The 121,896-nt window shown below is 50.1% G+C and overlaps 6 protein-coding genes and 3 long non-coding RNA genes across 16 annotated transcripts; 4 read left to right on the forward strand and 5 right to left on the reverse strand.

Moving 5' to 3' along the window:
* Positions 1–6,414: 6,414 nt before the first annotated feature.
* GPR174 (G protein-coupled receptor 174) lies at positions 6,415–12,287 on the reverse strand. 2 transcript variants are annotated; one of them, XM_052673079.1, is made up of 3 exons: positions 12,191–12,287; positions 7,796–9,156; positions 6,415–7,744 (listed from the first exon to the last, which is right to left on the reverse strand). In XM_052673079.1, the coding sequence occupies exons 2-3, from the start codon at positions 8,690–8,692 to the stop codon at positions 7,661–7,663; spliced, it is 981 nt and encodes a 326-aa protein (XP_052529039.1). In that variant the 5' UTR covers positions 8,693–9,156; positions 12,191–12,287; the 3' UTR covers positions 6,415–7,660. The 2 variants fall into 2 exon arrangements, with proteins under 2 accessions (XP_052529039.1, XP_052529037.1); XM_052673077.1 differs by having other exon boundaries at positions 6,415–9,156.
* Positions 12,288–16,529: 4,242 nt separating this feature from the next.
* LOC128075896 (putative P2Y purinoceptor 10) lies at positions 16,530–21,263 on the reverse strand. Its single transcript, XM_052673074.1, has 2 exons — positions 20,757–21,263; positions 16,530–18,425 (listed from the first exon to the last, which is right to left on the reverse strand). Exon 2 carries the CDS (start codon positions 18,373–18,375, stop codon positions 17,260–17,262), a length of 1,116 nt encoding a protein of 371 aa, XP_052529034.1. The 5' UTR covers positions 18,376–18,425; positions 20,757–21,263; the 3' UTR covers positions 16,530–17,259.
* A 2,217-nt stretch (positions 21,264–23,480) lies between these two features.
* On the reverse strand, positions 23,481–30,801 carry LOC128075899 (putative P2Y purinoceptor 10). Of its 2 annotated transcripts, none has more exons than XM_052673080.1 (2): positions 30,712–30,801; positions 23,481–26,068 (listed from the first exon to the last, which is right to left on the reverse strand). In XM_052673080.1, exon 2 carries the CDS (start codon positions 26,064–26,066, stop codon positions 25,044–25,046), a length of 1,023 nt encoding a protein of 340 aa, XP_052529040.1. In that variant the 5' UTR covers positions 26,067–26,068; positions 30,712–30,801; the 3' UTR covers positions 23,481–25,043. The 2 variants fall into 2 exon arrangements, with proteins under 2 accessions (XP_052529040.1, XP_052529041.1); XM_052673081.1 differs by lacking the exon at positions 30,712–30,801 and adding an exon at positions 27,679–28,225.
* Positions 26,507–29,749, forward strand: LOC128075912 (uncharacterized). Its single transcript, XR_008204150.1, has 5 exons — positions 26,507–26,618; positions 27,277–27,479; positions 28,197–28,366; positions 29,470–29,547; positions 29,656–29,749. It is a non-coding gene; the product is annotated as an uncharacterized LOC128075912 (long non-coding RNA).
* Positions 30,802–56,447: 25,646 nt separating the features above from the next.
* On the reverse strand, positions 56,448–69,375 carry LPAR4 (lysophosphatidic acid receptor 4). 2 transcript variants are annotated; one of them, XM_052673075.1, is made up of 2 exons: positions 69,001–69,375; positions 56,448–58,824 (listed from the first exon to the last, which is right to left on the reverse strand). In XM_052673075.1, the coding sequence occupies exon 2, from the start codon at positions 58,669–58,671 to the stop codon at positions 57,625–57,627; it is 1,047 nt and encodes a 348-aa protein (XP_052529035.1). In that variant the 5' UTR covers positions 58,672–58,824; positions 69,001–69,375; the 3' UTR covers positions 56,448–57,624. The 2 variants fall into 2 exon arrangements, with proteins under 2 accessions (XP_052529035.1, XP_052529036.1); XM_052673076.1 differs by lacking the exon at positions 69,001–69,375 and adding an exon at positions 68,197–68,484.
* Positions 69,376–74,612: 5,237 nt separating this feature from the next.
* On the forward strand, positions 74,613–84,215 carry LOC128075911 (uncharacterized). Its single transcript, XR_008204148.1, has 4 exons — positions 74,613–74,741; positions 79,060–79,131; positions 81,424–81,558; positions 82,352–84,215. It is a non-coding gene; the product is annotated as an uncharacterized LOC128075911 (long non-coding RNA).
* Positions 84,216–90,308: 6,093 nt separating this feature from the next.
* On the forward strand, positions 90,309–99,363 carry LOC128075909 (uncharacterized). Of its 3 annotated transcripts, none has more exons than XR_008204146.1 (3): positions 90,309–90,589; positions 90,714–90,777; positions 93,371–99,363. It is a non-coding gene; the product is annotated as an uncharacterized LOC128075909 (long non-coding RNA). The 3 variants fall into 3 exon arrangements; XR_008204145.1 differs by having other exon boundaries at positions 90,717–90,777; XR_008204144.1 differs by lacking the exon at positions 90,309–90,589 and having other exon boundaries at positions 90,604–90,777.
* On the reverse strand, positions 94,901–100,370 carry LOC128075903 (lysophosphatidic acid receptor 4-like). Its single transcript, XM_052673085.1, has 2 exons — positions 99,954–100,370; positions 94,901–96,566 (listed from the first exon to the last, which is right to left on the reverse strand). The coding sequence occupies exons 1-2, from the start codon at positions 99,989–99,991 to the stop codon at positions 95,873–95,875; spliced, it is 732 nt and encodes a 243-aa protein (XP_052529045.1). The 5' UTR covers positions 99,992–100,370; the 3' UTR covers positions 94,901–95,872.
* A 13,111-nt stretch (positions 100,371–113,481) lies between these two features.
* Positions 113,482–119,015, forward strand: CYSLTR1 (cysteinyl leukotriene receptor 1). Of its 3 annotated transcripts, none has more exons than XM_052673608.1 (2): positions 113,482–113,577; positions 116,522–119,015. In XM_052673608.1, exon 2 carries the CDS (start codon positions 116,564–116,566, stop codon positions 117,599–117,601), a length of 1,038 nt encoding a protein of 345 aa, XP_052529568.1. In that variant the 5' UTR covers positions 113,482–113,577; positions 116,522–116,563; the 3' UTR covers positions 117,602–119,015. The 3 variants fall into 3 exon arrangements, with proteins under 3 accessions (XP_052529568.1, XP_052529566.1, XP_052529567.1); XM_052673606.1 differs by lacking the exon at positions 113,482–113,577 and adding an exon at positions 114,580–114,794; XM_052673607.1 differs by lacking the exon at positions 113,482–113,577 and adding an exon at positions 114,771–114,794 and having other exon boundaries at positions 116,467–119,015.
* The last annotated feature ends 2,881 nt before the right edge of the window (positions 119,016–121,896 follow it).

Genomic DNA, 121,896 nt, shown 5'->3' on the forward strand with positions numbered 1-121,896 from the left:
GGTAGAGCAGCTGACAGCTTTAGTTTTTGAGGTGGATCATTTTGTTTCTCAGCCTTTTCTGAAGTACTCAGGAAGGCTGGGGAGAGAGAAAACACGGTGGTCTTAAATATAAAGTAAAAACATGCCTGGTCTGTTGTGTTTCAACTCGTATTCTCCTAGTGTGCCCTGAACTTAAAATCCTAGAGTGGAAGAGAACGCCTGCAGGGCCAGATAAGCACAGAACGGTTCATGGAGCCTCTGCAGTGCTATGTTTGCTGCCATGTGGCTGAATTACAACTCTGGAAGACTGCTGGAGGTAAGGCTGGATGGATTAAAGCTGCTCTGCCTGTCCTCGTTCTGAGCTGTGTGGGGGACGCTCGCCTGCCGGCCGTGGCACAGAGCCCGAAAGCGCTGATGGTAGCTTTGAGCCTCTAACCAAAACGACTGTAAGTACGTGTAATTAGTCACACTATTTCATTAAAATGATTTTTTTATGATGTGTTTGTACTGATGATATTGCCTAGGCAGCATAAATGGGCGTATTTCCTGCCTTGATAGCAATTAGAGTCTCACCGTCTAGCACTCCGCTTCCAGAGGAAACCAGTTCTTACGGTTCCAATCATTTTGCTTACTTCAGCTTCTTTGCTGTCTCTCTGTGCAGTGACACCACTCCCAATTCTCATTAACAAGCGTGAGAGTGAGTTTTTAAGAACCGCTCTGACTACAGACAGCAGCAGGCTGTGTTTGTTATAGAAGTGCTCAGCTTCCATTGAGCCGTTCCATTGTCAAGGCTTGCTGACACTTGAAGTTGTTCCAGGTTAAGCCCATATGTGGGCACCTTGTTCTGAAGAAGGGACTTCCTCCCTGTAAACCTGATCCCTCTTTGGGATCCAGGTGCTCTTCTTTTGGAGTTAAGAGTGCCTGCCTGCGAGGCTCATCAGGAGGTGGTCTATGATCAGAAATGCCTCGTTTGAGGGAGGTGGGGAGGGGGGGTATGTTTGGCTTCTCAAGGGGGCTTTGCTGCTTATTTTTCTGCAGCAATATCAGTTGGAAGTCAGCACTTTGCCTTCTCTGCATTTGACTGTGCTGTCATCTTTGTCACTGCGCGTTCTGAGCCACTGTCACTAAGTTGTTGCTTAGGAAAGCTGGAGCTCTGTATGAGCTGCTGTCCTCATAGCACGGCTCCTCACCCAGCGCAGCCGGCAGCCGTTGGAGCTCTGCTCATCTTCTGTAAGAAGAGGAAGTCAGGCTGCTTCACACAAAGCAAACAGCAGCGCTTCCATGCCTGTGATCTGAGCTGCAACTGCTGTATTATTTTTTTTTTTGCGTAAGTTCACAGTCTGAAGAGAAATGAAAGCACCTCTCCTTATCTCGTACATCTGTGCTGCAGTAGGAGCTGCTTCCCTTCGTGTATGAATTCTGCCCTTCTAAAAACGATTTTATGGCCTCTGATAGTTTGCAAAGCTCTGCTGGGTGGGATGGATAGCTGAGCAGGAGGGGTGGCCTCCAAAGGCACTGCCTTCTCCCATCGCTGACCCCCAGTGTTCCCCCAGGCCCTGCCCTCCCAACCGGACTCATGCTAACAGGAGGGAGAACAAAGTGACTGAGTGCCTTTCTCCCCCTGAGTGTGGGAGAAAGAAGTTCCAGACCTCGACCACTTCTCTATTTTTCCTATAAATACCCTATTTGCAGAAGCACTCTTCATATCCTAGGCTCACAGTATTCATTATTCTTAAAGAAATGAATGGTTTCCCTGTATAAATCGTACTATTTTCCCTCCCAGCATTGTTTCTGTGATTTCATGTATCCAAGAGCTGGCTGAAGCTACATGGATGTGCTCTTCAGAGCCATGCAGCGTTGCTTTTGTGTTCATCCTTTTGCCTCCGGGGGCATCATTGTAGTCCCTGTTTGTTAATTCTACAAGGGTTTGTTTTGCAGAGATCAGATTTTTCTTCTTGCTTTGGGCTTGCTAATCCAGGGACTGAGCACTGCCTGAGCGCACTCCAGTACAACACACACGTCCTGGAGCTGCTCAGAGAAAGGAGAAAGTTATGGGAAAACTATGATTAAAAAAAAAAAAAGCGGTTTCCAGTCAATATTAAATGATCCATTGCCAAAGATTTTAAGCTCTTCCAGGTATGCAGTATGGAGCCTTGAGAAGCAAGTGACTTGGAATAGGAAAACAAGTGCCTGGCTTGCTTTTGTCTGGATAGAGGCAGTTGTTGTGCCCTAGAGAAAGGAAGAAAGCAGCTGAAGCAGAGCATCCTGCTCAGGGAGCAGAAAGCCAGTGCCTGGCTCCATCATGGACAGCTTTGAAGGAAGGAGCATAAACCAGAGAGGAGGCTGAGAGCAGAGCTGGTGCCAGGCTCCAGACACACAGACCAGCTGATGGCTTTGTGGCAGCGTGGGGACCAGGCACAGTGCCCTGGGAGGTGAGTCTGGCCTCAGGAAAATGGGCACTGCCTGATGCTGTGAGTTTGGGGCTGTGTGTTGCCTGCAGGTGCCCCTATGAGCAGCAGAGCTGTTTGCCCCCATACCATCATGCTTCTCCATCCAAGGCAGTGCTTTACCTCCTGCCTCTCTGGGCACCAGTTCAGCATCCTGCCTCTTGGCTCTCAGGAGAGGGCACAGAGGGATCCTCTGCTCCCTGCAGGGGCTGCGCCAGCTGCCCCACATCCCTTTTACCAATAAAGGAGAACTGCTTGACTCTTACTTCTGAGAGGTTGGATAGCATTTGTAGTAGTGTTTATAAGGTCATCCCTGCAGCCACTGTATTTCCTGGAACCTTTTGTAGCACGTGGCTTGCTTAGAAGACAAAAAGATGGAGTGTAAATACTTCCTTAGTCACACAGATAGAGCTTGGCCCTGTCCCAGGCCAGTGAGTGCTGTAGGAAATCCCACAGAACCAGGGTGCATTGACTGTTTGGTGGGAGAGTCCAGGGGTGAGCAAATGTAGAGAGAAAACCTGGGGTGGAGCAGGTGCTGCTGTGGGCTTGTGATGGGTCTGAAGGTCTGCTAACCAACAGGAACAGGCTGGGATGTGAGGCTTTGATGGTTAGTGTTCATTTGCTTAAATAAGAAACCTCTCCTTAAACAAGAAACCTAAAGCTGTGTGATCGTTAGCTTCTGTTTTATGTAGGTCTCCTGGGAACTTTCTCTTTAGCTCACAGACCTCTGTCTGACCACAAGGACTCACCATGTCTTTAAATATTGACTACGTCATGTAATATGGGGTTTGTGTGAGGTAATGGCACTCAATCACAGGGCTGATACACGGGCTGCCAGCAGATTACAGAACCTTGTCAGCAGAGACAGATCTTCAGGAGCTTGAGAGTCTGACACAGAGGGCTTTTTGCTAGGACATCTGGAAGGGCAGGCAAGGAGGTGAGGCTGGTCACTGGGTGCTTGCACCAGGCCATGGATGGCTGTATGGTTTGGGTGCTAAAAGCCATGAACTCCAACGAGCTGAGCCCTGACAAGATGTGTCCTTGGATCACAGTTGAGCCCACTGGGAAAGTGAGTATGCAGAAGAGTGGAGGAGTTTTTAGTTCTCATTGGCAGTCAGTTATGTTTATCACATCCATCCTGAGCTCGCTGTTTGATTTGGTCTGGTTTTTAATCTTTTGTTTTGCTGTGGTTTTTGTTTTGTTTTGTTTTGTTTTTGTCCTGAATTCTGGGCTTAAGGGAAAGGACTGGGATACAGGGGAGAAGGAAGCGTCATCAGAACTGCATTGAGAATTGTCATCCCGACAGCCACTGCTCAACCAGTGTAGAGGTAGGCAGCCTCCAAGAGGCTTCATTTTCCCTCTCTTTAGCTTCATGCTGACACCCCTGTGTGTGAACATGAGCTTTGAACCAACTAAGGATGTTTTCTCTTTTGGGGTTGAGAACTGTTTTGAGGTCCAAATGCACTGCAGCCTGCACAGGCTCTCATGACATCTGTGCACGGTGCCAAAGTGGCTTCCCATGGGCAGGATGGAGATCCCTTAGCAGGATGTGCCTCCTGCCACCAAAACCCCCTCTGCCCCTCCCAGCAGCTGGTGATTTTCCTGGGTCATAACCAGTGTTGGTTTGACGTCAGGTACAGAAATAGAGCTTGCAGCAGGAACAAGTGCCTTCCCCTTTGAGCAGAGGGCACTGAGCACTACAAGCTGTGTCTGTGTCTGCTCCCTGGTCACCAGCTACTCAGCTTTTCTTTTTCTCCACCGCTTTGATGGGAGGAGCGGAGTCCTCATACAGAATAGCCAAAGGCATTTTCAGAGCACGAGGAAGCAGAGTTTCAAATCCCCTCTTGGATGAAGGAGTAATCTTAACCATTTCCTGTCTTACACTTACAGGGAGGAGCAGTGACAACTTGATCCTTTCCCTGTGTTTTAGGACAGCAAGATTCATGCTCTGCTAAAACCCCAGTCCTGCTTTGGATGTAGTCTTTAACAACCAGATGGATACGTTTGGACTGGGCATCTCCTGCTGGCTGAGCACTGGCCTTTGAGAGGGAGGATAACAGCCCTGCTATTCATAGCCCAGGTGCGTGCTGCCCCATTTCCTGCAGCTTCAGGCCTCGCCATGCATGCCCCTCTGTGCTTCTGCCCTGGTGCCTGACACAGAGGAAGCCGAGCAAGACAGCACTGGTGATGGAACCTCCTGCAGGTGGGGCAGGCAGTGCTGCGTGGCGGTGGGAATGGGACTGTGAGATGACAGCCTTGCTGTGACCCACAGCCCAGCCAAGCTCCCTGTGTCCCAAAGCAGAACACACCTTGGTGCTGCTGCTGAGCAGCTCAGGGTCCCCACATAACCTACTTTTCCTCGGTTCTGTGCTACTGCTACAGATGGGGTCTGGTGGGATGCAGCTGCTGGGAGCAGATGCTGTGCAGCATCAGGGAGAGCACAGGTCTCAGTCTGCAGATGGAGTGTTGGAACGAGGTCAGGGAAAATGCTGGATCTGGACTTTTTTAATTAATGGAAAATTAGCTTTTTTGATAAGATCAGAACTTCCCAGGAAACCATCCGTGTTCCTCTGAGGTTTGGAGTGTTTTAGGGTGATGATGAAAGCTGCAAAGTTGAAAATAAACTTTGTGCAACAGTCTGAAAAAATAAAGCGTGGGGAAGCAGAAACAGAGCTGACCCTGTGGAAGCTTTGGCTCAATTGCAGCTGGAGCTGCATGTCCCTGCAAGGAAAATATCTTCAGTAATCCACGAAGGAGCCTTCCATTGCTCCATGAAGGAGAACTCTCCTGAAATGTGATGCTGCAAATAAGAAGGGGACAGACCTTTCCTTTTGGCATAGCAGCGGTTGACTGAGCTGGGTGTTGTTTCAGGATGGTGTCAGCCCAGCTCTATGGGGACTGCTGGAGAAATGCACCGTGCAGAGGATGCTTGAAGAAACCCAGAGCATCCCTCTGAGCTGGTGCAGAGCCGTCCCCTGGGCACAAGCCTCACTGTTTGCCCATGCAAGGCAACGTCTCAGTTCTCCGAGTATCCACAGAGCATCAGGTAAAGGCTGTGAGATGGAGGACAAGAAGCAATGGTGCAGGTTGGACATTAGGAACAACTTACTGTCCAAAAGAGCCATGGTGCACTGGCACGGGCTGCCCACAGGTGTTCCAGAACTGTGGGGATGTGGCTCTGAGGGGCACGGTGGAGTGGGGGTGGGAATCTGAGAAGGCTTTTCTGATCCTCATCATTCTGTGATTCCATGACAGAAAGCACTGCTGGGGTCGCAGAGCTTGCAGCGCCCTGAACCCAGCTCACGTGAGTGCTGAGGCTGTCGCAGCACTTCCTGTGTGAAGAGACTCTTGGAGCTGATATGAATAACCCACATGGCTGCTGGCCCACCTACGGTATTTCCTAGGTGGGAAAACCAAAGCACACTGAGTTTTTCTCATCTATTTCTGAACTTTTGACACCCATCGCCTGTCTCCCACACATCCGGAGCTGCTGATGTCGGCCAGTGTGGGTCGGGGGTCTCATCCCTTCCAGTCATGGGGGTTTCATTCTCGCCTGAAATGGGACCAGCCCAATCACAGCCCAATGGGCTGAGGGCAAGAGAGCCCCGTTTGGGGCTGCTCTGAAACGCATGGGTGTTCGTAAGATGGAGGAAAAGCTTAAAACTGCATTATCTTAGAATGTGGATGCTGGAGTGAAGTGTGTCTGATGTGTCTGGATCCTCTGGGAGATGCTCTGCGTGTCCAGCTGGGTTTCTGCAGGTGCATGTGAGATATCTGTGCTGCAGGTGCTGCCCTGCTGTGGGAGCTGGTGATGTGTGCTGGGCTGAGAGCAGGCTAAGGGCTGTGCTGGAAGCAGGGAAAATGGGAAGTGTTCACTGTGTGCTGCAGGGAATGCAGGCAGGTGGTGGAAAAGAAATAGTTGTTTTGTTGCCACGAGCAAATGGCAGCGTGCTGTTGGTCTCTGTGAATTCGTGGTGAATGCAAGTACACAGGCTGGTGGAGTTCCCTTTTATTAAATGGAAGGGTTCTAAAACAACAAAGAAATGGGATTCACGTCGTTTTTCTATGAAATATTTATGTTTTCATAAGTTAAATCTACAAAACAGCCTTAGCATTAAATAAAGTTTTCATATCGTCACAGTATTTTTATGTTTCCAAAACGTAACGTTTCAAATATTCCCATAACAATTTTACAAGAAGGTGCAAACAAAATGCCAGATGAGCACGAAGCTGCTGTTGCTTGATTTTTTGGAAGTAATGACCATTAGAAATCCACCCAGCCTTGAATATGTCTTTATAAGTCTCTGTGCCTCTTATGTGGCTTGACAAAGAGTGGATTCCATTGCTTTCAGCTTCAGACAGCTTTGGTTCCTCTGACAGCATCTCAGCCAAGCTGGGGTTAAGGGCCTGAACTTCACGAGTTGGCCTGTGTAAGGTTACAGGAAGTTGCTCAGATATTGCAGTGGTTGGATCCTGGGCTCGGGGTGAGCTCAGTGCTGTGCTGATGGGAGCGCAGTGCTGCAGAGCCACATGTGCCATTCTTGAGGGGAAAAAGGGACCTGGGAGGCTTGCTGGAGCCTGAATGAATAGCCTCGAAGCAGGAGTCCATGCTTAAAGCTTGTCACAGGCAACAAACAGGGCTTTGGGCTTTGCTGGTGGTGTTCTGCTACTTCTTACCCTGATCCAGAAATAAACCAATGGTAGAAAAATAACTGGTGGTAGAACAAAATGAGGGTAGAAAAATAGTGTGTGGGCACTTGAGTGGCATTGCAATTTGGGGAACTGTCATCTAGTGCACCCCCAGAAAAGATGCCTGAGTAACTGTTGGCACAGCAAGGCTGTTAAGCTCCTGTATGTAGTCAGCATGGAGTGAGGTGGGCTCTGGGCACCGTATGGAAGTGAGCTGCACTGCTCTGTGACCTTTTGCTTCAGGAGAATACGCCTCTAGGCCATATGCTCACTTTTAGGACCAAATTCTGCATAGGGAAACCCCTAAATCTCTGCTGCCCCTTGTGTGGTGCTGGTGTGATCGTAACATGGCCAGGTGGCATGGCTCTGTGTCCTGCTCCTGGCTGCCCAGCTCTGGAATGGGGAACCACACGTGGTTATTTATACAGGGCAAATCTTCAACCGAAATATTAAAGCGCGATGGCTTTTTCAAGCTTGGCTTTTTTTCCTAAAGCTCAAATCCTTCCTGAAATCATTGGTCAAACCCCAAAACCACGGGCGCTGTGCTAGCAATCAGTGGGCTTGTCCTGCAGTGTGCTCTGGGCGTACTGCTGGCTAGGAGCATTCAGAGGGATGCTGTCCTGCAGTGCGTCCTGCGCGTGCTGCTGGCTGTGGCTGTGCAGCGGGGCACCGTCGTGCAGCTCCTGCCGGGACAGCCGCCTGCGGAACTCATCCGTGGTGAAGTAGTAGAGGATTGGGTCCACGCAGGAGTTGAGGCTCGCCAGACACAGGGCAACAGCGTGGAACACTGAGATCACCTTCTGGGTGCAGCAGTTCTTAATCTTTTTGGTTTTGACAAAGAAATCCAGGGGGAAGCTGATGTGGTAAGGCGCGAAGCAGATCAGAAATACGAGAGCGCAGGTGAGAATCATCTTGAGAGCCTTTTTTTTCTCCCCGAGGTCTGGTGAAGCAGAGTTCCTTTCCTTCAGCGATAAGGCCGTCTTCCAGGAGCAGTACAGGATGATCAGCAGGGGCGTCACGAAGCCCACCAGCTCCCCGATGGTCATCATGATGATGGAGGTGGGAAGGTCCACCTCCTGCACGGGCAGGTCCACAAAGCACTCGTTGGTGGTGTTCTGAGTGAGCCTCAGCAAGGGGAAAGGCAGGCAGCCAACGCACACCACCACCCAGCCCACGATGCTGATGTACACATCGCAGACACGCTTGCAGTCCGTGAATCGGAAGGGGTACATCAGGAACAAGAAGCGGCGCACGCTGATGCACACCAGGAAGTAGATGCTGGCGTACATGTTGACGTACTTCAGGTAGAAGCAGAACATGCAGAGGCCTCCTCCAAACTTCCACGTCTTGGTCAAGTAGTAGAAAATCCTCAGGGGTAAGGATAAAACTTGTGATAAGTCGGCGATGGCCAAGTTGATCATAAATATCACGGCCCTTTTCGTCTCTTTCATGTAGCCATAGAAAACCCACAAAGCCAGCACGTTTCCTATGAGTCCAGGGATGAGGATGAATGCATATGTGATGGCGTAGTAGAGCTTCAGGTCAGTGCTGGCGGAGCAGTTGGAGCTGTTCTCCATGGCCCCAGTGCCCCAATCCTAGTGTGTGTCGGGGTCTGCGAGCTCAGTGCTGCCCCTGCCCCAAAACTTTGCTTCCCCTCCTTCCAGGCACCATCTGCCTTTGCTCTTCATGAATTTTGCTGCTGTGGCCGTGTTGGTGTGTGGGGTCGATGCTCCAATGCGGTGACATCATCCTCACTGTGTTGACCTGAGGCTGAAATCAAAAGGTTTAAGGCCCTCCACCACCAGTGCTGGTGAGTGAGGCTCAGAGACCCAACTGCCCCATGCCCTTGGCCAGGAGCTTTGTGCATTGGTCCGAGCTGTGCTGCTGTGTTCTCAGAGGCTGCCCGATGTCAGTGCAGCTGCTGGCAGTGCTGGACGACGTGAGATCCCACGTGGAAATCCATCATTGCCAGCTGAAGCAGCGGGCAGCCCAGTGCCAGTCTGTACCCACGCTGGGCACTGCAGACCCTCCTTCGAAGAAGCTGAAAGACAAAGATGTGGTTGGAGCACTGCGTTGATGGGCAGAAACCAGGGAACATCTCTGCCCATAACAAAAACCCAATGGGTGGCATCTGGTGGCAGCTCCTCACCACCCACCCAGCACTGCATGCAACCACGTGCCAAGCACCCAAAGAGTGAGCAGAACATGGGTTCAATCACCATTGCAAACCAGGGCGCGGGCAGCAGCTCCTGGTGTTGCAGGACTGACTGGGGCTCTGAGCTGGTTCTGCAGCCCCAGTGCCTGTCAGCCACTTTCTGCCACCTGAGTGCTCTCAGGGCAGTGAATCTGATTCTCTCCCTGTGGCTTTTTTGAGCTTTTCCTTCAGCCACCTGGCGAGCATCACCACTGGAAATCCCAGGTATCGGTTCCGCATCGAGCAAGTGGGTGGGCTTCATTTAAAACTTGTTTGCATGGTGAGCAGTTGACCTTACCTAAATATATCAAACCAAAAAAAACCCCAACAAGCAGATCTTATAAATACAGAGGGAGTTCAGCCCTCTGACCCACGTTGCTCTGGTTTGGCTTTTGCTTCACTGTGAAGCACTAGAGTGGGAACAGCGTGGGTGCCACGTGGGTGCAGTAGACATGGCTATAGAACTGCATCCTGCTGTGCTGTGCGGTGCTTCTTCCTGTGCTAAAATACATGTCTGCCAACAAAGCTGACATCTAGCAAGTATCAGTGTGGCTGTACTGTTGCTTTGGGTGATGAAATGAGAAAACCTGCAAAAGGAAACAGTTCCAGGGGCAGCTTTCTGTGTCGCTTTTGTTTGTACCACCACGATGAGCCCAATGAGATGGAGATGTTTCTTTTTCCAGGGAGCCAACATCCAGTGTAACCATGGGCAGTAATCACATTAACTCCAGAAGCTGCCAGCACTGAGTCGTGGGCTTGTTTTCCAAAGACTTCTCAATACTTTTATTAGCTCTGAAGTTGACCATCAGCAATGATTAATTCCAGAAGTGTGAGTAATCTGTGAGTTACAGGGGTGTCTCACCATGGGTGGGGAGCTGGGGACTCCCATTGCTGCCTGCTGTAGTGGCACCAGTAGCAGGAGGGTGATGGGACCAGATCCAGCAGCACCTCTGGGGTTCAGCATCACGTGGAGGAGGAACAGACGGCCAATGGGACAAACAGCTTCAGGGTCCCTCTGTGGGTGCGCAGGGACTTTCCTGCTGCCCACCCAGGACTGGGGGATGCTCTGCAGCCACAGGACCCTGATGCAGTGAGAAACTGCTCCTTGGAAATCCCGGCAGCCACAGTGCTGAGCACAGTGTTTCAGGCAGAGCGCTGTGCACAAAGAGGCCAGAGGCTAAAAAAAAAACAAAGGCTGCAGAAAGGGGAAATTTTGGTTCACGGCAGCTCAGACTGTGGTGGGGGTGAGGCATGACTTCCTTCTTCCTCCCCGGCTTCTGCCCCCTCTTCATTTTGCCAGTAGTCCCCACAGTCGGACACTTTAGGATGCTGGATGGAGGCTTCTTGTTGGTACTTAATGAGTAACAAGCAGAAGTTATCAAAATATAATCTCATAATTAAGTACAACTGCTTCTAGGTTTTGAAAAAAAAAAAAAAAAAAAGAATACTCTCTCTCTGCAGCCAGTTTGCTGGTAGACTTTTTGGGTTTACATCTTCTCCAGAGGCAGTCCTGCATCTCACTGTTAGCCGGGCAGGTGCATCTCTTTCCTTCTCCCATTTGTAGATGCTACCAAAGAAGCCAATGTATTTTTGCTGGCCATCTTCCTCAGATCGTCATGTGTTTGGCCATCCCAGTGATGTTGATGTACTTGGAGCCAGGTGAGCCCCCACCCCAGAGTTGTACTGGGAGCAGAGCTTTGTGCCCCCGCCCAGGTTACCAGCAGCCTCTGGAGCAACCACCCCATGCAGCATCTCTTCTGAGCTGAGCACCCACCCTGCTTTGGGTTGTCATAAAATATTTGCTAACCGTCTGTTTTGTCTGTTTTCAAGGCAGATACAGCTGTTCTGTTTGATTCAGTTGCAGAGCACTGGAGCAGCTGCCCATTCATCATCGCCTGTGGTTGCTCGAAACATGAGTCACTCAAGTGCTGAGTGCTCATTACAGAAGAGGAGCAGTGAGAGCCAAGACTACAGGTTAGGGCTGGGGGGCATTGGCACAGCTGAATGAGGTTTCCTTCCATTGCTCCTCATTAACCTCTCATTTGCTCATGCCCCAAGTGTGTGAGTGCTGCCAGCCCCACCCCTGCAGTGCTGGAAATGGTTGGGCTGCCAGGTCAAGCAGTGAGGAGCCCCCATGGCTGACTGTAACCCCATCATCACCCCTGGAACTGCTTCTGGGGAGGATCAGGACACTCCATCCCAGGAGCACTGACTGGGGCTGCCCCAGGAGCAGCAGCTGGGCAGGCAGGGGGATTTCAGCTGGGTAAGTCCCACTGATGTGCACGAAAACGTAAATACCTCAGTTCTCAGTGAGATACTCTGCTTTTGTCTCTTAGCCATTTGCCCAAGCTCTTTTCCTCCCTTGTTGATATTTATCCGCATTTGAAGTGGTAAAAGCACGCTGAGGGAGTGCTGGGGTTCAGCCTGGAGCCCCTTTCCCTGTCTCCTTTCCCTGATGTGCTGTGGTTAGCTGGTCACCAAAGCTGTGAGGTTTCCACCCAAACTGCTGGCACACAGTGTTGGGACACAGCCGTGTGCCCCTGGCTGAGCAGAGCTGCTGTTCCCACAGTGTGCGCTCCAACCCCTCCCCACAGCAGCCTCCCCAAGGCACAGCAAGCACAGAAGAATGTTTTTTTCCCCTAATTTTTACCATTGAGTCTCCTTGCTTTTAGTCACTTAACTTTGGAGATTTCTGACGGTGCCCTACTGCTCAGCATCCCCTGTCCTCTCCTACTGCAAGCGGCGCAAAGTCACCTCCGTGAGAGGTTGGAACTAGCCGATCTTTAAGGTCCCTTCCAACCCAAGCCATTCCATGATCTACCTGGCACTAAGAAAAGCACAACAGACCCCAGCAATGAGCCTGACCAAAGCGTGCTCCTACCTTGGCAGACCCACGGTGCCCGGCTGCGCTCCCACCGCTCTCGGCTCTCAAAGCAAAAGTGCAATCTCAATGCAGGCGTGCAGGCTGCGCCGGCGCAGGGCCCTCCCCAAAGGGCTCATTGCTGCCTGTGGTGTCAGGGCAGAGCCCAGCATGGTAAGTGGTTGTCTTTTTTTTTCTTTTTCCTTTTCCCCTCCATTTATTTATGTATGTGGTCAAGTGCTCTAGCGGAAGCGATGCTGCTTTTGGTGGGTTTTGGAAGCAGCAAGGGCACGGGGCTAATGGGGCTGAGAGCTGTGTTCTCTCGTCTTTTCATGTTGAATATGAGGAAAAATTTGTTCTTAGAAAGAGCAGTGATACGCAGGCTGCCCAGGGAGCAGTGGGGTCGCCATCCCTGAGGTTCCCCAGAGCCATGGGGATGTGGCAATGAAGGACATGGTGATGGCATGGTGGTGTGTGCTGGAATTGAGCTGGGGATCCTAGTAGTCTTTTCCTGATTCATATGAGATGATTTTGCTCTTTTTTCCTTCTCTACCACAAGAATGTGGGTTGGGGCTGCTCTCCCTGTGTCACCCTGCTCACCACCGCCCAGCACAAACCTGCCCTGTGGGGATGAGTGTTCACACACTTTCATTACAAAATGTAGAAGCATTTGCTCACTTCTGTGTTTCTTTAAGCATTCTTTCCTCCTGTTGAAGGCAAATACAGAAATGGAAGATCTGAGGGGTGATGTGGAAAAATGAACATGTGCATTAATTGACATCTCCTTGGATGTGGATGCACTGGAGTCAATGGGATAGGCTTCACCAGGCAAGGGCTTTCCTCTGTAGTGCTTCGTGATGTCATATTAGTGAGCAGTCGTAGCAGTTATCTCTTGGGAAGGCGTGGGTGCCCCATCCCTGAGGTGCCCATAGCCACGGATGGGCCCTGTGCAGCCTGAGCTGGGGGGCACCCAGCTCACAGTGCAGAGCTTAGGGCTGGGTGTGTTTGAAGGTCCCTTCCAAGCCAGTCATTCTGTGATTCTATGACCCCAAGAAGGACTGAGGATTGTTGAAGGGTTGAGGACTGATACTTCAGGTCATTTTGGTGGACACAGGGACACGCTCTGGTCGTTGTGGTGGCACAGCCCTGTGCAGGGCTTGCATCTCCCAAAGCACATGGGCACTTGGCTGTTTGAACAGCTATGCCCTAATATACAGAGCATTGCTTTTGAAGCCTGATGATTATTTAATGCACGATAATTAATCTTCTGTGGGAGCTGTCAGCACTGTGGTGTGTTCACCGCAGCGCTGTCCCTTGGGCTGAGGGTTGGATCAATCTGCTGCTGCTTTTGGAATCAAAGCATTTGGGGTTGGGTTTTGCTGCTTTTGTGGCCCTGGGGGCCCTGGGGAGCTGCTCCTTTGGTCTTGTAGGTCCCACAACGTTTCCATCATTGCTTTTAGCGGTGAGAAACGTCCCTGAGTGCACTGCGCCTCCTGGCAGCTGCCTGTGCTCTCTGCAGGGTGCTTTGAGCCGAGCGATTGCAAGAAAACCCTTTTCTTCCATCCTTCCTAAAACTATGTAATGTAAGATCTGGCAGTCCCCAGGCTCCTCAGCCCAGGGGTTTGCTGAATGTCCCCCCCAAAACTTGCCCCGTTTTGGGCAGCGTGGGAAGCAGCCTGCAACCGTGTTCATGGCTGCCAGTTCTGCTCTGTAGCTCAGGGTGCTTCACTCCCCCATCCTGTGGGTTTGGGCGCTGCTTTCAAGCCCAGCCAAGTGACGGGAATGGGGGCAGCACCAAAAAAACCTCATACCTGAACAGCGCCTGGGATCCGAAAATCGTATTTTTGTTTCCTGCTCAGCTGTGCGATGGATGCTTTGCTTTATACTTTCATTTCCGCAGAAGCCAGCTCGTTTATAAGAAGGCATGACCCGAGTTTGGGCAGCACTTACTGTACAGATAAGGTTTTTATTTCAAAGCCACCTTTGGGAGCATAACCATATCCTGTTTTGGCAGTGCCCCATGGCCCTGCAGCAGCCTTCCTCTCCATTTCAGAAGCTGAAAGTAGGGCTTGCAGTTGGGGTGGCTGCACATCTTCCCATCCCGGGCAGGTGCTAATGAGCTGGTTTGCTAATGAGCTGGTTTGCTTGGTGCCAACTTAGCAAGGAGGAGCCCAGGAAGGGCACACAGACGTGTGCAAGAGGAGCTGGAGCTGCTCTCATCATCCCATGGCCAAAAATTCTGCCTGGGAATGAAGTTTTTCCCTCTCTGCTTATCTAGGAGAAGTATGGTTTAAGAAAAAAAAAGAAAAGGTAAAAATCCCCTATAGGTTGGCATGGCAGTTACTGCTGGGAAAGTCTACCTATGTGTAGTGAGGACTGGGCTGTGTTGGGTCATGGCAGTGACCCTCATTGTGAGGGGTGTCCCAGCACAATTGTGAGCATCAGTGGAATTTTCTGCAATTTTGCTGTGCTGTGAGTAGGGATCTGTAGCTGCACTGCATTGCTCTGCTCCCTCTGCTGTGTGCTGTGTGCCATGGGTTGCTCAACTGGTGCCACCACGGTACACATCCCTGCCCTGGGCTTTGCAGGGTGGTGGCTGTGCCCATGAAGCAAAACTTGGCCATGGATTGGATGAAATCACGCCCGTCTGGAAAACCTCTCCTCATCTCAGTTTGGTTTAAAGCAACAAAATCTACTGCCTGTACTTCTGGGTCACACCAGCACTCCAGCCCTGTCTGTGTGTTTGTTCCCATGCCAGCTGCAGCGCTCCCCAGGCTGGCTCCTGGCTGGGGGGGTGCAAGCTCTGCTCCTGCTTAGTGCTTCTGCAGAGGCCAAAAAGCGTTGTGGGGCTGGGCTGGAAGCATGCAGCCATGGAGGCAGGAAAAGGTATTTTTAGCAGACAGAAAAGCAGCTGTTCTTCCCTTCCTGCGGCGCCCTTGGAAGTATTGTGTGCAAGAGGCATCGCCCTGGCAGTCCTTGTTTAAGGGCTGCAGAATGTTGGGTGTATAATTAATGGCACGCGGGTGGAATAACTCATTGTCTTTGTGTAGCACAGCTAATTGCATATGGGATCTCGGGATGCAGTGCCAAATGCAGGGAGCTCGGTTTTGCTGCTCACCCACGTGGTGCTGTCAGTCTGAGCCCTTACCCCCTGCTCTCCTTTCTCTCCAACCTTCAGCTTTTCCTGTGCTCCTGCAAAGCAAACTGTCAGAGCAGCCACCGTGGGAAGGGAATTTCCTCAGGTTTGGTTAAAACCCAACAAATCCTCTTCTGCCAGAGCAGAACCGGTAGCAGCAACAAGAAAAGCTTTCACATAGGCTGAGTGAAGTACAAGAGCAAAGTCCCCCCTCCCATCATCTCTCTGCTCAGGAAATTATTATAGCTCTTTCTCTAGTACCACCAGCAGCACAATCATTGCAGTCCCATGCACGTAGCCCCCAAGGGTTTCTTGCTGCTGAATTTCTCTGTGAGCCGCAGTGCAGGCAGGGCTGCCCCCCAGAGCAACTGCTGCTCTCTGCATGTGACAGACTGCTGCCAGTTTTGGTTTTGCTTTCTTTCTCCTGTTTTCTTTGGGAAGGAAGTGGTGAGTTCACAGTAGTGATGGAGCAGCTGTGGCCAGGTTTGCCTTCATCCAGGGCCAAGAGCGCTCACTGGGGTCCACCTCATGGTCCATCCCAACATGCACGCATCTTCAGCCCTAAAAATCCTTTTTCCCTCTCCAAACAAGCAGGCAGAACCCTTCGTTTTGTTGTTCTTGGGGGTTCTGGTGAGGGATTTGGGCAAGTGGGGGGCAGTGTGAACTGGGGGGCAATGTGTGCATGCTGCCCGCCCTCGGTGTGCAGTACACAGCAAAGAGTTTCTCCACGTTCTGCCTGTCCCTCTGCTGTGCTCCAGCTACAGAGAAACACCGCCTGCTTATGTTCTGCCAGAAGTGTTGCACAGGCTGGAAATGTGCATCCAATTATCAATCAGCCTGTTTTTTATCAAAAAAAAGCCCCAACCCTCTGCCTACATCGACTTAAGTAATTCTCCAAGTGTTTTTGGCACCGCTGTTGCCAGTGCTTTGATCCGAGAGGGCAAAGCTCCAACCCATGCACTGCCCATGGGGCTTTTTGGAGCTTTCAGTAGCACAAATGGGCCCAGAAGTGGGATGGGCACCCTTGGAGCTTGTGCTGTGGGAGCAGAGCTGATGTAGGGCTAGCTGCTAAATAGTAGGAGTGAATGCAGCTGCCGAAAAGAGCATGGAATGGAAATGCTGCCTGAGCGTGGTGTTTGGGATTCTTTGGAGGAGGCTATCCACCTATGCAACCACAAGATTATTTGCAAGTGGCAGCCTTTAAAATAATGCCCACTTGAGAACTTGTTGAGAACATTTTATTTCCCCCCGAGTTTGAAGTCCATAGGATGCACTCAGGTTGGGTTTGTAAACGTTTCTTGGTCCCCAGTGAAGGCTGGGACCATTTTTGGGTTATGAAGCAGAACCAAGGGGCTGCATAGCATCTCCATCAATGAGCGGAGGCTTGAGCAAAGTGCTGGGTAGCACAGGCCCCTTGTGATGACAGGAGGAATGGCACTGCCAGCCCCTCGTCCTCCCACTGCAGCCCTGAGGTCCTGACCTGCCTGGGTTCTGCCCAGATTATAGGTTTTCTCATTGGAGAGAAAGCTTTAAAGGTTTGCTTTACATGCAGATCACTGAGTGTCCTGATCCCAGTGTGTGGAGAGCCAGACTGCAGCAGGAGGACTTCTGTAGCTGATAAATAGGTAAGACACTGAAACAACAACAATGGCAGGGGAGGAAGGCCCTCACAGTCCAGCACAGGAGAAACACCGACATTGGTGGTGGCTGTGATATTTTAGTTGTGATGTGAAGGAAAAATGCTGTAAGGCAAACAGTTCCCAGCAGCAGCATCAAGCCTTCCTTGATCAGAATGTCCTCCCAGGTCTGATCCCCACACCTGCTGCACACAAGGGTAAGTCAACACGGACTAACACGTATTTGGAGACCAACATGTATTAATGCGCACTCGGAGACGTAACACAGTCTTCACTCAAGCAATGGGAATGCCAAGGAGGAGAAGAAGGCCTCATTTTCAAGAGATGGACTCCAAGAGGAGCTCGTCGGGCTGCATCGGGGGGATTTCCATGTTGTTTATCCTTCCAAAGAACTTGGGGAGGGACCAAAACTGAAACCTGGGCAGGTTTCTCCGCTTGGTGCGGATGTTGTGGCCAGTGTCACTCGTGGTGAGGCTGCGTCGGCTGCGTGTGAGGCGAGTCCGTAGGGCAGCACAGCCGTGCCGGAGCAGCTGGTCCTGGAACTCGGAGGTCATGAAGTAGTAGAGGACCGGATCCAGGCAGCAGTTGAGGCTGGCAAGGCAGAGGGAGATGGGGTGGAAGCGGAGCGTGTTGCTGTGCACGGTGCAGTCCTTGATGATGTTCTCGATCACCAACATGAAGAAGGGGAAGTTGATGTGGTAGGGGGTGAAGCAGATAAAGAAGACGGCAGCACACATCAGCACCATCCTTAGTGCTTTCTGCTTCTCGCTGGCGCTCTGCAGCTGCGTCCCGCCCTCCTGCAGCGACTGCCGCATCTTCCAGGTGCACCACGCGATGATGCCGAAGGGGATGACGAACCCAAAGAGCTCTGCCACCGTCACCAAAGTGATGGAGGCTCCTGGCGTCAGCTGCTTGACGGCCAGGTCGGAGAAGCAGGTGGTGGTGCTGTTGGATAGGGCCGGGCTCCTGACGATGGGCAGAGGCAGGCAGGCAGCGCCCACAAAGAGCCAGACGGCCGCGCTGAGCCCCACGTCATAGCGGCGCTTCCAGGCCGTGGCCTTGAAGGGGTGCAGGAGGAAGAGGTACCGCTGGATGCTGATGCAGGTGAGGAAGCAGATGCTGGCGTACATGTTGAGGTACTTCAGGTAGAAGCACAGCTGGCAGAGGAAGGTCCCGAAGGGCCACGTGTGGTTGATGTAGTAATACATCCGCAGCGGCAGCGACAGGACGTGCGCCAGGTCGGCCACGGCCAGGTTGATCATGAAGATGACAGCCTTGCTCTTCTTGCTGATGAAGCGGCACAGCACCCAGAGGGCAGCGCTGTTGGCCAGCAGGCCGGGGATGAAGATGATGGTGTAGGTGGCTGCGTACAGCGTGTTCTGGAAGGACATCTGGGGCTGGCTGCAGTTCCCCGAGGAAGCGTTGCTCTCCATCGCAGCCCAGGCTCTTCACTTACCAGTGGGTTCAGGCGGATGGAGGCTTCCTGCAAGGAGCAAACACAGATGGTGTATAATAATCCTGTGATTCTATGGTTGGAAAAGACCACCAAGATCATCGAGTCCAAGCCTTGAACTCTCACTGCAATGCCCCCCTGTACTGCCAAAAACCTCACGGTGTTTCCCCATGTTGAATAATGCACTTCAGGCCATGGTGACCCTGGGCATCCTGGAAGATTTTATCTGCAAAACTACAGCTGTGTTTTGTGTCCGCCAGCCCAGTATCACATGGGCTGTATCACATGATGTTGCCCTAAGTGCCATATCATTAATTGCCATTGCTAATACCTAAGCGCATCTTCATCTCTCCAGGCTTTTTCCAGAACCACTTCTACTGCACTGAGCTTTCTGTCCAACTGTGACCAAATTGCTGCTCTCTGGTACACCTACAAGTGATTTCCACAATGCTACAAATAAAGAGGGACTATGAGTGGGCTGTTATGGCTCAGCACAGAGGTTCGGTGCAAACCAGGAGCATGGCAATAAGCAGCACCCATGAACGATGCTCAGCAGAGCAGTGACTGGCCAGGGAGGTGCAGACAGATCCATCAGAGCTCTGGCTCCAGACTCAGAGCTGGGTTATAAGCTAATAGCCAACCTAACACACGCCAGCCCCTCTGCTGGTCCTGCTAATTCAATTTGGGTCCTCGTGGTGCACTGTGCAGGCATCGTGTTATGGCAACAGGAGTGATCCTCCAGCAGCAGGACACGCAGGAAGATGAATGCATCTGTCTCCTAGTGAGCAGAGTTTCTTTCTGTCCCTTTGCCTGTTTCTCCTCCCAGCACAGGGGTGTTAGCAGGTCATGCTGGGGGCTGGCGTGCCTCTCTGTGCACGAGGATGCTGTGGAGAGGATGCTCTATATGTACACAGGATGCTTTCTCTATACAGATATAAAGGATGATAGAAACACATAGAGGAGATAGATAGGACACTATTTATACATAGGATGCTACATATGTATCCTATGTGTCAGAGGGGTTTCCCTGTCCCTGCAGCCCACGTCCTAAGGGCTGTGGCCATACGGAGCCTCGCCACCTTCTTTCTCCATTTGTTGGCTTTGTTTGCAGCACAGCAGTGTGCCTTTCTTAGCTGGGGCATCACCTGGATGTGTAGTTTTGGTTTGACAGTTCTCATTACACCTGGTGAGACCAGGGAGAGCTCCCTGCTGCCAGCAGCATGGGGTCCTGCTGAAGCTCACCCAACACAGCTCCTCCTGACAGCACCGGATTGTCACTTATTACAGAGCAGGGCTGCTGCTGTGCTTTGGCAGGGCTTTGCCTGCAATTCCTTCATTGTTTTGATATTTCTTTTTCTTATTGCTACTGGTGTAAAAAGTAATGCCCTCTCTCCACTCTGATTTACATGCAGACAGGAGCCGGGGGGGCTTTTATCCATGGCAAAGCTGAGATTTATCCAGCTGCAAGCCAAACTTCATGCCTGTCCTATTGGGTTTACAGCTGGAAATGCAGAGGGGAGAGGGGGCAGAGCCATCAGCTGTGAGCACCAGCTAACTGTGCTTCACCAGGGCACTAAGGTTGCAATCACAGCACCATGGAGCTTTTTGGAGCATGTGAGCAGTGTCTTCTTCTGGACATGTACGTGGCTGTCGGTATTGGAAATCGCCTGGCTGCTCTGAATCACTGCCTGCCCCACCCAGCCCTGCATTTCTGTGGTACAGCTTTTAGTGCTCCCAGATCCACTTTCAAATTCGCCCTCATCCTTTCCATGGGTTTGTTGGGCAGACGGAGCCGTGCTGGAGTCTGGCTGCAGTGGGATGGGATGGGATCGGGCGGGATGGAGTGGGGTGGGATGGGACAAGATGGGATGGGACAGCAGAGCTGCCGCCCTGCAGTCCTGTTCATTGCTGGGATGCTGGAGGGAGAAGCAGCTGAGTAAAGAAAACATTAAGAAAAAGAAGAATCCCCACACTTTTGGCTTGAAGTAAGCTGCTGATTTCAAGTAACAGAGGCTTTTTAGAAGCTGTGTTTCAAGCAGTAGTTTTGTTTGTTTAATCCAAGCACTGATGGGAAATGCATAAACAGATCCGGTGGGTTCTAGCAGCTCCTGCCCATAACAAAGCTGAAGTTCTTTACTGTAGGAGGCGATGCTTGCTGCAAGCTGCCTCCAGCTCGTGTGCACAGTGCTCTGCTCCCCCTCCCAGCCAGCGGCACAGAAATACGCAGCCACAGTCACTGCCAGGATATAAAACCAAATATACAGCAGAAAATCAAAACCCACCGCAGTAAAGTTGCTCAGAACCGCCACAGCTTCTATCTACTGGGGAAAAAAAAACCCCACACAGCAGCAATGGGCTTACCTCCCCACAGCTCCCATCCTGCACGGGGCTGGCATCCATGCTAGGCTGCAGGAGCAGTGAGCCCTCGGCTTTGCTTTGCCACGGCTCCTTGCAGCGCTCCCGGCTGCAGCGGCTCCCCTGCAAACTCCCACATGTTTTTGGAGCGCTGGAAAGAATCCTGCCGGCATCTGCAGCCCGGCACAGCGGCTGCAGAACAGGAAATCCTGGATTTTGTTTCCCTCCAGCACACAAAATGTGTTCAGGGAATGACGCGAGAACAGCTGGGAGGGCGGTGGTGTCACTGCGACCAATGCCACGGGATGGAGCTCGGATGCACTCTTCTTTCTGCTCAGAGTTGCATGGTGAATGTGAGATTTCTCAGCCCACTTCTCTTTTTCCCTGCTTTCATATGAAAAAGGCAAACCAATCTCTGGATCAATAGAAAGTTATTGGAAGGCAGTGATTTCCTTGCATTCCCTTGGAATTTTTGTTCACTTCAGATGATGAACCCTACAGGCTAACGCTAACAGGGCTTTGGAATTCATTTCTTAAATATGTGATGGTTTAAGATTGAAATTTTCCCCAAGCAGTACTTTTTTACAAAAACAGAATGTCCACCATTCCCAATTTCTTTCCATTTTTCACATCCTTGAATTCCTTCTCCGTATCTATATATGTGTATCCATATAAACACATACATAATTTTATTTCCCCTACTGCTGAGAATGACCTTCTTCTTTCTCAGCTGAGCATTGTCAAATCTACACATCACATGACTTCTTCTCAGCTTCCTCCTTCTCAGTGCTGCATTTTCTGGCCCTGGGGATGGTAAAGCTGAACTGGATGCTGCCACATTCCCCTTCTGTCTTGCACTTAATGTGCAGTCATAAATAAGAGCTCTTCGATGATCTTTGTATGTCCTTTTAGTCTATCTCATCCCACCCTATCCTACCCCATCCCATCCTACCTTACCCCATCCCTTCTCCTACCCTACCCTACCCTACCCTGCCCCATCCCATCTCATCCTATCCTCCTCTGTTCTGCATTTATTTTAACAGTCCTATGACCCTGCAAAATGAGCAAGAACACAACTGTGGAAGAGAAGCGAAAGAGGTAACACCAAGTGCAGTGCAAGTCCCCAGCCCCACGGCTGGAACCAACCCTGCAGTGTGGTTTGGAAGGTGAAAGAGCTGCTCATCATTCATCTTTTCTCCCCATGAATCATTTTCAGCAGCTGACGGCAATCCCTGGGAGAAATAAGTGTGTACAATTGTTTGCAAAGAGCTCAGATTGGTACAAAGGGGGTTGGATTGTGCCAGAGCATCTCTCTGCAGAGGTTAAAGGTTGATCCTGAAGCAATGTGATGTTTTACCAGGATATCCTGTGAGGATGTCCTCCTTCTGAGGCTAGGGCGCACGTCCAGCCTGCTCCCATCCACTTCAGCCCCATTTCTGGAGCTGCCTGTATGGACTAGCTGCTCACTGAACTCCCCCTCATAGCCCCACTGAGCCCTTCCCTGCTGCTCAGCACTCCAGCAGGAGACGCAGCACGTGCATTCTGCACTTTGCACGTTTGTATTTTTAAAAGCAGAAGACACAAAGGAACTCCTTAATATCTGTGTGAGGCTTTATCTGAGTCTCCCGCGGAAGGTCTGCTCTGCATTCAGACTGGTATCCTGTGGGCAGGAGGCCAAGGGCAGATCACTCACACCTCTGTGAGTGCTCGACACAGGGACATGTCTGACAGGATGCACCTGAAGGATGTCTGACAAACAGCGCTTGGAGGAGCTGCTCTCCTTTGCACAAAGCCCCAGGCAGGGACTCACCAGGCTGGCAGTTTGTGGCACTGGGGCTGGGCTGGTCCCCACGGCACATGGGTCTCTATGAGAGCAGTGGTAGGAAGATTGGAGTTGGTAATTGCCAACCTATTCAGATTAAGCTCTTGTGTAAAGCACAAACCAGGTATTTTTTAGTGGAAATGCACAAGCTGTGTGCCCAGGTACTCACAGAATCCTGCAGCTGGCAATGGGAACCTGCAGGAAGGCAAGAAACCCCATGGACTGTAACCCCACTCCTGTTTCTGTCCAATAGAGGAGGATCCTTCCCCACGCAGGAGAGGAACCTCTCAGCTCTGACATCAGTCAGCATGAGGAACCATTTGCTGGCCTTTCAAAAGACATATTTCTTTTGCTAATGGCACCAGCACAGGAGACAGTCGAGGAGGAACAATGTGAAGTGATGCTTCCTATGGACAAAATAATAAACACATTGTATGGCAATGGGAAATGGAGTGAATTGCAGGAAGTGGGGCTGGCACATCTGCAGCTCCATATCCCCTCCATGGGGGCAGCTGGGTCTGCTGGGGGCCTGCTCTGCTGCTGAGTGTTTGGCTTGGACTAAAACCTTGGGAGTTCTTGTATGGAATTGCAGAGGACAGGCTGTTGGTCTCTGATGTGCAACAGATCAGACAAGCTGGTTAAGTGGGATCTGGGGGAGCTCAGAGGTGAGCAAGGCAGGGGGATGGGGTGACAGCAGGAGATGAGGTGCTGGGGATGCCCTCATGGGGATGGGAATATTATCCCTTCTGAAGGTCCATCCCACACCTTTCCGTAGACTGGAGAGGAATCTTAAAGAACAAGAAAAGTCAGCAGCCACCAATGCACTTGATAATGACCTCTGATCCACGTGAAGGAGGAACTGTCCCCATTCTGTCCTGCAGGTGCAAGGGACCACTAGGAAACTCAGCTTACACTTGCAAAAATGCGTTTATTTCTGAAGCATCAGTTTTTGGAAAGTACAACATAGGATGAGCTACACACTTGCCACAACACTGACTTCAACTTGTTCTCACCTGATAAACAGAGAATTGTAAACACAGCCAACAGCTCCCAGTTCTTACTACAAAGCTACAGAAGCTGCAGTAACACAATGTGAATGCTACTCTGTCTGGGTGAGCATCTTTTGGCATCCTCACTTATCTGCTTGTAAGATTAAGTTCGTAATACTGTCGTTCATAAAGAGAGAACTATGGCAGCTAATTAGGCTCAATCAACAGCTGGTCACTGCTTTTGAGAAGAGCACCAGTGTAATGGTTTTCCAAACCTGGATGTTAAATTGCCCCCACTTTGTTGTAAAATAGTCAAGTAAAAAACTGTAATATGCAGGAAAATGTTGGGTAAGAGAAAAAGTAATTAAGAGGAATTGTGTGGTTGAAGCATACCCAGCAAGTGTTTCTGGTATTTTATCTGCTTTGTAGCAACATGTGAGATGGTGCCACTGAATGCATTTGTTTTGGAAAGACACGGGTTTCAGAGGGAGTAAATCAGTGTTTCTGATCAGCAAAAGAGTCCTCAGTTATCACGGGGAAACGGTTGTTACACACAGGGGCAGAATTTGGCCTAGAGTTTGTCACATCTTAGAGAAACCAGCGAGGGAAGGACACCTTTCTTCTCTAGTGCATGTGCCCCTGAACCCCTAAGGAAGGACCTCACGGTGTGGTCTCAGCACTAGGCTGAAGGAGCCGTGCACATAATGGGGATGAGGACCTGTGTGGTGCCATTGGGGTCACCCAACCTGGCAGCACTGATGCTGGGCCCCCACTGCTGGCAGTGGTGTTTATTGGAGTGTGAAGGGGACATGGAGAGAGGAAAGGTCCTGCTGTGCAGAATGCGAGCAACCTCACAGCGCTGGCTGCAGCGTAAGGCACAGGATGCATCCACAGGTAAGGAGCATACATGGAGCAGGGTGAGAAGAAGGAGGTGATGAAAAGAGCAGAAAGAAATGAAGCAGTGGTAAGTGTGATGACCAGAGCAATGCTCTGAGAGCTGGGGCAGGCAGCAGCAAGGTGGGGCTCTGTGCTGGAGCAAGCTCACACATCTGTGTCCCTGAGCAAGGACAGCAAAACTGCTGCTGGCTATTCCTGGCCACTTCGCATGCAGTGTGCAGAGAAAGCACTTCAGCAGATTCCAGTGTATGGATGAATAATCATCTTTGGCTTGAACAAAGAACCTCTGGAGTTGGAGAAATGGAAAGAGGAGTTCCTAGGATGTTTGCACCATTTCCCATCAAAGGCTTTGGGGATTTTCCACTCTGGCTGGGTCAGGAGTGGGCATCACAGCAGTAGGTGCAGTCAGTGTCTGTGTGTCACTCCAACACATTAATCATAAAGTTTTATCTTATGTGTATCGAAAGATTTCCACTGCTACAAATCTCCCCTGAACAATTCGAGGGGTCTTCTGTAATGGAGTTGGTAGTCGAACAATCCTGGATTTCAGATGAAATATCTTAACTCTCTTCAGCTGGCTTTATTTCATTCCTTAACTGACGATGCACTCTCTTTGCTCATGAGCCGACTCCTGATGGCCATGCTGCTGTGCCTGGAGATCTGGTCCTGAAACTCTGAGGTCATAAAGAAATAGAGGATCGGATCCAAGCAGCAGTCCAGACTTGCCAGAGTTAAGCAGAAGGGCTGGGTGTGCAGCGTGATCCTGCGCAGGAGGCAATCTGTAATAACGTTCTCTTTCACCATCATGTAGAAGAAGAAATTGATGTGATACGGTGCAAAACACACAAAGAACACGATGGCACAGGTGGATACCATCCTCGAAGCTTTCCGCCCCTCGCTGTTGTTCTGCAGCGGTATCCGGAAGCCCCGAAGGGAGACCTTTGTTTTCCAGGTACAGAACACGATGACGATGAGGGGCCCAATGAAGCCGAAGAGCTCCGCGGTGGCCGTCATCGCCACGGTGCCCACTTTGCTCTCGATCTGCCGCACCTCCAGGTCTGCAAAGCAGGTTTTGGAGTTGTTCTGCAGGCGGAAGCTGCGCATGATGGGGAACGGGGAGCAGGCGGCGCCCACAAAGAGCCAGACGGCCGCGCTGATGGCGATGTCGTAGCGGCGCTTCCAGTCCTTGGCCTTGAAGGGGTGCAGGAGGAAGAGGTACCGCTGGATGCTGATGCAGGTGAGGAAGCAGATGCTGGCGTACATGTTGAGGTACTTCAGGTAGAAGCACAGCAGGCAGAGGAATCTCCCAAAAGGCCACGTGCGGTTCATGTAATAGTAAATCCGCAGCGGCAGCGACAGGACGTGCGCCAGGTCGGCCGCGGCCAGGTTGATCATGAAGATGATGGCTTTGTTCTTCTTGCTGATGAAGCGGCACAGCACCCAGAGGGCAGCGCTGTTGGCCAGCAGGCCGGGGATGAAGATGATGGTGTAGGTGGCTGCGTACAGTGTGGATTTGTACGTTACGTTGGGATCGGAGCAGGTCCAGTTGCTGTGCGTCATGATGGGACTGCTGGGAGCATTTGGCACAGGAGGGGGAGTGCAGGTCATTCCTGGGGAGAGCAAAAGCAGTGGTTGTAAAGGCAAAGGCACTGCGAGAGTTGTCTGTATTCACATTTCCTATCTGACAACACTGAGGCTCAGAAGGTCCCCTGTGTAGAATATGCTGCTACCCTCTTCAAATCTGCTCCCTCCTGTTATTACTGCAGAGGAGATAGGACTGCCTCCGCAGCATCAGTCCCCTTGCTGTGCTTTCCAGTTTCCATAAGCATAGGAGAAACTATGCCACACTGCTCATGGAGCAGAAGGAGCTTCTCATCCCGGCAGCTCTGACCCATCTGTGACAGGGGGAATACACAGGAGGAAGGTGTGTGTATGGGAACTGTTGAGTCCTGATCTGAACCACTGAGCACCTGGGGAAAAGACCTGGTCAGCCCTGAGAGCACAGGTGAAAGCAATTCACCTGTGCAACCAGAAGGGGTGGAGCCTGGCTGCACCTCTCTTAGCCCTCATTTAAGGGCTGAATGTCATGGGGGAAGGGTCTCTGGTTGGAGATCCCTCTTGTCTGGAGTTTTCCCTGTGAGCCTAAGTTTTCAGAGATGGGTGAGCACTTTTTCTTTGTAGCATCTTTCTATTGCACTGGTTTCCTTGTGGTTGCATCTCCTATAACACCATTCCATTGCCTTCACCTTTCTGATTGTTATAGTGTGCCATAGCCTGACTTCTACAAGCAAGCAAGCAACCACATAGTCCAGTGACCAAAACATGGATGCCAACAACTGGATTATACCTATGGTTAAGTTACAGGAGCTTGGTTTTATGGGGTATTTCCCCACAGGGTTCTAATTCTTAGTATAGTGATTCCCTTCCGTGTCTAAAGCTACAGTTAACACTGAATGTTGGCTTCCTGTTTCACAGGGCACTGCAGATACTGCTCCCCTGGTTCTGACTCATTTCCTGACAGCAAAACTTGCATGGGGCATTTGCCAGAGAAAGAAGTGTCTCTGTAGGTAGATACTAGTAACTCATCCCCTGGTACTAAGGGTTCTTTTCTTTGTGCTGCAAACAAAAATAGATTAGAGCTCTCAAGTGACAAAGAGCACGATTGGTGTTGGTTTTCTTCACTTTGCTAATTGGGGCTGCAGGTGGCCCCAGCCCTGGGCCACTAAGTGTCTGCACCTACAGGCTTTATTAACAGGAGCTGCAGACAACTCTGCTTCTCTTTTTAACTTCTATTTCATTTTCTTATGGCTTGCAAAAGGCAGGGTTATCTCCTGCCAAGTGCTTGGGTTTAGCAACTGAACTACATCCTTCAGCTGCACCTAAAAGCGAAGAAATGCTGTAGCTGGGAGGGCACTGCCCAACTCCTCCTTCACTGGGACAGCACGATAACACTGAGGTGTCCCAGGCTGGGTCCATCTGCAGCCCCAGCTGGATACGTGCTGCTCCCTCGTCACCCTCCAGGTGAGCTCCCACTTTGCCAAGAAGCCATTGAGCATCACTGTCAGAGTTATAAGCTGCCTGCATGCTAAGGTCAGCCTGACTGCCCCATGCTCTGACAAAACACAACGCCACGTGGCCACTGACACCACAGAGGATTGGGTGCATTTGCAAAATGTTCCATTTTGAGAACATGCTGCTATTCAAATGCTGCCCAACGGACCTGGGATATTCAGAGGGGCTGAGGTCAGATGAGTCACAGCAATCAGTTTGCATGTCGGGGTTCCAAGGTGCAGTTAGACTTATTTACATTTCATGTGACAGCTCAGAACCAGGCCGCAACAGCAACGTTCAGAGTAATCAGGCTCAGGCTGCTGACTCAAAGTAGCCACCAAACAGAGATATTTAGGGTAAATGTGCATGTCCGGGATGTATATCTGCTGCAACATGAGATGATGCATCTCACATCTCAGCCTTTGTGCTCTGATAGCAGCAAGCTGTGTCCAGACACCAGATGGGCACCAGTGGGCTGCAGCAGCCTGAGCCCATGATGGAGCCCCTTACATGGAGAGATCCCCTGGGCTTTGTCCTCATCTGATAATTGTCCACAAGGTGTCAGAGTTAATCAAAACTTCTCTTCTTTGCCCAGTTGAAGGCAGTTTTCTAAACCCATAGGGCAGATGGAGGGGCAGAGGTGATGGTGTGGCCACATCCTCATGACTTTGTGTTGCTATCTTCCAGGATGATCCCAAAAAGAGGAATGCTGACATTAGGGGAAAAAATGCTCTGTGAATTGATACTCCTGTCCTTGGTGTTTACGTGGAGACAGCGGAGGTCAGGAGCTTCAGCCACAGGCTGCAGAACCCCGTCCGTGAAGGGGCAGATGTCCCAGCTCCATTACCTGAGCAAATGTAAGGATGTGACTGGTGGGCAGGGAGCGCATGGGGCAGCACTGGGGCCACGGGGTGAGGGACTCGACTGGCCTCAGGGCTGAGCATGTCCGAGAACATGGACTGAGTGGGGTGACCCTGTTGGGTGCAGCAGCATTAATGCCATCAATGTGCATATGGGGGATTGTTGCTCCTTGGCACGTGGTGGGCGCTGAGAATGAAATTTGCTACAAAGTCATTAACATTCCTTCGACCAAATTGTACAGGAGGCAATTTAGCAGTGGCTGTGAGTGATTAACCTGATCTCAAGGCTCTTGGGAAAGGAAAGGAACTTTGCTGCTCCCTAACTCAAATGCAGCCCTCTTTTCCTTGACGTGGAAACCTGTCCTTAGGCTTTGCCAGGAGGCACATCAAGTAAGAGTGGACTTTCTATGACAATTCCTGTGGGATCTGCTCTGCAAAGCCTGTGTTTCTGAGGCTGTTACAACAAGGAAAGAATGAAGCATGCATATAATTTTTTGTAGCGGGACAATTTGGAAGCACAACATGGCATTTACAGCTGCACTGCCCCCTTCCTCCCACTTGCTCAGACTGAGGGTAACTCCTTCCATCCCTCTCACCTTCCTCTCTGAGGACAAACACAACACACACAGATGCCCCTGGCTGTCTGCAATCGGGCTTCCTATCTGCAAAGCTGTTCAGACAGCATTTGCTGTGTGAAGTATCAGCAAAGGCTGAAGTCCTTAAGCTGATTTTATCAGCACTTGTCTCCATGTGTCACATCAGAAAGTGTTTTTTGTTGGTCCCTCACACCACACTGAGGGAAGATAGCTTCTACTATGCAGTTTAAAAATAAAAGAAAACAGAAAATTGGTAGTAGATCTATGCAGTGTTATCCGAGTCCTGCTTTGTATGCTTCACTCAGAGTCTGTATTTCTGAGGCTGTTGCAATAGGGAAAGAATGAAGCATGCACACAATTACTCGTAGCAGGATAATTTGGAAACACAACATGGCACTTCCAGGAAAAAAGAGGTTCATCTCCATGCAGCACGGCGTCCTGCTGGCTGGCTGCCTGCAGCAGGTCGATCTGATCACAGCACACATTCTTCTGCCTTCATTTCAGGGCTGAGTATCTCACACTTTCGCACTCACGCTTCAGTCTGAAACCTCTGCACTCAAGTGGAAAATCCTACAGTTACAGGTACTTTTTTTTTTTTTTTTTTTTTTTCTTTTTCAACAAAGAAAATTGGAGCGGATCTGGGCTGTGAAGATTTCGGTTTGCATTCTGCTCTCATTCCTACTCCCACAGCTGGCTTGGGCAGCACAGCCCCATGGTGCAGTGCCATTCCCAGTGCTGGAGGTGTGGGCATATCAGTGGTCCCACCGCTCACACCAAGGCTGAGCTGGGAGCTGGAACCCTGCCTGGAGCAGCTCTCTCCTGCACCACCTGCTGCCCCAGTGCTGCTGTCCTCCCTGACACAGGTGTGCGGTAAGCCCAGTTTGACACTGACTCACACTCCATGCTTTGATTTGCTTTTCCCTTTTGATTTGCTTTAAGAAATTTCAGGTTTAGGGTCCACCCAATGTGGATCTCATCTGTCACTGCCAAACTGCAAACATGCTGGGCTGTGCTGTCGAACTCCTCCTGAGCACAGGTGAATGCCATCCCATTGCTCCTCTGACAAAATATGGCTTAAAAGCACCAGTGAATGAAATTAGCTAAGTTTTAGCTGGTGGCTGCAGTTGAAACTTGAAATTTCAGCTCTGAGCCTCAGCACCCTTGAGGGCAAAGCCACATCCACGCAGCCCGCTTGCACGTCACGTTGTGTCCCCAACCTCCAGCAGTGATGTCCCGCCATTGTGATTCAGGCAAAGAGCAGCATGGATGCCACATGGGCAGCATGAGATTATTATTCCTTTAGCGGCAACATAAATTGCTGTTAGAAAAAAAAAAAGAAAAAAAAAAAAGAAAAAAAAAAAAAGAGAACCCAAACAGATCTGCTGCAGTTCCCCTTACCGCCGAGTGCCGTTTTAAAGTAAAAGATCTTCTAGGAGAAATCAGGTAAAGGAAGCAAGGGCCCAGCAGTGGATCCTGTGGAGCACTGGGAGCTGCCCACGCTGAACCTTTGCCTGCTCTGGTGGCAGCAGTTTCATGCAGCTGCTGTTGTGCCTCCTGCATGCGCTCGTGCAGAGGATTGGGGCACTCGGAGGGCTGCTGTGCCGAGAGCCAGAGCTTCCCAAACCCCCTCCCTGCATGAGCTGAGGCCAGGGAAAAAGCCTGGGAGGGCAACGCCAACACAGGAGACCCTAAAATCTTGTTAATGCTTGTTCTAGATCACAAAGAGAGAGCGTAAAACAGCCTTACCTCGTCAGGCAGTGACCCAGCCAGCTCAGTGCTGCAGGCAGGAGGAAGTGCGCCGGCTGCAGCACCGCACCAGCCTTGTTTACAGCAGCATGGCAACCTGCGTGACATCACGGCCTGCCCGAAGGTGATGCTTTGATGCATGCCTGTGGTGTGTGGCTCCGCTTTGGGGGACTCAAATTCCCAGCCCTGCAGAGCTGAGTCCTGGATGGGTGTATGCAATGTTGTCCCCTCATCTGTGCCCTCATCTTTGGGGTTTTGGCACCAGGGTGGCTTGGATCCTTGTGATGCTGCAGAATGTCCTGAGCAGAGCAGCCCTGCCACCATGCCTTCCCTCCAAGCATAGCGCTGAGCTGACCATGGACATGACCCCAAGGTTCCTGCAATCAGCTCTGCCCTCACCTCCCAACCAAGGGGCTCAGTCACAGCCCACGGCTGCTCCATCTCACCCACTCTTGTCCCTAGCAGAGCCCAGATTCCCAATAGCTTTTTATAGAGCTCTCTTGAGCCTTGCTTGACGTTTCTCTTGCTCTTAATAAGCAGACTGCTCAGACTAGAGGTACTGAAGCTGCTGCCAGCAATGTTGAGTGGTTGCACTTCTTAAAGTGTTTCCAGCAGTGGGGTGAAATCTCACCTCACCTTTACTCTGGGGGTTAAGTGGGGGCTCAGCCCTCCGGTTCTCTGATCCACTGAGTTTTAAGAGCGTGCAGAGGAACGCTGCTGTGCCCATGCCCTGATGGGGGACAGTGGGCATGAAAACTAATGGGATGGAAAACGAATGGCTCTAATTCAGGCATTTATGGCCCACAATGAACATGCCTTAGAATGCCCCGCTGTGCTTTATGGGCTGCCCTGCTTCCATGAATTGTCAAAGGAGCTTGCTAGAAGTCGGGAGATTGTCAGATGTTTATTTTAAAATCATTTACAGGGGTTTGATGAAAAGCAATATTGAGCTGTTGGCCAATACTGCTGCGTTTATCAGTGCATCCTGTTTAGCTGGTTTGTAAGCTGTTGTGGCAGCTGGAATTTATCCAGTCGCAGTTGTCTGTTCCATGTGGGCACCACTCAGTGCTGCAGCTCAGCAAAGCAGAGCCTGACTGGGGAAAGGACCTCAGGGAGCAGTGATGGACCTGAGCAACATTTGGAAAACAACCTTTGTCCCCCCCCGCAGGTGGGATATCTGCATGAGCCTCCATCTGCAGCCCTTTCATCCTCGCTCAGCTCATAGACCTGACAATTTGGAGCCAAAGCCACGCTCTTTGGGCAAAGGAGAGATGGAGTTGACCGGAGCACGTGTTGGTACATGGAAAACATTGCCCACCTCAAAAAGTGAGCTCTAACAAAAGGAAAAATTGTAGAAGTGCCCTGCATGTGTGTGAACAGCTCTACTTGCACAAGAGGCTTGGAACAGCTCAGCAATTTGCACACAAACGGTTCTGTGTTCAGTGCAGGTGACTGTACACAAAGCACAGCAACAGCACGGCAGTTCTGACAGCACCACCCACAGCACCTGCAGAACTGCTCTGCTGAAGTTCTTCAGGCTGAAGCTGACCCAGCTGCAAAGTGGGGATGGCTTTCAGCTGTCCCAAACAGAAGGATGTTTGTTGTCTGGGCTTTTGTAAGAGCTGGCTGAAATAATACAGTCAAAACCCTCTCAGGTGACCACTCCAATTCCGTGCTACTGCTCCTAAGGGAGCTCAGTGCTAAGACAGGGCAGTGGTTTGAACCTGGAGGATAGAGATCTTGCTTGCCTGTGCTGCGTTTCAGTTTCCTATGTATGTTATCATGCAGGCAGGGATCAAGGAAGAGGGTTTTTTGCTGATAAACCCAAATATACTCTAGGGATTTTGCAGACAGTTATACTGGTTACAGAGGTGCTTTCCCCGTAGATTTGTCCTCATTATATAGGTAACACTTCAGTTTGCATACCATGCTGGGAATTGCTCCTGTTGTGGTTTGGCTCACCAGAAACTTTTGCTTCCAGGATGACCTGGAGGAAAGGAGAGCTGCGCTCCTGCAAAATGCCACGGGCAATAAAGGGGGAGTTGGAACCCAGGGCAGGACACACATAATGCAGGGAGATCTGCAGCACCACTCACCTTGCTGTCCTCTGCCTCAGCAGTAAGAAGGATCCCCTGGACTCTGTGCAGCCACCAGCACTGCCTGGGGTTGGGAAGCTGTGGGGATTCAATTGTTATTGCTATAATAATATTATTCAATGTGTTATATAAAAATAATACATAAGGCTTTTAATACCTGTATATTACATATGATACGTGCAGCACATAGCAGGTAACATACATATGTTATATACCACATTATTATATTTATGCATGGATCATCCTTGCATGTTATAATCATTTATTTATAGGACTGCAAACCAGGAAGCGAAAAGCAGATGTGGATGTTGAAGGGCATGAATGCGTTATTTATTCTAAACCCCTTTCTATCAGATAACAGAAAGAGGAAAGCTGACAAGCATTTCAAAATGCACTGCTTCCAGCTCTCCCCCCTCCAGTGATGGGAATCATTCCTGCCTTGGAGGACTACAATTAAAACAGCCATAGGGGAAAGGTAACAAGTGGGTGTCCTGGGAGAAATAATTCTGGAGTACCTGGTGGTATTTTTGTGTTTTGGAGCTGTGAACCCTTGGCAGCACAGCCCAGGCTTTATGCACCCCAGCTGAATGCTTGGCCCCCAGAACTGAGTGACAGTTTTTCCCCCAGAAAAATGCTGCTGCCAATGCAGCCACAGGCAGTCATCCAATGGAGAGGTTGTTTTCTCATCTTTGCTGTTTGCTTCTAAAGTTCTCTTCTTTCAGCAGAAACTAGGAAGGAAGAAACATGTCTTACATTGTTGTTGAACTCCACAGCCTCTGAGGAGCATTTTCCATGCCACTAAAAATAGGTTTATCCATTGGCTGGGCTGAAACTTTTTTGCTGTCCTTCCCAGTTCCAAATCCCCCAACACGGTACCTCTGGCTTTTTGGATTGAATGAAAGAAAAGGAGGGAGGGACTAGGAGGGAATGCTTGCTTATTTGTCATAGCACGATGATTTTAATTGCTTTGCCTGCTTTGTCCAAGAGGATTGCAAAAGGTCTGCTTCTAAGGGTGCCTGTGTAGCTGTAAGTAACCCGTGCTCTATAGCAGCTCCAGCACTCCTGCACGTGTTTCCTTACCTGCCCACATCCTGAATGCATCCCACTGTGCCTTTGGGAGCACAGTGCTTGTTTCCAGCAGTGCTCCTGGAGGACCCAACTCAGTGTAAATGTCACACAAATGAGAGGGTTTGCAGAGCTCTGTGTGAGGATTCAGCTCTTCGTGCACTGCTGCAAGGAATGGAATCATAGAACCACCAAGGTTGGAAAAGACCCAACAAGGTCACCCAGTCCAAGATTTTTCCCACTTCCCAGTACCAGATCATCGTACCAAAGGAGCCAGGTCAGCTCTGCAGCGATCACCTGCCAGCTATGGCAACCCATACCCACCTATTATTGGCAAGCCAATTAGAAGAAGAGTGCTAATGAAAGCCACGATCCTGGCATGTAGCAGTATGCCCTCAGGATGTTGCCTTTGAGAACCTACATGAATACAGTAGCTGGCTTTCAGAAAATGAGGCTTTCAACCTGTGCTGGACCAGTGGGGCATCCCCCACAGCTTGTGCTTTTGTAAGGTTTTGTAGCTTTGAAGAGGCTGGCTCTGCTGTGGAAAGTTCATGAAACCAGTATGGGAAGATCCATGGTTCTGAGTTCAGCTATTTGCATCTTTGCATTGCTTCCTCTCTGCAAAACAGGCCAGAGGAGTTCCCACCTGTTGTGTGATGCTGCCTACAGGCACTGGAGCACACAGCATGCTTTTGGCATGCACAGAAAGGCAGAGGAGAAGGCACTGAGAAGACTGGAAGGAAAACAACGATGCGTCAGCAGCCACTGGTGCACCAATGTCCCAAATGCTGTCTGTGATGCTGTGGGCTGTGAAGTGAAAGGCAAGCATTTTCATGTGAACTGGAACACAAAAACAGTGCACTGATTCCACGGGGGGATTCCCAAGGCTGGAAAATACCCTCCCAGCAGCCATGAGCCCCTCCACTCCTGTCCTTCATCATGCTTCCCCTTTCACTTCAGCTGGGCAGACAGCAGCAAATGTTTCTGCAGAGATCTCGAATAAATTAAAGAACAGGAATCAGTTGACAAGACTGAGGTCAGGCTGCTAACGTCCACAAATGAGGTGGGTACGCAAATCAAACCATGGGACAGCAAAAGTCAAAGCGAGTCAGCTAAACTGACGTCTTGAAGTACTGGAGGAGGCATGGCACTAATGTTAATCCCATACAAAATCCGTTCCTACATCCTGCCCTAAACCAAAGCCACCTGCAGCTGAAAGAGGATGAAATTCTTTGTAATGTTGTCCTTTAGAATCATATTCAGGCATGTAGACAAGGGGTCTGAGGCCCAAGGAGACACTGATGCTGCTGTTGACCCACAGGGCCAAGAGGAATCCAGGCTGGAAAGCACTACCCAAGGCCCAGACAGGAAAGGGGGTGATGAGATTGCAGGGGGGTGTACAGCTACACAAAGAGGGACTGCAATGGAAACACTGTGTGGGACCACACTGCATTATAATTGGGTTATTTCCCAAGGGAGGACTGCATTGCAGCCATTGTGCAGAGCTGCCACTGTTCCAGTAGACTCGTGCAGGCTGGTTGGGGGATCTGTAAGGCAAACAAAGTGCCTTATGGGCATGAACACTTATCTAGGCACGTGCCCAGCTATCCGGATGTAAACCTCTTCAGAGAAAAATAAACAAGTTTGATGACATCAGCAGCTACCACAAGGCCATTGACAGCAAAGTCATGCTCCAGCTGTGCTTGGGGGAGCTGCTGGCTGGTAGAGGGCTCCTAGCACTCCTCTTTTCCTTATAAAGACCTAGGTAAGCTGTCATTCTTGCAGTGTGTAACAAGCTGCCAAACTGCTGAACTGCTTGGACTCCACCAAAGCTGAGTACTGCTGGTTACAGTGCCAAGGCTGCTCCTTCTGTGGGTATGGAGGGCTTCATCTGAAGTCCTGCAGAACAGCAAGCTCCCAGCAAACAGGCAGAGGAGATCTGGGGAGGGGATTGGAAAGGAGCTGTGGTGTCCCACAAAGAGGTGGATTTGGGCTTCTGAAATCGGTGGGAGGGCAGGAGCCAAGGGAATGCATGTCAGTGCTGGGGCTGCTTCCCAGCCTGGTGAGTGCTGTCCTTTGCTCACATCTCATGGGGACTGTGAGCTCCATCTGTGAGCTGGAAGCAATGAGTAATGAGTAAGCCTGTACAGTTATGGGCAGTTTCGTTTGGATAGAGGAGTCAAGATTTCCTTGGCAATGGCAGTGCATTGGCCCTGTCGATTCGTTGCAGTCACAACTTCTCCTTTTGATGATTTCTCCAGTATCTCTGTATTTAGGTTGTCTCCTTCTCTCCCCCACCCCCTTTCCCCCTCCCCCCCCCCCCCCCATTTTATTGCTTAGTTTTGTCTTTCACTCACCAGACGCAGTTTTTCTGTGACAATTGAAGAGGAAATACAACACAGTATCTTCATTATGTCCACAGCTTTCTGTGGTTGTGCCATGTTTAAAGCAAACAGAGCACCTTTCAAATTCTGGGATGACACAACTCAGCTACATCTGTTTTTCTTTCTTTTTATCACCGTTTTCTACCTTTTAAGATTTTTTTTCTTTAATTTTCTACCCTTAACGTGGATTGTATCAAACCACCAGTTCCCTGTACTGCACTGCTGAAGTGCTGGCATGCTGCTTATTCTAGCAGAGAAATCAGCTCTGCTCGAAGTGCATCTGAGCTGTGTGTGCAAACACTAAAGGCATTAATGACAAACACCTTGCAGATGACTTCCCACGCACACTGCATGTTTAGCTAACACTAAGAAGCCAGATCACACCGTTCTACACCCCCTGAGGAACCAAGCATCTCTCACACTTCTGCCTGCCTTATAAAATTCACGTTTCGTTGCTTTCAAATGAAAACCTTTAAGAATATTTGGGAGATTTGGCAGAAAAACCTTTGAGATTATAGAATCACAGAATCATAGAATGGCCTGGGTTGAAAAGAACCACAATGCTCATCTAGTTTCAACCCCCCTGCCACAGGCAGGGTCACCAACCACCAGACCAGGCTGCCCAGAGCCACATCCAGCCTGGAGGTTGGAATAATGCCTTTTCATCTAAACCTATTGGGTGGGTTCCATGTGTAGGACATCCCAAGAATTAGTTAAAAAGAGAAAGCATTCAGAAAGCCGGGCTGAAAGTATGCTTTGTTTCTCGTCCACCCTGAACTCAGTGGAGATGCCTTTTAGTCACAGGGCATGGCACAGAGCCCTGTAATAGAAGCACCACAGCAGCCCTCCTGCCTCCTGGGCAGCAGTGCAGAGCAAACAGCAGCGTGCCGTGGGCTCCGGCTGTGAACCAGCAGAGCGCTTTGCATGCAGCTGCTGCAATTTCTCCTTTCAGGCCAGACTATCAGGCTGTGTCTGTCTGTGGGTTTTGGTTTGCTTGTCTGCTTGGCTTGCTGAGCTGTAATGAAGCCCTTTGGGGTGTGTTTTTTCTGTTTGCTTTTTGTAAGCAGAACGCAGACATTTCCCAGACCTGCAGGCAGTTTTCAGGTTCCTCTTCCACACCGACGTCACCCCCATCCCTACTTCTCAACATCTTTGCGCATAGATAAAAACAAGTTTAGTCACTGTAGATGATAGAACCGATTGCCTTGGGGAGCTTCTCTCACGTACTCACAGAGCAGCCGTCCTTTCTTGAGAAAGATGAGGCAGTTTTTTTTGTTTTTAAATAAAACAACCCTGGTTTGTAGTCAAGGAATGCATGGCAATGTGAGAACTTTGCTCAGCAGAACAAAGGTGTCAGGGTGCAAAGATGTCAGAGGGATTCTTATTTCTCCCTTTCTGACTGGAAGGAGAACTAACAGCTGGAAGAAGTGCTGTACAGTCTGTATCAGGGATTGCAAGTTAGCTCTATTAGTGTGTATTTATTAGATTGCCACGGAGCAGAAGGCATCATGCTTCATCAGAGCAGTGTCCTGCCTTCTGTCAGCAGCCTCAGCAGATGCTTCAGAGGAAGGAAAGAGATGCCCTCCCTGGAGCGCGTGGCTGTAATGCAATATGTGTCAGAGCAGCAGCCAAATTCCAGAGATAGAATGAGAGGGGTATGGCCAGGGCTGGGGAGGGCTTCACACCACTCTGAAAGCAGCTATGGGTGACCTATGAAGGTTCAGGCAGCTCTGGCAGGTAGGAAGAGCTGTGTTCTGAAAGAGATGAGCAAATCTTGAGCAGTGCACAGAGCAGCTTGCAGGAGGCCAGAAGGGCGGTGAGCTTGAGTAGTCTGGCACTGAGATGGTGTTGGGCACAGCCACCGGATGATGAAGTCTGCTTTGAGCTGCAGAGCAGGGAGAGTCAGGACAGACTTCACACACAGTCTGGCCAAACCTGCAAGCAGGAAATGTTTGCTATTTGCTGGCAATGTGGTTTCTTGTTAAAACTGGCAAAAGTAATTAAACTTATTCTCCTGAGGAGTGAATGGGTGATGGCAGAAAATCTATTATTTTTTTCTTCCTGAAACATAAATTAAAGCCAGAGGAGCTCTGCAGCTGAGAGAAGTCATCGTTTTTCTGTCCTCTGTGCCAAAAGATGGAGGGAGGGCATTTAAATTCCACCGCTGTGCTGTTTAAATGGGAGCCCTTTCCCATAAAGATCTGAACTCATCTCCTCCTGTAGCCAACAGCCTCTGCTGTTACAGCTATATTTTGAAAATTACATGTTTAAGTCTCGGCTGCCCTTCATCTCATAGCTACTTTTGCAGGCACAGCTATATATAACTTTCTTCTGAAACTGGCCCAAGGCGTACGTGGCTGTTTTCCGCCCATGTGTGCTGGGGCTACAGCCAGCATATCAGCCTGTCCTTGCACTGCAGGCACTTCTGTGCCTGGTGCTGGGAGAGTGAAGCACGCTCCATTCATTGCAGCTCATGGGATTCTCCTCTGGCCCCAGGGATGAAGGCTCCTCCGGAGAGCAAAGCGAGATGCTCAGAGGAAAAGCTGAGCCCACGATGCGACCTTTCCCTCCTTTGTTTGACTCAGTGTATCTTGAACTCTTGGCAGCACAACTGGAAGAGCTGAGAAAGGAAGGGTGGAGGAGGCACCCTTCCTTTTTACAGTGAATAATTGACAGGCGTGGTACTGAGGGCAGCCTCCCTTGAGGCATGGGTGGGAGCCCACCTTGAATGCCATTGCAGACACCACAGCTGCCAGGCTCATGGCTTCCATTTGTGTAGCCTGAGCACCTCTGCAGCTGTGTTCTGAGTGGAACCTGATCCTGTCAGGATGTGTGCTGGGAGCATGGGGACTGGGCCACCTATGCTCCCCATTAGGTGTGAAGGAGCTCTTTCCAGCTGGACTGAGACAGGAGTTGCCCCTAGCAGTGCCAGCTCAGGGCCTGTGGCACAACTCCATGCACCCAGGTGGGAGCACAAAGTGCCTGCAGCTCTTTGGTACAATCCATGGCAATGTTGGCTGTATGTTTTGGCTGCAGTTTTTCTACCTTTGCTCAATCAAAACCACTTCTAAGAAGCCCAGGTCCTTATTTCAAGCTCATTTTGGCTGCTTGGCCATGAGGTTGCTGATGGAAAGCTGATCACTGGTGAAGGCAATTGAGATTTCCTCATGCAAGTCACCAAACTGAGCTTGAAGAATAATACACATTTCTCTCAGCCTGTTTCTCATTAAAAGAGTAAATCTGGGCAAAAGATTGCTAACACCAGAACACCAACCAAGCAGCCACGTGAACACAGGTTTACCTGCTCCGAATTCACTGAGCTTTTGTGAGAAACGTTTTGAGAACATTTGTTCTCAACATCTTTGCTTTGGATTAACGAGGCTTCTGTCCTCTTGTATAAACTTGTCCTGCACTCCCCACTGCCTTTATTGGTGTGACTGAGGTGTGATTGCCTCAACTGGGACCCACACCGGCCCTGGATGATCCCATGGAGCACAGCACGGTGCAGCTGCTGCAGCACACACTGCACTCAGAGCTCAGCTCCAGCACAACCAGCAGCGTGGCTGAAATGGTGCAGCTCCGTGCTGTGCTGCCTCAATATATTTATCACAGCACTGCGGGCAGCTTTACAGCCCACACTGTTTCATGCAGCTGAGACTGTTACTAGCTCCCCAGACAGCAGGTTGGGACCCTCCTGAGGTGTGAGATGAAGTACAGACTCGTTTGTGTACTTAGGTAACACTGTTTGAGCACCCGTTGACCTTTAACGGCTCAGCATTAGGCAGGACAGCACTATTAGCTCGGTTTTGCACAAAAGGTGCAAAAAACACAAAGTACTGAGACAAAAGGCTTCTGATCTCTTGTGTTCTCGGTCTCCTTACCCACGCAGCCTTTCCCATCCGTGTTTATGCAGCTCTGCCTCTGCAGCTGCCTGCCCGAGTGAGAGAACCCCACGTGCAGAGGCTCCCTGCTCTGCAGTTTTGCTGATGGATGCAGCTGTGCCACACCAGGGTATCGCCACACAGCCCTGCAAAAAAGGTCTTCACAGGTTTTAGGGCCTTTCACCCTTCATAAAACCAGAATGAATCCAGCATACCATGGCAGTCTCAAATCACTTCCGAACAGCAGCTGGTTCTCTATCTATCCCATCTCTGTAGAAAGTCAGCTGGCATGCCATTGGGATGCACACATTGCATTGCAGGACAGGGAGACCTCCTCATTCCTGTGCTTGCTATCCCAAATCCAGCAGTCACTAGGGCTGGCTCCTGTGCTGTGCCATCCTTCCTTTGCTCTGGCTGGGGCTTTTTTTCTAAGCAGTCCTGGAAAGAGTCTGAGAAGGGCTACAGATGAGGTGGATCAAAGCCTTGTGCCAAGCACTCCTAGAGGATTTGGGGAGCTGCTCAGGTGCCAGCCCTGGCACAACTTGAGATGGCCAGAAAGAAGCAGGGACCTCACACCAGCCCCACAGCTTTGTCAGAAGCTGCTCAGGGCTTGGCTCTTGCTGCTGCCAAAGCTGTGGTTGATGGCTCCTGCAGTGGAAATCCACTTTCCTCCCAGCCTCCCCCCTGCTTTTGCAGGGCCTCCTTGCTACGTCAGCCTTGCAGTGGGCATAGAGTACAGCAACGTGCAGCAGGCTGCAGAGCTGGACTGTGGGAGGTGAAGATTGTCATCAAAAACTGTCACCAGGTGTGTCCTGTCTCTGTGCTCAGAGGAAGCCAGGGAGATTTGCTGAGGGTCAGCCTCACATTTACAAAGCCACATTCTCTCACTGCGATCAACAGTGGTGGTGGTGGTGAGGAGGACGAAGAGGCATCCACTGTGCTGACAGAATGTTGGTTTACTGTAAAGGGAAGAAGGGTTTTTAGGGGCCTGCCAAAAAGAAGCTTGATGGAACAGTGACTCAATCTCTTGTATGGAAGTCTGAGAGGCTTCAGGACTGCACAGGCAAAGCCTCATAGCAGTGACATTTGGCAGCAGTTGCATCCAATTACAAAATCGCTATGCTAATTATTGTGCTAGCCCATAATAGCCCTGAGTAGCCTCACCTGGGCCCCCCACATTTGCCCACGGCTCTATTTAAGCTCAGGCCAAGACTCTCAGCTCTTTCTTGCCCTTGGTGCAGCCATGCTCATCTCCAGCATTGCCTTTGGTCACGCTGCTAGGATTGATATCAGCTGTATAGTGCAGGTACCTTGCCCTGGGGAGAGTCCTTGGAGAGTTTGTAGGGGTCCTGTTAGGGCCCAAAGGAGCTCTCTGTGCTTGATTAACAATCAACACCATCATACTTTAGAAAAATGCAGAGTTGGTCATTTCTATTGCTTCAGGCACGCAGCAGAGCTTTGGGCTCCTTTAGTTACCAAGGAGAACTGGGTATGGGTATGGTATGATTGTTTTAGTTGCCTGTTCTCAGAGATAAACTTTGCCATTTTGTCTCTTTTTCTCTGGGGACTAAAGGGAAACCCTACATGACTAACTAGCATCTAAGGTTATGTAAGCTGTGTCACGTGCTCTGTTTAGAGCTAATGAAATGTTGAGATCAGAACTGCCTACAGAGTTCAGGCAGCAGAAATACAAGAGACTGTAGGATCTTGGTTTGGGATTTAAGGTCCTAATTTCCACCTAGGTGAGCTGTTAAAAGCCTTTTGAGCCTAGCCTGTTATACCTGGGTTGAGAGTCAGAGCAGGAACTGAGCACTGTACTCCTTCAATGCTGTGCCCTTAGAACAGCTGTGCAACTGCTGTTCTTCCTTACATCTATGATACTGCTGGTGATGGGCTTCTTTCCCTGCCAACATCTGACCCACTATGGCAAACATAGCTGTGGAGTTCACTTCAGCTTCGTATGCTTGTATTTAGAGGGTTAATTACAATTATGACTTATTATCTTCTGGGGCCCGCTTGCTATTTTAAGATTATTTTTCAGCTTCAAGCCCAGGCTAAATGAACTTTCCCTTGCTGCACACGTGTTCAGAACAGGAAGGAACTTGACTTTGTCAAAATTTATTTCCCTTTTAACCTAATTATGTGACTATTTGTAACAATGAGCTTCAGTTCCATTTCAGATACTAACGCATCTTCTGCAGGCAATTATTTGCCTCAGGCTACAGTGTCTACTACTGAAATTCAGTGAAATGAAAGAATTTGTACATACAGCATTCAACATGGATTATTGAAGTCTGTTCCTGTCTTGAACTGCTTGAACAGCAGAAGACGTGGAGCTGGAAATAAGATGTGTGTGGGACTACTCCAAAACTGCCAGTTTCCCCCATGCTGCTTGCTCTGTGCAGCTGCAGTTGTTAAAGATAATGCCAAGCTCTTCCAGCTGCAGACCCAGTGTGGTGATGCCAGTCAGAAAATGGTGGCCAAGGTGGGCTGGGGGTGGTGGGAATGGAGGAAATGGCTGCAGCGGTGCTCCCAGCAGCAAGGAGGGGGCCATTGCTTGCTCTGTGTTCACCCAGGTGCTGCTCTGAAGCCATTTGCCATCAGCTGCTGCTCGCAGAGCTCTGTTGGGGCAGAAGGTCTCCTGTGGCCATCTTAGCAGTCCCGTTGTGGCAGAGGGGAAGCAGTGCGTGTCTGCAGATGGGGCTGCCTGTGGTCAGGGCTCACCCCCTCCAGCAGCCCCTGTGCCTCAGCAACGGTTTCGGAAGGAAGCAGTCTGTTAACTGAACCCACGGGCGCTTCTTGTTTTTGTCAGCCCACGCAGTATGACAGCCCTATATGTATGTAACAGCTGATGCTGCCCTCCATGTAGCTCTCTTGGTAACAAAGATGTCCTCCTTTCCACCTTCCTTCTCTTGCTCTTTGCTGCCTCCCCCACATCTTCCCTTTCCCAGTCCTCAAATCCCTCCATCTCTTCTCATTTCTTTCCTTCTAACCAGTCCTCCAGTCTTTTCACTCCCTTTGGTGCTGTAGACCTCGCCTTACCTTTATCTTTACATCGCCCACTTGTTTCCAGTCCTGTTTCTGCAATGCTGGCTCTCATTTGCTTTCCGTTTCATTTCCTTTACCTCTCGTCTATGTTTTCTTTTTGTCACTGAAAGTTTTTGTTGTTCTCTAGAGAAGTCTTTATCCCTCACAACAACCTCCAATTTCAGGCCTATACCTGAGACCACCTTTTCCATCCAGCTCTCCTTTCATTCTTTCTCCTTCCAATCCTTCTGCTCTTGGTATGGAATTAAAATGTTTTTTTCCAGGTGCCAATCATGTCTTGAACAACAGATACTGTCTGCTCTTAATTGCTCAGGACTGTGCTTAATTAGAAAAGGGAAATCCCTACAATATGATGGTGATGCTAGGAGGTCCAAGCAAACCACTGGTACTTTCAATTTGGAATGACGTAATGACTTTCTAAGAGGTGTGAAAGCTGGAGGGGCAGAAAGAACTTTGTTCTTGCAAACCTCAAAGAATAAATCACTTGCTTTGGGTTTACCTTTTAACAGATGGTTCTTGTCTCAGTTTTAACCACTTGTGTGTGTGCTTGGGAGCTGAGTTCCACATCTTAAGTAATAATCACTCTGTCCATCTTGTTGCAGAAAGCACTGAAAAGCTCTCCTAGAATGGCCAAGTTTCCTTTTGGGATCATGATGCTCTGGTTCAGGGGATTAATAAGGAAAGTCATCAACAAGTGCTTTCTGTGCCTTTTTCAAGAGCCTCACTCTAATTCCCAGCATCTTTAGGTGTGTAATTGAGTCTCTGCCCCTGTAGTGGAAATGCTAAGTTGGGGTTTGAAGCAGTGATGGAGCACCTGGTGGGAAGGCAGGGCCAACCCAGGGGAGCTCAGGTGCATGCAATGCACTGAGTGATGGAAGGGATGGAGCCAGGATCCACCCCTGCCCAGCCCTCATTTAAGGGTTGGTGGTGGAGGTGAGGGCATCTCTTGCTGGAGATCCCTGCCTACCTGAGGCTTTCCAAAGGTAAGCAGCTCTTTTCCTTCATTTCTGCATCTGTGGCTGCTGCATTTGGGCTTGTTCTCATTTGCTTTAGCCAAAGATTTTGCCACCCTACTATTATCACCCATTACAGCATTATGCCACCATAATAACTAAGGGTATTATTGTCAAAGAATGACTCTGAACTGTAGGGAGGCTGCTGGAAGGCAGGTGCAGCTGGAGCATTGCTCCTAGACCTGCTTGAGGATCTGGAAAACAGTGGCTTCCCAGCCTTGGGGCTGCTCAAGTCAGAGCTTTCTCTCATTTTCCTTCCTGCACACATGATGGCAGTATGTGCCTTACACAACACTTGCAGTATTCAATTTTAAAAACAGAGTGAAAACTTCTAATCCTTCTTCTGTATGGTGGCTTGCAAGAAATGAAAACTATTTCTTCCACCGTGCTTAAAATCTCATCTTCCTTTCCTCTATAAAAATGCAATTCATTTCTAGCTCAAGCTGATGCAATGGGAAAAGCCATTTGGGGCTTCGGAGCAGCAAACATTTTGTCAAAGGGACGTTTCAAGGGAGGGCCAAAAGCAGCTCAGAGGGAAGCACCTTCAGGAGCAGCCGTAGGGAAATAAATCCTGGCTCTGGGCATCATTAGGATTTGAAGTGCCTCACATTGGCCTGGAGAGGAAGATTTCAGATGAGCTGAGTCGTTTTTTTTGTTTGTTTGTTTGTTTTTCTGGAGGCTCCTTAATGGTTGTTTTTCCTTATTTCCTCTACTCACAGGGTCACATGGGTACCAGCAGTATTTTTCCTCTAAAAGCACCCTCAGCTTTCTGTCAGGAGATGAATTTGTGGAAGGAAACCCTCAGCCCTGCATATTTTTTTGCTTCTGATTGCATCTTCCTTCCGTGTCCCACGGCTGCCCTCTGCTGCTGTTCCCAGCAGGACCAGGATTCCGGTGTCAATTAGCAGTTTTGGGTCCAGCCCTCACAGCTAGGCTTCTGGTTTTGTTGCCAATCTGTTGCCACGAGCTTGACCATTACCAAGGGCGGATTACAGCCCTGCTTCTCTAAGCAGCAGAGAAAAACTGGCCATGTGGATGCAGTCATTTGTCACCGGGGAACGCTCTTCTTGTAAATAGGTCCTGATAAACCCAGGAGCATCTTTGACCACTCTCAGTGATCAGACTTTTACAATGATTACCTTATAAAATAAAGGTTCAGAGAGATGTTTGCAGGGACAAAAGAATAGGAACCGTTCATGTTCTGCTCTTCAGAATGTTCTTTGGGAGAGGCAGCTGAAGACCCAGAAATGCTGTGAACGAGTCTTAGCAAAGTGCTTTCAGCCTCAGAGAGGTTAACTGGGGATGCCCTATTCCAAATGGCAGTAAATGCAGAACCAGAAGTAATTCCCAGGTGTTTCCTGCAGGGTGTATTGCTGTAGTGCCCCTACAATGAGATGAGCAGGAGAGGAGATGGGGAGTGCACACGTTCTGGGAATTCATGCAGAGCTGATGCTCCCACATGGCCTTGACTGACTTTGGTGAAAGGGGGAAGTTTCAGGTCTCCTTGATGGGAGAAAATAATTGAAATGAATTGGAATTAGTGTCGTAGTAAGCTTGCAGTAGGATAGCAACCCAGAGAATTCCTGCTGGGAGGTGGTTCTTTAGGAATTACTGTGCACGTGCAAGTAGTGATGGAGTGGCAATGGTCTGCCCTCTTGGGCCACGTTGCATCGTTGCATGTGGGGTCTCAAGAAAAACTGCACCCAGGAGTGTCTGCCCTGTAGGAGAGCTTCAGCATGTGATGGCTGAGGGATGCAAACAAGTGACTCAACGTGGTTTAACCTTTCTTCTGAGTTCGTGCCTTAAGTTCCAGATTTTTCCTTCCTGTCTGTCCTGCACCACTTCCCCCTTCTGCCCCGTTATCTCTTCTCTCCAGCTGGTGCTCTCCTTGCCTTGTCCTTTGCCTGAACTCACCTGGCACTTTCATACCTTTCTCCTGTTCTCCCCTTCTGTTATTTCTTCTAACCTCTATTTCTTTGGGGGCATAGGAAGACTTCAAGCTTTTTCTCTTCACCCTTTTAATCTGATGGAAGCATTTGAGATATCTGTCCAACCTGTGTTAGCAGATGTCAGGCTTAGTTCTGATTCCTTAATGCAGGGTAATGCATTTAACTGGGTAAAATCAAACTAGGTGGCTGAGACGTGACTTGAGGAGATGCATTTTGGGAGCATGATTTGCCAGGCAGAATCTGGTTGGATTTCCAGGACTAAATTAATCTCTGAAGATGGGATAAGACCGTAAGCAGGGCCCAGGAGCAGCTGACATCTCTGTGCAAAGCAACATGTACCAAGATGCTGGCTGTTATCCTGTTCCTTTCCAGGATCCTCTGACAGACAGTGGGCAGAGAAGCGTTGTGATGACTCTCCTCCCTGTCCCCATCTCATCAGTCCTGCAATGTGTGCAAGGAGTCGTGCTGGTCTGCAGACCTCGCGTGGTATCATTCAGTGACCACATCCCATAGCGCTGAGCATCGTGCCTTTGGAGGGGAGGTAAGGAGACAGCTGCTGGCTGTGGAGGGGCCACTTTCAGACACACATGCTTTTAATGTTCACAAAGGCTGGAAGGAAAAGATGGCCTATTGTCTTTTGAGCTGGAATGCTCTGCGTTATTGTTTGTCACACTGTCTAATGAGCTATTGCAGTGATGCCTTAGAGAACTGGGAGAGGGACACTGGAGAACACATCCTAACCTCAGCTCTCACTTGAAATGAGCACCAGAGCCTCAAAGACCAAAGACAAACAGTGACACTGTCTAAATTCTGGATATTTTTGGAGTAATTGCACTGTTGGTGCCTTACAGATCTGCCACTGAGGTCAAATTTGTTGGTGTTTTGCTGACATTTCATGTTCACAATGAGATGACTGAGCAACCGAAGTAAAAACCCAGCACACCTGGGCACTTGCAGACAAGCAACTGCCTCCTTCCTGCTGCTAGATGGAGGTGTTGGCCATCAGAAGGGGGAATGCTATCAGCATTCAGCTGCAGCAGTGCTTGTGTGTGAAGCCCTGTGCTAAGGGCAGGTGGTGGTTTGCTGCTTCGTGAGTCTGAACTGCAGGTGTGCAGACTTGACACTCGATGCCTTGTTGTTGTGTTGGTTTTTTGTTGTTGTTTGAGTGCTCAAAGCAGCATCTGGGGGGCTTTCGTTGCTTCTTAAAGGAAAAGCTGTAATATTCCCATGGTTGGTTGGAAAAACACCCTATAAAACAGTTTCGATTTTGATTTATGAATAGAGTGTGCATGGAACAGGCATCTCAGCGTGGCTTCTGAACTAGGGCTCTATTCTTCCAAGTCTGTGATAGCTCCAGGACAGCTCAGCAGAGCTCTCTAAAGGTGACTTTTCCCTTTGGTTTTGAGTCAGCTTCAGTCCCATCTGCGGCACAGCTCGATCTGAGCAAAAGCAAGCAGTGGGGTTGTGGTCGTTCAGAAGCAAGGTAAAGTGTGTAGGATGCTGTGTGAGGCCAAGAAGGTGCAAATCTTGAAAGGATGGGTTTCACACTGGAGGAGACTTTTTTTTTTTTTAAACAGATCCATCTTAAACATCCAGTTGATTCTGTGTGTTTGGCATCCAGTTTCTTGTAGCAGCAAGAAGGCATTTAAATCATGACCTTTCCCCCTTTGCCAGCTTTCTCTGCTGTCCTGAGAGAGAGTTGCTATGGAAATCCAACTTTGCCAGGCTGTATGTACGGGATTAGGGCTTGACTATGAGTTGAGAAACAAAGGGAGCTGGCTTGTCTTCTCCACCCTATCCCTCCTCCCCCTTGCAGAAAAGGCTTTTTATCCAAAGACACATCTTCAGCAGCGCTCTCTTATAATCAAAATTCCTTCCCTGATTTCCTACTCGAGGCACAAAACAACAACATCAACCAATGCTCCGTTGCTATGGTGCTGGGAATAAATGGCCTTTTCTAGGATGGTCTCCAAAATGTGACTGGAGCTTGCTGGTTAACTCAGTAATTCAATCCCTGGATTATCTGCATCCCTTTACATTTTGATTTATCCTGTGTTCCCGTAGCTGAAATGTTTTCTGTGTGCAGATGAAGCTTCCTTCCTCACTTTTCATGTTCACGTGAAAATGTGAAGAGAGTTGCACCAGCCAGAAACAAGCTGACTACCAGTGTGTTTGTCCCTGAGAAGTGGCAACCTGGCAATCTGTGACCGCTTGATCTGGGGCTGTTGTGTGAAATCCTGTGGCTTCACCACTGCAGTATTGGCTGGGGGGATGGAAGGGTTTGAATTTCTTCTCCAAAAAGAGTGGTCAGGTGCTGGAATGAGCTGCCCAGGGAGATGGTGGAGTCACTGTCCCTGGAGGGACCAAGAAACGTTTAGATGTAGTACTAAGAGACGTGGTTTATTGGGAAATATTGATGACGGGATCACTTTCAATGGTTGGACTGGATGATCTTGGAGTTCTCTTCCGACCTTGGGGATTCTGTGATTCGGAGGCACTGTTTTCCTTAGCACTGTGAAATAGCTGGGGCAGGAGGGCTCTTGGCATGGTGTGAGCTCGCAGCCCAACTGTGCTGCTCTGTGCAGGGCAAGCTATGACCTTGGGCTGCACAACCTGCCTCGATCTGATAAGCACCCCATGGCTCTGGCTTGGTGTTACACAGCTGAGAGGTGCAGCTTTCATCAGCTCTGCTCAGGCCCTGGAGTCCCCTCCCTGCCCTCAGCCAAGCACCTTAGCAATTAGCTGGCTACATTCTTCCTCCAAGTGTCCTCTAACGTATCTTTGGAACTCTGTAGTTGAAACCATTCAGTGTAATGTCAATGATAGACAGACACCAGACCCTGTCTCTGGTCTTTGTCCACCGCAGTCATGCACAGCTATGGCAAAATGAATATATTTATATATGCTTATGTTTTCATGAGGGCACAGTGAAATATGCTCTTTTGCTTTAAACTCTGCAAGAAAAGGAAGTAAACTTGATGCCTGATCCTTGCCCAGAGCCCTCAGGTTTCTTGCTGTAGCAGCCAAGGGAGACCAAGCCAGTAAAAATATATCCTGTGCAAGGCACTGGTCTCACCCCTCTCCAACTGCAACTGTCTGCTCAGCTTCAGCAGACAAAATTTCCCTCCTGGAGCAGTGGGATGCAGTGGTTTTTATGAGGAACTGCTTTAAATCTGTCATCCATCTCCTCCAGGTGGGACATCCAGCAGAAGAGCAGGGGAAGGAGCAGCACTGACAGCAGTGGCTGCTGCTCTCAGAGCCCTGTGATGTAGATTTCCTGTTTGAAGTACTGACACTGCTGTGATGCTGCTCACAGTCAGCAGATAGAGACTGCTTTGAATGGTGGCAGAGCAAAGCAGCACAATGTGAATCATTGTGGTTGCACAGAGATTGGGTCTTCTGTTGGCATTAGCAGAGGTTGAGTTCTCCTGGTCCGGGAGGCATCCAGAGAGCACCTGGAAAGGGGGCCCTGATAGCTCATTTCCCAAACAAACCCCTGGTTGGGGCTGAGCCTCTCTTGCCTCGGATTCTCCCTAAGCACAGACAGGAAGACACAGACAGAGTCTGCTTCAGAGTCGTCATCTTCTCCCACGCATAAAAAAAGTCATTCTGTGGAACCAAAGGGTAATTCTGGCTCTTGCTGTAAACTGCCCACACCACGAATATCTTTGCATTATCAGCCACTCATCCCATGCATTTGCTGCCTAGATTGTCCCGTGGCATTTCCTTTTTTCTCAGGTGTCTGTATATTCCTTTTTGTGCTCTGATATTCAGTGCATACTTTCCCATAGCACTCCCTGGGCTGTGTCTGTGCTGCAGCATGTTTCCCCATTGGGAACAGGCATTTAGCTAGCTCTGTGAAACCTCTGCCTGCTCCATTCTGCAGCCTGGGACCCCCTGCTCACAAAGCCCTTGCTATCCTACATCTCTCCTTGCACCCTACACGTGTGTTTATCTTCACCTGATTAAGGCTCATCTGCTGCAGAGTTTCTGCAGATGTTTCTTTATTTAAACCATGCTGTATGAAGGGAAGGAAAGGAGACCCACAGAGGAAGGAGGTGTGTTTCATAGGATCACATTTATCCCGAGGTGGCTCTGATGCCAGGAAAACACTCACATCGTTCATAATTTGTCTCATTTGTTCTTCCCTCCAGCTCCCCCCTCACAAAAACACCAACAGGAATTCCTTGCTTCCTTGCTTGCTAATTAAATCTCCTTGCCTGCAATAAACCACGAAGGTCTATCAATGAGGCAGTATGCGGTCGAATGATGGTTGGAACAGCTCAGCAGGAAATTTGGTAGGAAAATACGACTTCAGCAGCTTAGCAGGTTTATTTTTAGGGCTCGTGAGCTTGTTTAACTCACAGATGCAAACTGCCGGATCGCTATTGTTGTCGGATGGCTCTGGTCCTGCAGGGCTGTGATTCACTGCAATGGCTTTGGCAACAGGCAGTGATTTTTCTTCCCTCCCGCAGCCCAAGATGCATGATTGCATCTTGTTTGGAAAACTCCTTTCCAGCTCGCTCTGGTTAAAAACCCCTGTTTGCAATCAAAGAAAACCAAAAACCCCCTTGGATTGCAGAACTGTTTGCAAAGCACCTGATGTGTGGAGTTCTGGTGCTTTGTGGGTGGACCTGGGCTGTGCTGTTGGCTCTCAGGGCTGCACAGGTGTGAGCCAAGGACAGGAGGAAACAAGGGGCCGTGTTAGCTCAGTGCTGAGCCTGGGCCAGCAGCCCCTGATGAGAGCTGGGATTTATGTGGGTTGGAGCACAGTGCTGCTCTGAGCTCAGGTGGGGCTGGCTGCCCCCCACCCCACACTTGGCAAGTGGATGTAAATCCTGAGGAAGGCTCAGATCTGCGTGCTGCTTGGGGAGATGCAGTCCTGATTTCAGAGCACAACCTCTCTACGCTCCTCCAGCCCCGCTCCTCCCAAATCCTAACCCTCCTCTGTAGTGTAAGCAACTCCCTGAAATCACTGGATTAATTATGAGATGCACAAGTGCATGTACACTAATGACCTTGAATGTTTTCCTGTGCTTGCTTCTCACTTTCTGCCTTCACAGTCCTTTAAGACCTCGTGTGAGATCAGATCCCAGCTGACATGTATGGAGAGCAGCTCTCAGGCCATATCTCCTAGAGATGAGCAAACTTCTGGGCACATCTTTGTGCTCTGAAGCAGTGTGGGGTGCTCTGTGCTTTGCAGAGCAGCAGTGGAGCTGTGCAGGGATGCATCACCCTGCAGGCTATTGCTGTTAGTTGAATTATACCTGGTACAATAAGAAGCTGATGTAGTCAGCTTGCAGCACAACGCTCCTGCTTATCACAGGGTTATCTTGGTTTAAGTGTTGGTGAATTGGGAACTGAAGTGTCTCTTATGGGGCTCTATTTGGGTAACTAAATGAGTTTTCTGTTTTTTTTGTTTTACCCTGAAGGGAATTTGCTCATGGTGAGTTTCAGTGCAGCACCATGTCCTTCAGCCTGTCGCTAAAGGGTTGGAGCACACCAAATCTGAGGCTCTGATGCTGGGTAAATCCACATATGATTGAAAAGCCTTAGACAGACAAAATGCCTGGACCTGTGACTTCTGCATCCAGGCCTGGCTCATGGCCGTGGCAGTCTCACACATACAAGGACTCCTCCTGAACTCAGGCAATTGTAAATGCATCCTGACACTGCTTATCCACATCCCTTTTTTCTTTGGCCTCGTAGCTGTACTCGAGCTGTCCTGCTGTGGCTGACAAGGATAAGGTGATAACTGTCCCTCCTAGCTGCAGGCCCACCGATAACTTTAAAGGATGCTTTTAACAGCACTGCTTATTTCTTTCCCATGGGCACGCTGCTGTATCAGCAGAAGGTGCTTTGATGGTACAAGAGCTGAAGTGCAAAACCAAACAGGTTGAGATAGCAAAGTGAAATAACAGAGCACGAGTTGGGCTCTGCAGTGAGGAAGGCAGTTGTTTGCTGGGGGGGATGCAGTGTCTCAGAAGCTGTGGGTGTACAACCAGCAGAAAAAGCATCTTCCCATGGTGTGGTTTCAGGGAATTCTCCACGTGTGCTGGATGTAGTCACTTTCCCAGGAGGTCTGCAGAAAACCTTCAGTTTAAGCATTATGCCAGCTGATGTGTATTTATAGAAGCTGGGAATAAATGAGCACACTCGCATGTACTGTTTTTCCAGATAAGACTTTCCTGCTTTGCTATACACACACGTTTATACAAGAGCAAGCAGTGCAGAACATGCATGTTGTTCATTTCTGTGCAATATTTACCTTGGTTAAATCCAGCAAGCAGAGAGGAGTCAGCATAGGGCTTTCTTAGGTACCTGATAGTGAAATATTTGGGATAATCTGCACACAGTGACCCTAAGGACACACTGCCTGACTCCCTCCTTGTCCCAGTGTTTGAGAGCCTGCTTTTGCATGGGAGAGGTGCAATTGAAGAGTTGAGGGCAGCCAGCAGTGTTGTTATTTTTAAAAGAAACAGTGTTTTCTGCAGAAAAACAGGAGTTGTGCGATCCTTTTCCTTGTGAAGTGAGAGCAAAATCACTGCGTTTAATGATGAGCTTAAGACAAGTTGCCTGCTGTCTGTCTCCCTTTCTGCTGACCTGCAGGGTGCAGCAGCCTGCCCAGCACGAGGCTCTGCTTGGGGCTGCATTGGCTCTGCATGGCAGCTTTGCTTCTGTCGGTGCAAGCTCACTGCATGTGGCACCCCCAGCAAAAGCACCGTGAGGGGCAGGAGCAGCCCTTACTGACACATATGAATGTTTGCAGAGCAAGCAAGAAGATTCCAGCAGCAGGGATCGGTATCTGGAGGCAATAATATGGTTGCTGTTGGGAGAAGTAAATGTTCTGCACGGATCTTTCTCACTTGTGAGGCTCTGGTTTGTGTGCGTTGTTGAGTCTGTCATAAGGTTAACTTTCCAAACGTGACACCTCTGCAGTGCAACACCTTGTGGTATTTGGAGCTGAGCCAGAGACCCAGTGTACCACTTGCACCCAGATGGGGCTCACAGGTGAGCCTGAGGTCAGCACTCAAGGCCAACATCAATGTTAGATGGGGAGAAACTGGGTTGGGACTTGTAATCTTGCACAGAATAGCTGTGCCCCTTAATGCCGAGCAGCATAATCTGCTTACAGCAACAAGGGCTGTTGTGTTTGCTGCCCTTAAATCACACCCCGAGGACAGTTTGCAGCTGCAGGGAAGTCTTGGGGTCACTGTATGCTGGGGGGGGGGGACGACAGCACCGTGCCAGCAGGATGGCTGCCTCTGTGCAGCTCCCCACGGCTCACCCTGTTTGCTTGGGCTTTGCAGTCTGCAGCGCGGATGGTTTGAGCATCTCTGCGGCGTGTTGTGGAAACACTCCTCTCCAGCACCCTGCTCCTCCCGAGTGTTTTTCTCTCCAAACAGAGCTCTGTGTAAGTGCTCTTTCACAGCAGTGTTGTTTGTTGCTGTTCCCTGTTCTGAGACAGTGTTTCCAAGATGGTCATTTCCTGCCTGTTTTACAGCAAATTCTCCTGCTGAGAGACACGGAGCGGCGCTGGGGGTTGAGTAGGGACAGCAGTCTTCAAGGAGATTGCCACAGTTGTAGTGCAGTCCCACCGGGGTGAAAGGTCCCTCGCTCCTTTACCTGCAGTTGGTCAGAGGGGAGGTGTGAGCGGTGCATGCAGAGCTGTGAGGCCCAATGTGCCCCTGCAGCATCATGGGGACAGCTTCATAAAGCCCTGGGGGTGTTTGTGGAAGGACCCAGAGGCAGAACCCACACAGCAGGGCTGTGATGGGCACCGAGGAGGAACAGCTTTGTTCGCTGAGGAGCAGAGACTTCTCATATTTCTCACTTGCACGAGCAGCCAGTGCACAACCTCTGTGTGACTTGTGCTGCATTCTTGCCTTTGCATTTCATAGATTGGAGCCTGAGTAATTCACACTACAAAGCTGAAAGGATTTATGCTGTCACACGAACGCTGGGCACCTTTTATCTGATGTAGAGCCTGTTGTGTTACCAGGAAGCCCTACTATGGGAAGAGACCAGTGGTGACTGTCATACAAAGCCCTTCTTCCTTATGCCATGACAACCACCATGAAAACTCAAACCAGCACATCGTGGTGCATAGATGTACATATGAAGAGGTGAGTTTGGGCAGAAATTGCTTTTCAGGGCTTCAGCTTCCCAACAGAGCAGAGCAATCTGGTGAGCTTGCAGCAAACAAATCACATGAGGAAGGTGGAAGGACAGGAAAACTGTGCTGGCAGGCAGCGGTGGAACCCTTGGCTAATGCTGTATGTTCAGCATCTGAGAGGGCTGCTGCATCCTGTCTCCCCACTCCAGCTAGATAAGGCACTAATTTCTCATTAATTTGAGTTTTGCTTTGGAACTTGCACTTCTGGTGCGTGCTGCTTGCTGACAGCAGCCTTTTGTTAGGCAGCAGAAAGAACACCTCATGTTAGCCAGAAAAACTGTGAATCCACTTTTCATTTACCACCATCATTCCTTCCAGCCTGGCTTTACCAGCCTCTGAGAAGTGATTTTTGTCTCTCTGAATGCCTAATTGGTTATTTATACACAAAACATAGAGCGTTTGCTCGGTATTCCTGATCTAGAAAAAAATTAGTCAAGAACTGTCCTACCAGATGTGAGTGCCAGTCAACATCTGATCTCCATATAATTTATAAGGCATTAAATTACAAAATAATGAATCTTTTCAGTTAGCATTTTGGCACATGATGACAGTGTTACGTTTTATGTGAGAATATTGACCGCAGCTCTCGCCCCATAAAACTGCAAACAGGGATTTGTAAGCATTGGCACTGGTTTCCCTTAGAAAAAGACACCCATTATGCTCGGGTTACAGTTAAGCTATGTATGCGCAGCCTGGAGGTTGTCCAGTCACACACAGTTCTTCCCCCCTCTCTTTTAATGTTTCCTTAAGAAGGCGAGACAGTGGTTTCTGGGCTGGATGTTTTTTCCCCTGGATTTTGCTGGAGGAAGGCAGCGGAGCAGAAGCTGCTCCAGGATTCCCACAAGAGATGTTTGCTGTCAGTCCTGTTCTGCCCCTGTTTGGCCTGCAGTGATGGGTGAGAGCAGGTCCTGCCCACAAAGCCCCCAGCCCCCGAACAGTGTGAGAATCCCAGCTTTCTGCATCTTCCTTGCAAGCTGTGAAGGTTTGCAAGCTGATGAATGAAGGGTGCCCACTGAGATCAAGTTAGCATGGAACCCAGCTTCAGTCTATGTAAAAAAGAAGAAAAGGTGGTTTCTTTTGCACTGGAGACAAGCACTTGTTTATGTGCCATGTATTTTACCCATCAACAGAGTGAAATGCACTTTCAGTACCGCACTCTCAGCTTTTTAGTGGTTCTTTCTGCTTGTACTCTTTCTCTTCTGTCCCTATGAATTGAGCACTCCTCTCAACTCTACTGAGAGCTCTACTGAGCTCCACTTCCAACTGGTGGTTAATGGCAGGGCAGTGTGCTGGCAGCGCTGTGAGCTGGGCATGGACAACTGTGTCTCCATTGCAGCCTCTTGTCTCGCTTGGCATTTCGGACACAAATTATGGTAGCATCTTCTCTGAAATAGCTACATGTCATGCAAAGTGCTGAGACGGGTTCCTCAGCCAAAGGAAATGCAATTCTTAAAGCGTTTTAAATGAACAGTACGGACTGCATGGGATGGGATGGAGAGAAAGGAGCGTGGCAGCTCTCTTGGCACAAGATGTGCCGAATTACAGGGGCGTGTTTGTGGGGTTAGAGAGGAACACTGATCTCCAGGAGGAGGAAGGTGAGAACAAAGCTAATGTTCAAGTCAGACACTGGGGTCTTGCCCTCCTGTAAGGAGCAGTAGGTAAGTGACAGCCCTGCGAGTGCTGGAGCAGTGACCTCTAGGGCCCACCTTGGCCTTGGTGGACAATGGGATATTTTTCATTTGAAGTCAATGCATTGCTAAATTAATATTCCTGTCAAAGCAAAACATTTTTCTTTTAGTGTGCCAGAAAATGGATTGCTTGTAAGCAGTCGTAATGCTGCTGTAGCTCAGTATCTCATCAGCTTTGATCAGAGTGAAGATAAATGGCTACATAGAAAACACCCATTCATTTATTATTTTGCCTTTTTTTTTTTTTTCTTTTCTGTTGTATCCTGAGAAGTAGCTTGATGCTACACTGTGGAAAATGTAGGTTTTACAGATCTAAGAGGTAATAACTTCATTCTTAATGTTTAGGTGGTATGAATTGGCCTATTTAGGTCAGGATAGCTTGAAACAGCAGCTGGAGAAATGAATCATCTCGTAAAACAACAACGTGTACAGGCAGTTAATTTTCCACATATATTTATATAATCTATTTCTATAAAAGGAAATGCAGGATATGTAATAAATTAATTGCAAAACAAGGAAACATTGTGGTAATGAGGAGAAGAGTGTGGCCAACTTGTTGAACTTCTTCTGGAGTTACTTTGAGATCTTTTAGTTTAATTAGTTGAATGTACAGCAAAAATCCAACAGGCAATTACTGACAAGATCGTCTGTTAATTGGATGTCCTCTGTTAATTGGATGCTCTGACACCAATTGTCTGTATCCAAATGCTTTTTCACAAGGGCGGCACTCCAGGGTTCTTCAGCCTCACAGTGTGGAGGAGCCTCTCACGTTGGAGAGGCTTGGGCTGGTGAGAGCTGTGGGGTTCCAGGCCCTTTCCTTCAGCTGGCTTACCAGAAACAGTCTCATAATCTCCTGGGACACAAAAGCCCAGGTAACAGAGCAGTAATGTGCTCCTAAGTGACATCTCTAGGGAGAGTTACAAATAAATTAAGAGACAGTTTAGTCTTACAGAATGAAACTCACTTTGAAACCGCATCATTAATTACCTTTTAGCTTTTTTTTATATCATCAAGCAACTGATCTACCTACTTTCAAAAGAATTACGTACGCTCCAAACCTTTCCACACAGTAAACTTAACGTGGCTGTATCTAGTAAAGCTGGGATGCATATACTCTTGCAGTGAAATAAGGAAAAGCCCAAAGCCTTTATTATACCTTTTTAAGCAAACATACATATTGTGTGAAGTTACTGAGTTAACATACGATGATGCGTTTCCAGAAGGCGTGAAATACTGGCAGATATCTCTAAGAAAAATTAAACTTGGTATTTCCCAACTGGTCCCATGTCAACCACTGGGGAGAAGAAATGCCAAATGTTGGCATGTTCTGCATATTCTGATTAAGGAACCTGTTCTGTTCCCTCCTTTGCTGGTACATACATTGTCACTCAGCCATTCTCTCTAACGAGTGCCATCAGGGCTTTTATATTTTGTGTTCAGCTATCGCATTCGGTGGGACCATCCCACCACAGGAACTTACCTACCTGTGCAGTTATTCCCCAGTGACTTTTATTCACTAGCAGTGTGCGAGAACCCATGTGCTCTCAAAGAACTGTTTCACACCTGGCGTTAATCTAATGGTAATGGGGGATAAGGCGCGTGTCAGCGTGGCACTAGAAGTGAGATTCAGAGGTTGGATCTCCTCCGTTTGTAATGGCCTGGTCACTTATTTCATCCTGCTGTGCTGGTAGAGCAGTCTTTGTTAGAGGGGTCTCAGTCTTGAAAAGAGAGTCCATTTTTATCTGGGTCTTTATGTTGAAAGACTTCTGGAAGGATTCTGATGTGAAGTAATAGATGAACGGGTCAAAGCAGCAGTTCATGGTTGCAATGCACAATGTAATTGGGTACATGGTCCGTGCAAACCTCTCCAAGGAGCAGTTTGCTATCGCCTGGGACCGCACGAGAGCGTACAGGAAGAGTATGGAGTTATAAGGCACGAAGCACACGACAAAAATGGCCACGTGCACAATGATCATCTTCAATACTTTCTCTTTGTTTGTCCCGATCTGAGACAAGGTGGCAGGTTTCCGGAGAGTCCTGAGAACTAAGGAAGAGCAAGTGAGGTTGAGTAGCAAAGGAATGATGAACCCCACCACCTCAATAAATATAGTGATCTTAGACAAGTAGGTTTTCCAGATACTTTTGGAAAAGCCTTCGAAACAGGTGGTGCTGGTGTTGGAAACATTGGTTGTGGAGAACAACGAGGCTGAGATTCCACCGCTGAGGACCAGTATCCAAACACCAGCACAGACTATGGCTGAATTTCTTCTGGTCCTAATGGTACGGGATCGGAACGGATAGACGATCGCAAGGAAGCGGTCAACGCTGATGCAGGTGAGGAACAGCATGCTCCCATAGATGTTGGTGAGAAACGCCGTCCCAGATATCTTGCACAGGCTATCTCCAAAAGGCCAATGCCTGTTGAAGTTATAAAAGATTTTAAAAGGCAAAGTGAACACAAACAGCAGATCTGAAACCGCCAGGTTTGTCATGAAGATGGCTGTTTCGCTCCGCATCTTCATCCGGCAGCAGAAAACAAAGAGGGAAGCGCAGTTAGTGATCAGACCAAGGATGAAGACCACGCTGTACACGGCTCCATACAAGTTGTACTTAAAGGAATCATCTGTCAAACAGGTATGGTTGTTGCTGTGGTTTCCCATGCCAAGTCTGTGGTGTGCTTCCGAAGAGTGTCAAAGTCTACTTCAGTGCCATCCATAAAATAAGGCAGTCACCTCTTTTCTTCCTGATGAAACGCATTCCAGGAAGGTTGCTTGAATCCTTGCTACCATGTCCTCATTGTGCATCCTTTCATCCTAAAAGGGGAGAGAAATAAAAGCCGTCAGTTTTGCCATCTATTGTCACCCTGCCTGTCTGTGCTAGAGAGTATTTGCGCTTTCCTTTCCAATCGTTCATACAGGACCAGTGATCAGTTTACAGCCAATCTTTATAAATTGTTATGAATTCCACTATTACTGGAACTTATCAAAGCTGGACACAGCAGTTTCTGCACTTGGTTTTGCTTTGCTCCCCTGTCTTCCTGTTGGAAGGAGAGTGACAACCAACTCCAATGTTCCACCTGGAAAGGCTTTTCCTCAAAATCTGAGATGGATTTGACCCACTGTGTTAGGAGAGACATCATGGGCTGCAATATTCAGGCTGCTGTTTGATTCTACACCCAGGCCACTGCTCACCTAAGCGTGTGACAAGAGAAGAAAGGAGCTGAAAATGTTAGTGCTTACTCCAAACTGTGCAGGAATGAAGTTTCTATGGTTTTGCAACTTCTTTAAATGAAAAAACATTAAGAACCTGGACTGACAAAGTGCTCTTTTGCCTTTTTTCTACCTGAAAGTAGGAGCGTTTTGTGCAGGTATTTCGAAGCGCAGAACTGAAATGTTGCACTTCAGAAACATTTTGCACAGAGCACTTTCCAAGGCGAGGCGATGCTTGCTCCTTGGGAAAATGCTGGGGTTTCCATTCTGCAAATTTTCTGCAAAAGTGACATTATTTACTAAAAGGATTTTGTTTTAAAGCACAAAATGCTTTGCAAAAAGGACTCCTCTCTAAGCTGCACTGACAACTTCATTTTGTTTCTCTTCCTTGTCACCTCTCTGAACTTGAAATCTGGGAAATCCCATGAGCTGCACTCCTGTAGGACTCTATCCCAATTCAGTCAGCTCTGGGGAAGTGTGCAGTTGAAATTAGCATGTTATTTGTTGGAAGTAAGAGCTTTCTGAACCATCTTGGTGTTATCCTCCTGGGACAATGCCAAGTGTCGGAGGCCTGTGAGCAGAAGCAATGGGGAAATCTCATTAACCAGCATGAGAAGGGCTTGTGGGCTGGGATGGGGGAATGCCTTGGTGGTGTGAAGCTGGGTAACCAGGGTGGGGACCTTTGACTTGTTAAACACAGCAAACTGAATCCAAAACAGTTTGTCACCCTTTTGTAATTTGTAATCTAGGAAACGTCTTAGTAACTGCAGCTATTGAGTAACTTGGAGATGAAACCATTGTGAACTGTAGGACCTGTTCCAGAAAGTGATTGATAACGTGTTACAACAGCAAACACATAACTGAGCAGGCTGGTGTTAAAGGTTGGAATGGCAACGGTGTAAACAAACAAACGGAGGGAGAAAGCATGGAATTGAGACCATTGAAGATGCAAACAGATCAAAATCAAATGTTTTCCATATGTTTCTCCTACCAAACTCATGCTAACAATAGTTCCTGCGTGCTGTCAGTGAGCCAGCTGCTGAACTGCCAGCTGTGGAGGGATGCAGCACGGACTGGCTGTGCTCACAGCCTGGCAGCGCAGGGCTCGCTGTGTGCTATGAGCAGCATCCTGCCCAGAGACAAGTGGGGTGTGAAGCCAGGAAGGGAGGATCCCTTGATTTCACTCATCAGATGGCTTTGAGCGGCTTCAAGCTTTTTGGTGTCCCATAAAATGACCTAGGTCTATTGCATGGGAGGTTTCTTGCCTGCTGCTCTGTGCTGTGCTGCTGTCCTGCTGCGCTTGCTGTGCATACCTCGAGCTCCCTGAACTGTTGTTTCCATAGATGGCATTGGTACACACCTCAAATTCAGCAAACCTTCCCTCCTTTCTTGTGCATTTTGTGTTACGTGTTTGCGGCGATAACAATATCCTGCCTTAGCAGATACTCAAATCAGGGGTAGATGTGCCTTTATCTGATCGCAGCTGATTGTGTGACAGTGAGAAATGAGATGAAATGAGATAAAAGCCCACAGTGAGGCTTTCCTTCATGCATGCGTGGACTGACAGCAGGAGTGGGCTGTGCAGGGGAGCAGCGTGATCTGAGGCCCTAAGGGCTTCTGCACTCATCTCAGCCTTTTTCCTCCTAACTTATGGCGAAATGAACATCATTGTGAAATGACTTAAGAAAACAAACACTTAAAATTGCTATGAGAAGGGCAGTAACATTTCAACAGTGCACTTTTTTTATTATTATTTTTTTTAATGCATGGTAATCTAAACAAGCAGAGTCTCACCTAGCAGTTGAAATGCTCCTTGGCAAGAACTTAGCTGTATTCAAGAGCAAACATTAGCTCCAACAGGAATACTTGTGCCTCTTAGTTCCAACCTCAGCTTAACACATTAAATAACTCGTCCAGTAATGAAAGAGGCAGTGTGTTATCTCCATCAAGAGCAAGTTTGCTGAAGTGTAACCTCTATGGCACCTCTTCTCCTGCTGTGTGCAGAACCCAGGTGTGCTGGGCTGCAGGTCTGAGAGAGGTTTGAGGCTCGCTGGGTGCCTGCACAGGGCTGTGCTGGGGTTGGGTGGAAGCTCTGCTTTGCATTCTGTGCACACACTGCGGGATTTTGGCTGCTCCTCAAAGCACAGCTGGGTGCAGCAGGTTTAAAAGACAGCTTTGAAATCCTTACCTTCACTGCTGGCCTATGCGGTCCCTGCCAGCAGCCTGACCCAGATGCTTAGAGCACAGGAGAAAAGGAGCTCCATCAGCTGGTTATTTTTCCTTGCTCTGCATGAGACGACCACAGGGACAAATACAGCTTCTCTGCTGTATAAGAACTGCCTGCCAGCAATTGTCCAGCCAGGTTATGGTCTTGGAAATATAAGCGTGTGTTGTTTACCTACCTATCCCTGCAGGGTTTAAACAAGCTGACAAGCTGCTTTCAGACTGAGCCATGTGCTTTATATTCTGCAGCATCGCTCCACAGGTTTGGTTTTCTGGATGTAAGACGCTCTGCTTCCTTTTCACCAAGGATTAAAGCAACAGGATGCTCTTCATGTGCATCACATTCACTACTGCTGCTTTGCTGGGAGAACTGGTGGTGTTAAAGGCTCTTCCAGTGCGTCGTTCAGTCAGCTCAAAGCTTTAATTGCTGTGCCTACAATGGGCTCTGTGGGTGAGGGAAGGGCTGTGTCAAGCTGTCAGGAGTGGCACCATCACGGAATGCACAGCCTGGCTCACGTGGGGATGTTATCAATATTTCTTCTTGTAGAGAGGATGATACAGCAAACCCAGAGCAGCTGTCTGTCGCATAACCCCCTTATTCTCATACAAAGTGGGGTTCAGGGTTTGCTCACATCTGCCTTCTGCTGCAGAATCCCTGCCTTTTGCATACTAAAAACAAAGGAGACCTATGCCTTCCTTCCCTTGGCACACAGCTATCCTATCCTATTTGGGGTTCTTTTGTTTCTGCCCCCTTGCACACCAAGAAGTCTTCAAAGCATCAGCAGGATTCTGAGCAACCACTGCTTTCGTTCTTTTAGGTTTGTTTGTTGTTTTGTACAGCAAATACCTTCAGGTAAACTTTGTAAAACCCTACTTATAGTTCCATTAAGGCCATTCCTTCTCCTTTCACACTAGTCTCATTCTGCATGCTTCTGTCAAACAGAGGTCAGCAAAACTGCAGTGTGAAATTTGGGACTGACTTTTTGGATCTCCATGTTTTCTCCTCTGTGGTTTTAATAGGAGATACCAGAGGCAACACTGATCTGTGGAAGATGTTGGGCACCCCGTGTGCTCTCATATCCATAGCTGAGCACTGAAGAGCCGTTTTGTCACAGTAAGTGGAAACGTTTCCAACCTGAAGGACCTTCTTGTTTTGTCTAGAAATCCCTCTAGATCGTGGCAGCACTTGCTGTGTTTTGATACCAGCTCAGCCTCTCACCTTGGAAATAAGTGTTCCACACATGCTTTATGCCTTCCCTTGAAAAGAACCACATTCATCAGAGAATTTATATCCCCTTTATCTGGGTGGTACAGTCACTGTATGGGATGGTTTGGTTAAGTCTGTGTAATCACTGAGGTTGGTGACCTGCAACACCATCCAGTCCTGATGTCCACCCAGCCATAAGGCCATAGAACTTATTCCAGTCCATTTATAGGTACTGTAGGGGGGTAAGATACACCACAACTGTGTTAAGTGTGAAATATATGGATAGAAACAGCCGTTTTCTAGCTGCAGAGGCCATCATTTGTGCTAATTCTATAGCAACACTACTGGGCAATCATGCCACCAAAATGGTTAGCTCTGAAGGCGTACAAATATTAGTTTGAAAACTACAACAAGTGAATTCAAAGCAAGTGAAGCAGCAGTGAAACGCAGCAGTGCTGTCTCGCGCTGAGCTCAAACTGCTCTGCTGCCTGCAATATCTGTAACCACAGCAGGATCCTGGCTTCTCAGTCCTGCCTCCTTTCAGCAGAAGCTTTGCTGGTTAGCTTTGCACGTGAGGAGAACTCTGTGAGCGTTAACTGGAAGGAGTTTCTGGGGAATCTATTTGCTGTCTTTGTGAGGCTCCATCCCCTTGTTCCCCTCGGTGTGGGCTCATGGCATGCTGTGATGTGACAGGTGCCACTGGCAGACCCCACTGCAGCACCATCTGCTCGGTGATGGGGCACCACGTTCAGGTCTGGTTTCTGAGCTGAGCAGCCTGCAGGGCTGCTTTGAACTCTCCATCCTCCCCAGCACCTCTGGTAGTCTGATGTACCCCGTGCTAAGGTGGGAGCAGGAGGAAGGTTGGGTTTGGCAATGGGAAGCAGAAGCTGTCTGTAAGCACCGCGCTGCTGCATGCGCGAAGTGAGGAAGGCAGAAATGCTTTCGTTTCTTTTGTTGTGTCTGGCAACTGTAGGAAAGAATTAGATTGAAGTGTGAACTACAGGTCGGTAGGCTTCTGTAGCTTCCAAGGGCCATTCTTCCCTGGGTTAATCTGTCAGAGCAAATGCCTCAGTTGTGCTGGGTGAAAAGAGGATGATGTTTGATGATTAGCACAGAATGTGGGCAGCAAGGCTCTTATTCATGGCTCTGACACTCACAGTGCCAGGGTCTTCAATGGCAGCGTTACCCCATTTCCCAGCACTCGCTGTTGGCTCAGTGACACCTCCCACACTGGGATCCTTTCAGTCCACTGGCTTTCTCCATCCGCTTTCCCACTCCTCTTCAGCAGAAGACAGGCAGAGCTCTGCAGTGCCAGCATGGTGTTTCCCACTTCTGTGGCTCCCTCCTCCCACCAGCAGGCAGCCCCAGCCCTCCCCATTCCCCAGGAGGACCCCAGTTTTACTCCTCCCAGAGATGGAGCTGGGAGGTGGAAACTGGAGCCTATTGGACCTCATCCTCACGGCACTTTCCTTTTTCCCTCTTTTTTCTCTTCTTTTAATTGCTCAGCACCGCCGTTGTCTCCTCACTGTCCTTTGAGACCTACAAAGCATTTCCTGCTCGTGGTCACTTCTCTGTGCTGTATCTGTTTTGTGTTGAGCTAATTAAAATGTATCCTTCTGCAGAGCAGGGTGAACTGCCTTACCCCGTATCCAGACGCTGATCCTCGGGGCATGACTCTCTTTTTGTTTTCACTGAGAATGTCTGTCTTCATTTACATCACCCGTTTAACCCTTGCAGTGCCGTGGCCTTCCGAGGGCCTGGCCCACAGCCCAGAAATGGTGGGATTCACCCCACGCTTCTCAGCAAAGTCTGCGTTGTTTTACTCTTGTAAGAGGAACAGTTTTGCTCGCAAGGAAACCTTAGGCTGATGATGGAGGACTGTAGGAATGCTGCTCTTTGGACTCTTGATCTCCCCTTAGCAAGAGGCTCATGCTTTAATAGAATTGCTAGGTGCAATGGAGAGCGTGGTAAAGAGGCTTTGATAAGAGGAAAACCTTGATGAGAAGCTGCATTGCCCTCTGGGTCAACTCTTGGAGATTCACAGGTTGTTTTCACTCAGAAGCAGAAGGTGGTGCTGGAGGTGGCTGTGCCTTTGATGCAGCCCTGTTTATTTACAAAGCGTGGTTAAGGGAAAAAAAATAAGAGTCCTGTTTCCCTGAATCCAACAACAGGACTCCGTTTAGTTGCTTACGCTTCCAGAATGCCTTCCAGTCAGCACCCAGCCCCACAGCTTCCTTTCTTTGCCTTTGGACACCACTTGCAGTGCTCCCAGCTGTCCTCCCTGGCCCTGCAGCATGAAGCCCTCCTTTCACCCCGTGCCATGCCCACTGTCTTGCTCTGCACTGCTTCCTCCGCACTCCCTTTGCTCAAAGCACTGTTGAACGTTCACCTCTGTTTATCCAAAAAACATGGGCTCTTTTTTTTTTCCTTTGCGTGCATTAGCATCAATGTGGCTCATCCAGCTGCCAGCACTGCAGCACAGATGCCTGTTTCAGCTTTTGCAAGCTCAACCTGAGTGCAAGAGCAGCTGATTTCCTTGCAGGTCTGCATCCATGGGAATTAGCAGGGCAGGAGGCAACCTGTGCATGGCTCTAGTGTGAGGATTTGTGCTCCACATTCATGTACTGGATGGGGTACATCAAACAGGGCTTTGTTCTCTCTAATTGCATTATTTGGGGTGTGAAGGATGGTTTGAGGCTCCATTCTGAAGGCGGGAGTGGGCGGCTGCAGCTTCATCTGCTCCATCCGACTGCCCTTCTCAGCAGCTCACACTGAGCCACCCCTTGGTGTGCAGAGTGAGGCAGCACCGTGTGCAGCTGTACCACAGTGCAGAGCAATGGAGCAACATGCTGCACCTGTGTGTGGAAATAAACGTGATACCAGCTAAAAAGAAGGGCTTCATATTTGGCTAGTAGGTGCATAAGGTGATGTGGAAGCGTGTGATGCACAGAGAGCAATCTGCTGCGCTGCTATGTTGCTCAAGGCTTAGGGACCAGTCAGTGCCTTTCAATTTCACTTGCTAAGATCAAGAGACCACGTTTTCTACAAAACCAAGCCAAACTGTTACAGATGATTCCGAAACTTTCCTTGCAGTGAGGGTCAACTCAGGCTAATTTGGCTCTGAGGCTGCGTGCATCTTTACCACCTCTTGTGGGACCGAGCTCAGAAGATGGCGCATTAGAGGAAACCTTGCAGAGCCACTGTCTGTTCTTGGGAATACAGAGATCCTCTTTTCAAGGAGAGAATTTGCCTTTTGTACAACGGGCTCCCCTTCCCTGAGACTAAATCAGGTCCTTATTTATGGAGGAGGTGCAATGTGGGAAGGAGCAGAGTCTGTGCGTGCATTTGACCTGGAAAGACCTCCTGAGGGCTGGATGTGAGCTCCAGAGCTGTCCTCAAGCCCCAGCCCCGTGGATGGGGTGGCTCACTGGTGTCTTGCTCGTGACCCTGGGCCATGAGACTGAGACCAGTTATCCACATACGACTGGCCAGCAGCACTCAGACAGCAGTGAATGGAGGTCCAGTGATACAGCTTGGGCCAAAGCTAGCTGCAGCCTGTACAGATGCATTAGAAATATCAGCATACAGTGAACATGATCACTGAGAACCTAGTCCATTGACTCAGGAAATCTTACACCTTTCCTACCCAAAGCCATGGGGTTGGACTCCATGGTCTTTATGGTTCCCTTCCCACTCGAGATGGTCTATGATTGTACCCTCCTTTGCTGCTCCCTTTCCCTGGGAGCTGGATGAAGCTTTGGCTGAAACTGCCTTAATTCCTGCTCCCATGTGAGGCTACAGGCAGAAGGAGGGTAACCATCTTACAGCAGGGAGTGCACCCTCCCCTGCTGTAGGGCCTCGCTGCAGTTAATGGAAGGCACAGTTCTTTCCATTTGCTGTCTCACTGCAACACTCTGCAGTGCAAGTGAGTGGATAACAGCATTCAGGCATTGGTTCTGTTTGTCTGTGTCCAAGTACAGCTCATAGAATCATACAATTATTAAGGTTGGATAAGACCTCTAAGATCATCTATTCCAACTGCCTCCTTACCACCAATACTGCCCACTAAACTACGTCCCTAAGTACTACACCTTCCCTTTCTTTAAATGCTTCCAGGGCCAGTAACTCCACCATTCCCTGGGCAGCCTGTGCCAGTGCAACACCACTCTTTCTGAGAAGCAGTTCTTCCTCACACCCAACCTGTCCCTCCACATTGCAACTTGAGGCCATTCCCTTTCGCCCTCTAGCTGTTACCTGGGAGCAGAGGCTGATCCCACTTCGACACAACCTCCTTTCAGGAGCTGGAGAGAGCAGATCCACAACTTAAAGAAAGCTTCAAGCTGTAGAGAGCAACTTCCTCTCTCCAGAATCTAATGGCTGATTTCTATCAGCTGCCCTAACCCCAGCCAGGCAGGAGTCTCATTTTCAGTCTCAAAGGATTAAAATGAAATGCAGCTCAGCTTCCCCCACCCTTCCTCCCTCCCATGTTTTCAGGAGTGTCTTTCGAATTGAATAGGCTTTGAACCCCCTGAAATAGCAAGGTTAGCTTCCTGCCAGTTTTATTTTGGCTTTCAGTAAGGGAAAGAAGATGAAAAAGTGCTATGGGGGGGGGGAATATCCTTATCACCAACATGTGAACTTTGCACTTCCCATCGCGTGGGTTTTACCATCCTGCTCGGACAGGAGAGCAGTGCTGCAGCACACAATTGTCCCCTCTTAAAGACAGATTAAGGGCTCTCATTTAAAACAAACAACAAAACAATCCTTGCAAACCCTTCTTCATACTCTAAGTCCTATTGCTTCCAAACGGCTGTATCTTTAGGTTGTTGTAAGCATGCTACTGAGCATTCATTTCACTCCTGGCAGAGGTATTTTTATCCGCTCAGAGCTGTGCTCGATTTCTTTTTTCCTGTGGAATTTTGCCACCGAGTTTAAAAGGAGTCAATTTGAGCCATAAATGGAAGCCAGAGTGAGAAATAAAACGCTGCACTTTTGCAGTATAAGAAATGCAACTCATTTCCTACTTTTTAATATAGCCTATAGGAACCAGGTCTCACAGCACGTGTATCACTGCAAGCTGGAAGCCACCTTTATACACAGCCCTTTCTTCAGCTCATATTCAAGCGTTCATACAACCCTGACTTCAAGCATTGAAACAGAACCCTCGGAATGGCAGATTCACAAATCTGCACCAAACGCCGGGGGGAAGGAAAAGCCCTCAACGCGTCAACTGCAGTGACACGATGGCAATTACGCTGTGACTGAGGACAGCTTCCCCAGCAGCAGTTGGGACACGGAGCTCCTCCACTCCTCCCCAACAGGTCAGAAACGGACAGAAACATTCATTTCTTCCGCTCAAATCACAGCACGGCTCTCGGAGGAAGATCCATCCGACAAAACACGGCTATTCCACATTGAAACGCACCGCTCAGCGCCGCCTGCGAGCTTCGTGCCCGGCTTTGTCTGAGCTGGCAGAGTTCAGAAAAGGCCCCGATCATTTCTCGGTGCTGCGATGGGGATAGGAAGGCTTTGTGCCGAGCACTTACCGGGTTCGGACCCGTTCCTCGCTGCCGTTCCCCATGGATCCCCTCCGTGCGCTGCAGCCAGCGCCCAGCTATTCCCACGCGGGAGGGCTGCGCGCTCTCGCTGCTAAAACTTCGCCGTTCATCATTAAAATCCGGAGCGCCCGGCAGCTCTCAGCCTCCCTTTGTTCGGAGAGGAAACAGAACTGCTGGAGGCTGCGGCCATCGCGTCTCGGGAAGGACGGGCCCGACGTCTGCGCGGGGGTCTGCGGGCAGCGGGAGCTCTTGGGGGTCTCTATAGGAAAAGCTTTCCATTGGGCAGGGCCGCGGTATAGCAGGCACAGCCCGCCCCGCCCCGCGCCCCCCTCGGGCTGCCCCTCGCTGAGCATCGCCCGGTGGAGAGGGGGGGGGGACCGGCACAGCCCGCAGGGCCCCGCGCCGGGGGGGACGCGCCTCGGAGAGCGGCTTCACCTCCTCGGTGCTTCCGATGAGGAGGGGGTGGTGGGAGCGGGGAAAGCAGCGGGAAGCTGCGAGGCAGCCCCAGGCGGAAAGGAAAAATCTTTCTAAAGGGATTTAGGAAGCCTTGTTGTTTTCGGTCGGGGAAAACTTCTCAAAGAGGTTGCCCGGAGCCTTCCGGAATGTGGTTCCCCAATAGATTGCTCTCAGAGCCCCAGGTTCTGGCTGGAAAACCTGTAGGCTCTCAAAAACACGGGGACACAGCAACAAGCGCTGCTTTCTGCAGGGAAAGCATCGCCTTCTCGTCGTTCAGCTCTCCTCGGAGCTGCCTTCCAGCAGAACCACTGCCTAAGGCTGTGCTTTATCTCTTACCTTCACTATCAGCCCTCCAGCCAGGACCGGGGATCTCCAGGCAGCAGCAGTGCAGCAGATGGCTGATTTGTCTCGGCCTGTTTGTGCTGCGGAGCAGCCAGTGCCCTTTTATTTCTCTTTCAGCCCTCTCCAGTTCCATAGGGTTGAAATCCTGAGGGCGAGTTTAAAGCCCAGCCTCCCATCTAGCGCGTCCCGCTCGCATTGTGTTTGTCTGTCCTTTTCCTCCGCTCTTCTTGGCCGTTCCCACAGGCAGCCAAGGCCAGTAAACAGCTCATTGTGAGGCTGGAACTAATGTTATTCCTTGGGCTGGTGGCTGATGCAGCGGGCTCTGTCTCGCTTCTGCAGCACGCCCAGCTGCCACGGGCTTTTATCCAGGCGACTCAAATAACTTCCTGAATATCTCATGTAACAGCCTCCCTGCAGCCTGCAAACCTCCGAGGTCCTCCGAGGGGTCACGGTGCTGCAGCGACCGTAAAAGGCGAGCGTGGATTTCAGCTGAAAGCGCTGGAGGTGCAGATGTTTCCTACCCCTCGTGGTCAAAGGGGCATTTTTCCTCCATTTTTCCTCCATTTTTCCTCCATTTTTCCTCCATTTTTCCTTTTTTTTTTGGATGAGATGAGAGATGATCTGGGTATATTGCAAAGGGAGGCCGAAGGCGTCAGCCAGCGCTGTGCATCAGTGAGAATGTAAGGGTGGATGTAGGGGCTGGGGGGGTTGGGGTGCAGAGCCCACCAAGAGTGAGCAGGCTGTGTGCTGGGCTGGCAGCCGGGGGCCCCTTGGAGGAGCAGGCTGGGCTGTGCCTTTCCCTTCTGATTCGAGTATTGCCAACTTTCCCCCATCCTTCCTAAAACTAATGGCAACTTGTGAGCAGCAGTCAGCTTTGGCCTTTTATGGCTTGTGGGCATTTTCCTGCTTTCAGGGCAAGCCTGATTGCTCGGGTATAATGCAGCAGTTTTGCAGCCCCTGGAACCCATTCTTATGTGGGTGTGAGTGCTCTCAGTGGGGACTGCTTAAACAACACGTCTGCGTTTGAAATCCCTCTGTTTGGGGGAAGAAGTGTGGCTTGGATGGTTTGAGGCTGGGTGTGCTGCGCCGTGATGCAGAATGAGCACATTGAAACCCTTTGTGGATTGAGGGACAAGTCATGGGCAGAGCCATTAGGCTTGCTGTAGTTCTGCAGAAGCTGAAAGAGTGCCAGAATACCCTCGGATAAACACAGGATAAACCATGAAACAAAACCTTTGTGCTTCATGCAGTATTTGGCCAAAATGTGGCCATTGTGCCAATAGTGGATGCTGGTGGAATTGAAGCGAGTTGAACTGTACCTGTCCGGGGTGTTTGCTTTCTCTCTTGGGGTACTGGTTTAATTAAACACACCTAACAAAAGTCTTCAGCTGTTGTGAACTTCAAGGGCTCTCAGGGGCTCCTCCTGATAACGTGCCTCTCACTCAACAGGAGATTGGGGTGGGTATTTCTGTCCTTCATGGCGATCATCCTTCTGCCCACTGCAGTGATTCCAACCCCTCCACCCAGGGTTGCCATTGGATTTCACAGCATCTTTAACCAGCAGGTGCTCCAGTCACCTCCCTTTTGCTTGCTTTTGTGGATTTGGGGTTTCTTTCGTGAAAAAGGAGCACCTTTTTCTGCCAGCTGCAGCCCAAACGAGGAGCCAGGCAGTTGTGCCTGTAGGCTGACCCACAGTGCTCCTCTTCAGCCTCAAGAGATCATTAAAAATAACGAATATAAAAATTCCCTTCTGGAATGCGAAGAGAAAAATAATGTCCCCAGAGCCATGCATTCCTGCCCCCATCCCCATCACAGAGCAATGCACGCCTTCAGCCTCTCTGCCACACCAGAGCAAACAGACCAAACGCTGTGCTGTGCGTGTAATCTGGATGTATCTTTTACAATGAATCAAGCACAAACACTCCCAACCAAGTGCCCTCACTCAGCATAGGTCTATTTGCCAAACATGAAGGACGGAGGTGGCTGCCTCTCTGCTTGGTTAAAGTTACAGGGAAGTGTTTTTCTTTAACGTGGAAAAACAATGAGCAGACTGCATGGCTCTTCATCTCCCTTCTCCACACTGCTCCACTGTTGTCTCCACCCTGGTCCCAGGGCGTTGGGCTCAGACTGGGGATAGGGCGAGCTCTCCTTACAGCATTGGCAGCACACCAATAATCCCCAGTTATTTTGGAAAACAAGGCAGACAGGACTGTTATCTTGTTGGAAACTGTGGCTGCTGAGCTGGCATAGCATCTTGAAGCTGAAGTTTTACCCCGTGTTTGCACTCCTCTGACTTTCTGCTTGTGCACAGCTGGTATTTTGCTTTCTCTCATGCTTCTGGTTCTGTTGTGTCAGTGGTCCATGGCTGTGGCATACGTTTCTATTGGTATGAGCCAGGCAGGAATATCTGAACTTTGGGAATAAATGAGCCCTGGTGAGCAGCATATTGCATTTCTGGCTGACTGATTCTTATCTCTTATGCTGTTGAACACACTGACCATTTTCAGTCAATGGTGCTTTAATGTGCCAAGACTTCTGCTGCAGGGCACTTCTGAGCTCTCAGAAGGAGCCAGAAAGCAGAAAGCAAAGACGAATATCAGATCTTGGGTGGTTGGACTAGATGATCTTGCAGGTCGTTTCCAACCTTGTGATTCTGTGATTCTGTGATCTGGAGGTTGGTACCTGGGGGAGAGAGCTTGGTGATCCTCGAGGTCCTTCCAACCCAGGCCATTCTATGATTCTATGATTTGAAGACCACTAGAATGTAAACTAAATATGAACATTTGCTTTTCCTCTTCCTCCTCTGCTCTTTGGCAGGATGTTTCCTTTCTCTGCTGTCTCTCCATCTCAGATGTTGTCACTTGGATGCTGAATGCTGCATGGCGTTGGTCTGTTGGGGTACAACAGTGTGCAGCAGTGGTGTGTGGCACGGGGAGCCCTCATGCTGCAGGGGGGGTCTGTGGCCAGCCTGCTGTTACCTGCAGTGCTCAGAATGAACCCTCCATGAGATGCTTCACCACACCGGAGGATCCTGCTTGGGGAAATGCAGGATCAACAACACTCTGCTGTCAAAATATCTGCCCTTCGAGCTTTCAGAATCTGATGGGTCAAAACACATTGCCCACAGGCAGCACATCCCTGTGATGTACCATTTGCTCAGGCCGTGAGGCTTACAGCTTCCTACCATCTCACCCTTCTGAAGCAGCAGCCTGAGGACAGCAGCTCCTGCAGAATGATGTCAGTGCTGGGGTGACCCCAAAGGAAACATCTGGATCATTGAGAAAGAGAAGAAGGTTCAACCCCACTCAAACAGAGAACTTCATTCAGATGGTCCCCAGGAAAGGAAAGGAAAGGAAAAAATTATTAATACTGATATTTACACAGGGGGGAAAAAAGTCACTTTGCAGAAACCACAGCCTCTGCTGAAGGAAAATTCCTGAGCACATCTAACAGAGCCATCAGCAGCTCACTAATGCTGCAGTGTTCACTAATGCTTAATAGTTTGTCAGCGTTTCCATTCGAAATCCTTTCTGAAGAGCTTCATGAGAAGGCTATAAAAATCAAATGGAAGCGCAAAGCCTCATCCTGTTTGTGTGTTTGCTTTTAAATACACTTTTGGAAGGACATGGAAAACCATTTTCAATGCTGCAGGCAGATGAGAAAGAAAGCAAGTGCTCATTGGGATGGGTTTCCTTGCAGTCTGAAGGCTTTGTCTCTGAGCTGTGTCCTGCTAACTCGCTGCTGCTCGGAGCTCAGCACCTCTCCCATCCAGCAGGACTTTGCTAACAAGCATCAGGATGATTCTATCCAATTGTTTGCTCAAATCAGAGCCGTCCAGGAGCAGGTGCTGCTGGTGGCAGAGCAGTGCTGGAGCATCCAGAGATCCCTCTGCCTGGAGCTGGCAGCCTTCTCAGCCCCCAAGCCTCAGGTTTGCTTCCATCCAAAGGAGTGTCAGATTAACTGATTAATCTGTGATTTATTTCTCTCATTCTCAGAGCTATCAAAGCGCAGCTGTTTTCATTCATGAGCCCTGAGGGCCTGCCTTTATTAAGTGCAATTAACTTGAAGTGAAGGCATTAGAACACGAGCTGCTGAAAAGTGTTTCATTGGGTAAAAAAGTGAAATGGAATCCACAGAGAAGGAAAGTAAACCAAAATCCATAACGTTGGCTGGGTCACACAGAGACCTCTGGCAGCACCATTTCCCCAAGCCTGCGTGTCTCCCCAAACCAGACATCTTCCCCATAACCCTTTGCTTTCCTTCTCGTTGGCATCCCCACTAAGCCAGGAGCTCTTTTGGGTGGTATCTTCCTCTTTGCTCTCTGTGTTTCCCAGTAGCTCAATGGGGCTCTTCCAAGTGTGTCCCAGCAGCTTCAGAGCCTTTCATTTTTCTTGTCAATGCATTCATTTTGCAGACTCATTACTCATTTTTCCCCGTTGCACAAAGCAATTTCCAGTTGCGTGTGACCAACCCTTGTGCATGAAATCTCCCTTGAGGAGCTGCATCCAGCAGAGGTTTGGCACACAAGAGCTGCTCCAGGTGGGAGAGAAACACCCAGGGAGCCTCTCCTGCAGGCTGAGCTCGGGCACAGATTCCGTCCTGCTGCAGTGTGGGGTCTGGATGATTCTCTTTGCACAGTTCAGGGAACTGGCTGTCAGCTCTGCGTGCTGTGGCTCCAACAAAGGGAGACGCTGCTGTTTGGATGAGGGACACCAGCAATGCCAAAATCTTATCCCCTGTGCCGCAGGGACACGAGGAGCTGGTGATAAAACCTCAGTTTGGATGGAGCTGGGAGGACCTCAAACAATCGAAGGCACAGCCGGGCAGGAGCTCACCATTCTGCAGCCGTGAATAGAAGGAAGAAGCTGAATGTCAGGAAGCGTGCTGTAACAATGCACGCTGTGAGGCTGCACCGAGGCTCCCGAGGGATGCACCGGGCTGCAGGACGGATGCTGGGCGATACCATCACGTGCATACGGACAGCAGTCCTTCAGCACTGCAGCACGGTTTGCAATAGGCAGGGAGCAGAGCGCTGCTATTGCTAGCAACGTCCTCACACGGCGCTTTTTGATGCAGGGCTTTAAAGGGGTTGTTCCATACGGGGAGGCTGCGGATTGCCGTGCTGCACAGGCTGTCGACCCCGAGAGGAAGCCTTCTCTGCGCATTTCCTTAAGGAGTTTCTATCAATCCCGGTCATGCTCCCTCTAGAGGGCTGCTGCTGCCCTCGTAATCCCGTGGCGCAGTGATCTCCCGTCGCATCTTTGGGATCCCACTCTGTGCGCAGTGGTACTTCGGTGCTACGGAACAATTTGGGCTGTGCTGCAAAGGGGGGATTGGATGTCCCACTGCTCACGGCCCCATCAGGATCCCCCTGACCCAGAGACTGGGAAATGCCACCTGCACAGCGGCATCATCCACGGAGAGCAGAAACAGAGCTCTATGGGTACGATCCATGGAGATCTGGAGAGTCACACACAGCACCACAGCACGCAGCAGCATGGCTGCTATCAGAGGGTGTGTGGGAACTGTAGATCACGGCCTGAACCTCGGATTGAGCACCTGAGGCGAGCCATGAGTCAGCCCTGGGAGCACAGGTGAAGGCAATTCTGTGCTACTGGAAGAGGTGGAACCTGGCTGCACCTCTCCTGGACCCCATTTAAGAGCTGACTGCCAGTGGGGAAGGGTCTCTTCTGGAGATCATTCCTTGTGGAGTTTACTGTGAGCCTACAACATTGGTAAGCATTTTCATTTATCACCTTTCCACTGTAATAATCCTACTCAGCCTAACCTCTTTACACCTATTGGTGGCACACCTATTGATGGCACACCCAACTCGATAGAAATATGCTGGAAGAGATGGGAAATTAAATATTTCTGGTTTTCCTTGGTGATCCCTAACAGCTGGGATGGCTGGGGGCTTCCCTCACACCCATGGCAGAGGGGGACCCTTTAGGGGTATCTCAGCACAGGGAATGCTGAGTGAGAAGTGCTGCTGCATTGTGCTTCAGCCCCAAGCACTGCCAGCAAAGCCTATTAACAGAGCTAATTGCAGCAAGGCGGCTGCTTTGCTGCTGCACACACAGCCCAGCAGCGTCATGCAAACCAAAGCAGCGTTATCCGTGTTGCACCAGCACTTACCTCCTCCTCTCCAGCAGCCCATTGTTGGCAGCCCTTTGGCACCCCGTCAATCTGATTGCAATTAAGCTCTTAACAAAGCAGCCTTCAAGGCTGGCCGTTCGGGTTTTAATTGTTGGTGCTCTGAAAGGCTCTGCACAATGGGTATCACGGGGAATATACCACAAGCTGTAGTGGTAATGCCCTTGTTTGATGGTCTTGATAATTTCTGTGACTCATGGAAGCTATTTTGGTAGTGCCGTGTTTGTTTATCTGATTGCAAAGTGATTTCAGAGGGGAGAAAATGACGTCTTCAATGTCCTGCAGTAGGGCAATGTTTTCCTGAAGCATTTTTCTACCAGCAAAAGGTGTTCCCAGGGTTTCTTTCATTGGAGACTCCAAACAACAGCTGTGTTCCTGATGCAAGTAGGGTCATGTGTAGCAGAGCAGGAAAATGGGGAGATCTTGATATAGATATCAAGGTCTGGCTGTGTTGCCCATATACCAGTGTGAAAATGAAGCAAAGCCTGGGATTCACTTTGGAAATAGCTGCATTTACAGCTGAAGATGGAAGTGTTGAATTAAGCTGATTTCTTGTTGTCTTGTCCTACATCAGTTTCCAGAATGCAGAAGTCCTCTGTGCTGTGCTCTGTCATCCTGCACTGCCTGCAGCAACAGCAGGGAGCCCATGAACACCCAACTGCCCCCCAAAATGCAGCCATTGCCCTTCCCAGGTTCTTTCTAACACTCTTTTATCTCTTTGTTTTGCCCATGATCTTTATATTTTGTAATTCCGTGAACTGCTCTGTACATCTGTGCTGAAACAATGTAAAAGTAACGTTGGGTTTGACCAGATAAGCATCAGACAACTTCCTTTCTTCTTAATCTAGAAGTATCTCGTGGTAATTCAGTGCAAGAGGAGAACCTGGGGGTTTCCCTGATGCAGGGAGAGGTCTCTCCTCCAGCATTCAGGCAGGAAATTTGGCCTGAAATTACAAACAAGTCTCACTGGCGTTAGCCCACAACCCAATGTTCGTATCCACACCATATGTGATGGGACGGAATGAATGAAGGGTGAGAATGAATGAAGGTCCCCAGGAGGGGAATCGGGACAACTTTTCATGGAGAGAGGCAGTGAATGGGCCAAGCATTGCTCCCACTGCAGTGCAAACACCTGGCACCCAGGGACACATTGGATTGTCCTAGCAGCCTGTCACTGGTACAGGACGCAGCGTGCAGCTTGGGTGGGTGCAGCAATACAGACCAGCCCAAAGGACAGGGCTCTGAGCCACCACTTCCTGCAGATACGGGCAGCTCAGGGCACGCATCTCAGCGTGGTCTCCTTGTCAGACTTCATAACCGGCGCTGTGGTTCAGAACAAAGCCGGGTGCTGCCAGCAGATAACAGCAGATGGTTTTGGAGGGCTTCCTCGGGGTGCCTGAGTTGTGGGCTGGCTGTGTGAGACACCTGGACACTGCTCTGCTGCTGCCAACGGGCCATGGGGTGGGGAATGCAGGTGTCACGGTGCCGTGCACAGGGTTGGAGGGCACAGCACTGCATGGGGAGCACGTTCAGAGGTGATGAACGTTCAGCCCTGGGAGCGTGGCTGCTGTGGGGCACTTCAGCATCGTTCCATGGGTGATGAGTTTCTGTAATAATTTGCAGTTCCTCAATCGCCGTGTGCCCTTGATGAGGTGAACAGATGTCCTTTGGAGGGCATGGGCATTCCTGTGGTGCTGTTGGGTTGAAGAAAGAGCATCTAGGAGGGGAAAAAAAAAGAGAACAGACTGAAAAAATTCTTGTTATCCTATAGTGTGTGTGCTGCTGGGAGGAGGAGTGTGAGAGGCAGCTGGCCATGGCTGGGAATGGCCACCCTGCCAAGGAGCACCCTGATAAGGATGAAAATCCCAGTGTAACACTTCCCTTTGTTATCAGAGGGAAAGAAACACTTAAAAACATTGTTTTCCCAGGGGAAAGCAGCACCAACAGAGCAATGACTTTTTTCTTTAGCTTGTTCTCTGTTGACTAGCTGACACCAGCATGGCCATTCAGGCTGAGCATTCCCTGCCGCTTCACCCATCTCTGTGGATGCTCTGAGTTCAATCAGCTCCTGGTTCAGTGCATACCCTTCCTTGGTCAGGGCTGCAGGTGTGGTGTTCAGCAAAAGGAAAGCCAGGGTGAGTTTTCAGGGAATCCAGCTAGCAAATGATGCACTCACAGCCCACCAGCTTGCTCGGTACTTTTGGTACTTCTTGTAAATGGCTTTTATTAACCTCATGATTCCAAATGGCCCGGCTTCCAAACTCCTCTGCAGGGCCTGGCTCTGTGCTGCATTACAACGTGCCCAGAGGGAAGCACTGGAGCAATTCAGAGAGACAAAATGTGCTTAGAATCCATGGAATCTGCTCGGGATCTTGAGGCTGTCATCCCACTTCATGCAGCACGCTGACAGCCACACGTGGCACATAGCTTGCAGATGCCCCATCCCAGCAGGGCGACGGAGTGGGACTGAGCATCCAGTGCAGGGTGCTGCTGTGTATTGCTGTGTGCCACAGCAGGGCTCTGGTGGCCTTGTGACACAGCATTCTCGTGGGAATTCACAGTGATTTCTCACACAGTGACCAGTGGGTGCTATATTTGTCCTGGTGCTGGCACGTCTTTAAATAGCAGAGGTCACACTCCAAGTTTCCCATTTAAAGGGCTCAGCACCATCGCTTTCACTGAGTGCAGCTCTTCCAGAGCCATCTGAAAAGGAGCAGAGCCTCCTTGAGCACCGCTTTGATCCCACCAGCACTGTTCTGAACAGAAATCATTGCCAGTCGCTCCCTTTCTGTTGAGTTTTTGTTATACCCATTCTGTAAGCATTTTTCCTTTCTTTTTTTTTTTTTTTTTTTCTTTCTCTTCCCTTCCCAAACCACCTCCTCCCATCTCCCAGATCCTTCTGAGCTGCCCTCAAGTTGCTCATCTCCATTCTCATTGCAGCCTGCTGGTTCAAGCTGCCCTCGCTGCCTCACCTCGGATCAGTGCCTGATTTCCAACCATCCCCTGAGAAGCATGACCTCACCTTTTTGGCTAGGGTGCCCTGCTCCAGCACTGCTGGGACATCTGTTTGCAATGTGAGGGATAGAAAACCATTGCCTCCTTTCTTTTGTTTCCATCATCTTGGTTCTTTGCACTTAGACTCAGCTCCTGCTAATTTGTCATGCTGATGGCTGCACCTCTGAGCCCAGCAGTGCTTTCAAGCTGCCCCAACTGAGTGAGGCCAGCCCAGCCTTTTGCTTCCCAATCTCTTTCTTTCTGATGTGATTTTAGTTATTCTTCTGACTATGCTGTCTTTCAGTGAGGATTGCGTTGGCAAATGGCTGTTCAATCTGAGCTTTCTGCAGCACCAAAAAAGTGCCAGGCATGGGAAATGAGCCAGAGGAGAGGCCCTTCTGGGTGGAAAGAGGTGATTGCAGCAGCTCTACAACTGTTTCCAGTAATGGTCCTTTGTTTGGAGAAGGAGAGAAAGATTCTCCTGATGACGGGAGAAAACTTATCCAGTGCATGGGGTGACCGCTGGGGTTGGGGTTGGGGTTGGGTTGCAAGAGGGTGGAGTGAGAGTGAACTTCAAGGTTCTGCTTTCCTCATCCTCTGAGCCCTCAGGGGCAGCAGAGCTCTCTGTGTGTTGGCTGTGTGCTTCAAGCTGTGCAGGAGGGAGGTATGCAACCCCTGCAGCTCACTTCCCAGAGAGAGAAGGGATGAGGAGCCCAAATGGCACTGGCTGCATTTGGGGAACACTGGAGAAGGTGGAGCTGTGGGAAGCACCACAGCTTCTCACCACTGCAGAAGCTTTGCTCTCCTGTTGGTGACCCTCCTTGTTTTAGTTGTGCCATGAACACGTGTATGACAGTCACTCTGTCTTTGCAATGTCAGAGTTAAACTTTCCCCTTATTTTAGCAGAACACATGGTTTTGCTTAGCACTGGCTGAGGAATTACAAGCCGTATGTCTTGAATATGTATCTGCCAAGGTAAGTAATCTCTGCTGTGAACTTGAACAATCAAAGCTCGGGGTTATTTGTTTTCCTATGTATAGATTAGCCAGCTGCACGTCTCCAACATTGGTGGATGTTTTTGCTGAGCACACCCCCATGGTTGCACTGAGCCATCACTGGGAGGGGACCTGGGAGCCCTGCAAAGCACAGTGAGCCATGGCTATTGCAATTTCCATCATCAGGTCCTTGCAGAAAGAATATCAGGTACAACAGGAGCTCTTCAGTAAGTAATGAGTCAAGGTATCCCTTTAAAGCTGCTGTCATGGCTGCGTGGGCACAGGCAGCATTTTGGGACCGTTTTGTTGGTTTGCACAAGCTGCTTCTGCAAAGAAATTTCATTTTGCACTCTTTGGCACTTAGGATTTACCTCTTATCTTGTGGTTTAAACATAGGTAGGTGTGAATAGAGCAGTAGAGTCAATCCAGACTGCACAAGGAGTGAGGAAATGCACTGTTTTGGTTGTCTGCACAATTTTTGCACCAGGAAGAACAGCACTTTCCCCATCAGATGCTGCTCTGCATAGTGCACAGAATGATAAGCAGCAGGTTGCAGGGCTTGGAAAACTGTCTTGAGTCTATGTAAAGAGTTTATCTATCTCAGGGGCTTTACTTATTGCCTGCTTTCAAAGGATTCTTCAGTGCCAAATGGATTCCTGGGTATGGTTGGGAGAAAATATCAGAATGGGATTTGGAAGCTATCCATCATAATGTGCCTTTATAGCACAGAGCAAAAGAGATTTGAAACGTGGGGGCTAGCTGATAACAGGCTGCATTAAACACCCATTTGTTTTGGTCCTGGAGCTGTTTGTGTGCACGAAGCACTGCAGGATCTCTTTTCTCCCTGGAGCCGGGCCCTGAAGGATGGCATCAGCTTGGCTGGAAAACCTCCACCTGTGCTCCTGGCAGGGCTTGCATGCAGCCATCCTTTGCTGCTGGAGCCACAGGTGGAGCAGCAGCAGGCACAGAGCCTGCCAGGGCTGGAGCTCAGCAGAAATGCATCCAGAGAGCAAAGCTCGGTGCTCTGAGTGGCACAGGCAGTGGGATGCAGGCTGCTCTGTGCTCAGTCTGCATCCCCCCTCTGCAGGGAGGTGTGAGGTCAGGAAGGAAGGAAAGTGTCTGCTCCCTCCTGCCCCAGGGAGCAGCTTGCAGGGAAGGAGCAGGAGGAAACAGGGATTGCTGCAGGGATCACCATCCGGCTCTCCAACAGCACTGCTGCCCCACACCAGCACAGATAATGCAAAAAATCCATCATCAAAGGGACATAGAGACAGTGAAATCTGCTCAGCACAGCTCCCAGGGCTGTGACCTGCGTGTGAGCTTTGCTCAGCTAGGGACAGGCAGGAACCTGGCTCTGCCTGCCACGTCCTGAGGGTTTTGTTAGGTCCACGGAGCATTGCTCTGATTCATTTGGGGTTCTTGTTGCTAATGTACCCGGGAGGATTTCCTGAGCTGCATCTATTCTGAGCCCTCTGAGCCACAGCACTGAGGTGTCTCAGCAGGACCTGAGCACAGCGAGCCCTGTGTCAGCCCCCAGGCTCCAAAATAGCCCCGACCCCGGGGATGAAAGGAGCCCACAGCACATCCACAAAGCATTGCAGTGGAGCACGGGGACCTGGTGGCCAATGCCACCATGAATGTGCTGCTTGTGGAGGCGGACGTGCCGCTCACACAGGCACTGAGGCTGTGCCGTCAATGAGATCTTGTTCAGGGCTCTGCTGCTTCGGTCCTCATTGAACGTGGAAGCTGCTGTGAATTTGATACCTCCAGATTCAAACTCCATTACAGAGCACAGAGGGGGGAAGAGGAGAACTCGCTGAGCTGGATTTTCAGGTACACTCAGCCCTTCTCACCAGTTTTTTTTCTCCTTTTTGCTGGCTCTCCATATTAGAGAAAGCAGAGAGCTTGGCGCAGCTTTAGAATCCCCTGCCAGCATGTCAGCCCCCAGCAGCTCATGGGTCACTGGGGGGGAAATAACCCACAGCTGCAGTGTGCCATAGAGGCAGCCCCTCCGCCATGGACAGCAGGGAGATGTCATTCACAAGGGGGGTTTTGTACAGAGCAGAAATCTGGCGTGAGAGCTGCAGGGCACTTCTCTGCCCATTGGGTTTCCCAGACCCCAGCACCCACAGCTCAGCACTGGGATGCTCAGCTCTGCCAGAAGGGCAGCAGCATTGCTCTGGTGTCTGAGCAGTTCTTTAGGGAGGTTCTAATTAGCGGGCAGGCATCCTGTTAGGTCAGGACAATTATATTGACTTTTTCCATTTTCCAGGGGAGCCAATTAAGCTGCCGGCTGTGGGGCTGAGCTGCTGCCTCTCCGTGAACCTGGTGGAAAACTGAGAGAGATTTTTCCTAAAGCTGAGCAAACTGGGCTTCTGGAAAGGCAGCTGGAGCCAAGAGCAGGCAGGTAGAAATTAAAAGAATTAGAGACTTAGCCTGAGCGTGGCGTGCAATGCTGTAAGCTTGGAGGACACTCAACATTGTTTTATGGCCCTGAGATGACTGTAGAACACTGCAAGCATCCCCAGGCTGCCTCTATCTCACACGGACCTGGAACTGCACAGAGAGTGAGCAGCAAGGTGTGAGGCACAAGCTGGGGCTTCAGCACAGCGATAGGCACAGCAGTGCCTGTGGGTGGCTCAGATTCATCTCTGACACCATAGGTTTTCCATACTAATAATAATTAATCTGTACACTGCCTGCTACCTGGCTGGGGTGGCCGCTGCCTCAGCACTCTGTGTGTCAGAGCAGAGGAGATGCAGCTAGAGCAAAGGTGCACTCTCTGCCCATTTTTGGGTCCTGGCTGTAGGGCACACGCAGGACAGTGCGCACTGTAGCAACACAGAATGAAGTCCTGATGGATCACAAGGTGAAGTGCAAACCCCATTGAACGGGTCCTGGGCATCAAATCAGGCTCCCATAACGGCCTCAGCCGTCGCCTGGCTCTGCTCTGTCAAGTTACACTGCACAATAAAACCATATAGGAAAAGAGCAAATGGACACTGCCAGATTGATTTTCGTTTGCCTGGTGTTTTTTTTTTTTAGCTCAGTGTTGAGGAAAGGCTTCGGTAGGAAGCAGTAATGTTATTCATCTGGCTGTAAGAACTGCTGGGTTGGGTGTCTGTTGCCATGCTTGATACCTTGCAGCTGCTCAGGGTTAGTTAATTATCTGCTTAGAAGAGGAATTCATATTTTCACAGGGTGACTGGAAGGCGGATGGAAACGTGCAAGAGAGCAGAAACACAAATGTTTGGGCAGAGCTGGAAAACGCTTCCCACAGCCGACCACGCAGCTGCAGCTCATGCCAAATGCTGTTTGCTTTCTGGGTGATGGATTTGTCATAAGGGCTAAGTTGCTGGGATAGCTCAAAGTGAGCACAGCCATGGCTGGTGCAGAGCTGGGCTCTGGGGGAGCAGCGTTACGCTTGGTGTTGGTGTGATCTCAGGACACCGCTGCCATCCCTGCGCTGGCACTGGGGAGGGTTGTGCCCAATGATGGGGACGTGCCCTCGGTCCCCCATCTCAGTGATGGCATTGCAGGGTTGCTCCATGTGAGCGCGGTCGGAGCCGTGCTGGAGCCCTGTTCAGTGGGACAATGGGCAGCTCTGGGTGCAGCACTCGAGGTCTTCCTGCAGGCTTCCTGAGGGCTGCCCTCGCCCCGTCTGCAGCCCTGGGACACGCAGCCCGGCCATGCAAGCACAGTGCAGATGGGAACAGGTCCACTGCTGGTGCTGGGGAGGGAAGGAGAGCCCAAGTCTGGAGAGGGAACAGCGTCCTTCTCCCATTCCCCCGTCAGCAGGTTGGCACTGAGGGCTGATCACGTGCTCATGTTGGAATTTAAAGAATATCTTTGCTCGTGTTTGTTGAAAAGCACAAAATGAAACCTTGCCTTGTTCAGTCTGTTCAGTCTCTCCCTTCCTTTCAGCTTTTTCAGCTAATAATAGGCACATGTAAGCGATTAGCATAACCTCGTGTGACTTCCCTAGTGTTTGTGCAATCCTCAACATGTGCTTTATCTTCTGGGCACCAAGTGAAAGCGTTTGGCACTTCTCACAGAGCAGCTTTGCCATCCCTCTGGGATGCTGAGCAGCCTCTATAGCAGCCCCCCATGCTCCCCACACCCAAAGAGGATCAGTTACTTTGTTCTGATCAAAAACACCTTTTAAATTTAATCATTTAATTTTCAAGGTAGTTGTTCACTTTGCCTGTGCTATGTGGTTTCAGTCCTCGGTTCCCTTCTTCGTTGCTAACAGAGATGTTGGGCAGCTGTGGGCTGCCTGGACAGGTCCTGTCTCCATCCCGTTCTTCTGACCCCCACATCCTTTCCCTTGCCTGGGTGGAGCGATGCCAGATGCCAAAGTTAGAGGGGAAAAATGAACTACAATCTCAGAAAATACTTATTAACCATTCAATAGTTGGGTCTTGGTGCCCCATTTGCTCCAGCTGGGAAGCAGTTCCCAAAGGAGCCCAACTGTTTTGAAGGCTCATTACTGACATTGTGAACTATGTACCACACCCAACGAGTTAAAGAACAACACAAGTAATGCAGAGCAAATGAGCATTGGGATTTACAGCTTGGCTGGTTACACAGGTTGTGGATGAGCCGCTCTCTGCTTCATGCCTGGGATTATTTTCCAGGCAGTCTGGGGGAGGTGGAGAAATAAAAGCAGGTTTATGCTGTCCACAAGAAGGGTGATGCTGTGCTGCAGTAGCAGTGAGGATAATACTGATCCTGCTGGAGCTCCTGCAGATGGAGCAGAAATGCCATCGTGTGTGAGGACAGGTAGAGGAAGACGCACCACGATTTGAGCTATTTGGTTTATCTCTGTTTGTGGCTTGGGGCTGGGAGTCTGGAAGTGTTTTGGCATTTCCTAAATGCCTCTGATAAGCGGGGTAGGAGCCCCTCTTGGGAACCAGGGAAGGTCTGCTGGGAATGGGAAAAGCCACGGCCAGGGCTGCGTGCATGGGCTGAGCTGAGCAGCCCTGTGCTGGCAGAGCCAGGATGCTTGTGGCTGCGTTTCTGATGTCCCTGCTTCTAGGACATGAGTAATCAGCTCATAGGCCATAAAAAAGCAGATAAGCTCTAACAGAGGTTAAAACACAGAGGGCCCCATTATCTGTGGCTGGCCTCTATCATCTGCCCCTGCTCTGAGCTCTCCCAGGAACCTCATTTCTCTGCAGTTTGACCCAAAGCACATCTGTGTGCCACTTCCCTGCAGCTGCTGTGTGCGTTCACATCCGCTGGGAGACATGGGGCAATGGGGCACTGCATGGGAAAAAGGAGCCACGGAGCATCTCAGCATCCCAAGGCACCCGTTGGGGCTGCAGGGACAAATAGGGTCTCTCCACCAGAAAGCAGCTCTTCCTGTCTGTTGGACCACAAAACCCGTGCTTGAGACACAGCACAACACCTGGAGCTTCCAGGGAGAGGAGCTGCAGTGCTGCAGCAGCACATCTGTGCATGGAAGCATTGCATCTCATGAATCCAAACCCCACCCAGCAGCAGCGCAGGACCCGGGCGCCCTCCTTACTCCAAGCAGCACTCAGTGCTATGGAGTGAAGTAACTGGGCAATTTAATTAATTGTCACACATACGAGGTACCACAAAATGATTTTAAGGCAAAGGGTCAAGCTGGTTTCCCTTTCTTTTACATTTAAACCCGTTCTCATTGTGTGCAGAGCTTATCTGGGATAAAGCGTTTCACAGTCAACATGCACAGCACCACATTCAGCCAGGAAACGTCTTTTTGTCCTTTGTGTTCCGTTGCTTCTCTCTTTTTTTTTTTTTTCCCTTAAACTTTAAATGGATCCTCCTCTAAATCTCAAGGTCACTGTTGAATATTTGGAATAGTTGGTCGGATGCCAAAGTATTTTCATTGCTGGCGTTTCTCTCCTTGGAGAATTATTGCAGACAATGAAATGTGGCTTCTTCTACATTTGTGTCGGGGAGGACCCCCCCCAAGGCAAGCAGTTGTGTAACCTGGACCTTGGCTTGAGTTTTGTACTGCCTTGAGTGGGACAAAGAGTTTCATGGTGTGTTTGATTGCCAAAACTCCGGCTGTGGTGTCGCAGAGGTCCCGTTTTGGGGCTCCGTAAGGAATTGTCACACATGGCACAGTGGAGCCCACTGCAGGAAGTGGTTGGCTGCTTGGTGGTTTGGATCGAGCATCTGAATGGGCCCCACCTTCCTGTATCACAGAGTCATAGAATCACAGAACAGCCCGGACTGGAAGGGACCTCAAGGATCTGAATCTCAGCCCCCTGCCGCATGCAGGGCCGCCAACCTCCACATTTCATAGCAGCCCAGGCTGCCCAGGGCCCCATCTGACCTGGCCTTGAACACCTCCAGGGATGGACGGGGCATCAGAGCCTTTCTGGGCAGCTGTTCCAGCACCTCACCGCTCTCATAGTACAGAACTTCCCCCTGACATCCAACCTCCATCTGCCCTCCCCCAACTCCAAACCATTTCCCCTTGTCCTGCAGTTATCTACCCTTCCAAAGAGTTGACTTTGCCATTTGGTGATATGTTTTTGGAATTTCACAGCAGAACAAACCAGTGAAGCTCTGTCTGTGATGCTCTCCAAAGACACCCAATGACCACTGTGTTGTTTGCCTCACCCTGAGCTTTATTTGCCCCAAGGAAGACATTACTTCCTTCTGTGTGAACAAACCTGTGCTCAAACAAAATGTGTTCATTTTCATTTCCTTCCAGACCACAACTTTCAGTCCTGCCCTGGGGCGATGCTGACACGCGGTGCCTGCAGGGCACTGTGGGGTGGAGCTGTGCATCTCCTCTCCTCTCTCCCATCCCCACGGCTCCCTTCCACCTTGGGACCCTCCACTATCTCCCACTGCCAGCACTGCAGTTTGTTTGTGCATTCCTTTCTCTACTCCTAATGAAAATCCAAGCAGCCTGCAATGGGAACAAGCCCAGCCCATGGAGGGGGGAAGAGCTCTGGGCAGAGTGGGGTTGCTTGAACCTTTGTGTGCAAGTAATGTGGGGTGGATGGTGAGGTTTGCAGTCACAGTAAAACTCACTCGGGGCCATCCTTAGAGCATCACCTGCTCCTCGCCCTTTGCAAGGCTGCACACAGCCCCAGGATGGTGGTTTCCCCAGCCCTGAAACCCAGCTGCCATCAGCAGAGGTGCTGTTATTTTGTTACCATCTCTTTTCTGGCTCACTCACTATTTTCTTGACACAGTTGCCTCCAACATCTGCTTCTCGTCTCTGCTCTGTGGCTGTGGATGCATTCAGAAATGCCTTTCTTCTTTCAGCTGCTTGATGTGCCTCTTGTCTTGTCAACAAAACTCGCAGCTAACTGAATTAAAAAATAATTGTCAAAGTGGCTATTGCATATTTTACCCACAAGTAATTCAATTCAGCTTCCTTGTCATGGAACATGGGGAAAAACAGCCAGGCGAGCCTGAAACTGCTCAGGAGTCCAGAGCTAAGCTGAGCTTGTCCTGCAAGTTGAACTGAGAGCTTCTCTCTCCTTTCTACCAGGCAGCTTTAGCAACTTTCCCAGTCTCAGGTTCTGTGCAGGATGCTCAGGACCCGACCTGGGGCTCAGCATCACAGCCCAGGATCTGTGCCCAGCGGGCATCCAGGTGACAGCAGCTCCTGGTAAGAGGCTGTTCTGAATGTCATGGCTGTCCCAATGTCAGCTGTGTCTGATTCTTTGACTTGTGTCATCTGTTGGCACAAAAACTCTCCGTTTTGTGCTCCAGCTCTGCCTGCAGCTGCCCTCACTTCTCTCCTCCCCCATAAGCACAGGCTTGCTGCTTCTGGATAACAGAGGCTGCAGCTCTGAGGCATTGCTGAAAAAGCAAAAACAACTTCTGCCCTCAGCAAGGAGCAACGTTTTGCCTGAGCTGGAGGTCAGCAGCTCCACGATCTGCACAGCACTGCCTCCTGCCTCTGATATACCTGCAGCCTCCTCAGAGAAAAGCCCTTTTTCTTCTCCAAATGTCTCAATCCGTGTGACATTTTTTCTATTCCATGTTATTTATATCTTGGACAGAGCTTGCCCTTAGGATATAACATCTCTCCCTGGTGCAGTGTTTCCGTATTGCTGTGTCTGAACCTCTCTTGCATCTTGTTTCAGCCACCTAACAGCACATCTGTGCTTTCTCATGTAAAATAACAACACTGAGCCCCACAGCTGGGGGTATCCCAAAGCATCCCCCACCCCTCCAGCCCCACCAGAGATCCCAGATGCCCCACAGATGATCTTCAGTGGTCTTTTCCAACCTCCATGAAGGCTTCTAGGATTGTATGATTCAAAACGGCTTTACAAGGAGGAAAATGCAGAGTGTGGGCTGGGTGGGGTCTGTGGGGCAGCACCAGAGGTCCCAATCCCAGGGCTGGGGTCTGCCAGGGCCGCATCTGTGCTTTGCTTCAGTAGACACAGGAAAATCTAATTTGTTGCTGCATGTTTGCAGGTCTGAAAATGTAAACTGCACTGAAGTATTTGCTTATAGCATGACCTCTGAACCCGAGGCTTGCTCTCTGCTCTGGGGTGAATTCCAGCTAACCACTGTGCTGCTGTGTTTACAAGAAAAATGCATGTTTTCTGCATTCTCAGGGCCACAGCTTGTCTCGTTAACAATGTTCTTTGGGAAAAGAAGGCAAGCCAGCCCTGCTGCCCTGCCAAAGCTGTCAGATATTCCTCTTCTTCTCCTTCAAGAAAGAAAGAAAAGAAAAAGAAGCTGCAGGACAGGCAGGCAGGCAGCTCTTGTGAAGGATGCTGGCTCCCCACTGTGGCAACGAGTGTGAGCTTACTGCTGTGTGTGGCGCATCCCAGCTGGGGTGCGATGGATGGCAGTGGGGTGCAGCACCCAGCCCTCACCCTGCAGGAGCTGCATGGGGTGAATTGTGCCTCCTGCAACGCAGGCACTTCCCCACGGCCCTGCAAACAGAGTGCTTTGTGCCCGGCGCTGGGTCACAGCCACACTGAGCTCCATCCTCGAGGGAAAGCCAAAAACAATGTGTGTGTGAAATCAAAACATTGCAGATGCTTCTTATTGGCGCTGCTGACATCGAAAAGAGAAACAGATGCTTCTGGTCTGGCTGTCTGTCCGGCCTGATTTTAGGAGAGGAAATAAAGTAAGAATTGAGCTGTGCAGTCCGTCACATCTGTGGTGTTGGGTGCTGTAAATCCTGGGTGTGTGGCTGTGGCAGATGTCAGCCGTCAATGAGCACCGTGGTCTGAGGAAATAGCGCTGCCCAGCAGAGGGCCCCTGGCGTTGGCTTTATGGTCAGGGAAGGTAGAAGTGGAGCGAGGCATTAAGCAGAGATTCTGGCTGTCTGACTGAGAAATGCCTGGAGAAAGAGGGTCTGAAAAGTAGGGTGGAGGGAGGTGTGATGGCTGGCTGTCCTTCCTTCCCTAAATACCATGCAGCCTCTGCTGCAGCTGCTAATCCTGCACCAAAGTGATTAAGGTCACGTAACAACTCAGGTAAAGAGTCTTGCCTGTCCTGGTTGGACTGTCCAAGCACTCCCACTGCACAGCCCGGGTTTGGTGCATTCAAACTTCCATCTGCTGGGGCCAATGAAAGGTGGGTGACGTGGGCATCGTCTCCCTGGCAATGACACCACCACAGCAGCCATGGAACGGTGGTCACCTCTGCCGGTGCAGATCTGCACGTGCATGCTATGCAAGCCTTTGCTCATTGCTGGTGAAAATGCAGAGCTGATGGCAGTGACCGCGTTGGAAGTCAGTGTTTCATAGCCAAGGATATCCTCTGCCTATAAAAAAAGTGTCATAAAGCTCTCTGTATGACCAGCTTCCATGGCAGTAAGCAGGAGGCATTACTTTGGGAGCGACCCACGTGAAACAGGAGGTATTACTCTGGGGCAAGGCAAAGGGAGGCTTTCCTTCCTTTCTCCCCACTGAAGCTCTGTGTTTCCTATGGCGCCGAGCTGAGCCCCACGAAGCGCAGCAGCAGAGGGCACTCTGTCCCCGGCTGTGTTCACTCAGAGCTGTCGGCAGCTGCGAAGTCTGGGGTCGTTTTTGTGTGTCTGTGATTTTTATTTTTATTTTTTTAAGGATGCAACTTCTGTTTCTCATTTCCAGACGTATTCACACTTTCCAAGCTCTAAGCCGCTCAGTAGGTGGCTCATCCCAACCTCCCCTCCCTCGGGAGGCGTGCAGGCAGCCCCCAGCCAACAAGCAGTGACACCTGGGGGCTGTGTCACCCCACCATCCCTCATAGTGATGCCCTCAGTGCCTGGCTGCTGCTGTCAGGCACAGCTATTGCCAAGCAGAGCCTTCCTGCTGCCCCTCAGGAGCATCCAGAAGGAACAACCTGTTGCAGTTAGGAGCCCTTTGCAGGGTACAAACTGACCCTCTTCTGCTTTTGCAATGCTCTCACCAAACACTGCTGCATTATGGAGATGTATGTAACGCAGCTCTTCCAAAAAGCACATTTTTCATGGCTTTACTAAAAAAAAACACCTTGCTTCTCCAGAAGTTTTCAGTGCTGCTGTGCCCCTCCTCTGTTCCCTGTGTGGTTCTTGCCATGGTGCTGCTGGGTTTAAATGCAATGAGTAGCAGTGCTTTACTGCTTGCAGGGTTTGGGGAGAAGCATTTGGTTCTTTCCATCCCAGTGCTACCTGGGAGGGCTTTCCCTGCCCTGCATTTAGGTGGGGGTTTTGGGTACACACATCCCCACTGCTTCCACCACAGCCACCGCTGTGCCATGCTCACTTGTCCCAGTGATTTCTTACCACCAGGCAGACCAGGCGCCCCCCAGCTGAGCACAGGGCAGGCAGTTCATCCTGGCATTGCAGAGAAGCCCTCAGTGTGTGGGATGTGACAGCTGTGGGTTCTCAGAGCTGCGCAAAGCCCTGGAGCAGCAGCAGAGTGCTTTGGGCACGGCCAGGACTGGTCAGTGTGCAACCCAGATGGGTGCAGTGCTTCCCTACTTCTGCTTTTCTTATCAGGGAATTGGAAGTAAAAATCAGAATGCAAATCCAAGAAGCAGAAATGCTAAGTCAAGGCCGGAAGCAGTGATGGAGCACCTGGTGAGAAGGCAGGGTCAGCTCAGGTGCATCCACCCCTTCCCAGCCCTCATTTAAGGGTTGGCAGTGGCAGTGAGGATATTTTGCTGGAGATCCCTGCATATGTGAGGCCTTCTAAGGGTAAGTAGCTTTTTTTTTTTCCTTTGTTTTTGTGCCCACATTGAGCACACCCTCGCTCACCATAACCTTGGACTTTTGTTACTCTGCTCTCCTTGCTGAGTTTATATTGCATTATAGCATTGTATCCCTGTTTGGACTGAAGTTTAAGGAAGAATCACGATGTTAGACTTAATTGCATCTTTCATGAGTACCAACATTTACTTGCTACAGAACAAGTGGGACAGATCTGTTCCACTGCCTTGGCTTTGCAGCACTGCCACAGATGATTTCAGCAGAACCTCCATGGGGCACAGAGGTGGGCATTCAGCCCTGGTGGGGTTTGTTTGGCAGAGCTGTAACGTGCACAGCTCCAGGCTGTGGGTGCACAGCGGCAAAACAGGGCTGTTTTCTCCCCTCTGTCCCAAGCTTTGCTTTTCCAGCAGAGAGCGCCAGATACTGAGAGGAGCAGCACTTGAAGAGATGCACAGCGCAGGACAGGCAGAGGTAGGCACGGTGGGCTCTCACTGCTAACACCATCAGGCTATTTTTAATGTGATTTGGGAGGAATTCTGTGAATTAAAGGAAATTGAGCCAGCATCCATTACAAGGAAGATAAGCGATCATTTTCTAGAGGTTTTTAAGCACTGGTGTCAAAATGTGCCAAGATAATTCCACGTTTCCTGGCAACATAATTTACTACAGGGAGCAAAAGCCTTTGGGTTTGATTCGATGCTGTGGGTCATGCGAGGCCTGAATTCAAGTCCTTCACTTGTGTCATCAGTGCTTGAGAAATCAGATCTCTGATGGATGACCTCTGTGTGGTGCAGCACTTCCCTGTCTGACTCCCTCTCAGAAATGGCTCCTCAGACTGCCAGCAAAACTTCCTTTGCAAGGGTGAAGGCATGAGAGAGGCTGAGCTGCTGCTATAATTACTAAGTGAGGAATACACTCTCCTTATCTGTGGCAGTGTATTTTAGCAGTGCTGTTTCAGCCCTTCCCACGACCTGGAAATCTCCCTCTGTGCACCATTCTGTATCTATTCCAAATTTCCTTTCATTCTGACTTGCTGCTTGGCACTGTGTGATCACAGTAATGCAGTTCCCACTCAGCCTGTACTTAGAGCCCCAAATTGCCCACATCTGTCAGCTGCTGTCCCGTGCTCCTCAGTGCAGCTGTGCTCCCTGCCCTGCTGGATCCTCCCTTGCTCTCTTGGAGCTGTATGCTGGAGTTGCTTATCTACTGCTGGCTCCAGGCCTCCCAGCTTCAGCTGCAGACAGCGATGGGCTCCCCAGGGATTTCACAACTCTACCCTATCGTGGGGCTGATGTGTGCTTTGCTGCTTGGCAAGTGCTCGAAAATGAGTGCTTGGAAAACCCTTAAAAGCACTGCAATGCTAATTCTTTTTAGAGCTGTGGGAGGATTCTAGGTTGGGTGCCAAGGTGCTGGCTTCGAGTATTTGGTGCCAAAGCACACCAAATGCAAATGGAAGTTCTGGTGGCTGTGTCAGTGCTTGCCTGCAGCTGCCAGCAAGGTGCTGGGCTGTGTTCTGCCCTTTGTCCCTACCACCCTTCCATAGGGCGGTGAGGCAGGGGCACACATTGTCCCACACAGGTGGAGACACCTGAGCTCAGGCTGGAGGAGCTCTGAGCACCTGATGGAGCTGGGGGGGGGTCCCTGTTGGTTGTAAGGAATGGGACCAGATGGCCCTTAAATGTCCTTTCTAACTCAAACCATTCTGTGATTCTATGGCGACTGCAGTGCCAATGAACACAAGGCTGCGTGTGCTGATTTCACTGCAGAAATAGCCCTGAGCTCTTGACAAACACAGAGCTGGTGCAAAGATCAGCCTGACCTCGTGGCCACAGCCCTGTGAGTGAAAAGCCCACACCATGAAGAGAGTCACCCTTCAAGCACAAAAGAAAAACAAACCAAAAAAACCCACATATATTGGCAAGGCCGTGGAGAAATCCCCTTTCCTGCAATGGTTTTGAAATCTCATGTCAGGATGCAAACACAGGCAGTGCGGCAGCTGTCATCAACCAGAGAGCTGCCTGATGATTCCCAAATGCAGTTCCTGCTGATTTGCTCTGGGGCTTAAGGTGCTGCCCCAGGGACAGAGCTTTCCTGTGGAGCATCCCCCTCTGCTTCAGCCCAGTATCTGTGGGAGTGCAGGAAAATAGCCTTCCATACTAAGAAAAGGGGCTCCTCTCCCCAAGCTGCCAAACTGTGCTGACCCTGTGTAAGGCCCTGGGATTGCTGAGCCCCCTGGGGGCTCTCTGCTGACAGGGGAAAGGAAACACTTTATATTATCAGTTCTATCATCCTGTGTAAGGTTTGTTTCCTCTGTGCTCGAGGAGGTGATCAGCGGCGGAGGAGATGGGGGCTGCAGCGGTGTGGATTTACCCTCTGCTGTGCGAATGTAGGGCAGGAGATGCACATCTGTGGCAGCATCTCTCTGTCCTTTGATTTTATTTTTTTTTTCTCAGCGTCTCCATTTGCCTCGCAAGAAGTCAAATGTAGTCTAAATGCTCCCTAATAAAAATCATGCTGAATTTCTTAGCCCTTTTTCTCCCGTGGTGAGTTTATAGTCTAACACAGGATGTCTGTTCTTCAACTCATGTCGGAGAGAGGAGGTGAATGCTCTGCTCCCAGCGTGTCCTGCAGGCGCTGAAATGAGAGCTGATCAATTCTCTGACTTCAGAAAAGCCCACGGGCTGTGATGGTGGCTCTTCCTGCAAACCCATCAGGGCAGAGCCATCGCAATCAGAGCGCCGGCAGCAGCAGCTCTTATGGGGCTGTGGTTACTTCTGCAGAGGGATGATGGTCCCTCGGCTTTTGCATTGTACTTTGGTTTGTATTTCATCTCTTGGAGCCTCTTTGAGAGATTAATTTGCCTTTCAGGGAAATGTGTCATTAGCGGATAGCGCAAGGAGATTTCGGAGCCATGGGATGACTTGTTGCTGTGTGTATATGCTCAGATCTCAGACAGGAAACATCACAGAAGAGTTCATTGCTTGCTAAAGTGCACAAGAGCAGGCAGCAGGGCGGCATCGCTTTGGCTCTGGCAGAGATAACCTGGAGTTATGCTTATTTTCAGACAAGTGTCCAGGAGTAACTGCTCAGCGACCAAAAGCCTCCCTGAAGGAGCACCCAAGGTGATATTCTGGGGTACAGACCGTGCTCAGTCATGCTGGAGCTGTGACAGAAGCCACCGCTGAGCCCTTTGATCCTGCAGGGAAGAGCAGCAGCGTTAGCATCGCCTAACATCCATGCTGACAGTCGCTGGATCATTCACAGCGTGGGAATGAGTAACTCGGGAGGGAGGAGAACTGTGCTGAGATCCTCAGCTCTCTGCCCACTCTTTGGAGGAAGGTCTTGTTCAACGCTTTGCTTTTCCAAAGCACGTGTATCCTTGGTGTTTCTGAATGTCAGAATGTCAATTCTTGGGACAAGCAGGCTGTGCTGTGCAGGGGGAGGTGCACTGTGTGAGGCGTAGGGCTAAGCTCACAGCCAGGTGCCTCACATGCAAAAGGAAGAGGCATGGGAAGCATCCTGTCCCCGAAGGGTTGCTGTCCAAATTTCCCATTACAAAATGATGGTGTAACAAAATCTATGAGAAGATTGGAATACTGAGCAGTGTGCAGTCCAGCAGAGGGTCTGAAATGCAGCAAGGGATGCCAGTGGTGGGCAGCCCTGAATCTCACTGTGTTCAGGAGCACTAAGTGCCCTGTACTGAGCCGAAGACCCCACTGCCACCAGCACCCACATGTATTTCCATTTAGTTCTGTTTTCTAAGGCTACCAGGTGCCAACCTGTCCCTGCCACAGCAGACAGCAGCGGATGCCCAGGGCAGCCTTTGAGCAGCATGGACTTGCTGGCGTCTCAGCACAATTATGAAGTCTCCATCTCCAGAAGGCAACAATATCCTCTTGTGCTGCTTCCTTGTTTTTTTGTTGCTGCAGCCTTTTGGGTTTCATTGAAATGCTGCCACGACTGGCACTGAGTTTCTCAGACACTGTGTAGACACCCAGAGGATGAACCCATGGTAATCATTTTATTAATAATTATATCCAGGCTTAAAGCCTTTAAGATAAAGCAAGAAATGAAGCACGTGGACTCCAAGAGCCACAGAACTGAGCTGGTGGGAAAGCAAAGCAGGCAGTGTGGTTTCCTGGAAGGAAAGCCGTGCTGCTCTACAGCTGCTGCAGGAATAGTGCTGCTACAGCTCTGTGTCTCCTGGGCAAGAGCAAAAGAAGTTGCACACGTAGTTTGGTCTTAAGAGCCCAGCTTCCAGCTGTAAGTAAATTCCTGCTGCGTTTTGCTGCTGCCTGCTTTTGGGTGCTGTCTAAGCCCCGTTGTGCTCAGTAGTTGTTTTCACCACTTTCTTAAGGAAAAGATGGTTGGTCTGAGGGCAAAGCACCTGTCACAAAAATCAGGCTCATAACGCTGCTGCCAGGTGGAGGGTTTGGGACTTAAAGTTCTGTGGGCCTTTTGTAGCAAAGCTCTGATCTGCTTGCAGTGGGGCATGGGCTGAGGGAGGAGCTGAAAGCACAGCGATGGAGGATCCTCAGAAAGAATGCACATTTCTAACAACGTGTTTGCTTTAACAAAGGTTTATTGATTACAGCACTTTAGGTTTCGTTTCTCTTTAAGCTCCCAAAACTAGGGCACACCACAGTACAGCAGGTTATTACCTCCTCCCTGCGGAAGGGATCAGCTTTGTTAGGCAACATCCGAACTGATGGCATCGCAGCAAAGCTCAGCAAGCAATGTGGTTTGGGGCTGCCCTGTTTTGCCATGAGCCCCCTGTGTGCTTCTGGCCCTCTGTTGTCCTCATCCCTGCATGCAGTGCCTCTGACACCACTAGTATTGGTTGTAATGGCACTTGGCTGATGCCTCTGTGATTTTCTTTTTATCATAACTATATCCATTGTTTGTTTATTTGTTTTTTTTAAGTCTATCACTGCAGCCAAAGGATTGGATTGTTGTAAAGGATTGTAGCAGCTGAGGTAAGAGCTTGGTGCTTTCATTGCTTAGACCCAGCCACGCCATCGGCATCACCTCTGCTTGGTTTCTGATGTGGAAGCAGAGATCTGGGGAGGTAGCAAGGACTGTGAATGAACACAGATTGCAGAACACACCAAGGTAGTTTCCTCTCTCAAACTCCCCTTGTCTCCTGATCCTACTGCTGAGCCCCATGCTTACCCTGAGTTGGAGATTGCAGGACATAAATAACAGATTTAGTATCCAATTATACAGCTCTGGGCTCAATGAATCCCTGAGTAAGCCTCTAAGCATTATTTTTTTATATAAATATATTTTGATTACTTCACTTCTCACTGTCCTTCATGAAATGTCATTTGTTTTACCTGCAGAGCAAACAGACTCCAGACTGAGAACACCCACTGTGGGACAGTGTTACTCCATAGGACAACCTATGGGTTCCAGGTCTCATCAGGTCCCCACGATCCTCATCACCAAGCCAACAGCATCATGAAACAGGACAGATTTGTGCTTCAAAACACAAGCCCTGGCTTCCTGGTTGTTGGAAGGCTTTCAAACCATTTGTGTTGGAGGGTCTTCTGCCTGGTATTGACCACTACTTTGTTCTCGTTGCAGATCTGTTGGACACGCTGAAGAATATTTTGTAGTAGATGTAGACATTGACAATCCTGAGAAGGATGCCCAGGAGGTAGCTGAGGGCTCTGAGGAGGGCTGCAGCCCCGCTGGAGAGGGGGAGCAACCAGACAGCGGGGCTGCAGGATGGAGAAGTGCTGCTGGCCTTCAGGACATCATCAACCTGCAGCAGGATGCACTCGGCAGCAACCAGCAGCCAGATGGCCCTGGAGGTCAGCCTGGCATTTCTCACTGTCCGCAGGCTGCGGGACTCCGTGGGGAAGAAGGTGATGAGGTATGCCTCCATGGCCACGCAGCTGAGCAGCAGGGCGCTGATGTGTGTGTTGGCCACCAGGAGGTTCTGCAGCAGTGCTGGTGTGAATGCTGTGCGTGGGACAGCAACGCTGGAGGTCCACAGGAACAGCTCAGCAACAGCACTCACAGAAATGAGGAGGTCTGCTTTTGCTAGGCTGGAGATGAAAACTGCAGTGGATTTGGAGGAAACTCTGGAGGACTGCAGGATGAGCATCACGTACCCACTGCCCAGCACACCCAGCAGGGTGCTGATGGCGTTGGAAGATGACAGGACGAGGTACTGGATGTACTTAAGCACCAGGTATCTTCTGAAATCCTTCATGTGGTCTCTCTCCCTGGAAATGCCAGCTAGGGAAGAACACCTGGAATGCATATAAAGAAGGTGGTTACGTGTAAGACTGGTGGGATACATTCCAGACAAATGTCACGTGCTTGTACAGACTCCGTGCTCACTGCAGCACTGCTGTGGCGTTGGTTGTTACCCAGAATTGCAGTCATTCAGTACGTGAAATCCTCAAAGTGCATCAATTATGAAAGAAATGGCCTGCAAACCCAGGGGATCCTAGCATCTTCTCGTAATTAATGCAAGGAACTGTAATGACTCCAGGCAAATACTGGGAAACCAAGGTCAGAATAGTGCTACTTCCATTATGCAAGTTGTTGTATTTTTTTCTAGCTTGCCATAGTGAGCCAACAGGCTGGCAGTGAAGTTCATTGCCTTTGAAACTGGATGAAGCAATTTCAGAGATATTCATGGTTATCACTGAGAAGTGCTTAAAGACAAATGGGAAAAGCTCCAGAATACTTGGAGAAGAGAAGCAGGCCCTGCCCTGAGGGAGCAACAAGAGGGGCTCCTTCCCAGCAAACTGCTGAAGTAACCAAACGTCATCTGAGTGATGGAGTGGAGACAAGGAAACACAAGGGGGATTTCTCACAGGTGAATCATACTGAGTTGGCTGAGCTCCTTCCTCTAGCAGGGTGATAGAGCCTGGGGGGAGAAAGCAGTCAGCAAGAGTCTTCTATTTGTGTATCTATATGAAATTCAAGATATATTCATCTTGGATTTTGTTAAGACTTCCAACATTGTTTATGAGGCATCATACAAAGGAGTAAGCCAGGCAGTGCAGGCTAGGAAGAGCTACAATTAAGTCATGCCTAGAGGGGTGGAAAAATGAGAGGCTAATTATCAGAAATTGTAGGAATGATGTATCAGAGGAGGATCTGCAGAATAAGGAGCAGAGCTCACGCTTATTGAGTTAGCTTATGAAGTCTGCTGTAACACATGAGCAAGAATGCTGTAACCATTTGTGAGGCCAGCAGTTTGAGAAAGGTATCGACTGCTGGCAGTGTTTGATGTGGATTGAAGGTGATGAAAGAAAGCTAAAATGTGATTCAGAGTGGAAGGAGTCAGCATTGCACAGCCTGGATTAGAAGAGATGCTCATTTGTCAAACTGCCCTGATGTCAATTAAGAGCACAGACGAAGGAAATGGCATTGCTGCTCCCCCTGGCAGGAGCGCCCTGGGGCTTGTACTGCATGCAAGGCTTTTCCTGCAGTTACTCAGCAGGACTGGGTGGCTGCTGTGGTTCCTGCCTGATTTTTGTTTGCATGAGACAATGCCAAAGTGATAATTCTGTGCAATTCCTGAGAAAGGCACTACACGAGCCAGCATCTGTAAGGATGGGATTCCTGTTGCTTGTTGAGGCTCAGTTGCTCATCCAGGTTGACTCATCCAAGATCCATGAGCACCTTTTCTCTTCTTTTATGTACCTGAGCCAACCTGGGGGAATCCTTTGCTGAAGAGGTAGGAAAAACTCAGCTGTACTGGGGCTGAATTGGGATCGGTTCATCTTACCCTCGTTTTCCACATTTAACTAGAAAAAAAATCTGTGTTTTCTGTCAAAAGCAACATTTCTCTGTAGTTCAGGGCTCTTTCCATTGACACAAGGGTCTCTGCCAGCTCAGTCCTTTACAGTCCACTAACCTGCCAAGATGTGGCATTGCCTCACTGCTGATGGAAGGTGAAGAGGAGGGTTGGTCACTGAGCGTTGGTTTGACCACTTGGATAAAAAGCATTGCTGGAATGAGGATCTGCTGTTGGAACAAGCCCTCCTAGCCTGCAGTGTGGAAGCTTGTCCTTCTGGCTAGTGGTGGAGGAAAACCAAACTGTGTTACATGTAGCTGAGCTCTGCTTTGTTCTGTTACTCAAGGAAGTTCCTCCTTGTTGGGCTGGCTGCTGGAATCATTAAGGTTGGGAAAGACCTCTAAGATCATCAGGTACGTTAAGGATGCTTTTTTGACCATAAATTCTTGCGTGATGAAAAGTCCCTGCGACCTGGCTGCTGCGTGCAGGAGATCAGTGTGTTTGGCCAGAGGTCTTAGGCTGAATTCAAGGCCGTGGTTCCCAGAAGGAAGGCAGCAAACAAATCAGAACTGGTTTGGGCGGTTCAATGAAGTGTGGGAAGTGTGCAGCTCCTTGACCTGGGGTTTTACATCTCCTCTGGAGAATGTGGAGATAAACATTAACTGGAAAATAAACTGAACCAGAAGGAAGGCTTGTCATCAAACCAGGCTGCTTCGATCTGTCTGTCCATTCAGGAATTTCCTCCATCTTTTTTTTTTTTTTTTTCCCATGTGAGTTTGAAGGAAAGTGACCCCCAGACTGGATTTACAGCAGATCTTCATCACGGCCAGGTGAAGCATTTCAACACTGAGCTCCTGAGCACTGGGTTCTGTCCTTCACCCTGGGATCCGGTGATGAGCCACGGCCCCTCCCAATGATGGGTGCTGCCCAGGGATGCTGAGCAGCCGGTGCAGCCGGGGGCTGTGCTCAGAAGCAGCCAGACCAGATGCTCAGGAGTGTTTTTCACATCTCCTCTTCCTGAAAGCTTTACATAATGCTGCGTTCCACATAGGGTTGAAATGGGCTTTGGAAAAGAGTTGCGGTTTCCTAAAGGGTGATGCCTTCCCACTGTCCATCTGAGATGTGCCCAAGGTATCCCTCCTGCCCTGGAAGATGGGGCCCTTGTGGTTGCCTCTGTCTGCTCCTTACGTGCTGCGATTTGGTGCTTTCAGCTCCCACCCAGAATGCAGCAGAACGAGGTTCCGTTTCCTCCCTTGCCTTGGGCATTGGGGTGTTTATCTCTCAGCAGCTGGCTGTGGGTGGGAATGCTTCTCCTTCTAACTGAAGAACCCGGCAGAAATCAGGCAGTCCTGGGGCTGGGAGAGCTCCCAGTGCTTGCTCCAAGTGCTGCCAGGATGCACTGCTCCAGTAAATGGAGCAGAGCCAGGTGACATCGCTGGCACACTGCTGCCCAAACCCTGCCAGCTGTGAGCTCAGGGCTCTCCAACAGCTCCTCATGGTTCTGTCCCACATCACCCAGTGCTGTTTGGGGGCAGTGCTGTTTGGGTAGGTTCTGTTTGCACTGTTTCAGACAAAGCCTCGGCCCATGGCACATCTCCATCCATGGTGGTTTTTTCTCCATGCCGAAATTGTCCTCCTGAGGTGCTTCACAAATTCCAGTGAACAGTGACTTCCACAGTCCTTGTTCTGTCCTTTCTATGTCGCTGTAACCTGCGAGGCACGTAAAAAATATCCACTGCTCTCAGGCAAAGACTTGTTCCAAAACTCCTCTTGGAATCGTGCCTGAGAACACACAGAGGAGGAGAACACCCAAAGCACCACCGACCGCCCTGACTGCCGTGGGCTCCACTCCACTTCCACTCCATTTAAAAGCCAAAATACTTACATTTGCTGAACAAAGCAGCCCGTGCTGGCTTTCCCCATCACTGTGTGCTGTGTGTGATCCTCAGCAGTGTGCCGTTCCCTTGGCTCACTCCCTGGCTTTTATAGATATCGCCGTGCTCGCACCACGTCAGAGCGGGGTTTGCCTTGCCAGGCACCATCCCAGGGTGATTTCACAAGAGACGTCGCCTGAATCACGGCAGTATGAGGAGCCTCAGCACTTTCAGCCGTCTGGAAAAACTGATGCCCCGTGTGGCAGAGGAGTCCCAGACGCTTCCTCAAACACACGGCCACAGCTGGAGCGCATTACGGGGGAGCGTGGGCTCACGGTGTGTGAGCTTCCACACGCTGGCTGTGAATATGAGTTTCTTGTGAGCACTGCAATGTAGCTGGTGCAGCACAGCAGCCAGCCTGACCGGCATCCCGGTGTGTGTTTGTGTTGGTGTTGCTGGGGTTACCTGGGTGTGATGCGGTGACGCTGACATCGGCCTCCACCTGTTGTTCTCTGGGGGTGACACGGGTTGAGCAGAGCGTATTGATGTGGGTGAGTCCTGTCACAGGGCTCGGTGTGGAGGGGGAGGAGAGAGGTTTCCCTCAGACACCGCAGATAATAGCAAATCCCACTACAATTCCTTCTCTGAAAGAGCTGGTGATGCACCAACACAGCCTGCCCAGGGAGGGGGGGCACCTGGAGGTGCTCCGGAACAGCAGGGATGTGGCACTGAGAGATGTGGGCTGGGGGTCTGAGGGGGCTTTTCCAACTGGAATGATCCTATGAGCACACAGCATTGCTCCCAAACACCAGGCTCACGCTCAGAGCTCCTGCATCAAAGTGGGGAATTAAAGGCGCTGATGAAGGCTGTGCTGCCTTGTGCCATGCAAGCCCAGTATTGTGCTTTGAATTTTGTTTGATTTTGTGTTTGGTTTCGATAAGAACGAGTTCATTGTGCTGCAGGGGTTGTTACTCTTTGCAGCAACCATCCCCATTACATGTGAGCATTTTGCTTGTCAGGGTGACAGAACAGAATTTTCAGCTGTGAGACCACGAATCCTGCAGTGAGTCACACACTTCCCCAGCACCCTCCCTGTTCACAACCTCTGCCCGTTGCTTGAAAGAAAAGCAAACCCCTCCGCTCCTCCCAGCACCGCAGTGCCTCCCCCAACCTGCAGCCCCACTCACCTCACACCCCCTGGATCCACTCAGTGTCCCCTCCTGCACCCCAAAGAAGCCCCAGGAGGCTGCCTTGCACCGACCTGCATGCCAGCACGATGATTTCCCATGCTTTTCCATACCCTGTTTGCTTTGTGCTGAACCCTTGTTTGAGTGCTTGGCCAGCTCTGTACATTGGTTAATGCTGTTCTTCTCCTTTCTTTCTTTTTTTTTTTTTTCCCTTGGAGTCTGGAATACAATTAGATTTCATTAGAATTCAACAGGAGGTAAGAAAGCATCAATTTCTCTGCCCAAAGTTCTCCTCTTTGCTTTTTGAACCAAAGCACTTCCAGCTCTGTTCTGCTGCCTGCTCCTTCTCCTCTCTCACTGCTGACCCTCTCCCCTTCTTCGTGATGCCCCCCCTGGGGGTTCTGCCCATCCCATACCCATTCCTGGTTTCTTCCTCTTCATTCCATGCAGAGTTCATTTTTGAGGCAATCCGGTGGAATAACAGCTCCTGCATTGCTCGGGTGTTGCTGAGGTTTTTTCCCAACATTCTTGAAGATTTTGAGGAAGCTGTTGGAAAGCAGTTTTTGTTTCCAATAACGCTGCAGCTCCGTTCTGTGAAATGAGTCCAAATTTCTGTTCTTTGGTGGTTAACCCTTCCTCAGGTCATGCCAACACCTCCATTCTCCATACATCTTCCTTGCCCCCATGGGATGTGCACACCTCAACCCAAACACACCCTGAGGAGCAGCATTATGTCTGTGCCTGGGTAAAGGAAAACATGGAGGATAAGGAATGGTTGTTTTCTCTGCTTCCTTGCCTCTGTTCTCCATTTTTGCAGTAAGTTCTAGGGCTGCACGTGTCTCAAATGAATTAATGGCTCCTTTTTGCACAGCTGATAGGACAGGTTTCTCTATGGGGGAACAGTGAAAAGATTTATGGCCTCGTCTCTTCTGCCTAAGGAATTGAATGGATCAAGATAGGAGGTCAAATGGACAAAAATGGTGGTGAAGCACGGAAGTGGAGGAAGAACTGAGATGCATGAAGGTTAATGCAAATCTCACTTGGTTTTGGCTTACTTGCTTCCTTCCTTTCTGCCTAACCAGCATTTCTAATTCTGAAACAAGAGCAGAGCATTGGGAAATGCCTCCCCCAGGGCACAAGCAGCAGGAGAGGAGATTCCCCTTCATCCCTGCAGCTTTGGGAATCTCCTGCTTGAAGCTGCATGTTCTCAGCTGATGCCTTTTCCAAGTGAAGATGCAGCAGCCCTGCAGTGCTGGGATCACAGCCCTGGGCTCTGCTCTATGCTCTGTGCAAACTCCTCCCAGCACTCACACCCATTTCTTCCCGTTCATCATGTGGTTTTCTGCACACTCACTGCTATGTGGGGCCCAGAGAAACAGAGCAGAGTTATTTGCTGCAGTTATTTGTCCAGTGCTTTGTCTCAATTCCATTTTAATGTCTCCTTGTAATGAGTTTTCTCCCTCCTCCAAGGCCCAATCTGGGAGATCTTGAGAGTGCTGACACAGTGGAACAGGTTGCCCAAGGAGGCTGTGATGCCCCATCCCTGCAGGCATTCAAGGCAAGGCTGATGTGGCTCTGGGCAGCCTGGGCTGCTGGTTGGTGACCTGCACACAGCAGGGGGTTGGAACTGGATGAGCATCATGGTCCTTTTCAACCCATCCTGCAGATGTCTTTCTGATAAGCATCCCCTTGTTACTCGCCTTCACTTACTTCAGTTATCATTTATTCTGTGTTTTCTCCTTACTTCTAACTTTCTTGGTGGCATTTTGTACTCACATACTGAAGGATTTGCAGATTCAGTCATCCAGTCCAACTTGTGTCATAAAATGGGTGAAGGGTTTTGGCTTTGTTCTCTGGGATGGGATGTGTGGGACAAACAGGAGGAATCCATGGTGATTTTTCACCAGATTTTCCAGGAAAATGAGAGCCAAAGCCATCACCATCTGCAAGATGTTATCCCTGATTAAGGGAGTCTCAACGTCAGGCCGAGATACGCCAAGATTTACTTTCCTCCTCTCTTCTGCATTTCATAAACAGCTCAATGAAAAGTCTTTTGAGACTTTCAGTTTCATCTCAGATGGTTCTGACATTCCATTTCCCATAGAGATCAAATCAGGGGAGGCATTGAGAGCTCGTTGTTTTGCAGGCTGTTGGGTTTGCTTTCTGCAGAACACCAAGGGCTGTCCAGCTGGCGTTGAAACCCTTTGTTCCTTACACCTGAGTTCCTCACCCAGTGTGAAGCATGTGACAAAGGCAGACAAACCACATCCACATCCCCCAGATGTGCGGCAACACAGAGGCTGAGCTCACTTCTGCAGTCTCAGGAGGAATGGTGCTGAGCTCTGGAGCAGCACCCTCTGTCCCTTCCACGTTGTCACAGAATCACAGAATCACCCGGGTTGGAAGGGACCTCAAGGATCATGCAGTTCCAACCCCCTGCCCAGCAGGGCCACCAAACATCCACATTCAGATCAGGTTGCCCAGGACCCCGTCCAACCTGGCCTTGAACACGGCCAAGGACGGGGCATCCACAACCTCCCTGGGCAGCCCGTTCCAGGCCCTAACTACTCTCCTTATGAAGAACTTCCCCCTAACATCCAACCTAAATCTTCCCTCCTTCAACTTGGATCCATTTCCCCTCGTCCTGCTGTTGTCAGCCCTTCTGAAGAGTTGACTCCCCTCCTGGCTGTAGGTTCCCTTCAGGTATTGATAGGCTGCAATGAGGTCACCCCGCAGCTTCTCTTCTCCAGGCTGAACAAGCCCAACTCCCTCAGCCTGTCCTCATAGGGGAGGTGCTCCAGCCCCCTGCTCATCTCAGTCGCCCTCCTCTGGACCCTTTCCAAGATCTCAATGTCTTTCTTGTCCTGAGGGCTCCACACCTGGACACAGGACTCCAGATGGGGCCTCACAAGAGCCGAGTAGAGAGGGACGATCACCTCCCTGTCCCTGCTGACCACCCCTCTCCTGATGGAGCCCAGGATCCCATTTGCCTTTCGAGCTGAAAGTTGTCGAGTTGTCGTTACTTCTAGCAGCAGACCAGGGCAGTGTGAGCTCCTCTTGGAAGCAGTAATGGCCACAGAACTTCCATTCACCCAACGCTCCAGGGAGATATGAACTGGGATTTAGCCATACCACTGGGAGCAGTGGGTCTGTGCAGTCCCTGCTTCGTCTCAGGCATCCTGGCACCCCATCATAGTGCACTAAAAGGAACGGCTTTGTGTGCCCACAGCCTCCGGGTCCTTTCCCCTGCGAGGCAAAGCAGCTCTATTTCCAGCCATGTTTGGTGATGTTTTGCATTAACTTGTTTCTTCCGAGTGTGAAAAAAATAGCATTGCTGTGCTTATAGAGAGAGATCCGGTGCAGCACTGCGTCTGCTGCTCAGTGTGCAGCACACACACACTTCTCCCTCCCGCCCTATGAAGTGACTGCAGTTCTGGCAAAGGATCAGCACTGATTTCCCAAAAAGTGTCTCTGCTCCCCCTCAGTGCCTGCAGGACACCCTGCTGCTCCTCCAGATTTCCTTTGGGAAACAGTTCCTCCACAAACTCTTGCGATGCTTTTCCTGAGTATGACTCCAATTGCTATTTTTCCCTCGAGGCAATGGAGAGGTCACATCAAAGCTACTGTAGGAGAAACAATATTTGCAACTGTGTTTGTCGGCTTGGCGTTGGGCGTTTTCCAGGGCCGTGATGGTCTGAGGTTGAGATTTTTTTCTCTTTGTTTTCTCTTTGGCTGGTTGGCTTTGCTTTCTGACGTTTGGGGTTTGTTTTCCTTTCTTTCTTCCTTTCTTTTTTTGAGAAAATTGAGTTTTGTTGAGTCTCATCTACTGGAATGGGAAATGATCATTGAGTAGGAGTGACGATTCGTTGGAACTGGCAATTCAGTTCTTCACTGGAAGCACGATGCAGGTAGGTGAGCTCAGCAGAATGACATTCCTGTTTCCAGCTCCAGGAAATGGAAAATTTGCTCAGGTCTTGTCGAGTTTTAATTGAATTAGATCTAAAAATGTGCCCTGAGGTTTCCTATGCAAGCATTAACATTTCCCTTCCAAAAAACGCTCTAAAGAAGGCAGACAGCCTGCAAGGCACAGGACAATCCCATGGGATCAGAAGGAAGAAATCCTCTTTGCCATAAACACGTGGACACATCTGGTGACCCCGTCCCTCCTGCCAGAAAGGGAAAGCCACATCTGTCCCATTCAACAGAGGCATCTCACGTATTTCTCTAAGGGAAACGTCCCACCAAACGCACATTGATTGACCTGGAGTCCTGAGCCACCAGCAGCTCTGCCAGGATTTGTCCCCATCCCGATCCCTGTGCCTACGGCCATCAGGCAGAGCTGCTTTCCTACGGGAAGCTGAGAAAGGAGCAAAAGGAATTCCTGGCCCTGCTCTCATTGCTCACCAGAAATCCGCTTTGCTCGTCCTCAGCCGTGGCGGGGGAAAGTTGGTTGACAGAAATAAACATTTATTATGCTTCTAACAAAAGATCTGAAGGGCTATTTACAGTGTTGTTCTTGCCTGGAAGAATGAGAGGAGGAAATGATTGTGTGCTCCTCCGTGCAATTCCCATCTTAGTGGATGTGTTTTATTTGGACAGATGACAGGCATTAGTGAATTGTTTCCTACAGAGACTGCACAGATGGGCAAAAGAAGCTTAGTTAACCAAGAGAACAGCATAATTGCACTGGTGTCAAACTCACTGCAAAGCCCAGAAATATACATGGGAAGCCTCACTGTCCTAAGGGAGATATTTAGGCCTATTTAAGGCTCAGCTTGTTGAAACGTTGAAAAATTGGCCGTTGTCCCTCATTGTCATGATTTCTTTGTGATCTGACTTAATATTTTGATGCTGGTGATGTAATTATGAGCAGGCAGGTTTAACCTGGCAGCACGCAGCCACCTGTGAGCACAGAGAGGGGGGAGATCCTAAAGCCAACTGTGGACAAATGGCTGCACAAACAGTGCAGTCGTGGATGGATCTGTGGCTGGATCTGCCCCACGTCAGGTGTCACTGGGCTTTCCTCTCAAAAGCAGCCCCAATGCATTGTTTTTCACATCAGCCATTGGACACAGCTGCTCCTTCTGAGCAATCATGGGGTTCTACACTTCCCCTCATCAGGAAACGGTGGGTATGGTTTGCTCTTGTGGAGTGAGGTGATTTGCAATGGGGAGAGAAGCTGTGTCTGATTGCCTCAGCTGTGGGTTGGAGGAGAGGAACCCCTCATCTGGAGCCTCTCTAGAGTGACCAAAAGGCTGCAGAGACCTTCCTCCCCCAGAGCTGAATCTGGAGGTGCTCAGGTACGTGGAAGGAAGGAGACAGGTAAGGGATTTTTCCATGGAGGTCAGAGCTGTGCTGGGGGTGTCCATTGCATGGCTGGGGCTGACTGAGATGTGAACTACTCTGTACTTGCTATGCAATGTGTTGGGAAGGCTGAGAAACTTGTATCAATTAAGATAATGTTTTGCTGATGTAGAGCTGTGCAGCCAGGAAATTCCCTGCTGCGCTCTCGGCCACCTGCAACATTGCAACCTCCTCCCCAGAATCAGGGCTCCTCCACAGGGTGCCTGCAGCCCTCATTTCTGTAGGCAAGCCCATCCCTGGGAGGACTCAATGTTTCAATTCCCATGAACATCCCCAGCTCACAGTAATAAATAGTGTCCTGTATGGCAAAGGCAAAGCTCAGGGGGTAAACAGCTAGGGAAGCTGTGGTTGGGATGAAGAAGGTAAACTTGGTCTGCAGGTCTTGCTCTGCAGCTTCTCCTTTGCTCATCCTTACCTAGCTTATTTCTGATCTGTGCATGGATCCCTTGGGTTACCTGCAGATCTCATTTGAGTTTACAATCCAAACCCACAGCAGTCATTTTGGTGTCCGGGGTTTCTCTGTGACCTTCCCTGTGCCACCCCTGTGCAGCAGCCTGGAGCAGAGGGGAGAACAGGGAGTGCCAGCAGGTGGGGAAGGGTTTCATTTGGGATGGGGCTGCTGTGCAGCTTTTGTGATTTTAGGTTTTGTCTGCTCAGGGTAATGCAGGCCGTGAGATCAGAGAAAGTTCGTGTTGGGTTTCTGGGGTTGTCACTGAGCAGATCTGCCTATCAAAGTTGATAAAAGAACTGGAGAGAGTCCGGGGGATGGAGTAACTTATCTGTTAAGTCAGGGAATTACCAGGCTTCTGGTTTTTAAGGCCACATCAGTGGTTTGCAGAGGAAAATGGCTTTTTCTGCCAGCCCAGATGTTATGGAGAGGTGCTGCCTGCCCATCAACGTAACCCAGTGTGGGCATCGCTGGTGCTGGGGGTGGCACTGGGGGCTGCGGGGGGAAGCAGAGAGCTCTCAGCCTTTAATTACCACTCGCTTTCCTCCTATCTGGAAGAGGGGACAGGAATGTGTGAAATGCTTGGTAGGGGAAGGCAGGCTCTGCATCTCTCTATTGGAGTCCTCTTGGTATTTGCTTGAACCAAGGCGAACCAAGGAACCTCAGGGGGAAAAAAAGGATGAAAACTTCTTATAGAGCTGAATTTGGCACCTGGGACACAGCTGATGGGACAGGAGCAGTCTGTGTGGATGGGGACAGGTGCTGGGAGCCCAGCAAGAGCTGAGAAGGTGTCAGACCTTTCAGTTCCTTCGTAACCCCGATTAAGTGCAAGTGTCTGAATAAATAGCCATTAATATCAATCCTCCTCAGTCTCGGCATGTAAGTTAAACAGAACCGTGGCTGATTCATCTTGCAGTGCTCAGATTGCCCAAAAAAGGGCAGTTTTTGTGATGTTGGATGATCTTTGGGGGAAAGTCAGCCATAAATCTTGGTTGTGTGGACAGTTGGCTGGAGAAGCTGAACCTCTTGAGAGGCTGGCAGTGGCTGCAGCCCTGTGTTCATCCCAGAGCACAGCGTCCCTCTGTGGCCCGGTCCCATAGAGCTGCTCCGGTTCTTCTGCACCAACAGCCACAGAAGTGAGTACAGACTACAGCAGCACACTTCCATCTGTCTATATGTGCCACATATTGCAAATTCAAAACAAAAACTGAAAGCTCCCTGCAGTCTTTAACCAAAACATCAGGGCACTTTGGTTTTGCAGGAGTAAAACCTCCATTGGTATCTGCTGGACAAAAAGCACTTCAGATCAAAGCAGGGTATGCTATTTTTCATCCCCTCCTCAGGAAAGTTTTCCTCTTTCAGCAAAGTCTTTGCATCTTCAGCGATGTTCAGACCCACAGAAACAAATGCATCTTTGTATTTCTGGTGCTGCTGCCAAGCTGGGGCACGCAAACCTGGGGATGCTGTCACATCGCATCAGTAACATTGCATGAGTGACTTTAAATGGCAGACATGCAATTTTTCTTCATTGCAGAACACCTTTCCTAGCTTGGTACCACTCAAGGTCATTAAATGGATGGGCAGGAAGCACCCAGCTTTATCAAGATGGGGCTTAGAAGCTTTGATGCTAAAGGGGGTCAAGAGCTGTCACTGCAAAAGGTCCATTGTTTGTGCCATGGCTTTGCTTCATAGTGCAGCCTGTGCTGTAAGAGGTGAGACCAGCCACTGGGTTGACTCAAAGGACGAAGGCTGTGAGCCATGATCTTACAAGCAATTAAATAGCTGAAGGCATTTGAAAGCACACCGTGCACTTGGTATGGGCACAACTTGCTGAAGCCGGCAGCCAGAGGTTTGCAGTGTGACTTAGAAATGGCCAAGCAAGGGAGAGAATGAGGCAACTGTCTGCAGTAATTAACAGCATAAAGAGAGGATCGTTACTGGAAGTGATGCTTCAGGTTGGAACTGGAAATAATAGAAATAAATGAATAGGAAATATAGAATAAAGAGCTCACTTGAGAGTAAGCACTGGAATAGCTTCCTGATGAAAGCGAGGTCCCAGGTGGGATGTGGTTTTCCAGGAATTCGATCAGCATCATGAGTGTGTGTACGTGTGTGTATATATTTATAAATAACTTGTGTATGTGCTTAGCTGGAGCTGGTGGTGAAATCTGAAATACCCTGTTGTAAGGGGGAAATCTCTTTTCCCAGGACTGCTGCTTTCTTTGTACATAAGGGAGTTATCTATGGAGGAAAGCAGTTCCCACTGCTGAGCTCTGAATGTCAACTCGGATTCTCAAGAAGTAGAGCAATGTCTCTGAGATCGGTTTTGATTGTTTTGCAGTCAGATTCGCAGTCTGCACTTGCCAAAAAAATTTTGCCTTGTGAACAGAAGCACATCCAGAGCTGCTGTGCTGCTGGGAAGCAAATGCCCCCCAGCAAACCTGCACCTTCCATGGCACACGTGGGGCAGAGGGCTCAGGGCTCAGCTCCAGCCCTGCTCCCAGGGCAGCACCGTTGGGTCAGAGCACTGCTTCTTGCACAACTTGACTTGGGCAGGTGCGCCAACTGAGGGAGCTGCTTGCTGGCTGTGCTTTGTTGCACTGAGTGCAGTGAAAATATGAAGAACCGAAAGGGTATTGCAAAACCCTGGGTATTGCAGAAGGTCCTTAATGGAGAATAAGGAAAAAGAAATAAACCCACGGTTTGTTCTTGGAAAGATATTGCAACAGCGGTCTGACAAGAAGTTGTTCATCGTGAAACAGCACCGCTTTGTGATTTGCTGTGTTAAAGTAGGGTTGGTGCCCCGCTGGGGACTCATGGTGCACCCAGGGGTGATATTTGTCCCTGTGGTGGCAGAACTTCTTTACAGTGAGGGGCAGGGGGTTGGACTCGATGAGCTCTGGAGCTCCCTTCCAACCCCTCCAATCCTGTGATTCTGTGATCTCCTGGCTTCCAAGGCAGGGAGAGACGGGCGGTGTTCAAGCAGGGATGAGCTGCAATAGAGCATTGCTGGGCTATGGCCATGGGGAGAGCATGGGGCGGTGTGTGGCAAGCACTGGGGCAGCAACTGAGAGCAGGGTGTGATGCAGTGAGTTGTTGCCCACTGGTGGGGCCCATGAAATAAGGATGTGACTACAAAGGGCCAAGCTTCTCTGTCAGAAAAGTTCCTCGCCGTATCCTCCATGATCGACGATTAAATGTGTGCTCTAGCAGCCGAATGTGGGATTGCTGTAAGTGGGTAACAGCTGCTGCAAGAGCATTTCCAATTGATTTCTGCGATGCTGGTCCCTTATCTGAACCTCAGATCCAAGCCAACAGCCTCCGGAACTGTGTCACTGTCTATCTGGGGCTTTCCTCTTTAAGTTTTTCCTTTTAAACAAGAGAAAATTCTGAGCAGCTGAGTGCTCAAAGGATGGGAGGTTTTTAATAGCATTTCCCCCGCTGACTTCAACCGGATTACTTTGCATATCTGTTTATCTGTTCTCGTCTTTCTCATGACTCAAGTTTGTTCACTTAAATCTCATCGTGAACCCCCTACCTCCCCCCCCCACACACACACACACTGCCTGTGGGAAGGAGCTCTGTGTTCATCTGTTGCTGTGCTTCCATTGAAGAGCAGTGCATAACTCGATTTGGTGTTGATGGAATCCACATCCAGAGTGAGCACTGCTCTCCTTGCTGGCACCTGCAGCAGGGCAGAGTAGCACTGGTGCACAGCAATGGGCCCTGGGCTGGGGGTGCTCCCCCTGGTTGGCTTTGCATGTGGCTTTTCTGTGGGACCCCACTCCTCTAGGGGGGAGAGCTGGGGGAGAAAATAATGGCCTTTTAAAGGCTGTGTGGCAATAAGCCACCTGAAGCAGACCCATTGCAGCCGGTGCTGCTCCAAGGAGAGCTGTATTTTAAGGGCTGCTCTTCTGAAAGGCAGAATTTTGGGTTTCTGATGGGTATTTCCTAAGAAAAGCCTCTGATGAGAGGCAGCCAGAGCCAGCTGGTGGGCTGTTGCAGGGCTGTCCTGAGATGTGAGGAGGAGCACAACCTTTGCTACGCTGTGGCCACAGGCCTGACATGCATTGTGTCACAGATGGTTATCTGCCCATCTTCAAGTATGGGACGTATCTCAGCAGTAGCACCTGATAAACGCAGCTCTTGCTTCACACAGAGTGTCTCTGTTACCAGCACTGAGATGTGGCAATGCTCATAAATTCACCTTTCTGACCTGAAGAAATGTGCAGCCATCCCCAAACCTTAATGCCAAAAATCCATGGATTTTTAACCATGTTTATCCAATGCCCTTTTCCAAGAAGAGAAGAGCAGCCTGCATTCCCAGCTTACTGCTCCAGGCTTCTGGGGCTATTTTCCAGAGAAAAGGTAAAGCAGAAGCTCCAGAGCTGAGAGATGCTTTCCTGTGTATGGCTGTGTTTTCTGAGGGTGGGTTTTCCCATCTTTCAGAGGCACACAGCTCACAGAATGGGGATGATTGCACTGGGAAGTAAACATCAGAGGATCCGTGTGCTGCTGTGGTACTGGAGGTGAGAGGAACGATAACAAACAGCAATGGGTGACTGCTGTCCTTCTGAGTTTGCATATAATAAACAAGAAATGCAATGTCTCAGCGGGGAACAAAGCTGGAAAATCGAAGCATGGCTTTGTCTAAGGGCAAAGTAACCAGGTAGGCTTTGCAGTCTGGGTCGGTGGGAGCCTGCCCAGGTAAGTGGGCATCTAAGCCAGGCACTGAATGCTGCTCCTATTTCTCATATTGTGATTCCTGTGGGCTGATGGAGGTGCAGCTCAAAGATGTGCCCTTGCTGTGTGCACAGCAGGGAGGGGAGGCAGCAGGTGGTTCTGTGGGGGCAGCACCTCCTGATATGGGGACGTTTTTGTGCAGGACTCCAAAGCCGTTTGCCACCTGGTAAAACCAATCCCATAATGTCAACAGGAGTCTCAAACTTCCTCCTTTTGACAAACTCTCCTGCAGTGTTCTTGTTTGGAGCACCTGGTCTCTGGGTGCTTGTCTGGAGTCCTGGCCCCAGCTCCCCATCCTTTCCTTCTGCACGAGATGGGATGGAGATGCTTAGAGGGTCCCTGCAGCCTCTCCCAGGTGGGATCCCCTGCAATCTCTGCTCCCTGCCCCAAGCCCCCGATGTGCAGAAGGCAGGCAGGGGCACAGCTCTAGAGATGCCACCCCAACCCATTTCCTTCCATTGTACCCCTCAGGAAAGGAGATCAGTGAGTGTGAAGCAGCCGCAGGATGCTCTGAATACGTAGGGTAAGAATGATGGATTCTCTGAGTTCTGCCCTGTGGTTGTTGCTGGAGGTGATGTATTTAAGGCCCTGAGGACCTCTGAGCAGATGCATTATTGCAAACAGCTGCTAAGCAGGCAGTGCTGATGCCATCCTGCCATCCCAGCTGGCTTTATGTCACCACTCCACCCTCATTCTCTGAACAATTAATTAAAATTTTGCAGCTCCTGCGTGGGTGCAAAGCAGAAGTTGGGTGTTTTGGAATGACTCTGCTGCCAGGGCACAGAAATTGATTCCTAGATGAGATTTTTCTTTGTCTCTTTCCATGCTCTGCTGTCAGTGTCCCAGCACTCTGCACATTTCCCCTCACCAAAACATTTGGTTGCTTTTCCCTGCTCTCCTCCAGCTCCTCTCATCAGGAGCGTTATTTCACCCTCACCAAAGGGGCAGGTGTGCCTGAGATGAACCCAGTTTTCAGGTCATGCTTTTCTCTGGAAGCTGCATCCAGCGGTGAGTGATGCTGCAGCAGCCCATCCTCCTCCATCACAGCACAGCCTGCCCCATCAACTTCAGGCAGAGCAGAGCTTGCTGCCCTCCTTGCAGGAGGTTTCAATGAGAAGCAGCCAAATTTACTGAGTCCAGAAAAGGAAAGAAGCTGCAGCATGCAGAAATGGTTTTTGCTTTATCATTTAATGCTGTCTTCTTGATTTCTCCTTAAATAGGCAGAGGGAAAGCTGCTTCCGAAGCCGAAGAGCTTTTTCACACAGGCTGCAAACCCTTTAGGCTTTTAGGAAAATTGCCTGAAATTCTATCTGTAAAGAGAGAAGCAGAGCAGTGCGCCGGATTGATGCGATGCTTATGTTCAAGTAAGTGAGAGCTGAGCATCTTTGTCACAGTGCTGGGAAGGAGAGCTTGGGGGCAGGGGCAGTCAGGGCTGAGTGGGGCCATTGGGCTCCTTGTGGAGCTGGCTGTCCTCCAAAAGCAGACCAGAAAGTCTGCAGACTTTGGAGGAGAGCAGAGGAACTGCTTAATGTCACGTTGGCGATGAGCTGCTGGGTGAGAGCCGCCCTGGCTCACCCCAAAGCCCACAGCCAGCCTCCTGGCTTCTGTCCCTCTCCCAAAGCACCCCACAGCTCTTTCCTTCCTCACCCCCACTGTGCAAGATCTCACATCTTTTTTCCCCCATCTCTCCTCTCGTGTGCTTTTTGACACCGAGGTTTCTCACCTCTTGTCGTCTTTAGAAACAAAAACCTGTTGCCTACCACTCCCTCATCCTCCTCCGCTTTCTGTTCCACCAAACTTGCAATTTATCTCCTTTTCTCCTCATCCTCCTAACACCTGCCCTGTAGACCTGCCCACGACAGCTTTGAAGCCCCACTGCTCGGAGGAGAGGAGGTAAGTCCTGCCCCCCCAACCTTACTCTGACCTTGGACTGGAAACCTCATTATTGGAAGTGTGGGGTAAAAGAGAAGAAAAGGAGAAAGAATGGGGAAAGAATAAAAATAGAAAGGAGAAGGAATAACAAAACTGTAGTTAAAAAAGCAGAAGGAATAGTAAAAAGAAATGGCAGAACGGGGGGAAAAAAAGCAGAAGGAATGGCAGAATGGAGTAACACCAACACACACAGCAAAAAGGAGCTGCAGCACCAGCTCTGTGCTGTGGGAGGTAGCAGGCAGTGGATCGGGACCTCTGCGGTGGGGGGCTTCAGCACCCAGAGGGATGCAGCCCTGGGCAGACCAGCCTGGGGTTGTGCAGCCAAAGACCTGCTGCAAACTGTGCAGGGAGAAAGAGGTGTAAGCAGGAAGATGGAAGGAAGGGCTGGCACAGCTCAGCTGCAGGGCTGGGCTCTGCCCGGTGTGTGCAGGGCAGTGGGGCTGTGTGTCCAGGTTATTGCTGATTTTTTTTGTGCTTCATTCCCAGACAGTAGCAGCATCCAGTATGGTGGCGTTTCTTTGATGCTGTTTAAGAGGTGTGCACCCAGCTGGGACAGGTCTGGGACCTTCCTTGCTGTTAATGAGCCAAGGAAAGGGTTGGGAAGCCCTGGAGCCAGGCGTCACTGCCTGACAGCCTGCAACCCAACGAGTCCCAATCCCAGGCGTTATTCCCACCCCCCATCACACTGGGGTCAGGTGCCACCCGTGCCAGGCACAGAGGTCCCACGGGAGCGGGAGGATGTGGAGAGTTGCACGTCCTGCAAGCAGGGAGCAGCACATGGAACCCCATGGGCTCAGCTGCTTTTTCCTGCCCGCGGCTATAGAAGTGAACCCCAAATTCTGAAGAAAAACGTCTGCTAAATACTTCATTCCCCATGAGGAGCTCAAGCTTAATATTAGACCTTGACATTAATACCAGAGGTCCTTTGGGATGGGAGGGAAGAAAGTCACCTTTCGGTGGTGATGTCGATCCCAGACGGCGTTCAGGGCATCTCCCCCTGTCCCGGGGCGGGGAGTTCTGCCCACCATAGCGGAGCTCAGCACAACGGGGTGGCGGAGCTGCGGAACGAGGGCTGCTCCCGGCGGTCCCTCCCCGTGCGGGGGGCGGGGGGTCCGCCCGCTATAAGGGCGGCGGAGCGGGGCCGGGTGGCTCGAAGCGGCTCGGATCGGCACGGCTCGGTAAGTACGGGGGGGTCCTGGTGGCTGTTTATTCGTTGCGCTGCGCTTACAGAAGGGTTTGTTTGGGTTGGGTCGCTTCTGTCTTTTTGAGGCTGTTCCCCCGTTTCTTGCCGAGGATCGACTCTGCTTCGCGTCTCAGCTTGGAGCAGACGGTGCGATCTTCTTTGCCGGCCGCGTAATTCCTCGCAGTAACGAAGCGGTCGCTGTGTGCAGCCGCGGCCGCCGGACGCTCCGTTTGGGGCGCTGCGCTCCGTCCGCCCCGCAGCTCCGCGCTTCTGCGGGTTCCTAAGCGGTGTGTAAATAAACGGCTCTGCGAGCTGCTGCTGGGTAAACATCGAGCGGCTGAAGGGATTCTCGTCTTCATGCCCTGATGCAAACCTGAATTAAAAGCTCAGCTGGGAAGCGAGGTTCTCCTTTTCCATTTCCAGGCGCAGAGCAGTCCCCTGCTTTCGCGGTCGCGTCGGTGCTGTAACCATCAGCTGTCCTGCTTACAAAGGCACTTCAGACTGCGCTTAGAAATAAGGGCAGCAGCGGGTCCCAGAAGTCTTACAGGCAAACGCTTTGTGTGGTTGCTCGCTGTCTGTGGGTGACTTGCAGAACAGCACCAGAAAGACTGAAAATCGGTCCCCAGCAGGGGTAAAAGTTTGTAATCTATCTCCGTGCCGCTGAAGAAGTGCACACAAACGTGGCACGGAGATTACATAAGACAGTTTATCTCCCAGGCAGACGATGGCTGAGATACCCAGGTTTTCTCATAGCCGGCCCAGCCCCGGCCACAGAAAGGCGGCTGCTGTGAGCAGGAACTTCTGTGGGTTCCCCAAAGGCAGAAGGAAGTCTGACCCCAAATGTGCTGCTGGGATCCCCTGGGGTTCCTTTGCATTTCCCAGTGGGGCTCCTTCCTTCCCTGAGCGCTGCGTGACACTGCAGAACAGCTCAGCTTCCCCACACACAGCCTGGTTTGCCCCGATTTCTGCTCATACTCTACCTTCACTGCCTGCGATGTGCAGAGAGATCATTCCAGCCTCTTAATCTCAAGCATCTCGTATTGCTCTTCATGTCTGAGAAAGAACTGATACGTGACACCTCAGCAAGTACACAGATGCTATCTGTGTGAGTTTTCATGAGCTGATGGAGGTAGCAATCTCAAAGCGTTCTTGCAGCACACGGCCCAACCTTCCACCTCCTTGTTTACGTCTCTAAGTGAAGAAGTGCTTGTTGGAGCACTTCTTATCCCTCGTTGGAAGCTGTGCTGCAGCCTTCCTCCTGCAGTGACCAGGAGGAATGCAGAGCTGCACAGCTCTTAGGGACTCAATTAGGTCTCAGCACTTTAAATCCCATTGTGCTGTGGCTGCTTTCATTGCCCCTTTGAAGGACAAGATACTTCAGTTTGCAGGGAGTTGGAGCTCTCTGGTTTAGCAGTGGAAGAGGGATGCAGTACAGGGGATGTAAGAAGATGTATGAAGATGTGACCCCACTGTACCAGGTGCCAGGGTAGGAGTGGTGGCTGAGCTAGATGGTTCTAATGACATGTCACTAATGTCACGTCGCTCTTTGCAGGACCACATCCCTTCCTGGCCGTTCTCTCTTCTAAGACGCAGTCAATGGGTTTTTCTCCTATTTAATAATCGTATTTTATGTTCTTGTGCTGCTTTCCCCAACTGTAACACAACAGCTGAAAGACGACAGCCCTACTGTAACAGCTGTATAACCGAGTTTTCCACCCTTAGACCTGAGATCCCTCTCCAGCCACCCGGTGCCTCCAACAAGAGATGACCACGCTCCTCAACAGCTCACTGTGCCAACACGCCATCGATGACTTCCGAAACCGCGTCTACTCCACGCTGTACTCCATGATCAGCATCATGGGCTTTGCTGGCAACGGCGTTGTGCTCTTTGTGCTCATCAGGACGTTCCGGCAGCGGACGGCCTTCCAGGTGTACATGCTAAACCTGGCCATGTCTGACTTCCTCTGCGTGTGCACCCTCCCCCTGCGCGTGGTCTACTACGTCCACCAAGGGCACTGGGTCTTCAGCGACATCCTGTGCAGGCTCAGCTCCTACGCTTTGTACGTCAACCTCTACTGCAGCATTTTCTTCATGACTGCCATGAGCTTCTTCCGCTGCATAGCCATCGTTTTTCCGGTTCAGAACATCAATTTGGTCACGGAGAGGAAGGCTAAATTTGTGTGCGTTGGGATCTGGATTTTTGTTACCCTGACGAGCGCTCCTTTTCTGATGAATGGGACTTACCAACACGGCAACAAGACCAAGTGCTTCGAACCCCCAGAAGACACCCAGAAGACCAACATAATCGTGATCCTGGATTTCATCGCTCTCTTTTTGGGTTTCATTATCCCCTTTATCATCATAACCATCTGCTACACCATGATCATAAGGACCCTCCTGAAGAACTCCCTGAAGAAGAACCAGGCCAACCGCAAGAAGGCCATCTGGATGATCGTCATCGTGACGGCCACCTTCCTGGTGAGCTTCACCCCTTACCACGTGCTGCGCACCGTTCACCTGCACGTGCTGCGGCTGCGGCGCTCCAGCTGCGAGGACACGGCCTACCTGCAGAAGTCGGTGGTGGTGACTCTGCCTTTGGCCGCCGCCAACTGCTGCTTCGACCCATTGCTCTACTTCTTCTCGGGGGGCAACTTTCGGAAGAGGTTGACCACCTTCAGGAAGGCTTCCTCCTCCAGCGTCACGCAAGCCTTCAGGAAAAAGTTCTCCCTAAAAGAGAGAGACGATGAACCTTTGGGGGAAAGCAGTAAGGAGAACGGGAACGGCCCTGCGGTCGCATCGTAACGCGGTGCGACCTTCCTGTGGGATCTCAGATGGGAATGGAGATCTCTAATCTCTTCCAATAGATGGGAGCCTTCACTGAATTCCAAAATAGACACAAAGTTTTATTTACGCGGCAGAGGTCAAGACGATTCCTGCCCCGCTCCCAGATGCTTTTGCTTTGGACTTCAGTTTCAAAATGCAGTGTGCGTGTGGGGCTCGCAGGATCAGTGCCTGTATCTGGAAATCCCGGGTCGGGCCTCATCCCCTTCATCCACCCTGCAAGAAACAGCCCTGAGTGCTGGGGCAGCGCGTCTGCAGCGGCCGAGCAGCAGCAGCTTCGGGGGAACTGCCTGTGATTGCAGCCTGGATGCATCTCCAGAGGCACAGTGGTGCCTTGCTACTGCTGAGAGGGGTAAGGATTGGATCTGCTTCCTTCTTTATCCAAGGAGGTTGCAGATGCCCCATCCCTGCAGGCATTCAAGGCCAGGCTGGATGTGGCTCTGGGCAGCCTGGGCTGCTGGTTGGTGACCTGCACACAGCAGGGGGTTGGAACAGGATGAGCGCTGTGCTCCTTTGCAACCCAGGCCACTCTGTGATCCTCTGATTCTATGAATTCCTAAAGAAATGTTCTTTGTGGAAGCACCTTCGAAGTTATGGTAGCCCAGCACGCATTTGAAATGTATTACTGGTCTTGTAATGATGGCTGTGGAATCTGGGTTATCATTCCAGTTCTTCATGACTTTTGCCTAAAAGCAGAGCTCTGGGTGCCCAGAGCCCAGGGCATGATCAGGCCTTTCTGAAGCACTGATTAAGTTTGAAGAACAAATACAGTGGTATTCACAGTTTTAAAAAACAGCCAACTGTGATGCACGCCTGGTCCTGTTCAGAAGTGCTCTGGTGAACACCTTGCAGAAAAGCTGCAACCCAAGGCTCTGCAGGGACCTGGATTGACCTGGCCATCGAGAGCCAGAGAGCTGACAGGGAGATGTGACCGATGTCATTCTGAGCTCAGGATGATGGAAACACAGACTGGAAAGAGAAACCTCCAGATCCTGGGCCTAAGGAGCCATTCCTGTGGTTCCCCAGTTAAACCCACTGTAAATGAATCAGTGCTGCGTTGTTTTGGTGGAGTCCAAAATTAGGACACAGCATCAGACAGAAATGGCCTTAATCCTACAGGAATTTTGTAGTTGAGAAAGAGCAGTTGCTAATGGACTGCAATGGGGTGGTATTTAAGAGGTTATTTGGTGTCATCTTAAGGAAAGGAATGATGTTATACCTAGGCAGAAATCGCTGTGAAAATGTGATTTGGAAGCAAGCTTTGGAATATGTAGAAAATAACATCTACTTTCCCAAATTTTAAAATACTGTGCACTGTATGGTAGAAGTAGATATATATGTATATGTTGCAAAGCATTTTTGTTCTAGAATTATTTTTTTTATGAGGCAATGTGTACAGCAAGAGAAAGAGCAGTTTTGTTTTGTGTGAGGGGAAAGGCTGTTTAAAAAAAAGAAAAAAAGACAAAATTAAATGGAAATGTTGCAAGCTCAACTTGTGCTCGCCGTGCCTTATTTCAAAGCCTCTGCAAATGCGTTCTTTGGGTTTTTCGGGTTCGTTCCCCCAATAAGCGCTGTAGGATGAGGCAGCGGAGCTGCGCTCGCTCCGTTCGCGGTGCGATGCCGTCCCCTAGCGAGCGTTTGAACCGCCGCTCTTTAGGGCGATGCCTGGCAGCCGAGCCCCGCTCACACCGCTGGGGGCAGCCCCGGCTCGGTGCTGACGGTGCCGTCCCGGCCGCGAGATTCCTTTTCCTGCAGCCTGGACGAGGGGAGCAGCTCGCTGCTCGCTGCTCGCTGCTCGCCGCTCGCTGCCCTCGCACGGAGGCGGCCGTGCCGCACGCAGCGCGGTCACCGCGGGCAGGGAGGTGGCGGCTGAGCATCGCAGCCTCATGGCTCACGCGAGGCGCTGCTTTGGCACGCTGCGATAATCCCTAAGCGCAGGCTGCTCAGCGGGTCCGCGCGGCGTTGTGCCGCTGCTGTTTGTAAGGGCAGAAACAGAAGGGCGGCATCGCACGGCGCCGTGCCGGCACTTCAGGCTGCTCGCTGAGCGCCCGGCTGCTCGCCCCGTGCTTCCAGCTGCCGGTGGCACAGCCTGTGCTGCTCCGAGCTGCAGGGTGTGAGCTGGCGGCGTCCTCAGGCTCCAACCATCGCGGCTGGGAATGGGCTTTGTCCTGTGCTCGGTTTTGTTTCGTTTTCCTTAGGTGACATAAGACTGTCGTTCTGAACAACTCCTTTAGGAACTTAGAGGTGGAGGAAGCTCAAAGGGAAGGCACTGGGTTTGGATTCCCGTGAATTGGTCGCATCAGCACCGCTGTGCAGAGACGTGGAGCCTGGCTGGTGTGAGAAAGTAGCACTTTTCTCTGGCTGAGATGCACAATGGGAAAGTAAACATAGAGACCTTCTGTAAAAAGGCCAAAGCAGAGATTTAGGCTGAGTGAGCAATGGTAAAACCTGCTGCCAGCATCTGCATTGGTGGGGACGTCTGCTGTAGAGCTCTCAAGTCAGCCAGCTCAGAGTGCTCAGAGCCATGCGTGTGCATTTAGGCAGCGTGGTGAAGGTGCTTCACTCACTGGGGTGTGATCAGATTCACAGTATGATCGCTGTGAGACAAATCATTGGGTGCTCAGGTGTTCCTCCCACTCTTCGGGTTCCTACAAACCCAGATCTCAGCACGCAGAGCAATGCTGCACTGTGCAGAGCACACAGTGCTCTCCAGGTGGCACAGAGCTCAGCTCCCAGCAAAGGAAAAGAGGGGAATAAACAAAACATATATTAAAAACAAAACAAAAAGGCAGCTCTCAGCTGAAGCCAAGCAAGAGCAAGAGCAGCAAGCACAGCCTGCAGGTGTGAGCACACACCAGGGCTGAGCTGGAAGGAAGGAGGCACCGACATCTCATTCCCCTTTCAGTTTCAGCACACAGACAAGAATGCAAAGCTGATGTTGTTGTCGCTTCTGAAAAAGCAGGGGGTGCAGCCCTGCTTCTGGTGGGGTGAACAGGCACATCCCTCTTGCAATGCGAGAAGAGCCTGCAATGGGCACCAGACCCTCCAAAATCACTGCTTCCCCCTGGGGGTGGAAATGCTTCCCCTACCACCCACAGCTTCTTAAAATGGAGCAAAGCCATCAGATACAAGAGAAAGATCTGCATTGTGCACCGATGGAGGTGGAGAGCTTCTGCAGCCAACACAGCAGACAGCAGGCAAACTCCTTAGTGGGGGATGAGAAATGTGGCTCTAGCAGATGCACAGGACGTGGTGCCTCCCAGAGCAAAGCCTCTCCCCTTCTCCTGGAGGAACATTTGGGGATGAACTGCTGCTGGAGATCATACGGACGCCGCTCTGTTTTCAGAGCGACCTGAAATGAGTTTTCACTTGTGTTCCTTTTCAGAGAGGATCCAAACAGCCACCTGCTGCCAGCAGCTGACCACAAGCGAGATTTCTGTTTGCAAAAATAAAGCCATCTTTCTGTTTCCAAGAAAACAGCACAAATCTCAGTTCCTGGTAAATCCTGGCCTTGCAGCGTGTTGCAGTGTGCTCCCGTTGGAGCAGCTCTGAGCTGCACGGAGCTGCAGGGCAGGCACATCCCAGCCCCTCGGTTCCCTCAGAACACGTTGGTCAGGGCAGGGTTTGCGCAGAGGGTTTGTGAGGGGGGGAATTGTTGTGTCTCAGCTTTTCTTTGTGTCAAACTGCTGGGAGCAGTGAGCAGTGGGCATGGAGTGACATCAGCATGCACCCAACCCATGTGGTGACCGCAGGGCTGCTGCTGACCCCTGGACGTGCGCCAGGGAGCTCCAGTATGCATCAGCCACAGGAGATGAATTCGTTTTGCTGATCCTCAGTGGCACTTCTATCTTTCTTGCAAGACTTCAGAGGTCTTCCATTCCTCCGGCTGTGTCTGATAACATTTCCTTTTCTGATGCTGCAATACCCCAGTGAGCTGTCAGTCATGTGCTTTAACACCAAATCCTTCTTGCCTGAAATAGGGTCACATTCCAGTGCCAAAGGCTGGGAAATCCAGAAGGCTACCATCCTCACTCTGACTTTACACAGCACTTGATGGATGCGAGAAGTGAGCAAGCCCTGAGCTTAACAAGCAAAAAGCTCCTCAAAAAGCCCTTACAAACAGGGACAGTCCCTGTGCTGCACAATGAGGATGTGGCTCCAGTTGGTGCCAGGAGCCCCTGGTGAACCCTCATGTGGCATTTTCCCCAGCTCCACTGCAGCTCAACAGCAGCGGAGGGACTTCTCCCATGCAGCAG

The sequence above is a fragment of the Tympanuchus pallidicinctus genome, unplaced genomic scaffold, assembly GCF_026119805.1.
Source record: "Tympanuchus pallidicinctus isolate F22 unplaced genomic scaffold, pur_lepc_1.0 scaffold13, whole genome shotgun sequence".
Taxonomy (NCBI): Eukaryota; Metazoa; Chordata; class Aves; order Galliformes; family Phasianidae; genus Tympanuchus; species Tympanuchus pallidicinctus.

Bases quoted from the DNA above. Each gene is read 5' to 3' on its own strand.
- LOC128075896 (XM_052673074.1), bottom strand. From the start codon at position 18,375: ATGGAGAGCAACGCTTCCTCGGGGAACTGCAGCCAGCCCCAGATGTCC.
- GPR174 (XM_052673077.1), bottom strand. From the start codon at position 8,692: ATGGAGAACAGCTCCAACTGCTCCGCCAGCACTGACCTGAAGCTCTAC.
- LPAR4 (XM_052673075.1), bottom strand. From the start codon at position 58,671: ATGGGAAACCACAGCAACAACCATACCTGTTTGACAGATGATTCCTTT.
- LOC128075903 (XM_052673085.1), bottom strand. From the start codon at position 99,991: ATGGGGAAAGCCAGCACGGGCTGCTTTGTTCAGCAAAT. The intron at 96,567-99,953 runs GTAAGTATTTTG...TATGCATTCCAG, and splicing joins GGCTGCTTTGTTCAGCAAAT to GTGTTCTTCCCTAGCTGGCA.
- LOC128075899 (XM_052673080.1), bottom strand. From the start codon at position 26,066: ATGACCTGCACTCCCCCTCCTGTGCCAAATGCTCCCAGCAGTCCCATC.
- CYSLTR1 (XM_052673608.1), top strand. From the start codon at position 116,564: ATGACCACGCTCCTCAACAGCTCACTGTGCCAACACGCCATCGATGAC.